General features: G+C 39.4%; 9 protein-coding genes, 1 long non-coding RNA gene and 1 pseudogene across 13 annotated transcripts; 5 read left to right on the top strand and 6 right to left on the bottom strand.

Annotated features, from left to right (window-relative positions):
• Positions 1 to 26,873: 26,873 nt before the first annotated feature.
• Positions 26,874 to 32,598, bottom strand: LOC125315223 (pathogenesis-related protein 1B-like). The gene is made up of 3 exons (XM_048279660.1): positions 32,362 to 32,598; positions 32,064 to 32,249; positions 26,874 to 27,056 (listed from the first exon to the last, which is right to left on the bottom strand). The coding sequence occupies exons 1-3, from the start codon at positions 32,596 to 32,598 to the stop codon at positions 26,874 to 26,876; spliced, it is 606 nt and encodes a 201-aa protein (XP_048135617.1).
• Positions 32,599 to 34,555: 1,957 nt separating this feature from the next.
• LOC115755215 (probable LRR receptor-like serine/threonine-protein kinase At3g47570) lies at positions 34,556 to 37,627 on the top strand. Its single transcript, XM_030694533.1, has 2 exons — positions 34,556 to 34,940; positions 37,593 to 37,627. The coding sequence occupies exons 1-2, from the start codon at positions 34,556 to 34,558 to the stop codon at positions 37,625 to 37,627; spliced, it is 420 nt and encodes a 139-aa protein (XP_030550393.1).
• Positions 37,628 to 46,284: 8,657 nt separating this feature from the next.
• LOC125315032 lies at positions 46,285 to 78,064 on the top strand. The gene is made up of 3 exons (XR_007198402.1): positions 46,285 to 46,504; positions 77,834 to 77,838; positions 78,005 to 78,064. It is a non-coding gene; the product is annotated as an uncharacterized LOC125315032 (long non-coding RNA).
• On the top strand, positions 46,506 to 52,423 carry LOC115755189 (putative receptor-like protein kinase At3g47110). Of its 2 annotated transcripts, XM_030694507.2 has the most exons (3): positions 46,506 to 46,556; positions 48,515 to 51,247; positions 51,775 to 52,423. In XM_030694507.2, exons 2-3 carry the CDS (start codon positions 48,562 to 48,564, stop codon positions 52,140 to 52,142), a joined length of 3,054 nt encoding a protein of 1,017 aa, XP_030550367.1. In that variant the 5' UTR covers positions 46,506 to 46,556; positions 48,515 to 48,561; the 3' UTR covers positions 52,143 to 52,423. The 2 variants fall into 2 exon arrangements, with proteins under 2 accessions (XP_030550367.1, XP_048134803.1); XM_048278846.1 differs by lacking the exon at positions 46,506 to 46,556 and having other exon boundaries at positions 48,470 to 51,247; positions 51,916 to 52,423.
• Positions 52,909 to 53,373, bottom strand: LOC115755213 (pathogenesis-related protein 1B-like). The gene has a single exon (XM_030694532.1). The coding sequence runs from the start codon at positions 53,371 to 53,373 to the stop codon at positions 52,909 to 52,911; it is 465 nt and encodes a 154-aa protein (XP_030550392.1).
• A 1,145-nt stretch (positions 78,065 to 79,209) lies between the features above and the next one.
• Positions 79,210 to 83,006, top strand: LOC115755188 (putative receptor-like protein kinase At3g47110). The gene is made up of 2 exons (XM_030694505.2): positions 79,210 to 81,941; positions 82,524 to 83,006. The coding sequence occupies exons 1-2, from the start codon at positions 79,256 to 79,258 to the stop codon at positions 82,889 to 82,891; spliced, it is 3,054 nt and encodes a 1,017-aa protein (XP_030550365.2). The 5' UTR covers positions 79,210 to 79,255; the 3' UTR covers positions 82,892 to 83,006.
• A 13,634-nt stretch (positions 83,007 to 96,640) lies between these two features.
• Positions 96,641 to 97,109, bottom strand: LOC125315026 (annotated as a pseudogene).
• Positions 97,110 to 99,013: 1,904 nt separating this feature from the next.
• LOC115755194 (probable xyloglucan endotransglucosylase/hydrolase protein 10) lies at positions 99,014 to 100,781 on the bottom strand. Its single transcript, XM_030694517.2, has 4 exons — positions 100,378 to 100,781; positions 100,203 to 100,303; positions 99,905 to 100,098; positions 99,014 to 99,663 (listed from the first exon to the last, which is right to left on the bottom strand). Exons 1-4 carry the CDS (start codon positions 100,562 to 100,564, stop codon positions 99,261 to 99,263), a joined length of 885 nt encoding a protein of 294 aa, XP_030550377.1. The 5' UTR covers positions 100,565 to 100,781; the 3' UTR covers positions 99,014 to 99,260.
• Positions 100,782 to 106,260: 5,479 nt separating this feature from the next.
• LOC115755192 (cilia- and flagella-associated protein 251) lies at positions 106,261 to 109,103 on the top strand. 3 transcript variants are annotated; one of them, XM_030694512.1, is made up of 2 exons: positions 106,261 to 106,382; positions 107,265 to 109,103. In XM_030694512.1, exon 2 carries the CDS (start codon positions 107,305 to 107,307, stop codon positions 108,784 to 108,786), a length of 1,482 nt encoding a protein of 493 aa, XP_030550372.1. In that variant the 5' UTR covers positions 106,261 to 106,382; positions 107,265 to 107,304; the 3' UTR covers positions 108,787 to 109,103. The 3 variants fall into 3 exon arrangements, with proteins under 3 accessions (XP_030550372.1, XP_030550374.1, XP_048134820.1); XM_030694514.2 differs by having other exon boundaries at positions 106,300 to 106,379; positions 107,263 to 109,103; XM_048278863.1 differs by lacking the exon at positions 106,261 to 106,382 and adding an exon at positions 106,845 to 107,141.
• A 1,629-nt stretch (positions 109,104 to 110,732) lies between these two features.
• On the bottom strand, positions 110,733 to 111,452 carry LOC115755198 (agamous-like MADS-box protein AGL62). The gene has a single exon (XM_030694520.2). It carries the CDS (start codon positions 111,450 to 111,452, stop codon positions 110,733 to 110,735), a length of 720 nt encoding a protein of 239 aa, XP_030550380.1.
• Positions 111,453 to 120,005: 8,553 nt separating this feature from the next.
• LOC115755212 (agamous-like MADS-box protein AGL61) lies at positions 120,006 to 120,575 on the bottom strand. Its single transcript, XM_030694531.1, has one exon. The coding sequence runs from the start codon at positions 120,573 to 120,575 to the stop codon at positions 120,006 to 120,008; it is 570 nt and encodes a 189-aa protein (XP_030550391.1).
• Positions 120,576 to 126,904: the final 6,329 nt, after the last annotated feature.

Below are 126,904 nucleotides of genomic sequence, written 5' to 3' on the forward strand. Positions count from 1 at the left end.
AACTGCTCTTTTAATGGCGTGAGCAACTAAAGCATTGGACTAATTGCGTGCTGTGCCGCACTCGAGAACAGTCAAAATGATTTTCGCTTCATAATGATAGAAGTTACGATTAAAGAAATTAAAAATAAAATAAATTTTCTGTAATAAAATTGAGTTCTTTTTTTCACATTTTCAAATCGAAAACATGCCAGAAAAACAAATTGTTGGATGAGTTTTCCATTCAAATAGAGATTTTGTGGAAAATATTTTCCTTTTGTAAAAGGAGAAAAAGAACATTATTACACAAAAAGTTAGTTGATATGTGATAATGATTTGATGTTTGTGTTCATGGTGAAAGAGTAAATATCATTAAACTATTCATTGAACGAGAGATTTTATTCATTTTTCTAGAGGTAATGCGGAGAAGAAAGGTCGTTGTTTGTATGAAGCCCCAACTTGTCCTTTCTATATTATTTTGTACTATCCTCACTTTCTTCTTTCTTATTACCTTAAATATTACTTTTGGTGCTTGACTGTTAATTGACTTGGACTTTAAACTAATTTCGTATGAAAAGCCAACAGAAACAATCAAAAGTAGGGGAGAGAACTTTAACCCAAGACACGACAGACGTAAAACGATCTTTGTGGAAAGAGAGAAGAGTTTCAAGATGACTTTACCTTTTAATGTGTCTCATGTTCATGTAAAGAATGTGAAAGTTTCATTCTACAGCTAAAAAAAAGAATACAATATATGAAGACGAATGATGGGGGCGCACAACAATACAGATCATGAGTGCATTTTCTCAACGAAAAATTTCAAATAAATCATTTTCTCAAATAAGGACCCAAAATGTACCTTGTTTCAAATAAGGGCCTAAAGTGCTCTTTTTGTTTCCAACTCTCATTACATAATACTTTGTTCCACATGACACTTAATTATATGGGTGAGCAAAAAACATAGAAAACCCAAATTGCCCTAGATCGGAAGGCCTGAATTTTCAGGTCCTACAGGTGCATGCCATATTTCGAGCTCCCTCCTGTTTATACTATAAAGTCATTACTAAGTTTAAAAGATAAATATAATAAAATTGATATTTGAGACAAAAAATCTAACAGATGATCTATTTTTAATACAAAAAAAAAATCGAGCTAGGGCTCAACCAGCTTGGACCTTTATTTCGGCCTCCAACAAGCTTGAAAATTCCATGGACTTGTCAATGCTGCCATAATTGATGGGCTACGAGAAGACACGCCTGATGGAATGTTCAGTCTTCGTCTCTATGTGCTTCCCAACTCTCTCGTAATCGATAGGGAATGTGAGGCACCAATTTCTCCTACATATGGACCTTTCATTTTGTAATATATTTATCTCAACACACTAAATCCTATGGCAGAAAATAAGCGGACAATAAGACATATACAATAATTAATAACAATATACCACATCATTTTTATCTTACGAAATTTATAAAATGATCTTAGTATGTTTAAAATATTAATAACAATTTCTCGATGAGCATATCCAGCTTATTCATCTGTTCTTTATTGGCCAACCTAATAATACTAAGGAACTCAAGCGAAGAGAGTTCTTTGAACTAAAGTGTTGCTCTATGGCTAGGAAAGATCTTGATCGACATTTTAAGAAGATGACCAAGCTCTTTTACGTACTTCATGTAGACCCAAATCTCAAATCTGTTTTCCTGTTTTCCATCCCTAAAGAAGTCAGCAAGTTGCTGAAAAGACTTTGCAGGCAAGACAAAGGCCACCAGCAGAAGCCACACTTGGAGAAATCCAACAAGTAGTTCATATTGCACTCAAAGAATTATGCCTCAGCAAAGAATATTTTTGTTTCCTACAAGATGCTTAGTGTCAAAAGAATACTGCAGACAGATGCAAGTAATAAGTATTGGGCAACCATTCTCCTTGAAGAAATTGATGGTAAGCACCACATTTGTGCTTACAAAAGTGGGCAATTCACTCCTGCAGAAAACCATTACCATTCTACTTTCAAGGAGATCTTAGCAGTTAAATATGGAATCAAGAAGTTTAAATTCATCTCATTAGACATCATTTTCTAGTAGAAATGGATATATTCTCTTTTCCCCAGATGCTGAGATTCAAACAGAAACAAATCCCTCATCCTTAGCTATTAAGGTGGGCATAATGATTTTCAATATATTCTTTTAACAATAAGCATCTTGCAGGAAACAAAAATGTTCATGCAAACTTTCTTTCCAAATCTAAACAGCCAGTTTCCTCTATCAACATCTTTGTTCGGAAAGAACCCATGCTTGATACATTCTGTGTGGTTGATATGAGAGAAACCTAGTGGAATAGCCACAAATATCCTCTAAATGTTCCAAACGTGATTTAGATCAATCGATTCACCCGCAATCTTAAACATTACTTACGGCAGTACCATTATAGAGTCTTTAGAGATTTTGAAGGACTTGGATATGGCATCTGAGCTTTTCAATTTCAGAAGTTTGATCTTCCAAATAGTAACTAGGAGGGATCTTCCTTGTTTAATGCAAATTGCGTCTCTTCTAAAAATCTTCTAACATCTTCTTAGACACGGTAGTGGTCTAATCTACTCTCACAAGGTGGGTAGCAACTGTGCTAAGGGCCACATTTCGAGCAAGTGCATTTTCTTTCTGCCTGTTTAAGACAGTTTCGGAAGAAGTGGGTCCCTTGCATCTTCCATGCATATCCACATCATTAGGGGCAGATATCTTAGGCGCATGGTAATACTTCTGCTGTGGATCAGAGAACTTTTCCAATGGATGGAATTTGATAGTATTGGGACTAGGTTCGGGGTTTGAAGACTATAATGGAGGGAAGTTTTCGGGCTAAAATATGCAAATATTGGGTAAAACTGGAGGTGATTCCGGCTTGGGAGAGCATGTATATGGCTAAGGGAGTTTGAGAGGGTAAGAATTCTTCTTTATCCATTTCTGGATTGGCTTATAAAAGGGGAAAGTAATAGACTTTTTTGGTGATGGTGGTAGAGGTAGTGAAGGTGAAGGATTGTCTCTGCAAGAGACACTTTGATGGTGATCCTACTGTGGGTTCACTTGGAGAAGATGGCAATACATGGTTGAGTATGGCTCACACGAGCCTCCTCAGCTTAATGTTTTTGTCTCTTCGAGAATGGTTGAGAAAATGGAAACAAGACAAAGAATCTCGAGGAAAAAGGAAGGCATCCCCTTCAACCCCTTCAACACCTCCTCCACCATCTCTACTTCACTCTCCATCTCGCCCATCTCAATTATACATGGTGTCAAATCATACAGGATCCTCCTCTTCATTTGCAGTTGTTCTTAGTACTACTACATCGCCTCCTAAGACTAATGTTTTGTCTCTTTGAGAATGGTTGAGACAATGGAAACAAGACAAAGAATTTCGAGGAAAAAGGAAGGCATCCCCTTCAACCCCTTCAACCCCTTCTACACCTCCTCCACCATCTCCACCTCACTCTCCATGTCACGACCGGAACCTTGCGAGCTCGTCGACATCCCACCCGGCCACGCTTATGTAGAGTTCTCCAGGATCTAAAGGCCAACAAATTCATGCGAAAGCAAAAAAAACAAATCCCCGTACAGAAACAATTAACATCACGATGACTTGGGACGGTAAAAACAAACTTATACACATATCCACACGTTCCGTACAATTTTCCAAACCTACGGCTTCGGAGGCCACTGTACAATCCTATGATCACTAGAACAAAAAAGATTACGTGATCGAAGCCTACTATACATCCAAAATAAAACAGCCAGCAAAAGTCAAGAGGCCAACTACCATCGGCCTCGTCCTCGCTATCCGGTACTATATCATCTCTCGGTTCCAACTCATCCTCATCAAGCTCGGGTGGCTGTTCGGCGTCCGATGGCTCTACAACCTCCCCATCTTCTCCCGGTACCATGACCTCGGGGAATACCGAACCTTTGAGGCGGGTCATTCATACTTGAGGCAAAAGGTCTGAAAAACAACGAACCCACGACGGGGTGAGATAAAATCTCAGTAGGAAAATCTCTAACCCTAGATCAGGTCGCTAGTGCCTCCGGACACAAACTAGGCGAGCAACAATTTCCAACGACTCTTTCTTGCGCTACCCAAAAATTCCCCAATTAAATTCCAGAAAATTCTACTCTTTCTCCGAAAATTCTCACACCTTCTCAAATATTCTACGTTACTCCCCTCTCGGCGTTTCACGCCTCAGTCCGACAATAAAATATTCTACATACTCCAGGGCACGTTTTTAACACATCAAGCCATAATATAAATATCCACATTACTCCGAAAATTTCTACATTACTCCAGAAATATTCCACGTCACTCCAGAATATTCCACATCACTTCAAAATATTCCACATTACTCCAGAAATATTCCACGTCACTCCAGAATATTCCACGTTACTCCAAAAATATTCCACGTTCCTCCGGAATATTCCACGTTACTCCACCGCCATCAAATAAGTTCATAACATTGAGCCTCGGACTTTTATGGAACACGGCTCTATACATATACCCGGGTCTCGGACACATAGGAATACGACCCACGGATCTCGGTCTCGGACACATAGGAACATGACCGGATCAAGTCTCGGACAATTAGTCGAACACGACTCACTTTGGTCTCGGACGACTTAATTGAACACGACTTTCTTACTTTCTCGGTCTCGGACAATCGGACGAATACAGCTCACTTTAGCCTCAGACGACTTGATTGAATACGACCATCATACTTTCTCGGTCTCGGACAATCAGACGAGTACGGCTCACTTTGGCCTCAGACGACTTGATTGAATACGACCTTCTCATTTCCTCGGTCTCGGACAATCGGACGAATACGGCTCACTTTGGCCTCAGACGACTTGATTGAATACGACCTTCTCATTTTCTTAGAATAGTTCGGGACCACGTGATTCACTCACGTTAGAGAATTAATAGTTTGGGATCACCCGATTAATTCACACTAATTCAAATATTAATTCAGACTACCCGATCAATTAATACTACCATAGTATCCAATCCACGTCATGCGACCATATTACGCTAACGTAGCAATATATAAATCACGCGCCACTAAAATTATACTAACGTGGAAATTTATCACGGCCGAACAATAATAATTTTCTAATATATAATCAATTCACGACCATAGTACTATACTATAATAATGTCACATTTAATTAGCACCGTGGCATAACGACTTTATGTCACATAAAAGTAACCCTAGTTAATATATTAACTAACCATGGTTCAAAATTAACTAGAGTCAAATACTAACCTAACCATGATTAATAAATAGCATAAAGCAACCATAGTTGAACAAAAAGTAACTAGGGTTGGTAGAGTAACCATGGTCAAACTTTGACCAAACAAATATCCTCTTGCATTTACTATTCATTGCAAGAACAAGCCTTCTTTATCCTCAAATCTGCAATTTTCGTCCAGCCCCTCCACAAGCTCAAATCCAATACTTTTCTTCATAAAAAATTCACAATTCCATGGTCTTTTAGCAACCTAACCACCTAATTTAGGTTTAGAAACAATCCTACCTCAAAAACTCGCAAAAACGTCCGTTGAACGGTTGAGGGAAAGCGCGAACCAATCGGCGATTCCGGCGATCCTTGCACGGCCGGCGACTTGGCGACGATCTAGCGACTCCAAGCGCTCCAAAGCGACACCAAAGAATGCTTGAAGAATTTTCGGCAATGGAGGGTGAGAGAGAGGGTGTTCGGCCAAGTGAGGGAGAGGGAGAGGAAGAGTGAGGTAGAGAGAAAGTGAGCTAGAGAGAGAGAGAGAGAGTTCTTGGATAATGAAGAAGAAGATGCCAATATAATAATTAATATAGGTTAATAATAATTAATTATGCCCACAAAGTCAAGAGAAAAAAAATAAAATAATTATCTCCCCTCATTGACTAGTCAATCTCGGCCAAAAGGGGAAATGGCCAAAATACCCTTCGTTCCAAGTGAAAAATAGGGTATTTTTCGAGGGCAGATGGGTCCTTTCCCATACCCAGTCCAAATCTACTTTTCCTGAACCTCTTTGGGGCGAACCGCGAAGGAATTTCACATAGGATGAGGAAACGTCCAAAATTTTTATTTATTGAAACCCCTGAAGGTCCGACGTCAAATTCTGAAGCTCGATTCGTGATCAATCTCGATCAATAGAATTTTCAGCGTATCTCAAACTAACGGGCGGCTTTTAGGAGTTACGCGTATCGACCCGTGATTAAAATCACGTTTAAGAATTACTCGAGCCATGGCGACCTTGGTTGTCATTCAATTGCGAGGGTCAATCACTAGTCCCGATGGACACGATCGTTAGAAAATAATTTAGGGACGTTCGGAACCCATACGAGGTCAAACGGAATCACCCGTGATCCAAGCGTAGGGTATTATCCAAATCGTTCCTTAATCATTCTAGGATCGGCCTATATTGGTCCAGAATATTCCCTCGACAATTTTCATGGCCAAAGAGTCAATCCAGGATCAAGTTCTTAGGTCCACGTACTTGATTTTCCTAGCTAGCCATTCCCATTTGGTTAGTCTACTCGAGAGGGATCAACTCCGAGTGAGATTAGACTGAAATACATCAATGAGACCTTTCATTTATTCAAAGCTTCGAAAGTGGGTCGGAATTCAGGATGTCACACTCCATATCGCCCATCTCAATTATACATGGTGTCAAATCATACGGGATCCTCCTCTTCATTTGCAGTTGTTCTTAGTACTACTACATCGCCTCCTAAGACTAATGTTTTGTCTCTTCGAGAATGGTTGAGAAAATGAGAAGAAGATAAAGAATCTCAAGAAAAACGGAAAGCGTCCCCTTCGGTCCCTTCAGCACCTCTTCCACCATCTCCACCTCACTCCCCATCTCACCCATCTCAATGATACGTAGTGTCAAATTCTTTAGATAGTTTTCTTAGGCACTAGGTCCAAGTCCTACCAATCTCTATTGTAAATCCCTCATAACCTTTTGACAATGAACCATATGCTTCTGATTCATCTAAGTCTAATTCATCCGATGACTCCTCCCAACCTATTGACATTATGATGGCGGACCCAGTTCCAAGAGAGCCTGGTATTGGGGATAGCATACCCGCTTCAGATTTAGGCTTGTCTCCACTTTCTTCCTGGTATCAAAGACACTCATTGCCGAAACCAAGTTAAGATTAGGATTCTAAAGTCGGGACCTGCATGGTGAGAAGAACAAGCTCTCATGGAAACTCTTTCAAAAGCTTCACCTATTCACTTGGAATCTCTAGTCCCTTTAGCCTCTCCTCCTCAACTTTGAAAATCTACTACTTCCAAGATGGACTATCTTTATGTGGTAGCCTATCTTGCTAAGATAACAAGATCTTAGAAACCCAACTTCCTCTAATGAGTCCTTACTCCGCCTTCTCAAAACCCTCCTCTTTTTTGCCCATCGGATCCATCAAACATCTCATAAGGCATACTCCTCGCATTGTTAAGAAATATGTCAAGTCTTCAAAGTTTGACCAGCATCCTATCTTATCCACCTAGCAAGAGCAATTCATCATTCTGCAGATCCCTCAAGAGTTCCTCTACAGTGGGCTCAACAAGGTTATACTTATTTTCATTTTAGAGCCATTCGTCTTGCTCTCTCTTCTCATGGAAGTAAAGGGTTGCCTGTTGTGGTACGAGTTGCTTTACTCGACACTCGTTTCATCGATTACCAGCATGCTTGCATAGGCACCATTCGGACTACTCTGAATGTTAGTACTGTTTTTGTTACTCTTTTCCCAAATTTCAACAAAGCCCTTGCTGATCTCGGTCTTACGTCGGCTCTCAAAGTATAGTTATAGATTACTAGAGCACCCCGGACTCCCGAATCTATAGCTGCAACACTTCACTATCATATGATTTACTGAGTCCAGAATCATGCCATTAATCTTAATCTTCCTAGTTCGAAAAATGCCAAATTTATCTCTATTGATCATAACCAGACTTCGTGTGTCCATGTACCCGGACGGATCCCTATAGACCAACTTATCGGACTCATTCCTAATAGGTGGGTAACCAACTATGAAAAACTCCATCAAAACACCAGACCGGTCCAATCCTCTAAGCCCTAGTTCACCAAGAAGAAAGATGATACTATTACCATCAAGTTCGTGGAAAATGAAGATTCCTCTTACGGCTTCCCTTCTTTCCTTACCATTTTGTGTTTCACTTCACGTCCAACTGACCCAGTTAGCATGGAATGTCATGATCCTAAAAAATTTGTTCAATCCTTCAATTCAAATGGACAACCTGTCCATTATTTCAAGGATCTTACAGAACACTATTTTTGGGACATTGATTGTGCTTGTTCGTCATGTTCTCAAACAAAAGAAGAAGATGACAGACCTTCTTTCAAGAGGAAGAGAAAGAAAAAGGATTCTCTTTACCAGAGATACCTTGATGGTGATCCTATGGTGGGACCATTTGAAGAAGATAGTGGAAGATGCCAATACATGGCTGAGTCTAGCTCACCCATGCCTCCTCAAATTACTCCATCACCACCTCCTTATCCAGATGAACCTAAACCTTCACCACCTCCACCGCCGTTACCAAAAAAGTCTGTTACTTCTCCCTTTTACAAGCCAATCTAGAAATGGGTAAAGAAGAATTCTTACCCTCTCGAACTCCCTCAGCCATATATATGCTCTCCCAAGCCGGAACTAACCTCGGTTTTACCTAGTATTTGCATGTTTCAGCCTAAAGACTTCCCTCCATTACGGTCTTCAAACCCCGACCCGATCTTAGTACTATCGAATTCCCTCTGTTGGAAAAGTTCTCCGATGCACAATGGAAATATTACTATGCACCCAAGATACCTACCCCAAATGATGTGGATATGCATGGAAGACGCAAAGGACCCACTCCTTCTAAGATTGTCTTGAACTGGCGGACAAAAAATACAATTGCTCAGAATGTGGCCCTTAGCATAGTCGCTATCCGCCTTGAGCGTGTAGATTAGACTACTGCTGTGTGTAAAAAGATGTTAGAAGATTTTTAGAAGAAACTCAATTTGCTTGAAATGAAGCGGATCCCTCTTAGTCAATATCTAGAAGATCAAACCACTTAAATTAAAAAGCTCGGACGCCAAATCCAGATCCTCCGGAATCAAAGGAACCAAGAGTCTCTCTTTCGTACTAAATCTCTTCTATTTCTTTCTATAGCCCTAGTTCTGATGTTAGAACCTTCTGCAGGAGCCTCCCTCTAAATATCGGTGTGAAGTTTCCCTATGATGAGTCTCTAAATTCTCCTCTCCTCTCCTCTTCTTATCAAAGCGTGGTTTGTAGGTTTCTAGAATCATCTTGTTAATTTGATAGTACGATGTAGTTCAGTATGCTCTTCGCTTGCCACTTTGGTAGAACCCGTGAATCAGAAATTTCTGGCACATTGAGGGTTGAGCTTCAAAATTGAGCCTGGAAGTTAAAAAGTAGTCCCTTGAAATTGGCTAAGAGAGCCCGGTAGTGAGGATAGCATATCTGCTTCGGGTTCAAGCTTATCTCTGCTTCCTTCCTGGTATCAGAGCAACACTTTGAAACATCAGAGTGCCTATAATTTTTTGCAAAACAAAGGAGGGTGTAAAATTGAGGACCACAGAAAGCATGAAGAAGTAAAGGTATTTCCCATAGTAGAGTTAATCAATAAATAACTATACATATTAATATAACTAATTGAGCTTACATATAGAACATAATGTTGTTTTGGAAATAATATTTGTTTACCTTAAATCGGATCGATATCTCCCGGTCCTCTTCTCTCTATTCAAGAAATAAAAACTGAACACTCCTATGACATCCTGTAATCCGGCTCGTTTTGAAGCCTTAAATAAATGAAAAGTCTCATTGATGTATTTCAATTTAATTTCACTCGGGAATGGTCTATCTTGAGCAGACTAACCAAATGGGAATGGCTAGCTAGGAAAATCAAGTATGTGGACCTAAGAACTTGGTCGTGGACTGACTTTTAGCCATGAAAATTGTCGAGGGAATATTTTGGACCAACATAGGCCGATCCTAGAATAATTAAGGGACGATTTGGGTAATACCCTATACTTGGATCACGGGTGATTCCGTTTGACCTCGTGTGGGTTCCAAACGTCCCTAAATTATTTTCTAACATCGCGACCATCGGGACTAATGATTGACCCTCGCAATTGAATGACAACCAAGGTTGTCATGGCTCGAGTAATTCTTAAACGTGATTTTAATCACGGGTCGATACGCGTAACTCCTAAAAGCCGCCCGTTAGTTTGAGATACGCTGAAAATTCTATTGATCGAGATTGATTGCGAATCGAGCTTCAAAATTTGATGTCGGACCTTCAGGGGTCTCAATAAATAAATTTTTGGACGTTTCCTCATCCAGGGTGCAATTCCTTTGCGGTTTGCCCCAAAGAGGTTCAGGAAAACTATATTTGGATTGGAATGGGAAAGGACCCATTTGCCCTCGAAAAATACCCCATTTTTCACTTGGAACGAAGGGTATTTTGGTCATTTTTCCCTTTGGCCGAGATTGACTAGTCTTGGTGGGGAGGAAAATTATTTTTTTTATCCCTCTTGACTTTGTGGACCCAAATAATTATTTTAACCTATATTAGTTATTATTTTAGTCTTCTTCCTTTTCATTTTTTTTCAAGAACTCTCTCTCTCTCTAGCTCACTTTCTCTCTCTACCTCATACTCCCTCACTTGGCCGAATTCTCTCTCTCTTTCCCTCCATTGCCGAAAATTCTTCAAGCTTTCACCTATATCGCTTTGGATCGTTTGGAGTTGCTAGATCGTCGTCGAGTCGCCGGCCGTGCAAGAACCGCCGGAATCGCCGCTTGATTCGAGCTTTTCGCAACTATTCAACGGAGGTTTTTGCGAGTTTTTGAGGTAGGATTATTTCTAAACCTAAATTAGGCGGTTAGGTTGCTAAGAGACCGGGTAATTGCAAAATTTTGATAAAGAAATTGGAGGATTTGAGCATGGAATAGAGGTGGCCGAAAATTTGCAAGAAGGAGGAGAGAGAAACCATGTTCTTGCCATGATAGTGAAGTCAAGAAGATAATTGTTGGTCAAAGTTGGACCATTGTTACTTTATGTCCAACTATAGTTACTTTATGCTATTATTTAATCATGGTTAGGTCGGATATTGACTCTAATTAATTTTTGAACCGTGGTTAGTTTATTTATTAACTAGAGTTACTTTTATGTGACAATGTTGTTATGCCATGGTGCTAATTAAATGTGGCATTACTATTATAGTTTAGTACTATAGTAGTATTAATCGCACGTTAGAAAAATTATTACTGTTCGGTCCCGATAAATTCCCACGTTAGTATAATTTTAATTGCACGTTATTCATATATTGCTACGTTAGCATAATATGGACGCATGGCATGGATTGGATACTATGGTAGTATTAATTAATTGATCGGGTGGTCTGGATTAATCTTTGGATTAGTGTGAATTAATCGGGTGGTCCCAATTTATTAATAACATGAGTGAATCACGTGGTCCCGATCTATTCTCAGAAAATATGAGAGTCGTATTCAATCAAGTCGTCTGAGGCCAAAGTGAGCCGTATTCGTCTGATTGTCTAAGATCGAGAAGGTATGAAAGTCGTGTTCAATTAAGTTGTCCGAGACCAAAGTGAGTCGTGTTCGACTAATTGTCCGAGACTTAATCCGGTCGTGTTCCTATGTGTCCGAGACCGAGATTTGTGGGTCGTATTCCTACGTGTCCGAGACCCCAATATATATATAGAGCCGTGTTCCATAAAGGTCCGAGGCTCAATGTTATGAACTTATACGATGGCGGTGGAGTAACGTGAAATATTCTGAAGTAACGTGGAATATTTTGGAGTAACGTGGAATATTCTGGAGTAGTGTGGAAATTTTCGAAGTAATGTGGATATTTATATTGGCCTTATGCGTTAAACATGGGCCCTGGAGCACGTAGAATGTTTTATTGTCGGACCGAGGCGTGGAACGCCAAAACGGAAGTAACGTAGAATATTTGAGAAGTTGTGAGAATTTTCGGAGAAAGAATAGAATTTTCTGGAATTTAATTGTGGAATTTTTGGTAGAAAGGGAAGAGTTGTTGGAAATTGTTGTTCGGCTAAGTTGTGTCGGGAGGCACTAGCGACCTGATCTAGGGTTAGAGATTTTCCTACTGAGATTTTATCTCACCCCGTTGTGGGTTCGTTGTTTTTCAGACCCTCCGCCTCAGCCATGAGTGTTCCGCCCCCGAAGTTCGGTATTCCTCGGGACATCGATACGCAGGTGGCAGAGTATCCTGTCGGGAATGACCAAGTTTATTATAGGTACGGTACTACAGTTTGGGTAGACACCGAAGAGCTATCTTGGAAGCCTCGGACATACGTGGCATGGACTTATCGCCACGGGGACCCGACCGTGCGACCATTGAGCGGTTTCGATGTTCCCTTTAATGGAGTCGGGGAGTACGATCCTGGGAATGTTGTACCACCAGATGGAGAGGTGGTGAATCCCGATGCTGCACCTGAAGTTTTGACGCCCGACCCCGTAACTACGGTACCTGCAGAAGAAGATGGCAAAGTTGTGGAGCCTTCGAATGCCGAGCAGTCTCCATAGTTGGATGAGGCCGAGCTGGCAACCCGATACGGGTTTGTGCTGGGTAGCGAGGACGAGGATTAGGGTAGTTGGCCTCATAGTTTTTGTAGCGTGTTGTATTTTGGTTGTGTAGCGGGCTTCGACCACGTGTCTTTTTGTTATAGATGGTCACGGGCTTGTACGGTGGCCCCTGAAGCCTAGGTTTGACAGTTTGTAACAACTATGTATATATGTACATATGTGTGTTTTTACCATCCCAAGTTATCGTAGTGTTATTGGTTTTCTCTACGGAGATCTTGTTAATTCCGCGATATTTTATTTTGTTGGCGTTTGGATCCTGGAGAACCGTACACCGTCGTGGCCAGGTGGGATGTCGACGGCTCGTAGGGTTTGAGTCGTGACAACTCCACTGCTCCTATACACCAAGCTCTCTCTTTCGACCAAATCATGTAATATAGAGTCGGACATACCATTTTAGCCATGGGTTGGTGCATAGATTAATCACGAACCACAGGAAAATCAAGAGCATTCAATGAAGAAGTAATCAAGTAACGTACCAGTGAAGCAAATTCAACTCAAGAGATATTTTATTTTAAGTCTCATTCGCATGAAGTGTGACTTTTTAAAATATGACATATCATGGCGAAAAAGTAAGTTTTCGCCGATTTTATGAACATGATTGTGAACGACTTCACTTGAACCAAAATAGGAGTCATGATAGCATGGCGACCGGGCAAAATTTGAGAATGGACACATCAATTACGCATTTGATGGGATAGTCAGTCCTCTTCTCCATCGACTTTTCAATCCTCACGTAACTGATGGAGTATCAATGACTAAACAAGTCGATCATTGTTTCGTAAAGTGGACAATAAAAATGATTTTTTTTTTTTTTTTGCAGATTTTGTGAAGATTATTCTGAACAACTTATTTTGAACCAAAATAGGAGAAATGAACATGAAACAGTATTTAACAGCTGCTAAAGCAGCGTGGCGACTGCGCATGATTAGAAAGGTATTAATTGACTCAATAGTGCAGATAATTTGGACAAAATATTTTTTAGAGAAATTCATGGAGGATACTGAGAATTATTCTGAACAACTTTTCCTGTCCCGTCGCTAAATTGTGCAGCTCTTTTGGACATAATTGTCAGCGAAATTCGTGGAGGATACTGAGCATTTAGACAATCTTATGTGAAAGCGTCTATATAAAGCGAAGTGGTGTTTGCAAATTTCTACTATCATCTCTTCAATGCTCTTATGAATCTTTCTCCTCCTAGCCTGACGATACTCTGAAAAGTATATCTCCAATTTCATCAGCTTATTTCCTCTTCTTTTTTATTATTATTAATTTTTTTGTTTTTGGTTGTGTAATCGTGATTAGCTTACATGTTCAGACTCCGATCTTCAGTCTTCAGGAGAGAGAAAGCAATATTTAACGTAGTCGACCTTTGGGTTTTGTTATTTATTCGGAATCCTCCTCCCTCTCTTCGTTGCTATTTCCTTACATATTGCTTTCTCTCTCCTCAACTTGTTAAATTTGGACAACGCTATGCTCTTTGTAAATATTAATTTAATAAACCACACAGCAGATTATAAGTCGACAATAAGTCGTATCCGATAATTAATAGGGTTAATACTAACAAAAAAATCATGAACTGGTACATCTATGACTATTTTTTATTTTTGTTTGGTCATACACCTATGACAAATTTAACACAAATTATTTTTTTGACCACTAAAAATCCTAAAGTGGTATACCGTTGACAAATTTATCCCAAATTGGTACACACGTAACAAATATGCCCTCTATTAATTTTCATTAAATTTTATCATCAAATTACTGAGTTAGATGACACGTGACAATTGCGGATGTACATGTTTGGGGTTTTTACCTCTATTTTTCACAGGTATATCAATTTGGGGTTTCTGTGATATTAATCCAATTTTAATGAAAACTAAAGAAGGGTAAATTTATTACATATGCACCAGTTTGAGATTTTTTACGGTCAAAATAATTAGCTTGAGGTAAATTTATCACGGATGTATCGGTTTGGGATTTTTGGTAGTCGAAACAATAGTTTGGGGTAAATTTTTCACAAGTGCACCAGTTTGAATTTTTTGTGGTAAAAAAAAAATCTTTGGATAAATTTATCGCAGATGTACAAATTTGAGATTTTTCATATATTAGCCCTAATGAATAATAATATGTCATGCCACTTATTGTACCAAATTTATCAAACAATCGAGGTGTGTTATGAGGTTCCTCTTTCTTGTTTTTTCGCAAAAATAAGCTTACTTACCACAAGCGGATTTTTGTTTTTTTCTGTTCCGGAGAAAAAAAAAGAATAAAAATCATGTGAGCGCAGTGGCATTTCCCTTTTTTTATCTTGTGATATCCATATGATCCATCCTCCTACTATTTAAGAAGGTTTATGTTAATTATTGTTAAATTTATTGATGACTCCAAGCCCACCACAGATAGGCAACTTGCTTCGGCTTCGTAATCTCCATCTCAGTAACAACTCATTTGGTAGCCCTATACCCTCCAATCTTTCTCGCTGCTCGAACCTTGAGATCCTAAATCTCCTGTCCTGGTTTATCCAATCTTCGATCGGAAACCTCTCGTTGCTACGAAGGCTCTCTTTGGCAGAAAATTCGTTGTGCGGAGAAATACCTAAAGAATTGTCCAGACTCAAGAGGTTGGAATTTGTCCGACTATCATTGAACGGACTAATCGGTGAGATTTCACCCAGGATTTTTAACATCTCCAACATTTATTCCGTCAATGTTTCTCAGAACCGGTTGCGGGGAAGCTTTCCCTCCGATATCGGCATCACTCTTCCCTCTCTCAAATTCCTCGCAGTATCCAATAACTTGTTCACTTGGACAATTCCGTCATCGTTGATTAATGCCGCCGACCTTCACAAAGTTTACCTTCACGACAACAGTTTCCATGGGCCAATACCGAAAAATCTAGGAAGGCTAAAGGACCTTGAAGTAATTATGTTGGGTTATAACCAGTTGTAGGATGACTTGAGTTTTATTTCTTCTTTAGCTAATTGTTCCAATTTAAGAATTCTTTCGATGGGCTCAAACATGATTCACGGATCGTTGCCAACATCCATGTTCAATCTCTCCACCAGCATGAAGACAATTTATATGCAAAACAATCGGATCCAAGGAGCTATTTCTTTTGCCCTCGAGAACCTTCAGCTTGTCTGTCTTGACTTTAGAGAATAATTTTCTAACCGGTCACCTTTCTGATTCCATCGGAAAACTTTATAGCTTGCAACAACTTTCTTTCGCGGGAAACATGTTTACCGGAGAGATGCCGTCTTCAATTGGTAACATGACATCGTTAAGTCTCCTTTACCTACAATTTCCAAGGTTACATACCACAAAGTGTTGGCAACTGCAAGCAATTAATTGTGCTCGATCTTTCAATTAATAACCTAATTGGCTCGGTTCCAGTCGAAATCATGGGTCTTTCTTCCTTGTCGATCATCTTCAATTTAGCGCATAATAATTTAAGTGGATCTCTTCCGAAGCAAGTTGGCTCTTTAAAGAATCTCGCTGAATTAGATTTGTCTTATAACAGATTGATCGGCTTGATTCCGGTGTCCATCATCGAGTTCTTGATATTAGAACGACTTCACTTAAAAGCTAATTATTTTCATGGTCAAATCCCCGAAGCTTTACATCCATTACGGGGTCTACAATAACTGGATGTTTCCAACAATAATTTTTCTGGTCCAATCCTGAGCTTTCTAGCAGGGCTCTCATTGCTCAAGCACTTGAATTTGTCCTTCAATGAACTAGAAGGACAACTTCCCAAGGGCGGAGCTTTTCTTAATGCAAGTGCTGTATCGGTTTCTGGAAACAGGGAGCTCTGTGGAGGTGTTTCGAGTTTGAAGCTTCCTCTTTGTAAATTGCCAAGCTCAAACAAGTCTTCTACAGCTAAGGCCGAAGTGATATCTGTGGTAGCTGTTAGCTCATTATGTTTGGCTTTGTTGTTCTTGTCTATGTTTTGTTACTGTAAAAAGAAGCAGACAACAACAGATGCCTCGCCGTGATCGTCCTTGGAACAATAGCTCTTGAGGATTTCTTATGAAGTACTTTTGATAGCTACTGACAGATTTTCCAAGGCCAATTTGATTGGTCAAGGGAGATATGGCATGGTTTATAAGGGGATTCTTGATGGCGGTGCCACGGTGGCAATGAAGGTTCTTGATTTAACGCAAAGAGGTGCTTCGAAGAGCGTTGTCTCCAAACGGCGATCTCTAGGAACTACTCCACACCGAAACCTCATGAAGATACTAAGCGTTTGTTCGAGCGTAGACTTTCGTGGCAATGATTTCAAAGGTCTAATATACAAGTTCATGGCTAATGAAAGCTTGGAGCAGTGGCTGCACCTAGACGCGGCCGGTTCGGTGGAACCGCCGGTTCCGGTTCAGGAACCGGCGGTTCCGGTTCCACGAAAAGGTGGAACCGGAACCGGCCGTGAAAAATGGCGGTTCCGGTTCCGAACCGGAACCGGCGGTTCCGGGCCGGTTCCCGGGCCGGTTCCGGTTCAGCTTCGGAACCGGCGGTTCCGGTTCGGAACCGCCGGTTCATTCCGATTCATTTTTAATAATAATTTTTAAAATAATAAATAATAAAATAAATATAATAAATTATAAATTATAAAATACAATTAAATTGTACATTGTAATAAAATATGGGAAAAAAAAAAAAAGAAGGAATGGGCTTGAACTTAATGAATTATCATTAAGCGACCTACATATCTTCTTGGGGATAGAAGAATCAAAGCCCATGTAGTTCTTTTTACCTTTGAGAACCCCAACTTACCTCATCGTCAATCGTCGCTACCCGTTGTGGTACCCGTGGCGGTGGTATCTCCAACATCATCGCTAAAAAATTCGTGTTCACGATCTAACTCTTGGTGTCGATATTTCGCCCTCGTCCAATCGCCGACACAAGCTTGAGCTTCCACAGAGTCCGGGCTTAATCTTGAACGGCGAGAGTCCAAAATTAATCCTCCGGAACTAAATGCTTGTTCAACTGCAACCGTTGAAGAAGGGGTTGCTAATATTTGACGAGCGATGAGGGCGAGAACTGGATACTCGATTTGGTGACTCTTCCACCACTTCAGGATTTCGAAATCTGTACTATGTTCTGCATCACGAAACTCAAATTGAGTGGTTAAATATTTTTCTAATTCAGAAATATTACCTGTTGCCCCTTTTTGTTTTTTTTGCCTACTCTTAAGCATATTATACCCTCTACTAAGTGAACTACCACCTTCGCTACGTGAGGCAGTAGATTGTAAAGATCCGGAATCACTTAAACCATATCTACTACAAAATTCTCCATATAATGCTACTATAGATTCTTTAACATGTCCTAATATATTTAAAATATCTATTGAATCATCCAAATGTAAACAATCATGATAATACACATTCAAATAATCTTGTAAACCGTCTAATTTAATACGTGGATCAAAAACAATACCAACTAAATAGACAAGAGGAATTTGCAAATAATAATGCAACCATTTTTCTCGCATTACTAAAATAGTTTGACCTAATTCGGTATCTTTTTCATATTCACTAAAAACACTACTAATATTAACACACTCTATTAAAAATAAATGCGTTGTAGGATAATAAATACCAGATAAAGTCTTAGTAGCATCATTAAAAATTTTCAAAATATCTAAAATTTTCTTGCAAACGTCCCAATGTTGAGGAAGTAAAGTAATTTCGGGAATATTTTGTGAAATAAACATACATAATAAATCTTTATATTCAAAAGTTTGCCGAAGCAACTCGTACGTAGAATTCCAACGAGTCGGAATATCTTTTGGAAATCTTCTTGGCCTTCTCCCATTTTGTTTACAAAATTTTCCCCATGATTTCATACATTGGGGACGACTCCATAAAAATTTAATTGCACTTTTTATTGGGGCGAGAGAAGTGTCAAGAGTTCGTAAACCATTTTGTACACATAAATTTAAAACATGACAAGCACATCTAATGTGAAAAAATTGTCCGCCAAAAGTGGGTTTGCAAATATTTTCTAATTCGGGAATAGAAGCGGTATTTGCGGCGGCATTATCAAAACCAATTGAAAATACTTTATTTATTAAATTATATTCTTCTAAAACTTGCCTAATTATTCTATAAATATTATGAGCCGAATGGCTTTCATCAAAAACTCGGAATGCAATAAGTCTTTTTTGAATCATCCAATTGTCATCTATCCAATGACACGTGACACCCATATAAGAATGAATTTGCCAAGGATCACTCCAAATATCGCTACCTATATGCACACGTCCATTGAATTCCGCAAAAAATTTTGCTAAAGATTTTTTTCCTTTTTTATAAAGATGAAAAACTTCCCGTTTAAGAGTATTTTTTGGAATAGTTGGCGCTATGGAACCAACGCAGTATTTATCAAATATTTCATATTAAAATTTTCACCAGTATTAAACGGAGCATGATCAAGGGCAACATATTCACCTAATGTTTGTTTATAAAGTGCTTCAGTGAAACGAAATAAAGGATGAGGCTTAGAAGTGGCGTACCCGGAAATTTGTTGTTGCGTATTGTCGATCCCCGCTTGCGTTGGATGTTTTTTCGTCAAATGCCGACGGAATGTTCCGTAACCGTCTCCTTTCGTGAATTTATAAGTTTGCGAACAATATTTACATTTTACATTATACTTACCTTCGACTTCATCACGTACCTTGTCGAAGTGTAGCCACAAGTCCGATGTATTATCTCGGCCCTTCCGTTCCGGCTCATTTGCCGTTGACGTTTCTTCGACACCAGGTGGGAGGATGAAGACTTTCTTGTGTTGGGATGTGCTCGACGTTCGGAATCGGGACATAGTTGATATTATCGTCGTCGTCTTCCCAACTTGCATACTCACGAGGATCGTATTCATGAAAGGGATAGTCGGAATCTCCCATAGCCATCTTGCCCTTGTCGGCATTTCTGCTTCCACTTGCCATTTTTTGAGAGAATTGATCGGGATTGAGAGAATTGGGAGAATTTGAACGATTTGAGAGGATTTCGGAGAGAATTCGAGAGATTGTTCAGAGAATTTGTGACAAAAATGAAAGGGGAAGCATATGTATTTATAGGCAAGAATCATTTTTTTTTTTTTTTTTTTTTTAAAAAAAAGAAAAGCAACGGCCAAATTGGCCGTTGCACAAAGCAACGGCCAATTTGGCCGTTGCACGTTGGCAACGGCCAAAGAGCCGTTGCCAACGGCCCAAAGCGGGGGGGAGGGGGCCCGGGCGGAGAGCCCAACGGCTCTCGCCCCGGGCCCACCAATTTTTTTTTTTTTTTTTTTTGCGGTTCGGAACCGCCGGTTCCGGGCCGGTTCCGGGTTGGAACCGTGGGCCCGGTCAACGGGCCGGTTCCGGGCCGGTCAACGGGCCGGTTCCGGGCCCACGGGCCCAAATGGCACTCACTAGCTGCACCCTGGAACTATAGGACAGGATTATAAGCGTGGCAAATCGAGAAATCTAAGACTAGCGCAAACGTTGAACATCGCCATCGACATAGCTACTGCGATTGAATATCTCCGTAAGGGTTGTTCTCCAGCAATTGCCCATAGAGATCTGAAGTCAAGTAATGTACTTCTAGACAACAACATGGTAGCTCGAGTTGGAGATTTCAGGCTTGCAAAGATCATTTCAATAATGTCTACCGAAGCCACAGATTGTAGGACCAGGGGAGTTCAACTTCAACCGCAGTCAGAGGATCCATTGGCTATGTGCCTCCAGGTATATATCTGTCATATATTCTTTGAGGCATTTTCTTCTCTTCCGTCTTGCATAAAAGAAATTGTGTGGTATAGAAATTAAACTGAATCCGGATAATGAAAATGACTAGCCTCATGTGGATCCTATGTATGTCTAGTCGAAACCAGTTGCTCAAATTTAGTTAATACATATACTAAAGGCACTAAATAATTTTCCTGAGGCCTTCACTGTATATATTTTCTTCTTTTCCCATACCCAACTAGAGGACAAAGTCACTCTTGATGTTCAGGCAATCTGTCTAGAAAACATGTGAACACTTTGAGGCTTAGGTGAGATCTTATGCGTGTTAGATTAAGCCGCCTCAATAAGATATATGAACTTTGCAATTGAAAATGTAAAGAATAAGGGATATTTTTATTCCAACCCCACTTTCACCATAAGATCACAAAGACTAAATAGCTACTTCTTTTCCTGATTAATTTGAACGGTGCTAGATGTTTTTACTGAATTTGATTTACTATCTATTTTGACAAGATTGTAATGGAACCTCCGTACGTCTCATATGTTCGAAATTCCAACGTGATATTAATTTTCATATATGTGTAGGTCCCGTCTATTTATAAATTCGGTATAATTTCTTCAAATTAAAACTCCCGATATCAGCCATAGGCAATACACTAAACGAAAGTCAAACAAAGAGATATGAAAGAAAAGTAAAAACCAGTAGAGAGGTTTTGGGACTCGCTCCGGCAGAGGATTTGTCAAACAAAGAGATATGTTGGGCGACACTGGCGCGAACCCTTACAACTGCCCTTGAAAAGCTCTTACAAAGAGTCATCAAACAAAATCCCATGTGAATTAGGACTTTTTTCCTACATAATTAACTTTAAGAAAAAGTATAATGTTCATTCCTATTTGATCTCTTAATGAAATTTTCAGAGTATGGCATGGGACATAAGGTTTCCACTGTTGGGGATGCATATAGTTACGACATTCTATTATTGGAGATGTTCACTGGGAAGAGACCTACTGAAGAGGTCTTTGGGCACCATATTAATCTTCATAGCTTTATTCAAATGGCTCTTTCAGATAGAGCAATGGACATCATAGACTTAAGGCTTTGGAGTGATGCTAGTGATCGATAGGAGAGCAAGATCAGAGATTACATAATCTCCATATTCAAAGTTGGAGTCATATCTTCGATGGAATCACCACCAGATGGAATGGATATGACCGAGCCGAATTAAGGCGAGTTATGAAACCAAAGAGAGAAGGACGCGTATGTAGCTAACTGAATTATCTTGTTTCATATTGGAACTCTTTCACTAGCAGAGACAATCATCATGCAAAGGCAGTGCAAGCAAATTGACATGAATGTCTCCCTAACTAGTCTCCCTAACTAGTCTCCCTACCCATACTTATTATGTGCCGTCTTAATAATTACACCAATATATGTATTTAAAAATGGAAGAAAGTGGATGTAAAGAGTTGTCGTCTACCTATTTCCCTTAAAGTAGCCATGTAAAATTTGATGAATGTGCTTATTTGCAAGGTTTTCCTCATTTTTTGTGCCTCTGTATAACAAAGGATCAATGCATTGCTTAATTGCCTAAAATGTGTGATTAATTCTTTATAAGCAATTTAACGCCGGTTGCGATATTGATTATATGAATAAATTACGGGTTAATAATTTTGAGAGGTTGTCAAGTCGGGCAAGACTGAATATCAAACTATATAGAGCATGAAGCTTGTGATCTCAATTCCTAGTGTGTAGACACGATTTCAGGAGGGCTACGTGTGTGGGATACCCCAGAAAATCCAGAGACTCCGTTGAATTGGCAAAAGAAATTGAACAAAAATGCTATTCAATGGACTATATGTTATAGGTATTGGACTCCAATGGCACCTATATGGAAAAAAAAAGAAAGGGCCATCAACTTTACAAAGGCTGCTTAGACATAAAAATAGAGCAGCAAATGAGTGGATCGGGATCAGTGTGGAGGGTTGGATTGGATTGGAAATGGGTCGACTCGTTTTGACTTTTTTGACTCAGTGAGACCCATTATATTTTACAATATTTTTATATTCAACGTAACCCTCAAAATTCATACCCAACCATGTAACCAACTTAAATTCGTTCTACAGAGTACGTTGGTCGAGGTGTGCTTTTGACGGGACATCGAAGTGTGCACAAAAAATCCAAAGACCTCAAGATCAACAGGGCCAACTCTTAATGTCGCGCTTCACCTTGAGCCCGCCATCAATTGGATCAAATCGAAAGAGCACGAAGAGGGAGGCAACCTCATCGCGAGATCATGAGGTCAAGGCCAACTCTAGATGTCGCGGCTGAGCGTGAGCTCACTCTCAGTTGCAAGCCATGCTTGATCGAGTTTGGTCGGCGTTTCCGCATAGACTTCCGAGATAAAAAAAAAAAACCTAAAAAAAAAATTAAATAAAAGAAAATTAAGCTGAAAACTTAGAAAAAGAAAAAAAAGAAAAAGGGGGTGTTTAGGCGAGGGTGGGGGTTGGCCGGTGGGGGTTGCCGAGCCCCAGTCAGTGGCCGGCGACCCCCGCCGACAGCCGGCGGTGCCTCGCCCAGCGTGGTCTCTCTTCTTTTCTCTCCTAGAGGGATGATGATTGACGAGTGTTTGTGAAAGCTCATGAAAACTTTTGCCTGCACCGAAGGGGTTTGATATTTTGCCTGACATCTGATTCCTCTCGTTTTGGCTAATTTTCTTCATGAAGTCATCCTTCACCTTGCAAAGTTGGCTCTCAGTGTTGTTTTGGTCGAACCAGTGTTGACAGTCAGGAGGGACTTTGATCTGTTATGCATCTGACAAAAGCCTATATTCCGCGAGCATTTCTTTTCCCTGCTGGGACTGGCAGCCTATTCAACACCTTAAACCAGCAGACTCGCTAGTTTTCTCGTGACCCTTTCCCTATCAAGTCTCACATTACCTTTATAGAGCCAGAGTTATTGATTCCATCCAGCTTGCTTCGATCGAATTCCCAGAGTTTTCTTACCACTCTCTTGAATGACCGGCTCTTGGACTCGTTTGTAGTCACCCACGCTATCCGTTGTGCTCTTGCTGCTGATTCTGCACTCTCAGTTGTTGACCTTCTTAAATCAAATTTGAACTTTAGTCATATGCAAAGTACCATATACCCCTTCTGCCCGACCTTGGCCAGATCAGCGAAGGTGAGGCCCAGCCTCGCCGAAGCTGGGCGAGGCCCCTCTGCTGTTGGTGGGGATCGTCAACCACTGGCCAAGGCTCGGTGACCCCCACCAGCCAATCCCCACCCTCGTCGGTCTTTGCCGACGATGGTGGGGCAGTGGTGGCTATTGGAAATTAAACCAAATTCATTAAGTATTGCCAAGGTTTCGATGAGTCCATTAGACTTCCAAAGCGCATGCACGCGCTAGTGCATAAATTAAGAACTGTCTTTAATACTTTGTAGTCTTTTCAAGCGTCTTTTAGAGTTACAATATTTTGATTAATGTATTTAGTTGTTCTTTATTTATAAATCGTGTAATTGAAGAGTCATTGTATTATGCCTATATAAAGGCTTGTCTTGTAACCATTTCGGTATGGGAATGAGAATTTCTAAGTTTAACAAAATCCCCTTCTCTCGAGCTGTCTAAATCGTCCTTCCTCTTCGTCTTATTCCTATCAGTGGCAAGGGCTTTCACAGCCCTAGCGCCTAAACAGCCCCTTTTTCTAATTTTCGACTTATTTTTCTTCTTTTTCATTTATTTTTTTGTGTTATTTGTAAATTTAAATTTTCGTGTGCTTTTCAACAAGCCAAGTCAGCCCAAATATTAATAAGAAAAGGCCACCTAGGATTTTCGACGAACAAATCGAAGTTGACACTTAAGTCATAGTTTTTTTAAAAAAATTGACACTTAAGTGCTTATTTGGAAAGTTTGGGCACTAAAGTAAATGTAGTACACAACTTATGAAATTTGCAGTTCACTTCTCCCCATATTTGTCGCACCTCATCACACTGTCTAATAATCCTCGTCAACTCTTCCCAGTCAACCAAACCCTCTCTCTTTCTTCGCCATTAGCCACCGTTTCTAGCCATTGTAGCCACCTGTCATCACCGTCGTCTCCTCCAAATCTCGCCGCTGTCTCCGTCGGGTCATCCACGACCATCTTTGTTTTATTTGTTGACCTAAAACTCTCCCTCACTCTGTGTCTTCTCTCGCCGCCATCATATCTCTGGCCATAGCGTTTGAGCTTTCACCAAAATCTCAATGGATAGGTCAACAACACTCTCAGTTGTTGACCTTCTTAAATCAAATTTGAGGTCAACAACACTCTCAGTCGTTGGCCTTTTTAAATCAAATTTGAACTTTAGTCATATGCAAAGTACCATTTACCCCTTCTTGTCGAACGTTTGCCCGTTTTTTTTTTTCCTAAGTTGGGTTGATTCTTGATTTGGTGCAGCTCAAGGACGTCCAGAGGAGAGGGCAAGCTGATGCCCACCATTGAAGAGAACCTGAAGCCGGCGATGGGTGGGAGAGGGAAGAGGAGAAAGAAAAGGAATAGTAAAAAGGAAAGTAAAGGAAAATAGAAAAATAAAAAAGGAATAAATTTTAAAATGTACAAGACGAAAATATCTTTTATTAGACCCTCTTTTGAAACAAAGATGGCACTTTATGCCCTTATTTGAAACAAGATTCATTTCGGGCCTTTTTTTGATAAATTGAGAGGACTTGATGCCCTTTTTTTGAAATTTTCCCTTATAACAATGATATATAAGTAATAACTATGTTCATTTTGACTTGATAATTTTAGCTCAAAATACTTGGAACTTTTCAAACTATTCAAATATTGATATACGGAATTGTACGTAATTCAATATTTTCTTCATTTTAAATAGTATATTAGTTTTATTATCTTGGAGGGGAAGTCGTCGATGCAAATAAGTGTAGGTAAACGATTTTGAAACTTTTAATGATGATACGAAGTATTACTTCCCAATGATAAGGAAGTTCGTCCCCGTAGAATTTCTGACGAGCTCCTCATTAGTCAAACCGCAAAATGACCTCATTCGCCCAGTTCTCGTACTCGTATGGCGAGTTATATTCGACCATTCCTCAATAGAATATCATAGTTCAAAATTTACATAACTCCGAATTTGTGCCCTAATTTCCGAAATCACTCCGATCATACGAATAATCAGCTTGTGTACTTACCCGGCGTGGTAATTTGCAGCTCATTCGACTTGTCCATGAGTCCGGATCACGAAGGCAAAGATTTTCTCTCTCTTCTTTCCTCTTCCCTGGACGAGCGACTTCTTCCTTTCTCTTGTTTTGTCCGTCGGCCTCTTGCACTAAATGACGAAGAAGAAAGGAAGGGAGGGGCTATGCTTGGGCTTTTTAAGAGAAATGGGCTAGTTGGGCCCATATATTACAAGCTTTACTGAAAATGTTTCGTTATTCAAGTAGGGAAGTAACATAATGATGTCAGGACCAAAAAAGAGTAACATAATGATGTAACTAGCTCACTCAGGATTTAACAAAAATACCGAAATCAACTATAACCAATTATAATACGCAAAACATAATTTCGTACATTTCCTAACACTTAAAATTCATCATAGCCATAGGCATGTACTTTTTAGAATTTTGTACATGCGATGAAAGGAATTGTTGGTTTGTTGCATATTTCATCATTTTTGAAATATTCGATAAAACGTTTCTTATAGTAGTTATTACCGCCATGAAAGCTATCACGACGTAATGATTTTGTAACGGTCACATAACGCTTCTATAACGCAGTATTTATTTCGTTATAAATCCTTCATTATTTTACAACGGCTTTACAATCATTTCTTAAATGGCTTTATTCTGTTTGAGTACAAAACTGAACTTCAAAAGACAATCTTTACTAGACACCGGATTGAAAAGAGATATTCTTTTTATTTTAAAAGCTTTCATTTCCTTGCTAAGTTATATACAGTTGTTCATGTTTCTTTTATTATTCTGTGCAGAATAAAGAAAAAGGTTTATTGTATCTTAAGAATATAGCACCTAGAAGCCTATCACATCAAGTTTTGTACTTCAAGGAGCGGAATTATCCTTAAGGGTAGTGGTCACAAGCCTTAGATAATTTCATATTATTTCCTTATCTTTTCCAATAGATTAGCTTACAATTAGCCAACAACTAGCTAACAATCATCACATGAGCCCTTCCTCTAGTAGCATGTAGCATAAAGTCGAAAGAACAAAGAGTACTTAGAAATCGCCAAACTCAATTCAAGCAAGTGCTGAATATGGCTAATTTGTTAGTAATAATATTCTTGAGTTGCTTTTGCGCAACATGTTATGCATACATATTTCCATAACTAGCTCATACGTCATATAGAGCTACTCGCTTCTATTTTCCTTTTATCTTTCATCGCACTCTTTAACTAACATAATAACAGGCGGTAACCCGCAAGTAACCTAGCCACTTTATAATCCTTCCTCAATATGGAAGTTCTCCTTTATAGTTACCTAGAGGGTCGTAATTGCTACACAACATACCACACACTTGACCCTAGCGCCGACTCGGACCAACTCATGCCAAACTATCTGAGTGTAGTGCAAGCAATCACGTCCGCTCGCGTAGGTGTTGGCGTTGTAATTGTAGTATCGTGTTGTAATATTTATTCTAGAATTAGATCCACAATTAGTGGGCTAATTGATGGAATATCATAAATTTCATGATTAGTTGGCTAGTTAATGGGATTTCATATTTTGAGGGATTTGATTGTCACATTGTTAGGGATTTTATTGTACGTGATTGATTCTCCTATTAATATAAATACGGGATGATGCTCTAAAAAGATCATCAATCCATTCCGGAAACTTCTTTCTTTTTGCATAAAATTCTACATGGTATCAGAGCTAGGTTTCTGGTTCCCATCTTAAACTTCTCCGTTGTTGTACCATCACCACCACCACATCTTCCACCACATCTCTTTGCCGAAGCCTACAACTCTCTTAGTTGATCTCGCTTTCTTTTATTTTTTGGCCTAACCTCAGCCTATAGAGGTCACTTTTATGATCTAATCAGATCATAATCATTTTTTTTTCTTCCATCTCGAGTTATTGTCATTTAGCGGTGATGTCGGAAAATTCTGGTGATAAGGTTGATTCTCTTACTTCTGAAACCGGGCGGAAATATGAAAAAATTCTCTTCCCCTTGATTCGGTTCGGTTTGATGGCCTTAATTACCTACTTTGGTCACAATCTACGATGATCGGTATTGCATCGGGAGAATGTCTTGGTTTTCTCACAAGGGAGAAACCAAGACCTACTACTCCTCCGACGGCCCTCTCGAGATGGTTGGCTGAAGATGCCTCTGTAAAGGCATTTCTTTTGAATCATATGACTGATGGTATTTGTAAACAATATGTTTTTATGCAGACAGCACGGGATATTTGGGTATCGGTTAAGGATACCTATTCTGAGACAGGCAATGATGTTCGGATTTATGAATTGATGAAGAAGATCCGGGAACTTCGACGGGGAGGTATGTCCGTTAGTGTTTATTTTTCAGAACTACGTACTTTGTGTCGGGAGCTGGAGGTTTATGATGACACTTATGAGGGACTTGCTGCGGACGTCGTTGTTCGACTTCAACAAAAAGAAGATAAGAAACGTGTATATCATTTTCTTATGGGTTTGAATCCGGAATTTGATATCGTGCGTCAAAACATTTTGCAAAAAGATCCTCTTCCTACCCTTCAGCGGGCCTATGCCTTGGTCCATAAGGAAGATAACCGGCAGCGCTTATATTCTATAACTCCTACTCCTGCTCCCGACCGTTCGGCTCTTATCATGTCTTCCACGTTGAGATCCTCTCAAGTTCATATCCCAAGATCAACAGATAAGTCTTCTATTCGCTGTGATTATTGTGGTAAACCTTATCATATCAAAGAGCAGATCTGGAAACTTCATGGAAAACCACCAGGAATTGGCAAGGGCAAGGGTGTGAATAAGGGTCGTTCACAAGCTCATGAAGCCGAGGTGGTTGGGCTAGCTAGTTCTGAGTCCGCAAGTCCTAGTGATATTGGGAATTTTGTCACCAAAGAGGAGATACATCAAATTATCAAGGATATGATTAATCTGAAGGGTCCTAATTCCTCTCATGTGGCATCTAGTGCATCTGCCATTTCATCCTTTTTCAGGTATATCTTCCCATTCATCTCCTTGGATCATAGATTCGGGAGCTTCTGATCACATAACGGGATGTTCAGGTCAGTTTGAATCATATAAACCATGTCCCGGACGTGACAAAGTTAGGATAGCCGATGGATCTTTTTCTCCTATATCGGGAAAGGGATCAATTTCTTGCACTCCATCCTTGATATTATCTTCGGTTCTTCATGTTCCTAAATTTCCAAATCAATTACTTTCAATTAGTAGTCTTACTCGAGATCTCAATTGCAAAGTAATCTTTTATCCTACATATTGTGTCTTTCGGGACTTGGTGACGGGGGTGAAGATTAGCAGTGGTAGTGTACGTGATGGACTTTGCTGGCTAGATGGATCACCGGCAGCACCTATCCAGGCTAGCACCGCAAATTCCAATTCGGCTGCTATTTCTTCTTTGCGACAATGGCATCGACATTTGAGGCATCCACCACTTCATACTCCCTATTCATGTTTTCCTAGTTTAAAGAATCAAGTTAAAAATCATCAGTTTTTCTGTGATACTTGTGCTTATTCTAAGTAAACTAGAACTATTTATCCAGAGTCAAATAATAAAAGTCTCGTTTCATTTGATTTGGTTCATTCTGATATTTGGGGTCCTTCCCCTGTTAAATCTATTACTGGGTATGATTGGTTTGTGACCTTTATTGATGATTATAGTAGAGCAACTTGGATTTTTTTACTTAGACATAAAAGTGATGTTTTCGAGGCCTTCAAAACCTTTTTCAAAATAATTCAAACCCAGTTTAATGCTACCATTAAGGCACTTCGAACGGATAATGGTAGAGAATATTGTGCCTCTTCCTTTCAATTTTTTTTATGAGAGCATGGTATTCTCCACCAAACTAGTTGTGTGGATACCCCTGCACAAAATGGTGTGGCGGAGCGAAAAAAATAGACATCTTCTTGAAGTTGCACGTTCTCTTTTATTTCAAATGCATGTCCCACCATCCTACTGGAGTGAAGCTATTCTTACAGCTGCCTACTTAATTAATCGTATGCCATCCAGGGTTCTGCAAAATAAAAGCCCAATTTATATGTTGACTGGGAAAAATACATTTATCCTCCCACCAAAAATCTTTGGTTCTATTTGTTTTGTTAGAGATCATTAGGTGAAGAGTAAATTGTCTCCTAGGAGTCTTAAGTGCATTTTCTTAGGTTATTCCTCTTCCCAAAAAGGCTATAGGTGTTATCATCCATCCACTCGCAAGTTTTATGTCTCCAAAGATGTTATTTTTAATGAGTCTGAAGCTTTTTTCGATAATCCACTCTACGAGATATCTAGTTCGACATTTATTGAACCATTCCCCGAGCTCTCGGTGCCATTATCGACAGAGCGCACGGAGGAGCCTATTGTGAATCAAAGTGTAACCCCGGAAGAGGTTTCACCTGTTCAAAGAGATTATTCACATGTTTATTCTCGTAAACAGGCTGCTATGCCCGGTAATCCTCCTGGTGAGTCTTTACAGGCAATACCGGAATCCAATACAACACCGCCGGAGCCTAGTCCTATCGATGACAACAATATTGAGGATGAAACAACTCCAATTGCTCTCCGTAAAGGTAAACGGTCTTGTGTTGGTAAGCCTCGGTATCCTATCGATGAATATACTTCCTATTCTGTTCTTTCTCCATCATATTCATCGTTCGTTTCTTCTTTAGACTCTGTGTCTATTCCTAATACTTGGCAGATTGCTATTCAACAAAAAAAATGGAAAAATGCCATGTTAGAGGAAATGGAGGCTTTGAAGAAAAATCAAACTTGGAATTTGGTGCCTCTCCCTCCTAGGAAGAAAACGGTGGGGTGCAAATGGGTCTATGCGGTTAAGCAAAATGCTGATGGAACTGTGGATAGGTATAAGGCTCGACTAGTGGCCCGGGGATTCACTCAAACTGCAGGTGTTGATTATCAAGAAACGTTTGCCCCCGTAGCAAAGATGAATACGGTAAGGATTCTTATATCATGTGCCGCAAGTTATGGATGGGACCTTCACCAATTAGACGTGAAGAATGCATTTCTTCATGGAGAACTTGATGAGGAGGTGTACATGGACATTCCACCAGGTTTTGTAGATAGCACTACCATTGGAAAGGTTTGTCATCTCAAACGTTCTTTATATGGGCTTAAACAATCACCTCGGGCTTGGTTTGGCAAGTTCACCAAAGCTATGCGAGCTCGGGGATACACCCGGAGTAATGCTGATCACACCTTGTTCATTCGTCATAGTGGTTCTCTCTCAACTTTCTTAATTGTGTATGTGGATGACATTGTGGTGACTGGAAATGATGGTAGTGAAATCATTAGATTGAAGAATGCATTGGGAAAGGAATTTGAGATTAAAGATCTTGGAAAACTGCGATATTTTCTTGGAATTGAAGTAGCTCGCTCCTCACATGGGATCTTCCTATGTCGGCGTAAGTACATACTTGATCTTCTATCTCAGACAGGAATGCTTGGATGTAAACCTATTGATACTCCACTTGATTCAAACGCAAAGATTCGGGCCAAGACAGGGGAGCCAGTAGATCGCGAAAGATATCAAAGACTTGTTGGAAAGCTCATCTACCTTTCTCATACACGTCCCGATATTGCCTATGCGATCGGTTTTGTAAGTCAATTCATGCATGATCCGTATACTACTCATATGGATGTTGTGACTCGAATTCTACGTTACTTGAAAGGCACACCGAGTAAAGGTATATTGTTTCGGAACCATGGTCATTTGAAGGTTGAGGCATTTACTGATGCGGACCGGGCTAGTAGTGTGGATGACAGGCGATCTACTTCAGGTTATTGTTCTTATGTTGGAGGTAACCTAGTTACTTGGCGAAGCAAAAAGCAAGACGTTGTTGCTAGATCAAGCGCAGAGGCTGAATTCCGCTCTATCGCTCAAGGCATGTGTGAATTATTATGGATTCAGAAACTTTTGGATGATCCGGGATTCCAATTTCGGAAGCCATTAATGATTTACTCCGATAGTAAATCTGCTATCGGTATTTCACATAATCCTGTCCAGCATGATAGGACTAAGCATGTGGAAATTGACCGACACTTCATCAAAGAAAAGCTTGATACGGGAGAATTTTGTACTCCATTTGTTCAATCCTCGAAACAGACCGCAGATATATTCACTAAGGCGGTGAGCAAGCGAGTATTTGATTATCATGTGTCCAAGTTGGGCATGTACGACATCCATGCGCCAACTTGAGGGGGGGTGTTGTAATATTTGTTCTAGAATTAGATCCACAATTAGTGGGCTAATTGATGGAATATCATAAATTCCATGATTAGTTGGCTAGTTAATGGGATTTCATATTTTGAGGGATTTGATTGTCACATTGTTAGGGATTTTATTGTACGTGATTGATTCTCCTATTAATATAAATACGGGATGATGCTCTAAAAAGATCATCAATCCATTTCAGAAACTTCTTTCTTTTTGCATAAAATTCTACATATTGCTTCTCCGCAACCCACAGACTTACAGTGTATGTGCCCATGAACGTGCCGGTTCCCTTGGCGAGGTTCTCACCATAGGGCCCATTGGAGTGTACAGGGCTGCAATTGCCTGCCCATTGGTTTGCATAGCTCTGGGCATAGGCGGCAACGGTGTTTTCCTTCGTCACATTCATCACACCGACTTGGTTCCGGGCGTCATTGTGAGAGTTGAGAAAGTATTAAGTCACTCAAAAGCCATCACCGACTTGTCACTGCCTCTATCGCTGCTCTCCTTAGATCCATCAGACATCTTTGCCTAGATTATCTATCTCTCACGTCCCCCACCTCACAATAATATGTCACCGCCTTCCCACCGGCAATATCACCCTCCGCTGAACGTCGATGACCTCTAAGTGGCCCTCGAGGCCTCGATGATCGTTGAGGCTCGGGCAAGCCTCTCGATATGGAGGACTCGCCTTCCGATCTGGAGGTGAGTCCTCCATGTCTAGAGGCCCAGCCACTCCACTCCAGATCTTCATCGAGATTGGGATTCGTCGACCTCAACAAGCAAGTGGTCGCCATCGCCCGTTGGTGTGGCAACAATTAGAATAAGTCGGGGAAGTGACACGATCTCATTACTGTTGTACTTCTCTTTTGTGTTTTTACGGGTCGGCACTTGGCAAGGATGCGAAGGGCACGACCTCAATGAATAACATACAAATTATTCGTCTGCCACCTATTTCTATGGCTTCTAGTGCAATGGACACAAGGATCACGTGAATCGCAATTCGTAACACGAGTAAAACTCGCACATACGGGCGAGGAATTTATCAATTTCTTGGACTTCCAGCTCAAAATAGCAAGCTAAATTCTAAGGGAACATAATCTAATTATAGCTGAGAGCCCTAATGAAATTCGAAGTTTCAAATAGGACCCACATAAGTTACTAAGAAAGTTCATCCTAGTAAACCTCGAATTTTTACATGGATAATTACTCGAAAGTGAAGCAAATCATCTGATATCCTAACGTAATTTCTAAATTGATTGCCGGAGCTGGTTTACCCAAGGGCTAGCCACGGGCTCGACATCCCACCAGCGTTGCTTCATTAACCCGAGCTAATTTTCTCTTCAATCCATGAGGGGGAACCGAGAAGTCATCATGTTCAGCTATCCAACCGGATAATCATCACATCCGACCATCATCGTATTGCTTGTCAAGATACTCTAACATATCGTCAAAATTCGAAAAGCCTACGCCTGTAAATCTTCGTTTGCTGGATGGTTGTCTCTAATGTCGTTGATACCAAACATTGTGTTCCCATTATCTTCCCAATCTGACACCAATTGATGTAGCCGAAAAACTCGCACTTTTCCATAGAGAGAATTTTATCAACTGTTTTCGTTACATAATCTATACTTACATATATATAAAAAAACAATGAAATTCTAAGTTCAAGCATAATATAGATATACTAACAAGAAAATATACCCTACTAAATGTTAAATATCTAAAAGGATAACTACCAAATATTAAATATCTAAAAGGGTAATATCCAAACGTAATTCCTACATAAAAAGATAAGGAAATGTCTGTCTAAAAAAACAAGGAGGTGGACAAAACAAAGTAGGAAAAGACTAAAAGAATTCTGTCCGGTGATGCCGCTCCTCCCATCGTAGCTTTCCACCATTTCTCCAACCTCGTAGAAAACGTTGACTTTTCCGTATTCCCAGGAGAGCCAAGTTTCTCGTTTGGACCTTTTCTTATCTTAACGATTATTCCTATTTCTGAACTCTTTTGAATTCCTTTTCATACCTAAATTTCAGCTAATCATTTAGGATAAATTACATAAAAATTAGGCACTAACTTTAGTCCCAAACCAAAAATATTTAATTTATTTTTCATATAATATTCATATAGGATAGTATAATTTCCAGAAGCCTTGCATTGTATTTGCATTTAAGCAGACTGGCGGTGACGAACAGACTGGAATTGAGCATTGAGATTCGGCAAGCAAAACACAAAATTCTGCTGTGGCATTGGAGGGGAATGTCGGCCGAAAATTCCATGAGAATAAGACCAATCAGGATTAAATTGAACAAAATCTTCTCTCTCAGGACTAAAAAATGATTATCCAAAAGTCGGTGGACTATTCCATATGTAAGAGGACAGCGTGAAACCCTATCTCACTATTATAAATAGGTGCTTTAGGGTTCCCATTAAGGAGTGAGATTCAGCCACGGGGAGGGAGAGAGGGTCCTATTCGTGCGTGGCTGCACGCAACACCCATCACTCATGAAGCAAAGAGACTGGCCGGCGAACTCCTTTCTGTAGCCCGCGAGATTTGACGACCTGCTGCTGCCTGTTCCGCGCTGACGATGACCGCGATCCAAGGAGCATCTTGACAGCGGTGCCACTGTGGCAGTGAAGGTGCTCAATTTAATGCAAAGAGGTGCTTCGAAGAGCTTTGTCTCTGAATGTCGTACTCTAGGAACCATTAGACATCGGAACCTCATGAAGATACTAAGCGCCTGCTCGAGCATGGACTTTCGTGGCAATGACTTCAAAGCTTTAATATACGAGTTCATGGCTAATGAAAGCTTGGAAGAGTGGCTGCACCCTCGGACTAAAGGACGAGATGATGAACGTGGTGAATCTAAAAATCTAAGACTAGTGCAGAGGTTAAACATCGCCGGCGACATAGCTACTGCTATCGAATATCTCCATAAGGGTTGTTCTCTACCAATCATCCATGGTGATCTGAAGCCAAGTAATGTGCTCCTAGACAATGATATGGTGGCTCGAGTTGGAGACTTTGGGCTTGCAAAGATCATTTCAACAATGTCTTACGAAGCCATAGGAGTTCAAGACCAGGGCAGTTCAACTTCAACCGCTGTCAGAAGATCCATTGGCTATGTGCCTCCAGGTATGAATCTGTCATATTTTCTTGATTAGTTTTAGTTGATTGGGATATTAATTAAGAGTGTTAGAAGCTTGGATAGACAATAATCATTGACGTTATCTTACTCTTCGTATGCTCTGAAACCTCTTTCTCACAACATGATTTCCTCTTTCCCTATTAATAGCTCCATGAGAAAAAGAAGATGTGTATGACAAGATGAATAGTAGCATGTCATGATCGTCTTTGAAATTAAGATGAGAAAAAGCGACCGTAAATTTGATCAATGAATGGAAATATTTTGGGTCAAAACTTGTGAATACGTCCCAATAAATGGACTAAGCATATTGTGTCGTGTCATATTTGTATTTTATCAATGAGAAGCTCATCAAGCTTGAATGTGGGCCGATCTTCTTGGCTGAACGAGCTGGTCTAGACTACAGGCCGCATAAAAAAATTGATAAGATTTTTTTTTTTGTCTGGTATATGTAGATAAAAAAAACCTTGCTAAATTAAATTTCTTAGTTTCTTATACATTTGGGTCCAAAGTTGAGATGTCACAACCTAGCTCTAGTCACCGGTGAGCCACGTTCATCTGCTAGTAGGCCAGTTGTGATTATTTGACCAATGTTGCTACTCGAGAAGAAATAAATTCCAAATATTTGCCTCCTACTACTAAGAGAAATAATTCTCTTCACACTAGAAGTTTTGATTTTTGTAACAAGTTACAATATTTGCGCTTTGCATATATGCATACCAAGATGTAAATGTTTTATCTGCATATTTTGATATTTTTTTCATGTTATTTTAAACCGTATTAACATATAAAGTTCGTCACTCAATAACCGTTGTCTTGCTTTTTTCCACAACAGCAAGGAGACCCAAATAGGCTTTAAAACCAAGATATAACGGACAGACACATTTCCATGCGTGGCTCTAGGTCCGCCAGTTTCTAGAAATCAAAGCAACCATATGAAATTGTCATTCAATATTTAATTTACGGATTCACTTTTTTTTCTTGATCATTTACATAAATTACTTAAATATGAGGTACTTTGATGTTCGTTAATCATTACATCTATGTGGTGCAACCATGAAATCAATCCGTCTTATCCCAAATCGATTCGTTACCATCATGGCCTCGTGATGTCTTGTATGGACATCGACATGTCAATAGGTGTCAAAATTTCAGCCTGCAGACACTATTAGTGAGTGAACCTCAATAATGAGTAAGCAAATTATCCCGGACAAGTAATTGCCCACCTCTTATTGGGTTTATAAACGCTAAAATAGTAAATCACACATATGATACTCGATAATGCAAGCCATATGGTCAATCCCACTCATATACCTAGGGGGTCACACTTGAAGGATTCTAAAGGTGGCTCACATTGGTTCGAGAGGTTATTCCCACCATGTAGTACTTTCCCCTCATCAGCTTCAAGAAATGGCTCTCACAATCTAACACTTTATCGCACCTGATACGTAATTATAGGGGTGAGCCAAAAAATATAGAAAGCCTAAATTTGCGCAGATCAGATCGCCTGAATTTTCGAGTCCTATAGGCCCGGGCCAAGATTTTGAGCTCCCTCTTTTTTTTTTTTTTTTTAGGTAAGGATTTTGAGCTCCCTCTTTTTTATATTATAAAGTCATAAATAAGTTGAAAAGAAAATTAATATATATAAGTGATATTTGAGACTAAAATCTAACAACTGATCTATTTTTAATACCCAAAAAAAAAAAAAATTCGGGCTAGGGCTTACCCAGCTTGGACCTCTACTTCGGCCTCTAACGAGCTTGAAACTTCCACGGACTGTCAATGCTCCCGTAATTGACGGGCTTGATGGAATGTTCAGTCTTCGTCTCCATGGACTTCCCAATCCTCTCGAAATTGATAGGGAATATGAGGCACCAGTTTGTCCTTCATATGGACCTTTCGTTTTTGTAATAAATTTATCTTAACACAATAGATCATATGCCAGAAATTCAGTGGACAATAAGGCATCCGCAATAGTTAATAACAGTATGCCACATAAAATGATCTTAGTATGATTAAAATATTAATAACAATATCCGTTTTTATTGCAACACTTTGCACCCTATAATTAGGATTGATTCATGGGCTTCAAAAAAAACAAAAAAGCGTCGACCATAGTTCTTTTTATCTCGAAATAAACGAGGATGTAAAATTGAGGACCAGAGAAAGTATGGATAAGTTCACAGTGCTTCCCATAATTGAGTTCGTCAATAATTTTTCTATTGTATTCATCATGGGCGATATTGAATATCACGCATGACGACTACGTATTAATATAACTAATTGAGTGTACATATAGAACATAATATTGTTTTGGAAATAATATATTTTCCTTAAGTCAGATCTATATCTCTCGGTCCTCCTCTCTCTAATTCAAGAAACAAAAACTGAACGGTCCACTACTCCTATACGCCAAGCTCTCTCGTTCGACCAAATGAACTAACATAGAGTACGACATACCAATTTAGCGACGGATTGGCGCACAGATTAATTAGGAACCACGTGCAAATCAAGAGCATCCCACGAGAAAGTAATTAAGTAATGTACTGATGAAGCAAATCGAACTCAAGAAATATTATCTTTTATGCCTCATTCGTATGAAGTGTGACTTTTAAAGATATAAGATGTTGAATTTTTTGCAGATTTTGTGAAGATGACTGTGAACGACTTATCTTGAACCAAAATAGGAGTCGTGATGGCGTGGCGACTCGGCAAAATTTGAGAATGGAAACATCGATTACGCCTTTGATGGGATATTCAGTCTTCCGTCTCCATCGACTTGAATATTTTGCAGATTTTGTGAAGATGACTATGAACGACTTATCTTGAATAAAACTAGGAGTCGTGATAGCGTGGTGACGGGACAAAATTTGAGAATGGAAACGTCGATTACGCTTTTGATGGGATATTCAGTCTTCTGTCTCCATCGACTTGTCAATCCTTATTGAGGGAGTATCATTGACTCAACAAGTCAATCATTCCTTCATAAAGTGGACAATAACAATGATATTTGTACCAGTGAAGCAAATTGACCTCAAAAATATAATCCATATTTATGCTTTTGAAATGGTCTGATTCATATTAAGTGCGATATTTTAAAACTAGGTTATATGGTTGCGAAAAGTGATTTTTTGTAGATTTTCTGAAAATTATTCAGAACAACTTGTCTTGAACCAAAATAGGAGAAATGAACATGAAACGCTATTTAATAACTACTAAAGAAGCGTGGTGACCGGGCATAATTGAAAAAGAAAACGATTTAACTAACAGTGCTGTTAATTTTATGGAGAATGACGGTCAACTCTTGACCGCAAAAGTTGAAGTGGCTTTCTTTAAAATAAGATAGGGAAGATTAATTACGCACGGTTATGCATAACTAAACCGAAAGAAGAAAAAATTATTAGATTATAGTCAATCCTCTCGGGGAGTTTCAGGAATATTATTTTGCGTAATAATTATCACATGAGAACTTCTAAGGTTTACCTCATTGTGAAGTACACCGTCACTATATGTTTTGTCAGCCCAAGTTTTTCACATAGCTACAATCATATAACTTTTAGTTATTGAATCTAATTAAAAATTCTATTTCTCTTTTGGAAATCGTGCGTGACATTTTATTCTATGATGCATACCAAATAGCAATCCCATTAATTCTACTCTGCCATATCAATCCTTAAAATCTCTAGCTTGGACTGACGCGAATAATTACTTAAAAATATAACAATATAAAAAAAATAGTAGAAAGTACTTAAATTATACTTAATACTTTAAAAAAGTTATTAAACAGAACAAAGAAACTTTTTAAGCCCAATATCTAATAACTAATCTATTTAAAAGAGAATCGGGCTTGGCCTGAACCGGTTTGGAGCCAAAAAAGCATTGAAACTCGGCCTCTCGATCTGCTTACCCCTATTTAGTTTCATTGTTGACAAATATCTGTCCATAGTCGGTGAGGGCGTGAATGGTAACACTTCTGCTTCGTAAATCAACTTCTGACGAGAGCTTGATTTTTCTACTTCTACTCGGAAGCAGAAGTTGATTCTTCTACTTCTGCTCCAAAAGTTGATTTCTGATCATAGAAATTCGTTTGGTAAAAGTTGAAAATTTTTACTTCTAAAACATTATTAACACAAAATATTCAATGAAAAATTATTGTCGGTGGCCGAAAAATTTCTACTTCATTTTTAAACTTTTTAAATGTCTTTAAAAATAAATTTTATTGTTAAAAAATATTATTTACTTTTTAAAACTAAAAAAATTATTATTTATTTTTTACTCTGGCGGCCGGAGATAGCGACTCGGTGGCGGCCGGAGGAGGGCGAGGGTCGGCGGTGGCGGTTGTGACATCCTGAATTTTCACTATACTAGAAATAATTAGAAAGTAAAATAAATCTTCTTAACATGTTCCTTAAGGAACCTTTAGAAGAGGCCATTTCGTAACATTTCGAGAAAGTTATTTCGAAATTTCTCAAGGGAGCTATTACTTAACTTATTTAAGAAGTTTTCCGAAAAATTGTATTGGAAAATATAATATGAAGAAATATTTCTTGAATTGACAGTAAGTCAATGGAAAGTCAATTTTCTAAAGGATAAGAATAAAGTCAATGCTAAGTCAATTAAATCAATCGTAAGTTAATATTCTAAAAGATAAAGATCAATGTCATTTTCAAGTAATTAACGACAGAATAAGATCAATGTCGCTTTCAAGTAATTAATGATAGGATAAGATCAACCTCTCTTTCAAGTAATAGGATAAGATCAATGTCGCTTTTAAGTAATTAAAACTAAGATATGATCAACATCGCTTTCAATTAATTAATGCTAGAAAACTCCTATAAATAGGGGTGCAATTTATTCATTCTATCGCCCACCAATCCTCTCCCTCTCCCTTATATACTATCCGTCTTCCTTTTTTACTATCGCTTCTCCCTCACGCCGACCTTCCACTCTCGATTTCCACCGCCGCCTCGTGCCGCCGCCGCTGTCACGCCATTTCTCTTCTTGTTTCCTTATTGCTTAACGAAGGATACCATAATTCAGGTACTAGGTAAATGGAATTACTAGTTCTAAGGTAGTACTATTTGTTTAATGCTTGATGTTGTGTTGTATTGATTGTGTGCGGATATGTATGTTGCATCACAAATCACATTCATTGAGCATTGAAAACGGAGACAGATACTTGAACGAGGACCAAAGGGAAGTCGCCAAGACCAATCGGCGCCGGTCGGATTAGTCTAGGTCCTACCAGGCTGATTCCGTCGGGTTAGAGAAGGCTCGAGCGATCCTTCGTCGTTTGGTTTCCAAACCTGCATTTTTTTATAACAAGAAAAGATGATAAATGAGCATGTGCATGCGAAAAAATGTGTGTGCACATGAAAATATAAAATCATCGCTCACTCATTGTCACCCAAGGAACGACGGAAGCTAGAATTGGCATTTATATGGGAATTACAAGACCGTCGACGGGGGGCTAGAGTTGGCCTTATTATGAAATTATGAGACGTCGTTTCCCGTGAAGGTGACAATGCGAACGAGACGTCATCTTTCCCGTGCAACGTTAGGGTTTACGAGAAAGCGTTCTCGTGTAACGACTATGACATTATGAGATCACGAGAATGAGCTGATGAGCTTACAGCCCTTAAGAGCAATACGAGCCATAAGTAACATGAAAGAATCATTGCACGTGCATACTTGATGTGTGAAATACATGACATTTGTTTTACAGCAGATCACATGATAGCTTTGTTAATAGCATTTACACCACCGCATTGGGGTGTGGGATGGATATTCATGTTTTAGACCTAGTGATTTCATTTATTAGGCTGTTGGCTCATCCCCTATTTTTCAAAGAAATTGAGATAGCCTCACCACATCCCTGCTGTTTGGATTGTTGACTCACATGGAATATTCTCAGGAAGAAGTTATAGATGTAGAGGCAGATCTGGAGTATGTCAGAATCGAAATTACTAGTTAGAATAGAAAGAAGTTTTAATGGTCTTGAGAGAGTAAGGAGATGCCGAGTAGTAGCAATCGAGGTAACCTTCCTAAATTTTGATTATACATAATAAGGGAGGTTAGTGTATCTTGCAAAATATACTTGCGGTAAATGTGTAATACTAAGCATATTTATAAATATCTTGAAATGTTCTATGTCTATTAAATTAGATTAGCTACTAACATTTTCGCAAATAAAGAATAAAGGTTGGTAGAAAATAATAAATAAATTAGATAAGAGGTAGAATAACAAGGCAAAGGTCCTGGAGTTATTATAGTAATGGTCGGCAATCACGGCTGGCGGTCCTCGACGAGGGACGATAGTTGGCGATTGGCGGTAGTCGCGGGCAATGATAGGCAGTGGTCGGTGGATGTCAGCAACGGCGGGTATCAATGGTCGGCGGTGGGCAGCCGTAGAGGTTGGCGGAAGCGGGCAACGTCGAAAAGAGGGTGAGGGTGTAATGAAAAGAATGTGAGGTGAACAATACTTTGTGAGTCTTTTTTTTTTTTTTTTTTGTTTAAAAAGTACTTTTTGAGTTGAGAAGCAACTTTTTTTTAACTTCTTAACTTCGGGGAAAAAAAAAATTCAAAAGTGAAAATTCACTTCAAATGTGGAAATTTCTTTCAGAAGTAAAAACTTTCATCAAACGGATTTTTGCTTCAGAAGTTACATTACCAAACGGATTTCTAAAGTATAAATTCACTTCCAAAAGTGTTATCATGCGTACCTTGAACTTATACGATACTCGATGTCACACATGACGTATGCATATGAACATAGATGATCCGATTCACATACAAGATATGATATACGATTTACAAATACTAAAGACATTAAAACATAAACTCGATTAATTAACATTTCACTTGGATGTATCTCTTTAATTGTGGGGTGATGCATTTATTTGTGATTAATCACATGTAAAATAAGAGCATCCCATGAAGCACGAGTCCACTAATATGTAAATGGGGTCCAAAACCTCACAGTAGCCGATATGGACATTTTTTCTAATATAATAATATTTTAGTTTTTATCTTTTTTTCTTTTCTTTGCTCTTTTTTCAATTTAGGGCTGGCAAAGGTCGCGAGCCCTCACCCGGATTTGGCCAAGGTGCAATGACCCTCGCCCAATGCCAACGAGGGTTGTTGGCCCACACCCGAGGCTAATAGGGGTCAACTGGCGACCCTCGTTGGCCCTCCATAAAAAAAAAAAAAAGAATAAAAAATAATCATTTAATATATGTGTACGTACATACATACATACATACATACATACATACATACATACAAATTTGTCTTGCAAGCCCATGAACAACGCCATTATCGAACTTACTAGACCATGTCAAACTCCATCTCGAGTTGCTTCTAAGTAAAAGCAAGAGTCCTAAACAAAAAGATAAATACTTTTAATAATAAATGATAATTCATCCCGTAATTTATATAAGACGTTTCTCTTTTTTGTTTTTATCATAAAAGTGAAAACTGCCAAGATGTTGAAATATGAATACGCCACATGTACCAAAACTTTACAAGAATTTCTTACTAAATGACATGACGTGCTACGTAACATGCGCCATGTAATCAAATAAGTATAGAATATATCTCAAACTTTCGTGTTCACTTGACGGTCATAACTTTTTTTCGACCACTTGAAGTGCCATGACTTCCAAAGAATATTCACTTGAATGATATCACTTTCAGTCAACCATTCTAGTGCCATTAACTCTTTTAAAAAGGTCTAAGTGCCAGAAAGCCAACGTGACTTAGCACTTGTGGTGAACATTTTTTAAAGGTTATGACACTTAAGTAATCAATTGAAAAGTTATATGATACTTAAATAATCGAAAAAAAAAGTTAAAACACTCAAGTGATCATAAGTTGTGGGACTCATATGGTCGGAAAAAGAAAATATCGCACTAAAGTAAGTCCCGTACGAATATTATGGCAAATATAATTTCATTTTACAAACAAAGTTTGTTAAAAAGGTTAGTACCACAAGAAACCTCAAATTGATATACATGTGATAAATGTACTCAAAACTATTTTTTTTACCATAAAAAATCATAAACTGGTGTATTTGTGATAAATTTATTCCAAACTATTTTTTTTACCATAATAAACCTCAAACTGGTACACCTGTGATAAATGTACCCCAAATTATTCTTTCGACCACTAGAAACCGCAAATTAGTATACTTGTGATAAATATACCCTCCGTTAGTTTCTATTAAATTGGGTTTAATACCACGAAAAATCCAAAATGAATACACTTGTAACAAACAGAGGGTAAAAATCACAAACGTGTATATTCAGCCATTGCCACGTATCACCCAACTCATAAATTGGATGGTAAAATTTATCCTATACTAACAAAGGTAAATTTATAACATATGTACTAATTTGGGATAAATTTATCAAAAGTGTACCAATTTGAGATTTTTTGGGGTCATAAAAATAATTTGGGATAAATTTGCCATATGTGTGCTAGTTTGAGGTTTTTTTGTATGAAAAAAAATAGCTTGGAGAAAACTTATTACAAATGTATCAATTTGAGATTTTTTGTGGTATTAACCCTTGTTAAAAACGGAAAAGAGAGGGGCAACATCAATAAAAGGAGATACAGTTTTCTATTCCCCCGTCATTCCTTCTTAAGATTACACAAAACTCCTCTCAAGCATTTTCACACTAATCAAATGGTTTTTAACTTGTCATCCCGTATGTTATGATAACACTTTTATTTCTTACATTGATCTTAATTATTTCACCCCGAGTTATTTTATGTTTTTATTAATTCGATTTCAATAGAGTTTACATTCATGCCGAAATAGAACCTTTGAAGATGGACATTTAACGTCAGAGATTAATTTCATATGACTTCTGTATGCTTAATAGATTGTCGGACCCTTTCAATGTGATTGATGATTGAGAGGAGATCTGTTACAATATTGGAATGAAAAATAGACAGAATAAAAAGTAAAATTTTCCTTATTTGATCTTATCCCATTTATTTCCTTTTTCCTCTTTCACAATCTTCAGTTTCCTTTTATTACTATCCCTTCCGCATTATCCTTATCTTAAATGGCGTCTAAAAATTACTTTTGTATAAGGTGAGACATTTTAAAATTAGGTTATATTTTTGCGAAAAGTGGTTTTTCGCAGATTTTTTGAAGATTATTCTGAATTAACTTGTCTTGAACCAAAATAGGAGAAATAAACATGAGACACTATTTAAGAGCTACTAGGGTGGGCATGGTAACACTTTTGAAAGTGGATTTATACTACAGAAGTACTTCTAGAGCAGAAATCCATTTGATAATGTAACTTCCGAAGCAGAAATCTATTTGGTAAAAGTTTTTACTTCTAAAAAGAATTTCTACTTATGAAGTGAATTTTCACTTCTAAAGTTGTTTTTTTCCCCAATTTGAAAAGTTAAAAAAAATTGCTTCTTAACTCAAGAAGTACTTCTTTGACAAAAGAAAAAATTCAAGAAGTATTTTTCACCTTACTCTCTTTTCATATGCCTTCACCCTCTTTTCAACCATGCTCATCGTTGCCCACCGCCGACCACCACCCAACACCTCCCGTGACCATCCCTCCCCCCCGACCGCCGCCAATCATCGACCACCGCTGGCTGCCACCAATAGCTACCCATCATCAACCTCCTCCGGTCGCCACTTGCAACCATCGCCAATTGCCAATCATCGCCTACCGCCGCCTACCACGGATCCCCGCCGGCCGCCGCCACCCGCTAACCTCTCCACACCGCCGCTCATCGTCGCTCGCGACCGCCACCGACCTCCGCCGGTCGCCACCAACCACCGACCTCCGTCGGCCGCCACCAACCGCCGACCTCCGCCTGCCACAAGCTCCACCGCCGCCGATCACTACCGACCACCGCATGCCCTAACCACCGACCACCGCCACCAATCGTTGACCACTACACCGCCAACCGTCGACCACTGGGCCACCCGCCGCTGCAATCTACTGCCGACCTCTACCGGCTACCGTCGCAGAGTCGTTGTCTCCGGCCGTAGGAGTAAAATATAAATAAAATTTATTTACTTTTAAAAAGTAAACAATACTTTTAATAATAAAAAATATTTTTTAAAGAAATTAAAAAATTTTAACTGCAAACAATAATTTTTCATAGAAGATTTTGTATTAATAATATTTTAGAAGTAGAAATTTTCAACTGTTACCAAGCGAATTTCTCCGATTAGAAGTTAACTGTTGGAGTAGAAGTAGAAAATGAATTTATGGCTAGAAATTGATTTCCAAAGCGGGAGTGATGCCTTGCGCGTCCTAAAGTAGCGTGGCGACCGGGCATAATTTGAGAGGGACACATTGATTTGATTGCGCATTTGATGGAATGTGCGGTCTTGGTCTCCATGTCCTTGTTAAGGAATTAATTGACTTAACAAATCCGTCACTGTTTTTTTTTTTTGTCAAAATCCGTCACTGTTTATTAAAATAATACCTTTAATAATAATTTTTTTTAAAGAAATTAAAAAATTTTAACCACCAACAATAATTTTTCATAGAAGATTTTGTATTAATAATGTTTTAGAAGTAGAAAGTTTCAATTGTTACTAAGTGAATTTCTCCGATTAGAAGTTAACTGTTGGAGCAAAAGTAGAAAAATCAATTTCTGGCTAGAAGTTGATCTCCAAAGCAGAAGTAATGCCTTGCGCATCCTAAAGTAGCGTGGTGACTGGGCATAATTTGAGAGGGACACATTGATTTGATTGCGCATTTGATGGAATGTGATGTCTTGGTCTCCATGTCCTTGTCAAGGAATTAATTGACTTAACAAGTCCGTCACTGTTTTTTTTTTTTTTTTTGGGGTCAAAGTCCATCACTGTTTATTAAAATAATACCTTTAATAATAAAATTTTTTAAAGAAATTAAAAAAGTTTAACCGCCAACAATAATTTTGCATAGATATTTTGTATTAATAATGTTTCAAAAATAGAAATTTTCAACTGTTACCAAGCGAATTTCTCTGATTAGAAGTTAACTTTTGGAGCAGAAGTAGAAAAATTAATTTCTGGCCGGAAGTTAATTTCTAAATCAGAAATGATGCCTTGCGCGTCTTAAAGTAGCGTGGCGACTGGGCATAATTTGAGAGGGACACATTGATTTGATTGCGTAATTGATGGAATGTGTGGTCTTGGTCTCCATGTCCTGTCAAGGAATTAATTGACTTAACAAGTCCATCACTGTTTTTTTTTTTGGTCAAAGTCCGTCACTGTTTATTGTCCCCATCCCGTTGCAGGTCTTTTGGATGGAAATTTGCAATTGTGCAGATCTTTTGGATGGAAATTCATAGCATTTCAGGATACCACTAACACAGACAATCCTATGTGAAAATGTCTGTATTGCCCTCGACCTCAGCTATATAAAGCGAGGTGATGTCTGAATAAAAGGGGAAGTCCAGAGAAGAGAAAATTTTGCAAACTTTCACTAAGTTCTCTCCAATCTTCTCATAAATCTTCCTCCTCTAGGCGTAGTGATATTGGAAAGATAGACCGAATAAGATGAGTGGGTTCAGCAAGTACTCAGTTGCTTGATCTTCGATCTTCAGTCTTCAAGAGAGAGAAAGCAATATTTAAGGTAATATACATATATATGTCTATTTGTTTTGTGGAGCATGAGGCACCAATTTGTTCTTGTGCATGGACTTCGGTTTTGATATTTATTTATTATTCTCGTCCCTTTCTTCATTACCTTCAACATTGTTTTTATCTCCTCATCTTTTTAAGGTGTTTCCTATCACACAATGCTATGTTGTATATTAGCAATAATATACTGAACCACATGGCAAATTACAAGTAGACAATAAGCCATATCTAATAATTAATAACGTTTTGCCACGTCACTTATTATACCAAATTTATAAAACCGTCTTAGTGTGATTGACACTGCTCTTTCTTGCTTTTGCCGTACAAGCGAAAACAAGCAAGACTTTGAAATTTAAATAACACCATATGTACTCAGACATTACTAAAATCCCTTACTAAATGAAATGGCTCTATATGACATGTGTCAAGTCATCAAGTAAGTGTGGATCCGATATTAGAATAAAGTCTGTACTATGTTTAATTTTCTATTCCACCATCATTTCTTCTCACAATTACACTAAAATCTCTTACTAAATGAAATGGCTCTATATGACATGCGTCATGTCATTAAAGTAAGATGGAGATTTGTCATGTTCAATAACTTCATGGCCCCTTCTACTTCTTGTGCTTGCATTCAAAATATGTAGAGCTTTGTCTAGCATGCTTCAGTGGCAGCCTGAGATGATACTTGAGAGGAAATCTGTCACAAGGTTTGAAAGAAAGGATAACAAAATGAGAAACTAATTTTCTTTGATTGATCTTACCACAATCATGTTTTTTTCCCTTTCTTTTTTACAATCTTTATTTTGATTGTTGATTTCACACCTGTTTGATTGTTTGGCTCAAGCCACATAGCCGTCCGGTCATTTAGCAAGAAATCTGTGACATTACTCTTGAAATACTGTTCTCACTATGCCAGCTGAAAGCACTCTGTTTCTAGACATTTTACATATCAGAGAAAATTTTTAAAATGCACTGGATTAAAATTGCATCAACATTTCAATCTAGTGCATCATAATTCTCTCACTTTGGTGGTTGATTTTAGGGACATAAATAATGTAAACTTAGCTTGACTCATATGACCAGCTGAGGGAAATAAGAAAAAAAGGAAAAATGAAAAAAAAATCAAAACAATAAAGTAAACAAGTGTAAAAATCATTTACGTTAGTGCCGGTTATATCTCGTAGGATAATCGGCGTTCATGTCAGTAATTCCCAATTAAAATTGGCCATAAAAACTACATTGCCAAATTGTGAAAAGGTTTATGATTAAATTGGGCAAATTAAAAAATTTATGACTAATTAGCCGTTGTACAATAATTATCGTAATATCCTTGTGCAAGCACGCATTTTCCTTTTTCTATCTTGTGAATTCCATATGATCCATCCTCCTACTATTTGAGAAGGTTTATGTTAATTATTAGTGCATTTTTTTAAGGCCCGAGTCCAGTTTATGACTTCCCAATTAATCAAGTCAGAATATTTAAAAACCACGTTAATGAACCAAGCATGTTATTACGGTGATGACGTGGTCTGCAAGTCGGCATTTCCGTCCACAAATTTGACAGATGAATCAACTCGAGCAAAAACGCTTCTGTTTTGAGGATCCAATTGCACAAAAAAAAAAAAAAAAGAGCTAAGGGACCTAATTGAGCACTTCACAATAGTTTAAAGATCTCCTTAGCAGTTCAAAAGTTTGTTCATTACGTGCATCAAACTTATGATCACATAGAAGACACCTAAACCTTTACCATCCTGGGCCTTTGGGATTTACTTTATTCTGAAGCTCATGGAGTGTATTCACAAACTACTAGTGAATGAATGTGCTTGTTCTGAAAAAAAATAATAATAATAAATAAAGACACTTTGTTGGTAAAATAGTGGAACAGAGAAAATTCAAATAATTTACTGTACTTCCCATAGTGTTATTTAACAATTGGGTTGTGCGCAGGGCGGAGGGGATTAATTCAGCAAGACTGAAGTGGGTCACCGGAGGAAATGGGGAAACAACTGTTTCTTATTCTCAACTCTGCCCTCTTGTGGTGGTGGAGCTCTATAACAATCCCTGGAGCATGCTCGCGAAACCAAACGGATCGGCTCGCGCTAGTCTCCTTCAGAAACACGATACGCGAAGACCCGTTTGGAGTCTTGAGCTCTTGGAATGACTCTACCCATCATTGTGAGTGGCAGGGGGTTTTGTGCAGTCAAAGGCATCCTGGGAGGGTCACATCCCTGGTGCTCATATCACAGGGCTTGGGAGGCTTCCTGTCTCCGCACATAGGTAACCTCTCTTTCTTGAGGGTCATGATTTTGCAGAACAACAGCTTCCGTGGCGAAATCCCACCACAAGTAGGAAACTTGCATCGGCTCCGTGATCTCACTCTTAGTTACAACTCATTTGGTGGGCCGATACCCTCCAATCTTTCATGCTGCTCGAACCTGGAGAACCTAAATCTCATATATAACCAACTTGTGGGGGGAATTCATTCCAATCTTGGCTCTTTACCAAGGCTTAAAGTCTTGGGCTTGTCTAAAAATAGTCTTGTAGGTCTCATTCCTGCATCGATCGGAAACCTCTCACAGCTAGAAAACCTCGCCCTTTTAGACAACGCATTGCGCGGAGAAATACCTGAGCAATTGTCCAGACTCAAGATGTTGAAATTTTTCCAACTATCGAAAAACAAACTAACCGGCGAGATTCCGCTGGGGATTTTTAACATCTCTGGAATTAGCTACTTCAGTGTTAGTTTGAACCGTTTGCGGGGAAGCTTTCCCGATGGCATCGGCAACACTCTTCCTTCTCTCTCTGTCCTTAGCGCCACCAGTAACCTGCTCACCGGGAAGATTCCATCATCGTTAACGAATGCCACCGGTTTTCAGGAACTTTACCTTTACAACAACCGTTTCCATGGGCCAGTACCCAAAAATCTGGGAAGGCTCAAAGGCCTTTACATGTTTACGTTGGCTCAAAACCAGTTGAAGGATGACTTGAGTTTTATTTCTTCTTTAGCTAATTGTTCCAATCTAGAAGTTCTCTCGATGGGCTCAAACTTGTTTTACGGATCGTTGCCGACATCCATCTCCAATCTCTCCACCAGCGTTCAGCGAATTCAGATGCCAAATAATCAGATCCGAGGAACTATTCCTGCAGCTCTGGGAAATCTCTTCAACTTGACTTTCTTGAGTTTAAAGGATAATTTTCTAACTGAGCACGTTCCTGATTCTATCGGAGCACTTTATAGCATGCAGGAACTTGATATAAGTGGAAACATGTTTACTGGAGAGATCCCATCTTTGATTGGTAACATGACATCCTTATATGTCCTTGACCTTCACTCCAACAATTTCCAAGGCTACATACCGCAAAGTCTCGGCAACTGCAACCGATTAACTAGCCTCGATCTTTCCAACAATAACCTGCTTGGCTCGGTTCCGGTTGAAATCTTGGGTCTTTCTTCCTTGTCCATCTTGCTCAGTTTAGCGCATAATAATTTAAGTGGATCTCTTCCGAGGCAAGTTGGCTCTTTAATAAATCTTGGAGAATTAGATCTATCTTACAACAAATTGACTGGCTTAATTCCGGCCTCCATAGGCGGGTGCTTGAGATTGGAACGGCTTCACTTAGAAGCTAATTCTTTTCTAGGTCAAATCCCCCAAGCTTTAAGTCCATTACGGGGCCTACAAGAGCTCGATCTTTCCAGTAATATTTTCTCGGGTCCAATCCCAGCCTTTCTCACAGAGCTTTCACTGCTCAAGTACTTGAATTTGTCCTTCAATGAACTAGAAGGACAAGTTCCGGAGAGTGGAGTTTTTCTTAATGCAAGTATCGTATCGGTTTCTGGAAATAGACAACTCTGTGGCGGTGTTCCAGTTCTGAAGCTTCCTCTTTGCAAATCTCCAAGCTCTGACAAGTCTTCTACAACCAAGACCATAGTCATATCTGTGGTAACAGTCAGTTTGTCTTGTTTGGCTTTGTTGTTCCTGTCTATCTATTGTTACCGCAAAAAGAAGCAGACGACAACCGGTGCCTCAACGCCATTGTCCTTGGAGCACCAGTTCTTGAGGATTTCTTATGAAGAACTCCTAAGAGCTACTGACAGATTTTCTGAGAGCAATTTGATTGGTAAAGGGAGATATGGCACGGTTTATAAGGGGATTCTTGATAGCGGTGCCACGGTAGCAGTGAAGGTGCTCAATCTAATGCAAAGAGGTGCTTCGAAGAGCTTTGTCTCCGAATGTCGAACTCTAGGAATCATTCGACACCGAAACCTCGTGAAGATACTAAGCGTTTGTTCAAGCGTGGACTTTCGTGGCAATGATTTCAAAGCTCTAATATACGAGTTCATGGCTAATGAAAGCTTGGAGGAGTGGCTGCACCCTGAAACTATAGGACAAGATGATGAGCGCGGCATATCAAGAAATCTGAGACTAGTGCAGAGGTTGAACATCGCCATCAACATAGCCACTGCAATTGAATATCTCCATAAGGGTTGCTCTCTAGCAATCGCCCATGGAGATCTGAAGCCAAGTAATGTACTTCTGGACAATGACATGGTGGCTCGAGTTGGAGATTTCGGGCTTGCAAAGATCATTTCAACGATGTCTGCCGAAGCCATAGGAGTGCAAGACCAGGGGAGTTCAACTTCAACCGCAGTTAGAGGATCCATTGGCTATGTGCCTCCAGGTATGAATCTGTCGTATCTTCTTCAAGGCATTTTCTTCTCTTCTGCCTTGCAAAAAGAAATTGTGTGGTATAGAAATTAAACTGAATCCAGATCATGAAAATGACTAGCCTCATGTGCATCCTATATATGTCCAATCAAAACCAGCGGTTCAAATTTAGTTAATGCATACACTAAATTCACTAAATAATGTCCCCCGAGGCTTTCACCTATATGTTTTCTTCTTTTCCCATGCCCAACTAGAGGACAAAGTCACTCTTGATGTTTAGGCAATCTGTCTAGCAAGCACGTGACAACTTTGGGTGCACTTCTCTACGGTTGATGCATTCCAACTCTTGTGACAATTTTTACCGACCGGCGATAAACATCAGCAATAGACAATACACTAAACGAAAGTCAAACGAAGAGATATGAAAGAAAAACAAAAACCAGTAGAGAGGTTTTAGGCCTTGCTCCGACAGAGGATTTGTCAAACAAAGAGAAAAAGTATAATGTTCACTCTTATTCGATGTCTCGTTGAAATTTTCAGAGTATGGCATGGGACATAAGGTTTCCACAGTTGGGGATGCATATAGTTACGGCATTCTATTATTGGAGATGTTCACTGGGAAGAGACCCACTGAAGAGGCCTTTGGGCAGCATCTTAATCTTCATAGCTTTGTTCGAATGGCTCTTCCAAATAGAACGATGGACATTGTAGACTTAAGGCTTTGGAGTGAAGCTGGTGATCGACAACAGGAAAGCAAGATCGGAGATTGCATAATCTCCGTATTCGAAGTTGGAGTCGCATGTTCGATGGAATCACCGCCGGATCGGATGGATATGACCGAGGCAATAAGGAAATTATGCTCGATCAAGGCGAGTTACGAAACCAAAGAGAGGAGGACACGTATGTAGCTAAGTCAGTTATTTTGTTTCATGTTGGAACTCTTTCCCTAGTAGAGACAATCATCATCCAAAGGCAGTACTAGCAAATTGACATGAATGTCTCCCTAGCTAGTCTGCCTACCCATACCTATTATTACCTATATTCTTAATAATACACCAGTTTCTGTATCTAAAATCGTAGAAAGAGGATGTATGGAGTTGTAGTCTACCTATTTCCCTTAAGTAACCATGTAAAATTTGATGAATTTGCTTATTTGAAAGGTTGCCCTCATTTCTGATGCAACTGTATACCATAGGATCAACGCGTTGCTTGTGCACTGGAACATGACCATACCATGAGGTCACAAGCTCAGGGCCGACTCTTAATGTCACGCTTATCCAAGCTCGTTAATGTCCAAACAGCATGCAGAGGGAGAGCTCAAAGTGAAAATCTTTTGCATGTTAAATATTTCAACCTTAAGTTGGAATTAGCTTACAATTAGCCAACAACTAGCTAACAATCATCATATCAAGTAGTCTGTAGCATTAAAGTCGAAAGAACAAGAGTACTTGAAATCTGCCAAAGCCATTTCAAGCAGGCGCATAATTTGCTAATTTGCTAGTAATAATCTGCTTAAGTTGCTTTTATGCGCTACATGTTATGCATCCATAACTTAATTAAATCAATATGTCATATCAAGCTAGTTGCTTTTATTTTCCCTTTATTTTTTACACACCCTTTAACTAACATACAAGCCGCAACCCGAAAGCAAGCTAGTCACTTAATAAGCCTTTCTTAGTGTGAAAGTTCTCTTTCATAGTTACCCGGAGGATCGTAATTGCACACAACGTACCACCACCCATTATCACACTTAACCTTATCGCACCCGATTCGGATAGACTCGCGCCAAACTATCTGAGTGTAGTGCAAGCAGTCGTGGTCACTTGCGCAGTCATTGGTGTTGTAAGTGTAGTATTGCTTCTCCGCAACCCACAGGCTCACAGCATAGGTGCTCGTGAACGTGCCTGTGCCCTTGGCAAGGTTCACGCCGTAGCGCCCATTAGAGTGCACGAGGCTACAGTCGCCAACCTGTTGGCTCGCATAGCTCTGGGCGTAGGTAGCAATGGTGTTGTCCAATGTCACGTTCGCCACGCCAACTTGGTTTCGGGCGGCATTGTGAGAGTTGAGATAGTCTCGGGGTGAGTTTTGGCCGTAAGTAGATTGAAAGATAAGAGAGATGATGACAGTTAGAGAATTCATGACGGTTAAGGAATTATCTGATATTGGTTCGAGATGATATTTTGGGTGATCATTAGGCTATATATAGATAAAAGATGTCGATTTTTCGAGGCTTCAATTTATGATGTGCAATGAACTTATGGGAGCACATCTCCCTCGGACGGTACGACTTTGCGTTCAAAACAAGTTTGTGATAAAATAGTAAGTGGTGCATCGAAAGAATTGGTTTTGCATGTGCTTTCTTTCCTCGAATGGAAGTAAAGTAAAAAGGCTTAAACTTAAGCCGCTTAAGTGAAGTTTGAAATTTCAGCAAATTTGAGTATTTTTAATATCAATGTTAGACATTATTTCGAGTAATGCTAAAGATATTTAGATTAGTGCATGAAATTAAATTACTAGGGGATGTAAATGAACTTTAACCGGGTGTAATGAGCAAGCAAATGTCATTGAAGATCCCAATGCTGGATACATATAAGTTATCCCAATTTATGTACAAATATCATGTCCCCATCACGAGATTGTGCCACCTATCCATCTGATTGTAGTGTTCATAACACCCGATCAATTCTCACAAATTCAAGCGCCAACCCCCGCTCTCTCTCAAGTCCCCTTGCCGTGCACCACTGTGTAGGGTTGTCAAAACGGAATTGAAAAACGGAATCGAACTGCTAACCGAATCAAATCGAAAATTTCGTGCATCTTGGTTCGACTCGATTTTGGATTCACATAATGGAAAAATGATCATTCTTTTTTTTTTCGAGTTCAGTTCGATTCCGTTTACCTAATTGTATTGAAAAAATCTCCAAAATAACCATTTCTTTATTTTTTATTTTTTGTTTTTGTTTCTTTTCAGGTGCAAAGGGCCGGCGGCTTTGAGGGCCGGCGACCCCTTGCGCGCTTCTTCAGCCTCTGCATCAACACTTCCCTTCCCAAAGCCAAGACCCTCCGTGTCAAGGAACCGCCGCTGCTGCGATTCGCCTTCTTGATCTCCACTCCCGACTTTCTTCAGGTCGATCACGGCCCGCCTCTTCTTCCTGTTCCTGATCCCGCACGCATTGCACGGAGACTACAAGACCGAAGCACGGATGGGAACAGCGATCAAGCAATCGACCGATCAATTTACCATGGGATGTGTTTACTATTTTGAACCAAAAAAGGAAAAAAGACAAGAAAATAATCAAACAGAAAGGTAAAAATAAAAAAAAAATCGAAAAAAGAAAAATCGAAGATCGAACTGGGTTTTTGATTCGGTTGAGATTCGGTGCAGTTCAAGCTTACACCATATTGTTCAGTTTGGTTCGGTTTTTTGAAAAACCGAACCGAACCGAGCCATTGACACCCCTAAACTAAGTCACTCAAAAGCCACTGCCGACTCATCACCGTGTCCGTCGCCCTGTCGGTCATCTTCGTCTAGACTATATCTCACGTCCCCCACCTCACAATAACATGTCATCTCCTTTCCACTCGCAGTAATACCCGCCGCTAAGGTGTCGACGAGCTCTAAGTGGCCATTGAGGCCTGGACGGTCGTCGAGGTTGCAGCGAGCTCCTAAATATGGAGCACTCGCCTTCAGATCTGGAGTGCGGCGTCCATATCTAGTGGCCCAGCACTAAACTTTTTTAATAATTTTCCCATAAATGTTAGGATAAGGAAAATGTTAGAGAAAATTTGGCTGGGCCTTTATATAATTACAAATTTTCTTTTGATTCTTTTGATTCTTTTACCAATTCAATCCTAAACCTTTTATAATTGTGTCAATCCAATCCATCTCCGGTAGCTATTATGAGATCGTGTTCCGACCGAATTTTAACATATATTAATAGGTCGAGGGGCCCTGTGAATCGTTCTCAGTGCATCTACCGTTTTCCTTATCTTTAACCTTTCTGATATGTAACGGGTCTGCAATTGGCATGGATGCGAAGGGCGCGCCCTCACATCCCCACTTGCTATTGAACGGTTGGATGTGCGTCGTGTATTCGTCTACCACCCAATGAAAAAGTCCTATACCATAAAAATTATTGTATGTACAGGATAATAAAATGGATCTCGCTAGTAGAAAATGGTAGGTCTTATGTTATTCCCGCCTCGATCTCATCAAATTCGACAGTCCAGATTTGGGATGCGATATACTGTGTAAAATAGAGTAGGGGTCTATTAGGAAAATGATTTGCGTAATTTCTTATTCGGCGGAAATATGTTGTGATTTTTTTATATTTAATTTCCAATTTATTCTTAATTTTACTTGATTGGTTTGTTGGACAATCTACATATTGGGCACATTGCAATGGCTCCGGAAGATCATGAGGCACATTGAAAAAAAAAATAAAATCAGAATCAGGAGAAAATTTGTAACTATTTGAAACTACAGGGACTTGACTGTAATTCTTCCGATTTGCTGCAAACTTGTCATGGATAACAGAATGACTAAAGTTCTGATGAGAATTTGGCTGGAGTCCACGCGAGAAAGCACATTAGAACGGATTTTCAAAATGCCAAGGTTAAGATTGCAAAGAACTGAGATAAATAGGGCAAATTGCCAATTTGCCACAATCTCGAAAACCCCCAGCGGACCATAATCATATCCCTAAGAATTCTAATAACGATTTTAGACCAGACCTAATCCCACCCAAGCCCAGCCCGCATTATAAAGCAGCCGAAGGTACTTTTGGGCTGGACCTTGATACCTGGACAAGGGCCTATCATTCTACACAAAGCCCACCCAACCTATTGAATCTAATCAAGATTAGCATATCTCCAACCGAAGTTGATTTACTTTTAAAACGAAAAAAAAATTGCACTATCGAATTCTCAATCAATTGTACACTAGGAATCACTAGTTCGTATAGCATTGGCTCATAGGATCACGTGCGTACCGAAAACTTTAGGGCGCGGAAACCGCGCAACATACTCAACAAATCAATTTCATAAATATGTTGCTGGCACGGATTAAGTGAAATGCAAAAGAAAAGAAGAAATTAAGATGAAAGAATTGGAGTTGATCTCTCATTGATTAGCTAGTTTAGTATTTGGGAAGAGAGCACTCCTTGGTAGGTTGTCTTGGAACCTTGCATTGTCCTGACAATTGTCATATATCATGTGATATCTCCTGATCCATTTGAACTACCTCCTTTGTGTCCATGTCAACAAGCTAAAATCCTCATTGTTCCACCAGTTTGTGGGGCTCTCCATCCTGTAGAACCTCGGATTGCCATTCCAAACATAGGCGTCGATCTTGGAGTCCCCAAACAAGGCCACAAACGGGCCCTTCGACCAGTCAATCTTATCACGCCTACCTCGCGTCGCCCAGCTGTCACCGTCCCATAGGGTGGCTTTGACACCCATTGGTTGCCACTTAGGGAAGGCCACTCCCTTGTCCACTTGATTTCAGTACGTCCGAATCGGGATCGAATCCACAAAGAAGCTGCAATGAGGTTTCAACCCTTTATGTTGGGTTTTTAAGGGAGTATGGAAGTAATGTGATCCGCTCATGCAGGCTATGCCAGCCTTTTTACCAAAGGATTAACTGCCTTTAACAATTATCACATTTGACTGTACGAAAAGAACGTGAGATGTTCTTTTCCTTCTCTAACAAGAACTGTCGTTCATTCTGTTCAAGAGAAAATAGAGAGAACAGTGAAGAATGACGACGAACTCCTTCCACTCTTGAACGTTAAATGGATGAACAATCTCTTGAGGGATTGCAACTAGTACATTTAATTTGTGGAAAATAAGGTATGTTCGTTTTGTGATATACTTCTCCGATCGGTGATTCAAATTGTTTTTGGGCATGTTAATTCCATGTAATTCTGCTACGTATGTTTGAATATCCGTTCCCTTCATTAGTATCAGAGTCAAGTTCTTGCTTCCTTATCGTTTTTGGTATTTTAGTAATCGATTTCGTGCGAAAGACCAATTTTTTGAGCGTCCTATTCTTTGGAAATTGATTATGTTCTACCCAACAAAAATGATTTTTGAACACATAAAAGGAAGGGGCTCAGCAAGATGAAGATTTTGAGTGGTTGCCTGACACCAAGAGACACCGAGAATCACCACACTCGCCGTGATAGGGCGGGGTTCCTCTAGGCTGTGCCAAAACGTCCCCTTTTCGTGAAATTTAGTTCAATGAAAATGAGTTTTGAGTATGCCATCAAAACCGTATCGACCATACGAGCAATTTGAGGGGTGTTGGATGGAACCGCACTCTCCACCACACACCGAGAGTCACTCTACGCGTGGGCCTCACGTGCCCATGTGCGACGCACTTATGACGAGCGTAGTTGAACCACTCGCCGACGTGGCGTGTGACGTGGTAGCTGACGTAGAGGGGTGACGTGGCAGGTGACGTCAGCATACCGGTATCCGGCCTAACCCGGTTTCAAACCTGACCCGAGTTCCAAACAAGCCAGCAAAGCGACCCAACCCGTTGACCGTTGACAGGTCAACTTTGAACGTTGACCAGTTAATGGAGATCGTTGATTGCGCATGAGTCACACGCGCTAAAGCTTTGACCAGCGCTTGTGGGTGCGTGGAATGTCCTATTGAGACGTGCAAGATACCATTGTGTTCATCTTGAAATTATCTTTAATTACATGTTTGATGTATTTAAAATTGTGAAAATACGTATGAAACCCATGATACACGTATTTTAGGGCTTTTTACGAGTATTCTTAGCTGTATTTCTCTATCTTTTTGAAAAATAAAATTTATATCTCACATGTGGATAATTGCATAAAGATTATGCAGAGCATGGTTTGTTGATAGCATATATAAAGTTTAATATACTTGCTATTTAATTAGAGTATGATTTGATATGTGAATTATTTGTGTATTAGTTCAAATCATGTTATGCCACTTTATGACTACAAGAATAGGGGATCATTGTATGATTTATGATTTTTCATTCAAGTGAAGAGTTCTAGAAAGTTTTAGTAACTTTAATGAACTCAATTTTACATAAATGATTACATTAATGATAATTTCAAACGAGAATTCTTAGACGATGATTGGGAACATAGTGAACTTTTGAATCTAAATACTTATGTGAAATTATTCATTAATGTAATTAGTTAGTGTAAAATAGATGCATAAATGTTAGACATTGACAGATCATGAGTACATGTCTAGAGAACTTCGTATTTAAATACAATGGCTTTAGCTTTTAAGAATATCATAGCTGAGCTTAACGGCGGAGAGAAATTGAATGGCGAATATTATGAAGTCTGAAATGTGAAAATATAGTATGTGCTAGAAAAACAAAAAGCACTACAAGCTCTTAACCTGGTTGTGGAAAAATCTGAAGATGGAAATATGCACAACATAGAAAGTATAAAGAGACATTTGTTGCATGGAAAAAACTGAACCCTATTGCTCGTATTACACTACTGAGTGGCATAGAAAGTGATATCATGCAAGAGTTCAAGGATTTTGAAAATGCAAAAGCCATGTGGGAAGCATTAAAAGCGGAGATTGGTTAGATATAGGTCACCGAACCAAGATAGATCACTATAAGATTTGACATTTATATGATACAACATGGGCAGAATATGAAACAATATTTGAGGCGTATGTCAAACATGATATGTGAACTGTAAACATGCTAAGTACTAAGTACGCCTAACAATCGCGTAATTATTCGCGCACCCACAAGCGAGGTCGAATCTACAAAGAAACTACAAAACGGTTTCGACCCACCATTTCGCAAGCATGATCAGTTTTTTACGAATTTTTTATAGCCCAAAATAGAGCGAATAAATCAATGCATTAGCCTTTTTTTTTTTCGAACGTTTTTTTCTATTTAGGAAGGGCTAAGTTAGTCGGATCAACCAGCAAGTACTTTGGTATGGATAATGTAAGATTGACCGGACACGTGGCTGAGGAACTCGAAGCCCCTCTCATCTCAGTTCTGCTGATCGAACATCAACTACAGTTTGATCCCAATTCAAATCAACCATCAAGGCAAAGGCCAACGCGAAGATTACTCTGAAGATACTTCCTTTTTTTTTTCCTTTTTTAAGTTTAAATGCAAATTTAATAAGTGATAAACGTTTAAGGTCAACAAATAGCTAAACTAATTCTACTTGATGAGCATAAGTCACAGTTGCAGTCACAAGGCAAAGTTAACTGCCACATAGCAAGCACATGAGGAGAACATTCTCTTTAACTTCGATTTTAACTGTATATAATAAGTTATAGTAATTGATTTTAGCTAGCTTCATTTTAGTAGCAAAATATGCTTGATGAATCATTGTAACGATCCGTACTAGAGATTGACCAATAATGAACGCGAGAGCAGATCTATACTTTGAGGTAACATTACTAGTTAAATGAATATAGCAATATCTAAACGGGAGTAACTGTTTTTCTGAGCAACCCATAACCTCAAATGGTATTACAGATGACTTTCAAAACCTGTATTACGTCAAAAAGGCATCACATATGCCTCTAACTATTAACCACATTACATTACGCACATGTATTGGGGATCAATCCTAAGTAAAATCAAGAAAAATCACTTACGGTTTCTCCAATTTCAAATTGGAAAACCTGGATAGCACCTATATCTCATAAATTCAACCACCTAATCACCATGAAATCAATTAGACTTCCCTTCAAACTTCACCCACGCATAGTATGGACTTGGTCGGCCACTCTCTAGTACATTTTCACGCATGGCTCTTGGTCGACCACATTCTGGGAATCAAATGAACCGTATAAAATTGTTGTTCATTATTCCATAAATAGATACATCTTTATTTCTTCGGCATTTACGTAATTTATGTAAATATGAGGCACTTTCCAAACGTTCACTGAACACTATATCTATGTGGTGCAAGCACGAAATCAATCCTTCTTATGCCAAATTGCATAGACATATTCCTTTTATCACAACTGCGTAATATCTTGAATGGATGTCGACATATCACTAGGTGTCAAAATTTCAGGATATTACAATACCACCTGGCAAACATGTTGAGTCGGCCTCAATGAGACATAAGCAAATCACTAATTGAATAAGGAATTGACCATCTCTTCTAGGGGGTCGAAAAGCTATGACAGTACATCCCTATTGATACCTAATTTTGTCGATCCCCATTTTAATATAGTTTAGGTTTGCTTTAAGGCTTAAAATTGGAAAAAGGCTAAATTGGAATTTGCCTATTTCTTGTTTTGTTGCAAATTTTTTGGGAAATTTAAATTAAATTAAATTTTTTTTTATTAATAAAAAAATATTGTGAAGAAGGATTGGATGGGGCTGGGTCGGTACGGATCCTCCCGGGCGACTCGGCCTACGATTTCCCTTCCTACGAGCTCCATTTGTCTTCCCGCATGCGTGCCCCTGGCCCGGCCCGCGAAGCCTTTCTTCCTCCTCCTCTTTGTCTCACTCTCTCTCCTCCCCCCGTGAAGTAGCAGAACATGGCTGGCGACAACCGGCTATTGGAGCTCCCCCGTCGGCTTATTTTTGCGCGGCCATGAATCCCTTGACGAAGGCGCTTCCTTGCCTATAAAAAGTGAACCGTAGCAGAGAAGAAAGGGAGCTTGGCATATTGTCATGCGATGCCGTTTCGGGTCAATACAGTAGACCCGAAATGGCGCCATTTTGCTTATATTTTTCAAAAAATCGAATTATATAGCATACGACATGGAAGACTTTAAATAGATAATAAGTCATATTCAATAATTAAATTAAACATTTCTCTTTCTTGTTTTTCTCATAATAGTGAAAGCGGAGAAGAAGTTGTAATAGGAACAACACTACACGCATCATTAGAATTTTCGAAAAATTTTAAGTAAGGGTCCAAAGTGTAATCGTTTTCTGAAAGAAGGGTCCATAGTGGACATTATTTCAAATACAAACTTGAAGTAACTAGCTTAGATCCAAATAAGGACCTGAGCAAACACATGCATCTCACATGCCACTTTACCAGGGGCATTCTCGTCCCGGAATATGTTTTTTTCTCTTTCTTTCTTAATTTGCTAGGTTAATCCCCTTTTTCCTCTTCATCCTTCCGGCCAACTCTCAGGTTCACTTTCTTTTTTGCCGAACACGCCACCATTTCTCATCAATCTCACAAGCTGATCGATGGAAATGGCTTGGGCTTGCATGGTGGCTTGTGGCAAGCAGCTTATGACGACACCGACGACCCTAAAATCAAGCCAAGCTAGATTTTAGCGGGGATGCAAAACCAAGCAGCGGATGGCAACGAGCTCTCCAATGGCGGTAGGATATCGAGCAGGAGATCACAGAACTGCAACAGAAAATAACGCTTTAGAAGCAGGAGATCAAGTGCCTCAGAGAGAAATCTTTGTGGAACCGAAGCTTCAACTCGGCGACTCTGACGATAACAAGGAGTATATTCACGAACCTAGCTAGGATCAAGCTCGTCTTCGGGCTTGGAAATCATTACATCATTGTCAATACATCATCTCTACCGCGTAGCTTGTCGGCTTTGGCGACAGTCCATCCGAGCGAAAATTCTAACCACCTCATATCAGGACCAATGAGAAGCAGTAAGTATAAAGGCCGGTCCTTAATCCATACTCTGATACCAACTTGTCAGGTAAGGGATGTCCTTAATCCATTCTCTGATACCATAATGAAAGGGCCGACAACATCCCAAGGCATCGCTTCGCTTAAGAGCTCTGTTTTAAACTGATATTATATATAATAGAGGGCACATGCGGAAGACTAAACATAAAATAAGCAGTTGGCAATACAAAAGATATAAGTGCATGAAAAGCACAGGCAGGCACGACACCTAAGGGTTATTGTCTTATTAAGGGTTCCCTAAGCTATAACAGACATATTGTTAAAATTGTGTCTCAAGTTTAAGCCCATTTACGTGACCTGACACACGTGGAGCATTTACTGCTCAATCCACGGGCATCTTTTCTCTTCATGCGGGATGATAAGCAAAATCATAAGATTTATTTTCAGACATAAAGAATGAAGGATATGGAAATCCTAGCATTAAAGAAGTGTATGTTCATTGAAGATGAGGCTCAATTTATCTTCTTGCCTTTATGCTCTTGCGTCTTTGCTAGCTTTTCATCACTTGGTCGACAAGAGAAAAGTGAAGGTCAGAAGAGTGCACGGCCAGTTCTTTTCCCTATTGCATGTGGGTGCCCATCCACCATCCACCATCCATCATCATTAGATTCCCCATGATCATGGTGAATGTGGGAACGAAAGGTAAGATATCTTCATGGGCTTTTTTTCAAGAAGAAATCTAATGATGATATTTTCTTATCTCCTTCACTTATCCCATAAGAAGGAACAAAGGCCTCTATGAAGAGAGAGGCAAGAGAACAAGAGCTCAAGAGATGACGAGAGTCTAGAGCTTGACGAGGTTTGTTCATCACATCCAGTCCATCGAGTTGAGTTATTAAACACTGTGGGTATCGGATATATAATTTATGATTGGGAAACACGTAAGTGCAAGTGATTGTAATCCTGTAATTCTCCGATTTATTAGTGGATTATTTTGTTGTTGGCTCTTTCGTGGACGTAGGTTTCGACATTCGGACTAAACCACGTATATCTTGTATCCTTGATTGTTCCTCGTTTTATTTCTTTATCGATTTCTATAGCTCCCGATATAGTTGCAAAGGTCACGATCCGCTTCCGCTGCGGTACCGATTTCGCAACACAAATAGTAAGATTATTTAACAAATTATGAAAATAGGTACTTTTATATATTTATCAAGAGTTTAAGTACATTGTTTAAAATAAAACAAAAGGGTACACTGTGAGGAATAAAAAGGAAAAGCTACTACGGAATACTACCTACCGTCGTCATCGGCGTGCTCCATCCAACTTCATCACTATCATTCGTAGCCACAAGAACTTGAGTATCTGAAAAGAGGGAACAACTATGGAATGAGCCGAAGCTCAGAAAGTAAAACTTCTAACCAAACCACTAGACAATCTATTATTTCAATCCTTCAAGCAAATCTTAACAGGCTGCAATACAACAGGATACTAAACAGAAAGCAACACGAAACATAAGCATGAAACTCACAAACAAGTAGAAACATCAAGGGGACACAAGAATCCATTGAACTTTCCTTCCCCATCTTATGGCCCAAGTTCATGCAGTCTCAATTAGTGATCTGACAACAACCAAACTATAAACTTCCAAATAGAGCTCTTCGAGGCCCACAGCCAGCGCCATCTCCGACTCAATTGCCCCTCCTCGTCCACAAAGACAGTATCCACAACAATATGTGATCCAGATAATCACAATTAAGCAACAGAATCAAGTAACAAACCACGAAACACCAAGAAAATTTCCCCAATGTACTCGCCCGAATACCCATATTGATGCAAAGTCAATTCACTCCGATCTAAAGGCAAACAAAGCGATCAAACCTTATAATTTTGTTACCCATGAACTAGAGACACTAAACCAAGCTACAAATTCAGCATCCAAGGCTATTTTCTCGTCCATGAAAGCGCAAATTCCGCTCCAAACACCCACAACCAAAGTCGGTGAATTTCTCCCAAGCAAACAATCATGGGACCGTCTAATAGTAAGGTTAGAGGTGTACTTGCTTTAGATCGATGTACAAAGAAGAACGAAGCTCGAATTGCGCAGAACGAACTACGGGTCTCTTCCTACTACTTCGGTGCGGCTCAAAGTCATGGTTTTCGTACGACTTCTTTGACAATCAGCCCATGGATTCGAGTTGCCGTCGACCTTAGGATCGCGTAGGAAATAGCAGGACTCGATTCGCCTTCTGGATGGGCTCAGACCAATATCTTCTTCCCTCGGAGTACCACGCGGGTTCAAGGGCGAGCAAGAGGGAATTGGCTGGCGTCGAGGGCTGCCATCATGGCTCAAGGACTCAAGGATCCACCGTCCATGAGCTGAGATATTGCCGGCGTTCACTTGGGCTGAAGGGAGCTTCGGATGAAGAAAGAAGAAGAAGAAGAAGATAAAGAGGAAGAAGAGAGGGGGGGCTCTCCACGAAGGAGGGTGAGGGGAAAATGAGGTGAGAGAGAACCTGATCATCATGATGGAGAAGATGATCAAGTCGCCGCAGCTGGTAGGCGCCATCGCTAGGGACGACCTCTACGCGATGCTGCCAAGCAGGGGGAGGTCAGCGCTGAGGGCGAGGCTGAGGGGCATCGGCCTGTGTCGCGCGAGAGGCCTGGGGCGGGCCTCAAAGTGGCGGGACGCGGTGACGAGAATCCTCGTGTGGTTAGCCCTGCTGGCGCACAACATGATCAAGTGGCAGAGCGAGAGGAGCATTGAACAATAGAACAATAGCGTGGTGCAGAAGGCGAATGTGTATTTGTGGCACTTGATCTCCATGCTTAAGAGCTCGGAGACATGGTGGCCATTACAACAAGTGAGAAGAGAGAGAATGGCCACAACGTTGACCCAACAATGGAGAGAGGAAGAACAATGAACAAGAAGAAGATGCAAGAGAAAAAACGAAAATAAAATAGCGAAAAAGAAAGAAAATACAAAAATCAAAAAATGCCCCCATCATGCCTTTAGAAACTAGCATGTAAGATGCACATGCTCACCCAAGCCCTTATTTGAGATTAAGTGGCCGCTTGAACCACTTATTTGAGACAATATCTACTCTAGATTATTTTTTTAGAAAATGGCTCTACTTCGGGCCCTTATTTGTAATAATTCACAGAATTTTTAACTTGACGACATGGCCCACTATCGGGTAGGAGCCATGTCTAACGTTAGAATAAAATTTGCCCATTGGAAAATGATAGGGGTGGCAATATCAATTAATGGAAATTTTGTTTTCTCTTGCACCATCATTTATCTTTCTCTTTTACTTTTTCACAATATTTAGTTTGATTGCTGACATCGCAGTGATATGGGGCAAGCCACATTTCCTTTGTGTTTTTCATTGCCATGTCATTGAATAGATAGCTCTCAAATTCATTCATAAATCCAATCAACGTTGTGCCCATTTCTCCAATTTTCTCCGTCCCCTTCTTTCTATATATTTTGCCTTTTTCTTCTCTCTCTATTGTCTTTCTTGTCTCCACCACCACAGGGAGGCCCAAATAGATTAGCCACCTTAATGAGTCATTGAATCCACTTTCTAGCAATTAAGGAAACCATATAAAATTGTTATTGGTTTCTCAATTTGTAGATGCACTTTAATTTCTTGGGCATTTACATAATTTATGCAACTATGAGGTACTTTCCAAATATTCTCTAAACATTGTATTTTACATGGTCCAACCAAGAAATCAATTTATCTTTTTCCCAAATCACGAAAATATATTTCTATATTCACAACTGCGTAATGTGTCCAATGGACTTAAACATGTCGCTAGGTTTCGAAAATCCAAGATATGACAATTCTAGCCTCCAAGCATGTAGTGAGTCTGCCCTAATTCTAGCAATAAAAAATGCTACTAAAGTAAATCACACGGATGATATTTGATGATGCATACCATACACCCAATCCCATAGATATATCTAGGTGGTCACACTTGAAGGATTCTAGATATGGCCCTGAACGCCATAAAAGGTAGCTCCCACCATGTAGTATTTTGCCCTTATAAAGTTCAAATCCAGCTCCCAAGGGCTAGCACTTTGTCCCGTCTTTCCCTCAGTTCCGGGAGCGAGCTAAAAAGAATTATTTTTCCCTTACAAGATTTATCTTAGGTCTGATCCAAATCAATACTCCCCGGTGGTCGCGCGCACCGCAATCCGATGAGTCATCCAATTTTGAGCAGTCACACCTAAGATGACCGCAGCTCTAGCTCCTCCTCCTTTTTCTTACCTGGATTCCATCTCAAGAAACGCTCAGGGGTCGTCTCCATGTGCTTGTCAATTCTCACGTAATTGATTAAACAAGTCCATCACTATTTAATAATGTTGAAAATATGACTTTTAGCCCGAAGCGAAAATCTAAATTTCAAAAATAAATATACCTTGATCGTGAAATTAAGGTTAAGAGAAGGGAGCATACAAACTTCTTTTGGTTTTTGGAGTTGGTCAAAAAAATCAAAGAAAGTGTAATATGGAAGTGGGTTGATCGAACTTGGATTATGCATTGGATAAGATTTGTTTTGAATCTCATTGTCGCGACCTAAGAATTAAAAATTCCAAGTTAATGGATTAGCAGATTAATTAAATTAACTAACCTAGCTCGAGTTCTCCCAAACTCTACCAATTCACAACTTAAGGTTCAAATAATTAAAATGCCAAGATTTTAATTGGAGTTGCTAATAATCATTTAGTGTGGGTTGATTAGGAATCTAAATAAAATTAGCGAAATGACTATTTTATTTCTACGAACCAGAGATTATGAGTTTGGGGACTTGGTTATGCTAGAATTTCGGTACCATTTTGTTTCGTAAAAACATGTGAATTTTAACCTAAGCCACTAACATAGGTTATTATGTGGGTGCGCAATCAATTAAATGAACATCCAGAATTCAAAGTGAGCAAAGAGCATGCACCATGCAATCTTCTCTCTTTTTGGATTTTCACTTTTTAAATGAAATCTAATCTATATTTAATGCATGAATTTTAATCTAAATGCAATTATATAAATAATTGCAATCTAACCTAATAATGCATATGAATTTGATCAAACTACATGACTAACTCTATATGACATGCGATTAAAATCAATCCTAGCATGCAATAATTAACCTAAACATGCAACTCTAAATGACATGTCAAATGACGTGGCATGTAATGCATAATGACATGGCAAATATGATTTTTTTATTTTCGGATTTAATTATGGCCATAAAATAAACTATTCCTAAAAGATATTTATCTAACCTATTTTAGGATTTAAATTGACCTAAATCCTAACCCATTAAAGAAAAATTATTTTAAGCATAATTATCCATCTAAACATGGATATTCTAACCTAGAATGGGATCTAATCTAATTTATTCTAGGAATCAATTAAACATGCAATACTATCTATATGATTTTATCCTGGAATGCAATTTCATTTAAATATGGCAATTCTATCTAGAATGATATGTAAATGTAATCTATATGCTGCAATTATCTATATGCAGTATTTTTTAGAATTTTCAAAATTACAATTATGCAATCAATTCAAAAATTCAAAACATGAAAGTAAGAAAACCAAATCAATTCAGAATATTTTCGCTTTGTCTTTTTGAATCAATCTTTGATCCAATGCCTTACAGATCAAAACTAAAATTCAAAAAATGCCATGCTATGGAAATAATTACATCTAAAGCCTCATAGATATAATTAAATCCACATGTGCGGATGCGAATTAGGAAATTTCCTAATTGTTTATCTAAGGCTCTAAGGATATGTGTTAGATAATAATCTTTTCAATAAGGCAAACAAACCAATAATAATCAAATTGAATAAGATTTTTACCTAATCACAATATCAACTGTCCAAGTTTGAAGTCGAACTGACTTGCGGTTTCGGCTGGAACGGCGGGGATCCGCAGCTGTGCTCGTGGGATGATGACACTTATGGTAGTCACCCGTGCAAACAAGGGTGAACGGCGATCGTTGGCGAAGAGGCTCTACGGTCTATTCTTCCCTTCAAGGCGTGCAGTCATCAGACACCCAAGCTATTCTTTTGCTTGCATGGAATAAAGTCACAGAGCCCACATTAGGAAGGAAACTTTTCTCTTATCTTCTGTTGCTCCTTTTCTCTGCGCTATGAATTTTGTGCCGTGAATGTCCAGTTCCCCCCTGCTCAACTTCTCTGTTTGTGCTAGGTATTCTTTGAGAAGGGGAGAAGAAAAACCAGTCTCTGGCCGTGCATATCTCCCCCAAACCACGCTTTCTCTCTCTTGTATATTTTCTCTCATGATTTTTTGTCCTCTCTCCGGTGTGAACAATGAAGTGGCCCTCTCGTTTATAGAAAAAGTCCCCTACGTATCTCTGGGAAAGCATGAAAGCGTGGGGTTGTTTTGATTTGTGAAGATTTTCCTTGATTGACTTGCAATCTTTCGGTTTCCTATTCTGTTTTACCGATAATGCTGTGAATGTGTCTATGTTCATCTACCATCTACCGGCTCATTGCACAAGTATCAATCTTCGGGATTTGCAATCAAAGTAAAACTGAATGGCTTTAATAATTCTGGGCGATTTACTTGACTTCTCAATCTTACGACCACTCCTCTTGGCATAGCCGAAATTTTTAAATGGCTCCAATTCACCGCGTGTCAATTTAGCTCCATTTTACCACCGCCGATGCAAACAAATGCAAATGTTTATGCATGCGAAAAATTAAAATGCAAGCTATATGAAAACTATATGAAAATATTTTTGCTAGGGACTAAGGTTAGCCCCTAATTTTTTATGCAAAATTCATGAATAAAAAATTAATAAAAAAGAAGTCAAAATTTATGTGTCAACAATCACAAAAATCTATCTTTGGTAGAATTGGTGTGATATTAGTCCATGGCAGACTTGGAGAAACTTTTTTTTTTTTGTTGGTCGAAAGAGAGATCTTCATTTCATATCAAAGAGAAGGACATCACTTCCAAATAAAAATGAAAATCCCACAAAGCAAGTAAATTTGAAAAGTGAATCAACTTAACCCAAACTGCAAAAAATTGCTCATTCTTCAAGGACGGATCCATGATTGCATCCAAACATAACCGGCGACCGATCATCAAATCTTGCATCATCATCATTCGTGACGAGTACACACAGAGAAATCTCTCTCCAGTAGCTACGGCTTTACCAAAAGGATAAGCCGATTGATAGAGAAAAAGCTTCGAGAATTTGTGAAGCGCTTGACAATCTGGAACAAACACTCGAAGCCGGAGCGAGCAGATTCTTCTAAAACACTCGCGCTTCGATTTTCGGAAAGCTTAGATTTCGATCGCCCATCCACAAAATTAGCGAAGAAATTTATCAGAAAGAACAACTATAGGGAAATCTATGGAAATATAGAGAATAGGGAGATGAGGAGCGAGGGAGAAAGGGGGAAACCTTTCCCCCGGGAACGTTTTGCAGGAAAAAGAAGGGAGGTGGCAGCAGGAGGGAGAGAAACCCTAGGGGAAAAGGAGACCTCGACTTGGAGAAACTTCACAAAGAAAGAAATGGTGCAACTTTTACTTCACCAGCTTCTCATCATGGCCATGAAAAGGTGTCTGTCATTTTTAAATAGTTTAATGCTCTTCATTCCGATGTGCCCTTTGATCGGGCTTATAACTCCTCCGTACGGGTTCTCAAGAGTCAAGCTTCTCGTGATCAATTTTGTGAGAAGCAACAGCACAGCTTTCTTCATTACATATCAAGTGGTTTTTCATCTTGCTTTTACGGCTGCAGTCTGTACCAATGTTTTTATGCACGTTCATTTTCCAAGCTTGGAGGAATTGGAGCTCCCGTCCATGTGCGAATTAAAGAGGATATGACCCAATCAACTCCGCAAACAGTCCTTCTGCAAACTTGCATCCCTCACTATTGAACTTTGTGAAAATCTATCACATGTTATTCCATCAAATTCAATGGATTGCTTGCAGAGTCCGAATAAAATTAAGGTGGTTGGATGCCCATCCTTGGAAGAATTATTTGAACCCGTAAGTCCCAACGCCGAGAAAAGGCAAAAGCCATTGATCCTCTCTGTATTGAAAAAAGCGAAGTTGTTGAATCTACCAAAGCTGAGAGACATTTTGAAGAGTGACTGCAAACTAACCTTGGCATTTCCTAGTCTGATAAAAGTGAACCCGAGGCATTGCCATAGTTTGCCATATCTCTTCTCAACTGCCCCGGCCAAAACTCTAGATAAACTTGAAGGGCTTGATGTTTCCTGGTGCAATAACCTGCGGAGCATAATTGTGATGGAAGAACGAAAAGGAAAAATCATGGAGACATTGAAGTTCCGTCATTTAAGCACACTCAAGCTTGGTGACCTTGAGAACTTGATTAGCTTCAGCTTAGTTCTGCTGGTGAAGGTTTATATCCTCTATTTGATGAGAAGGTATCATATCACGCAAACACATAAGTATCGTCCATGAGATACCCGTGAATTTAGTCCCTCTCAAGACTATGATCTTCATTGATGCCTTTTTTTAATTGATGTTGGTATTCAGTAGAACCGCTTCCATGGATCCAATCGGGAACCGAACTAGACAGGTGGTTCGGTTCTCGAGTGGATCCATAAAACAAGCGGGTGATTCAAGGTTCGCATTTTGCAGAATTAGTCCCTAAGGGGCGGTTTCGATTCTAGGGTGGGAACCACCCATCCTAAAACCGATTATCCCTAATACTTACTAAGAAAAGTGACCACACTAAGCATTCATATAATTCCGTAGAAAAAAGAAAAGTAAAATCTTTGGCGGACAGTAGATTGGTTTGTATTGACGACTTTCAAGCCTTTTTTTTTTTTTTGTTTTTGGCCTTTGATCTAAGGGAAGTGATCACACTAAGCACTCATTTGATTCAAGTGGAATAAATTTCTAGTGAAAATAGCCAAATCAGCTAAAATAAGCTTCACATGAGTCCACACGGTCCTATAAAATAGGCTTTGTAATCTATCATAATATAGCCAGAAATTTTCGACCGTAGATTAATTACTAAATGATTTTATTTTACCGTGTGCGCATCGTAGCTTAGAAAAAGAGACGTTACCCTCTATCCGCACGTTCGCAAGAGAAGGAAAAAGAGTCTTGGCTCACGGGATGACACCACAACCTCCACCAAAATTGTCCTTGTCCAATGGTCATTTGCAATTACAAAGAGAAGAAAGAAAAAATCTTTGATGTCTGGAGGAAGGGCTTGTTTTCCTGGTCTTGGTCAGCAGGTGAGGATTGAAGAAAATGATTGCATCATTTGAAGATACATCCATATTCTTTAACTCATATTTAATGGTGTGAGTCACAAATAAATCGCATTAAATTTAAAAACAAGTTCAAGTGAGTCATCAATAGATTAACTTAACGACTTTATAAGTCTTAAATGGATAACTGACATGTCTCAGAAATAAAAGATACGGACTTCCTAAATTTCTGCTCCACTTTCAAGGATCGCTAGGGAAATGTTATTGCCAATAACAATATTACAATGATGGCCTTGCTATCTAGTTTTTTTTTTTTTTTTTGGTCAGTATCAACATCTTACAAGGAAGTTGCCAGTAAAGAAGATGATTACGGGGCTATTAAAGAATAGCATCAATTTAAGACTAGAAATTGTACTTGCAATCGTGTTAATTGGGGAGATATCAACTAGTCCTATCAGATTACATTGGTTTATATTTTCCCTTTGTCTTTCCGCGTGAGGCAGAAGAAATCTCAACGGAATATTCAATCCGGAGGTTTCAATGAGTACTTTAAAGCTGAAGGACCAAGAGTTCCTAAAAGATGCTAGCTATGTGCGGTTCAGAGGCTTTAACTTCCATTTTATCTTCACGACAATTTTTATTAGGCAAAATTACACAAACGGTCCCTGAACTTTTATATAATGTGCAATGCAATCCATAAACTTTTAATTTGATCAATATGGCCCATGAACTTTAACTCGACGTGTAATGTGGTCCCTGAACTTTTAATTTTGTAAAATGGTCTCTGAACCTTTAGAACACATTCAACTTAGTCCATGACCTTGAATCAATTGAAGGACTACATTGAACATCTTTCCATAGTTCAAGGACTATGTTGAACGTGTTCCAAAAGTTTAGAGACCATATCGGTCAAATTAAAAATTCATGGACGACATTGCACATGGAGCTAAAATTTAAAGATCATGTTGGTCAAATTAAAAGTTCAGAGACTACATTATACATTGGATTAAAGGTCAATGACTATTTGTGTCATTATCCCTTTTTCTTAAGATGGCTAATAGTAAGATTTTGAATTATCTAATTATTATGAAAGAAGTAATATAAATTCACAATGCTGGATGTCATCATGCCATCTAATTTTGGCCCACGCACATCCATTCTTTTTGGTTGACTATCTTTCATCCTACTAGACATGCACCTCTTTTTGAAATTTTCTTAGTAAGGCTTTAGCATGAGATTCTCTTATTTTCCGCTTTTACATGTGCACTAGATATTCTCTCATGTGTGACTATTAAACCAGGGCAAACCATTGGCATTTGATACATGACCTCCTTTTTCGAGAATCATTGAATAGTTCTTTTTATCCCAAATGTTAGATTTGACATTTATTTTCACGTTAAGTGCGCACTAAAAAAGGAATGCTTCAAAATGTTTTTTTGTATTCTAAAAAAAAAAAAAGCAAAAACCTTCGGTACGTCGGAGATTGGTTTCTATTGCCGACTTTCAAGCCTTTTTTTTAGTTTAAAGGAAACGATCAGACCAAGCATTTAAATGATTCAAGTGAAATGAATGTCTTGCGAAAAGAGCCTAATTGACTAATAGAAGCTTCACATGAATCCACGCGATCCAATAAAATAGACTTTTAGTCTGGTATAATATAGGTAGAGTAATTAATAAATGACCTTATATTACCGTGTACGAATCGTAACTTAGAAAAGGAAACATTAGTCTCTTTCCAAACCTTTGTAAAAAATTAGAAGTCTTAGTCAATAGCAATTATTTATCCTCGTCATTTCTGTGAATATCCACCACTTTGATTTGCGTTGGCTACGTGGTCCAATTACCAAAGAGAAGTAAGAAAATATCTTTGATGTCTAGAGGAAGAAGGGCTTGTTATCGACTTCTGGTTCATCCAGTCTTCGTCCGATGGTCACTGGCCATTATTTGTCTGGACAAGTTGGATAATAACCAAGTGATGAATTATGTCCTCACAATTCCTAGATATCCTCCACTTCGATTTGAGTGGCCACCTGGCCTAACAGAGAGAGGATTTAATAACTAGTTATTCTAACAATTGAGTTGCTAAGCTAAGAACACATCGATAAACCACCAAGTCGCTTCTTCTAAAAAGAAAGAGCTTTATGTAATAAACGGTAATTAACATCGACAAACACATGCATGTCATCTAATAATTGAATGTGGAGCGCTTGTTTGTTGAGTTTCGTTAAAGTACACGAGATATATTTAAAATATAGCAAGTGATTTAATTAAGCACGGGAATGATTTAAAAATCATTTACCAAGAACGCGTCATTTTATATGCCAAGGACAATGGTTTTTATCCGGGCTAGGGTTGATATTTATGATATTGGTATAATTCATGGGCAACCGCATGCACACCGAGCCGCCAAATTGACCACATGATCCGCTGAGGTCAAGTCCCATTTCCTCTTCTAATTGATATGATGATACCGTGCCTAATTATCTCTCGTTGAAATTAGTTGTACAATGAGAAAAGCGTGTGTGTATATATATTCTCGAACTTACGTTGCTTTTCAACATAGTTGTTAAATTTACAAACCGTGCAATCAAATATTTTTATTGAGTTTTGTACAAAATAATTCGAAGCATACTGTTCAACATCTTGCAAAGAAGTTGCCACTAAAGAAGATAATTAAGCGGTTACTAAAAGAAGAGCATCCATTTAAGACAAATTTCTAGCATGAACACCTTGAATCTAACCTAATTATCGACTCTCTTTTGTCCAAACACCCGAGTGCTGATGAAGTTGTGATCTTTTGTGGCCTAGATCGTTTGTCTTTGTACGATAGCAATTATTTACCTGCGCAAGTTGGACAAAAACCTCAATCATGAATTCTGACCTCATCAAGTTGGACACAAAATATTGAAGGCGCACATGGTAACACTTCTGCTTCGGATATCAAATTTTGATGAGAAGTTGATTTTTCTACTTTTGCTCTAGAAGTTGATTTCTGATCGGAGAAAATCGTTTGATAACGTTTGAAAATTTCTACTTCTGAAATATTATTAACACAAAATCTTCTATGAAAAATTATTATCGGCGGTTGAAAATCTCTACTTCATTTTTAAAATTTTTAAATTTCTTTAAAATAATTTTTATCATTAAAAAATATTATTTATATTTTAAAAATAAAAATATATATTATTTGTATTTTACTCCGGTGGACGGAGACTGCGAGTCGGTGGTGGCGGCCAAAGATGGCGACTCGGAGATGGCGGTCGGCGAAGGTCAATGGTAGATTGCAGCGACGGGTGGCTCGGTAGCCGATGGTTGGCAAAGGGGGGCGACAGTGGTCGGCGGCTAGCGGCGGTCGGTGGGTGGTCGGTGGTTGGTTGTGAGGGCAACGGTCGCAGCCAGCGGTGGGCGGTAGTGGCGGTGGTTGGAGGTTAGCCACGGCCGGCGGAAGTCGCAGTGTTTGGCAGCGGCGGTGGTCAACGGGTGGCGGCAGGGAGTGGCGGTTGGTGGTGGCCAGCAATGTGCGGTGGTCGGCCGCGGCGGTGGTCGGCGGGTGCTACGGGGGGTTAAGGTTGGCGGTGGGCGGTGGTTGGTTGTCGATAGCAGCGGTGGCGACTAAAGATGGCGGCTCGACAATGGCGACCGGCGAAGGTCGACGGTAGACTGCGGCGGCGGGTGTTGTGGTAGTCAATGGTTGGCAGCGAGGGCCGGCAGTGGTCAGCGGCTGGCGGCAGTCGGTGGGTGGTGGGGGCAGCGGTCGCAATTGACGGTGGGTAGCAGCAGCAGTGGTTGGCGGCTAGCGACGGATGGTGGAGTTCGGCGGTGTTTGGCGGCGGCGGTGGTCAACAGGTGGCGACGGAGGGTGGCGGTGGCCGGTGGTAAGCGATGGTCGGCGGTGGTCGGCAAGTGAGGCAGTGGTTGGCGGGAGCTACGGGGGGTTGAGGGCGGCGATGGGCGGTTGTCGGCAGCAGCGATGGTCAACGGGCGGCGGCTAGCGGAGGTCGGTGGCGTGCGGCGGTGGGCATAGGTCGGTGAGTGGCGATGGTCATGGACGGCGATGGGCCGCAACCGGTGGTAGAGGTCGCGGGTGGCGGTGGGCGGTGATAAGCGAAGGTCGGCGATTGGCTGTGGCGATGGACGGCGGCCGGCAATGGTTGGTGGTTGGTGGCAGGTGGCGATGGTCAACGGTCGGCGAAGCGGAAGTCGACGGAGGGGGGTGTGGTCGAAACGAGAATGAAGGTGAAATGAAAAGAGGATGGGGGAGAAATACTTTTTGAATTGAGAAGCAAGTTTTTTTTAACTTCTCAAATTGGAGGGAAAAGCAACTTTATAAATAGAAATTTTTTTCAGAAGTAAAAATTTTTACCAAACGGATTTCTATTTCAGAAGTTACATTATCAAATGGATTTCTACTTCAGAAGTACTTTTGGAGCATAAATCTATTTTTAGGAATGTTACCATGCGTATCCTGAGTGGTGAGAGACTTACATTTAGTGGGCACAAAAATATGAATGGACACAAAAATTGTCCTCACTTTGATTTTGATGGCCACGTGCTCTGATGATATCCTTAAAAGTCTACAGGGTGGGGCAATTTTCGTAGAATCTCGTGTTAATCAGCTACCAAAACCGTAAAGATGGCCAAAATTGTCCTGACTTTGATTTTGATGGCCACGTTTTCCGATTGATATCCTTAAAAGTCTTCAGGGTGGGGCAATTCTCGTACAATCTCGTGTTAATCAGCTACCAAAACCATAAAGATGGCCAAAATTGTCCTCACTTTGATTTTGATGGCCACGAGTTCCGATTGATATCCTTAAAAGTCTACAGGGTGGGAAGTAAATTGCCTCATTAAAGAGACGCTACCACCCCAACATTTTCGTATATAACAAGCACATGTGGTTCATCCTTCGGGGCAAGAAAAGCTTTGTTTAAGGTGCAAGGGCTCGTGCTTGTGCTTGAAGAGGACAAACGCATATAGGTAAGAACACCACCTCCCATCACCAGAAATCAACGGGGAATCTGGTTTCTGTTCTGAGATAAGTTGCTTTGATAACTCCCTGGTCGAGGCCTGAAGACACAATCTGATCCGCGCCGAAGGTAACTAATGCTCAAACCCAAAACCCTTCATTCATTTTGTTATACTTGGCACATTGTCTTACCAAACTGCACGTGAAAACATCATCTGACCGAATAAGGTCCAACTCGTTGAGGCTCCATCTACCTCAATCTCGTGTGATGACTGATGATGGAACAAATATTGAGATTTATATGTAATCCCATTTTGACATCCTTCTGTAGATCAAGACATCATCCTCTGGATTCTGAATATAGATCCATACAGATCTGGTTACAGTTAAAAACTTGTTTCAAATGGTCTAGACACTTTTCCATCAACAAGATGTGATAGTTGGGGAAGTGATTGTTCATCCATAACGCCGAGATAAAACCTACTAGCGAGGGATCCTTCTCTCACGTGTAAATTTTGAATGAGGTGTGAAGAATTCTTGCAGAAATGGCCCTGCCAGGTTTTCACGTTCAGCCCAACAAAAATAAGAGTAGGGTCATTTAGATTTGCATCTAGGTTTTCACTGAACTGAAGTGGTCTTCCTTGATCATATCATTTCACATTATTTGTTATCAAGAAATTAAAAATCATGACCAAATTGATTTCACTTTCTAAATATGTCACACAAAGATGCACGTATTCTCTCACTGCTTCTAGTTTTTTTTTCTTTTCCTCCGATAAAAATCAATTTACTTGGAGTACTAAATTATTCATTTTACTTTTTTAATTTTTTTAATGATAAAAAAGACACTTCAGCTTACATGTAAGCACAAGTTGTCACGTGAATTGCCATGTAATTCTTTTGGATGGAAAAAAACAATTGTTGCACATTTTTATCCCTTTGGTATTGCATGTGGCCATAGTCCTTTCATGATTTGTTTCTTCCCATTTTTGTGGAAAAGCCTAAAATAGTTTGAACGAGAGCTTTTAAGAAAGAGTGATGCTATTATGTGTACCAAAATTGGGATACTAAATTGGTTAAGTAATTTCACTGATTATTGTTAGCTTTCCGAACAAGCAAGCACAGTTAACGTTTAATAAGTGTCATATCACTTAGTAAATTAATTTTGTAAAATAAGTCTTGACATAACCATCATTATTTTCCAAATCAAAATAATTAATGAACCATTCTCAAAAGACAGATCAACTTTATTTATATACGCGTGTAGACCCATTTTTGCTTAGCAAAATGGGCACGATTTTCCAGATTCATCTATAGTGAGAAAGTAAGCAGTGGAGAATTATTGGCATTCACTCAAGGTTGAACAAATCAAAAGAGGTTATCTACAAATTTCGAGTTGTTAGAGGTCGCTCTTTGTGCAAAATAGTTCCTGTGGTTAGACCGTCACAAGTATTTAGTGAAATGATATGATGGAGGAAGACCCTCTCTCTCTCTCTCTCTCTCTCTCTCTCTATATATATATATATATTGAAACTGAAACTGTCCCGTTACTGGTGCTTATCTTTTGGATGTAGTTTCAGAGAAATTCATTAAGGATTTCGAGAATTCAGACAATCCTATGCAAAAGAATCAAACTGTTCCAGACTTCTTCTTTCTTTCTTTTTTATGATACTCCAAAGTCTGTAATATGCTTTGTCAGCCACACATATCGGCTATATTGGTCATGAAAATGTCTGTATCACCCTCAACCTCAACTATATAAAGCAAGGTGGTGTTTGAATAAAAGGCAGAGTCGAGACGAGAAATTTTTTGCAAACTTCCACTATGTTCTCTCCAATCTTCCTATAAATCTTTTTTCCTCTAGTCGTAGCGATATTGGAAAGATTGACCGAATAAGATGAGTGGGTTCCGCAAGCATACTCTCCACTTGCCACTCTAAATAGATCATGTGGATCAGAATGAAGGCCAAAGAGTCTTAGGGTGAAGGCTAATGGTATTTGAAGACAAACACACAATTAGCAGTAGAGAAATGTATGTGCGTGGGGATAACATACCTATCTCGAATTTCAACCGTTATATATGTCATTAGCTTATTCCCTCTCTCACATTATTTTTGGGTAATTGCCGTTAGCGTACATGATACATGTGATGGAATGTTCAACCTTCGTCTCCATGGCCTCCCAATCCTCACGTAGACACCAGTTTGTTCGGTATTCGGTCTTCTGTGTTTAGGAGAGGGAAAGCAATATTTAAGGTAATATGCAATATGTATACATATGGACCTCGGTTTTGTTATTTGGTATTCTCGTCCTCTTCTTCTTTGTTATTACCTTCAATACTTTCCTCTCTCTCCTCAATCTTTTAAGATGTTTCCTATTAGACAAACCACTTTCACTTAACCAAACGCACCCTTATTGTGAATGACTTTACTTACTAAGACTTTACCAGAATCTCTTGGTGTGTGTGACATACGCCATGTCATCAGATAAGTAGGAACAATAGGCATTAGAATAAAGATTGGAGCATATTTTATTTTCTATTCCACGATCATTTCTTCTCAGAACTACACAAAATTCTCTTAAGCATAATTACAAACTGCCATTGAAGATTGTCTCACGATCGTTGAAGCTATCCAAATAGTTTTTCACTTGTTATACCGCAATTATGCTTTCCTCACGTCGATTTTGAATATTTCGCCCATAGTTGTGTGTTTCTATTAATTTCGATTTCACTAGATTTATCATCTACACTGAAGATGGAGATTTGTCACTTGTGCTTGCATTCAAAAGATGTGAAGAGCTTCATGTATTGCCGCGCATAATTCTGCAGCAGCTTGAGATTTCGCTTGATGTGGCGCATAATTCAAAAGAATCACATTAATTAGATTACATTAATTATGAGTTAATTTTTTATGACCATCCATTTTTTTACTAGCCAACGAACCTAGTCAGACTATTTAAAACCACCTTATTTGGATATATGAAAAGCAATATTAGTAATAGTTCGTCTAAACTATCTGTCAACTTTTTCCCTCGGCGTGATAATGCAAAAACAAATGGTTGTATTGTGGGCCAGGATTGTTTGCAAGGGTTCTTTGTTATATTTCACGACAGAGGATATACAATAGTGGAGTTCAGTCGATAATTGTATTGTGCTCATGATGGTGGTGTTAAATGCAGCGAAGACTGAAAGTGGGTCACCGGAGGAGATGGGAAAACAACTGTTTCTTGTGCTCAACTCTGCCCTATTGTGGTGGTGGAGCTCATTCGCAGTCCCCGGAGCATGCTCCCAAAACCAAACGGATCGGCTCGCGTTAGTGTCCTTCAAAAACGCGATACACGAAGACCCATTTGGAGTCTTGAGCTCTTGGAATGATTCTACCAATCATTGTGAGTGGCAAGGTGTTTTGTGCAGCAAGAAACATCCTGGAAGGGTCACGTCCCTGTTCTTGAGATCACAAGGCTTGAGTGGCTTCCTATCTCCTCACATAGGTAACCTCTCTTTCCTGAGGATCATGGTTTTGCAGAACAACAGCTTCCACGGAGAAATCCCACAACAGATTGGAAACTTGTTTCGGCTCCGTCATCTCATTCTTAGCAACAACTCATTTGGCGGGCCGGTACCCTCCAATCTTTCCCGTTGCTCGACCCTCAGGATCCTGAATCTCGTTGATAACCAACTTGTGGAGGGAATTCATTCCGGTCTTGGTTCTTTACCAAGGCTTAAATTGTTGGCCTTGACTAAGAACAACCTTATAGGTCCTATTCCTCCTTCAATCGGAAATCTCTCATTGCTACGAAAGCTTTCCTTGGGAATGAATTCGTTGCACGGAGAAATACCTGAGAAATTGTCCAGACTTGAGAGGTTGGTATTTTTCCAACTATCAATAAACAAACTAACCGGTGAGATTCCACCTGGGATTTTTAACATCTCCGGCATTTATACCTTTGCTGTTAGTGTCAACCAGTTGCGAGGAAGCTTCCCCTATAATATCGGCACCACACTTCCTTCTCTCTCTTTCCTTGGAGCATTCGATAACATGTTCACCGGGACAATTCCGTCATCTTTGACGAATGCCACTAGTCTTCGAGGAATTTACCTTAAAAAAAATAGTTTCCATGGGCCAATACCGAAAAATCTGGGAAGGCTAAAGGGCCTTGAAGGAATTATGTTGGATCACAACCAGCTGCAGGATGACTTGAGTTTTATTTCTTCTATAGCTAATTGTTCCAATTTAGAAACTCTCCTCATGGAGTCGAACTTGATTCACGGATCATTGCCGAGATCCATCTCCAATCTCTCCACCACCATTACGCGATTTTCTTTGGCAGACAATCGGATCCACGGAACTATGCCTTCAACACTTGAAAATCTCTTCAACTTGTCTTCTTGGGATTTAGGGAATAATTCTCTAACCGGTCGCCTTCCTGATTCCATTGGAGCACTTTATAGCTTGCAGACACTTTCTTTGGCTGGAAACATGTTTACTGGAGAGATACCGTCTTCGATTGGCAACATGGCACTGTTATATCTCCTTGACCTTGACTCCAACAATTTCCAAGGCTACATACCGCAAAGTCTCGGCAACTGCAAACAGCTAATTTCTCTCGATCTTTCATACAATAATCTAATTGGCTCGATTCCAGTCGAAATCATGGGTCTTTCTTCCTTGGCGATCTTACTCAGTCTAGCGCATAATAATTTAAATGGATCTCTTCCTTGGCAAGTGGGCTCTTTAATAAATCTCGCCGAGTTAGATCTATCTTACAATAGATTGACCGGCTTAATTCCGGCCTCCATAGGCGGGTGCTTGAGATTGGAACGGCTTCACTTAGAAGCTAATTCTTTTCATGGTCAAATCCCCCAAGCTTTACGTCCATTACGGGGCCTACAAGAGCTGGATCTTTCAAATAATAATTTTTCTGGTCCAATCCCAAGCTTTCTCGCAGAGTTCTCATTGCTCCAGTACTTGAATTTGTCCTTCAACGAACTAGAAGGACGAGTTCCAGAGGACGGAGTTTTCCTTAATGCGAGTGCTATATCGGTTTCTGGAAATAGACAACTCTGTGGAGGTGTTCCGATTCTGAAGCTTCCTCTTTGTAAATTACCACGCTCTGACAAGTCTTTTACGACCAGGACCATAGTCATATCTGTGGTAGGTGTCAGTTTGTTATGTTTGGCTTTGTTGTTCCTGTCTATCTATTGTTACCGCAAAAAGAAGCAGACGACAACCGATGCCTCAACGTCATTGTCCTTGGAGCACCAGTTCTTGAGGATTTCTTATGAAGAACTCCTAAGAGCTACTGACAGATTTTCTGAGAGCACTTTGATTGGTAAAGGGAGATACGGCACGGTTTATAAGGGAATTCTTGATAGCGGTGTCACGGTGGCAGTGAAGGTGCTCAATCTAATGCAAAGAGGTGCTTCGAAGAGCTTTGTCTCCGAATGTCGAACTCTAGGAATCATTCGACACCGAAACCTCGTGAAGATACTAAGTGTTTGTTCAAGCGTGGACTTTCATGGGAATGATTTCAAAGCTCTAATATACGAGTTCATGGCCAATGAAAGCTTGGAGGAGTGGCTGCACCCTGTGACTATAGGACGAGATGATGAGCGTGGAGAATCGAAAAATCTGAGACTAATGCAGAGGTTAAATATCGCCATCGACATAGCTACTGCAATCGAATATCTCCATAAGGGTTGTCCTCTAGCAATTGTCCATGGAGATCTGAAGCCAAGTAATGTGCTCCTAGACAACGACATGGTGGCTCAAGTTGGAGATTTCGGGCTTGCAAAGGTCATTTTAGCGATGTCTACCAAAGTCACAGGAGTTCAGGACCAAGGCAATTCAACTTCAACCGCAGTTAGAGGATCCATTGGCTATGTGCCTCCAGGTATGAATCTATCATATTTTCTTTGAGGCGTTTTCTTCTCTTCCGTCTTGCAAAAAAGTAATTGTGTGATATAGAACTTAAACTGAATCCGGATCATGAAAATGATGAGCCTCATGTGAATCCTATCTATGTCCTATCAAAACCAATGGTTCAATTTTAGTTAATATATGTACTAAATTCTCTGAATAATTTTCCCCGAGGCCTTCACCTTATATATTTTATATTTTGTTCTTTTCTCATACCCAACTAGAGGACAAAGTCAACCTTGATGGTTAGGCAATTTGTTTAACAAACATGTGCACTTTATAAATTCTCAAAATCTCATTTCTATACGGTTGATGCATTCCGACCTTCGCGACAATTTTTCCACCGGGCGTTAAACATCAGCCATAGCCAATACACTAAACGAAACTCAAACAAAGAGATATGTTGAGCGACACTGGAGCGAGCCCTTACAACTTCCCTTGACAAGCTCTTGCAAATAAACATCAAACAAAATCCCATGTGATTTAGGATGTTTTCCTAAACTTTAAGAAAAAGTACAATGTTTATTCCTATTTAATGTCCTGATGAAATTTTCAGAGTATGGCATGGGACACAAGGTTTCCACGTTTGGGGATGCATACAGTTACGGCATTCTATTATTGGAGATGTTCACTGGGAAGAGACCCACTGAAGAGGACTTTGGGCACCATCTTAATCTTCATAACTTTGTTCAAATGGCTCTTCCAGATCGAGCGATGGACATCGTAGACTTAAGGCTTTGGAGTGAAGCTAGTGCTCAACAACAAGAGAGCAAGATCAGAGATTGCATAATCTCCGTATTCGAAGTTGGAGTCGCATGTTCAATGGAATCACCGCTGGATCGAATGGACATGACCGAGGCAATCAGGAAATTATGCTCGATCAAGGTGAGTTACGAAACCAAAGAGAGAAGGACAGGTAAATAGCTAAGTCAGTTTTCGAGTTTCATCATGAAGCTCTTTTATTAGTAGAGAAAATCATCATGTACCTATTATGTGTATTTTTAAAATTACACCAATATCTATATTTGAGAATCATAGAAAGTGGATGTATGGAGTTATAGTCTACCTATTTCCATCAAGTAACCATATAAAATTTGATGAATTTACTTATTTGCACGGTTATCTTCATTTCTGATGCCACTGTGGATCGATGCACTGCTTAATTACCATGACCGGGCCATTGCCCTCGCCTCACCTCTTAATGTCTCGCTTAATCGTAAGCCCGTGGTCGATTGGAGACCAATCTTGATCGAGTAGTTAACTGACTATTTCAATCAAATCCAAAATACACGAAGAGGAAGGCAACGTCATCGCAAGATCATGAGTTCAAGGCCAACTATCGTTATCGCGATTTGAGAGCGAGCTCACTATCAATCGGAAGCCTGGAGCTGGGCAACGTTGCCAACGAAATCGTGTTGCGTAGTGCGCCTGTCGATCGCATCCGGCGAGTCCACGATCGCCGCGCCGGGATGCCTGGAGCTGAACTCGCGCAGCTGGTGGCTCCAATCCCTGCCGCGGAGCTTGTGGAGGACGCAATCGAAGGGTCCCTGGTCGACGAGCGGGCGGCGGAGGTCGACGGCGACGAGGTCGATGCCTCTGGACCGGGCGAGAGCGAGGAGGGAGTCCTGGATGAAGGTCCGCTGCTTCTTGGGCATGAGTGCGTAGCCGACGGTGAATCTCGGCTCGGCCATTCGGAATCGACGGGAGGCACTCGGATTAAGGTGAGTGCTACTGCTGAATGAGCGGGAGGAAGATGTGAGGGAAAAATAAAATTGGTTCCTTGCAAGATCATAAAGCGAGCCCAATGCACAGTTACCATTCTTACATCATGTGAAATTTTGGCTGAATTCTATGTCAAAATTCGCAATCGAGCAGTTACAATTTATTTTCCTTATGATCCCCAAATGCATCGAACTTTTCGTTAGTACGGAATCGACAAGTTATATCATGACTATACGGCAGGTGCATGTACGCTTTTGAAGATTCCGAGCTCACTAAAAATCCTGTTAATCTTATGGACTAGACGAGACGTGAAGAATCGAACCTGCGATGCGCATCCAATTCAAACACTAGGCCTCTTTAAATCATCGGATAAAGAAGCTTGATCGGATTTGGGCAACGTTGCCAACGAAATCGTGTTGCGGTCATGTTGCCAACACCAGCGGCCACCGCCTGTGGCCCTTGCCTATTAGAATATATTTTTAATATTCAATGTGGGCTTTATTAATTATTATTGTAAATATTAATTGATCTAATAAAGATAGATAAAAGATTTCCTAATTCTAGTTGGATATGACATTGGATAATATGGGTTGGATAAGCATTATCTATAATGTGGGGATAAGGTTTCAATATCTATAAATAGTGCTAAAATCCCTCCTCTAAATCCTAATGTCCACATAACCTCATATAAAGGGTCGTCGGGAGCGATACGTGAGGGGCTGTCTCATTGAAGCTAGTGTTAAAGGGAGTTTATAGAGGAGAAGCTCTTGAGCATCGGATTATCGCAATTCCGCATCAAGAATGATGGATCCGAAACAAAGTGCGTTAATTCTTCTATCTTATGTATATGTGATTCGTGTATCTAAACATGATTATCTAGGGTCGCTGCATAAGGGTAGTAATCGCAGCTTATATGTGGTATCGGAACCAACGTGTTCTAGATCTCGAATCACGTTCTGATGTTTTTTCGAAATTTTATTTTTGTCAAAATTGAAAGAAAATTATATATTTGGAACCTACAAAATGAGATAAGCAAAATCATATAAAATTCGCCACCGGATGACGACGGATGCGCCGCCACGCACAGCCATTGGCTACTACCCATCAAGCGCGTGGCGGCCACGCGCCAACCGTGTAAAGCACGGTCTGACCAAGGCCCCCGCACGTGCTCGACACGTGCGGGGCTGACGTCATCTTGGCCGAGTGCAGATCCTACCCTACCCGATTCGTGACCCAACCCGCTCCGATTGATCGTTGACTCGGACTTCCCGGTCGAACCGGTCGTTGACCAGTCAGACCGGGTTGAGCTCAGTCGAGTTCGCCGGTTATGTTAGGCAAGCGGGCGGACCGATTTCAGAACCAGCCGAGAAGCGTAACACTTGCTCCATACCTGTCAGCACGTGGGCCTCACGCGCCGAAGCTTCAAGTGGCGAGTGAGGGAGCTTGAGAGATCAGATCGAGGTGTTCCAAGTATCGACAGGCTCGTATTCTCATGCTCTATGAGGTGGTACATTTGTTTTACATGTTTAATGCATTTATGGATGGAAAATACCTATGGAACTCTAAATACGTGTATTGTTTGGAGTATTTTTGGCGTATTTCTATGTATTTCTATATGGTTTCGTGAAATACAGGTGCAATCTCACATGTAAGTACCACATACAGATATGTGGAGCATAATTTATCAATTACATGTATATGGTTTAACATGTATTGTTGATTGTATCAATGTAAATTAGCACGGCATGTAATTTTGTGGATAATTGCCTTGAATTTCTGAATTACATGCATACGGTAAATGTGGAATATAAAGTTTATATCCTAATTTCAGGAAAATTCAATTGGGTTGTGACCTCCAAAGTGGCACACTTGATTGGGTTTAATAAATAACGATTTATAAAGTATTGGGATGCCTCTTGCTTTAATGCGTAGTTATACTCCCAAAGGAGGTAATTGCATATTGTTGCATGGAGGGTTGTATGCACAGCATATGGTTGAGAATTGACTAGTCCAAGTATTTTCATACACCCAAAGGTGGTGATTAACGAAGATTAAAATAAATTCTCATGATCGCTATAATGTAAAGAGTATACAATCGCATATCATGTTTTCTGCCCAAAGGTGATTATATGATGATGTATGTAACTCTCAAGGTAAATTTTCACATTATGCTAATTATAAACATTTATTATTTTTGCCATCGCTTCTGTGAATGGCAACTCCGTTAAAATTGAGATTCATTGTCACGACCCGAACCCTACAAGCTCGGAAACATCCCCTCCGGCCACAACCGCGTACGGTTCTCCAGGATCCAAAGGCCAACAAAATTTCGCATAAGCAGAAACAAATCTTCGTACAAAAACCAACAACACTATGATAACTTGAAATGGTAAAAACAAACTTATGTACATATATACATAATTGTTACCGTTCTCAAACCTAGGGCTTTAGAGGCCACTGTATAAGCCTGTGACCACCTATAACAAAAAGATTACGTAGTCGAAGCCCACTATGCTTCCAAAATAAAACATTCTACAAAAGTCAAGAGGCCAACTATCATAAGCCTCGTCCTCACTATCCGCTACTATCTCATCCATAGCTACTAACTCGTCCTCATCCACTTCCGATGGCTGTTCCGCATCCGATGGCTCTACAACTTCCTCATCTTCTCCTAGTACCATGACCTTGGGGTCGGGCTCTAAATCTACAGGTCCAGCATCTAGGTGCACCACTACGCCATCCGGAAATGCAGCATTAGCGGGGTCCCATTCCCCAACACCATCGTAGGGAATATCGAATCCACTCAGCGGACCCACCGACAAATTCTCATAACGGTACGACCATGCCACGTATGTGTGGGGCTTCCAGTAGGGCTCTCCGATGTCCACCCAAACCGTAGTAGCGTGCCTATAATACACTTAATCCTCCCCAACCGGATACTCTGTTACTAGTGTATCCATATCCCGGGGAATGTCGAACCTCCGAGGTGGGTCAGTCATTATTGAGGCGGAGGGTCTGAAAAAGAGACCCCACCACGGGGTGAGAATAAATCTCGGTAAGAAAGTCCTTAATCCTAGGTTAGGGCGCTAATGCCTCCAGACACGTCCTAGGTGAGCAATTCACAACAATTCCTCGTTCAGCCAATAATTCAACAAATAAATTCCTGAATATTTCATTCTTTCTCCCAAAATTTCTACACCTTTACAAAAATTCCACGTTACTCTCATATCGGCGTTCCATGCCTCAAACCGTCATAAAAATATTCCACGTACTCCAGAGCCCGCATTTGACGCCTCAAGCTATCGTATAAAATTCCATGTTGCCAAAGCTCGTGTTTAACACATCATACTATAACATAAATATTCCACATTACTCAAATGCCCGCATTTAACGCATCGAGCTAACATATAAATGGACGGACTCGCGTAATAACGCCTCGAGTCACTATAACCCGCGTAATCACGCCTCAAGTTAATATCCCGCGTTTAATGCCTCAAGATAAAATAGTACACAGAACCCCGTGTTTAATGCTTCAGGGTAGAATAATAATAACAGAGCCCGCGTCATAACGCCTCAGGCAAAATATGGTCCGATAAAATACGAACCCCGCGTCATAACGCCTCGGGGTAAAATTCCTCACTCACGCTCAATTATTCCTCGTACGGACCATGTGTCAACAATAATTCCTCGATCGCTCATCCGATGCCACATGATCACGTAAAACCTTCCGATCGATCAATCTTCGCCACGTGATCTTGCTAAATTTCTTCATTAGCAAATCGAGACCACACGATCTCACTAATTTTCTCCAACAAAAGATCGGTACCATGCGATCTTTCTAATTTTCCTCAACTACTCAATCGAGACCACTCGATTTAATTATACCGAATAAATATTCGATTGGGACCACGTGATTCACTCACGTTAGAAAATTAATAAATCGGGACCACCCGATTAAATCGCGCTAAGCTAATGGCCAATCGGGGCAACAAGATTGATTTATACTACCACAAAAATTAATCTACACCACATGATAATATTTATGCTAACGTAGCAATTAATAATCACCGTACGATTAAAATACACTAACGTACATTTAATCTCCACCACACGATTAATCTACATAAAGCAGAATTCAATCACAGCCGTCCGACAATCTTCCTAAGCAAGATTCAATATGGACTCTCCAATTAAAGCATGACAAGCTAGATTAAATCCTAGCCCTTCAATCTCAATCATGCATATCACTATTCACTCAAGAACACATTTTCTCTCTCCTCTATTCATGATTTTCGGCCAACACCATTTCAAGCCCAAATTCAACAAATTTTTCATCACAACTACTCAATATATTGTCTATTAGCAACCTAGATACCCAATCCAAGTTTAGAAACCAACTTACCCAAAGTTTAGCAAATTTTCCGACGAGAAAGTCGAGATAAATTTTGATCTCAACCGGCGACTCCGGCGATTTCTCTCGGTCGGCTAAAACCCACGAAGATCCGGCGGTTCCGGGTAGCTCACGACGGTGGTTGAGCTTCGGCGGTTCAAGGTGAAACTAGTGGGAGCTTGGAAAATTTTCGGCAATGGAGGTGGGGTGCAAGGGGATTTTCGGCCAAGAGAGAGAATGAGGTAGAGAGAGAAAGTGTTCTTGCAATTTATGAGCAAGAAGACTAAAATTTTTATTAATAAAAGGGTAGGATAATTTTGGGATATATATTTTGGGTCTTGAATGCAAGAAGGGCAAGATGGTAATTTCTCCCACAAAGACTAGTCAAATTTTGGCCAAGGGGGTGATTTGACCGAAATGCCCTTCGGCCAAATTGAAAAATTGGATATTTTCCAAGGGTAAATGGGTAATTTCCCATTTCCAATCCAAATTTTATTTTCCTGAACCCTTTGGGGCGAACCGCGAAGAAATCATACACTGAATGAGGAAACGTCCAAATTTTTATTATTGGAACTCCCGAAGGTCCGACGTCTAATTTCGAAGTCCGATTCGCGATCAATTTCGATCAATTGAAATTTCAGTGTATCTCAAACTAACGGCAGCTTTTAAGAGTTACGCGTATCGACCCATGATTAATATCACGTTTAAGAATTTCTCAAGCCATTGCGACTTTGGTTGTCATTCAATTGCGAGGGTCAATCACTAGTCCCGATGGACATGATCATTAGAAAATAATTTAGGGACGTTCGGAACCCATACGAGGTCAAACGGAATCACCCGTGGTCCAAACGTAGGGTATTACCCAAATCGTTTTTTAATCATTCTAGGATCGACCTATATTGGTTCAAAATATTTCGTCAACAATTTTCATGGCCAAAGAGTCAATCCAGGATTAAGTTCTTAGGTCCACGTACTTGATTTTCCTAGCTAGCCATTCCCATTTGGTCGGTTTGCTCAAAATGGACCATTTTTGAGTGAGATTAGACTGAAATACATCAATGAGACCTTTCATTTATTCAAAGTTTCGAAAGCGAGTCGGAATACAGGATGTCACATTCATATTGGTTCAAATTTTAAGAACTGGATGGAAATTTTGTGTTTATAATGGACTGACGAATATTAAAAATGTTGCTCTTATTAAGTATAAATTTGCATATCTCACTCTTATTAGTGAGGAATCCTGGAAAGCAATCCAGGATGGTAGAATAAATGATCCGTTTAATAGGATCTGTTTATTTTTTGGTATGTAGCAATCCATTTATGAACACTTGAAAAGTGTTTTTTGCCGATTTCTACACTATTAAATAAATGATGAAAGTCTTGGAGGCTTTGAACTATGTATCGTTTAATGTTGAAAGTAGTACTCACATGCAATGACTCTTTAAACATCCGGTGTGATGGTTATTGTAAGATTATAGATTATGTCTTAAAGATGGTAGAATTGGATATTAAAAGGTTTTAGAAATCATACTCATAAAGGAACTTACCAAACCACCGATCATTTTGACTATTTGGGTTCATTAAAGGCATCCTTTAAGAAGGATGGTGATCGCTACTTCTTTTGTAAGAAGAACAGTCACATAAAGAAAGACTGCAATAAAAATAAAACTTGGTTATCTAAATGTGAGCATAAAGGTAATGATTCTTTGGCATTTGTTTGTGAATCTAATCTATCAAAAGCCCTATCTTGTACGTGGTGGCTAGATAGCAGTGCAGCAAATCATATTGCGTTTACCATATGGAGATTCATAAACTAAAATACACCAAATCAGGTTGAACCAAGCTCATTGTAGAAACAATTATAAAGTCGACATGGAGTTTAAGGGAATGTCATTCTGGATTTTGATTTTAATTGACATTAAGAAATATATTTTACGTACTTTCCTTAAAGATGGAATTTAATTTCCGTATCAAGTTTGGACATGTGTGGTTGCTCTTTTGAGATTCCAAATAATCCAATTTATATTTCTTTTAATTCAAATAAAATTGAGTATTGCACTATGTCCAATCAATTATACAAATTATGTTTTTCTCTCAATGAAATATATGCCACTTATACAGCCAAAAAGGTTGTTTTCAAAAGGCCTCTACCTAAGGAATAGTCTTACGCATTATGGCATAACTCTCTTGGTCACATCTCCAAGGAATGAGTGGAAAGATCGATAAAAGCGGACATTCTACCCATTCTCAAAAGTGACCAAGATACATGCGTAGACTGTTGTAGAGATGAGATAACTAAAATAAAGAAGAAAATTACAGTACGTAGTTCTCACTTGTTAGAGATCGTTCATACAAATATAAGTGGACCATATACAGTAACATTGTGTAGAAATTTTTATTTCATCACATTTATAGATGATTATTCCCGATATGATTATATGTACTTGATTAAGGAAAAGTCTGAATCTCTTGACAAGCTCAAGATTTTCCGAACTTAAATCGAGAAACAGCTGGGAAATGTCATAAAAATTATCAGATCTGACTGCAATGGTGAGTATTATGGTTGACATGGCGATTTTGGATAGTTTAAAGGGCCATTTGCCAAGTACTTAAAGGATTATGGGATTATAGGTCAGTTTGCTATGTCCGGTAGTCCTAAATAGGAAGGTGTACAGTGGTATCATTATCAACCATATGCCCAGTAGTTAAACTTAAAGGAAAAGTCTATATCGTTATCACGATTTAAGCACGAGCTCACTATCAATTGGAAGCCATGCTTGATCGGATTTGGGCAACGTTGCCAACGAAATCATGTTGTGGTCATGTTGCCAACACAAGCGGCCACCGCGTGTGGCCCCTACCTCCTCTTCAAAGCTCCTTTGCTTTTTGTTTTTTCATTGCCAACAAATAATTACCTATCATCACATCGCCTCCTGCACCGGTCGCCACTATCTCCATTGTGTCATCCATGACCATCTTTGGTTTCTCTATTTGCTGACCCAAAACACTCTATCCCTCGCTCTTTCTCTTCTCGGGACCACCATCGATGACCTGATCTGACCACAGCATTTGAGATCTCACAGAAGTATTAATGGGCAAGCAAGATGGAGGAGGCATCCCCGTGTCGGGAGACGACCTTCCGATCTCATCATTGCCGGTAACTTAATTGTAGACGAGGAGAGGAGCTCAACGCCGGGTCTTGAGACCCGCCAAAAGCATAAACGTGACATTCGGGCGAGCTCGGCCGCCCTTAAACGAGAGAGGGAGAGAGATAGCTAGCTACACAAAAGCACGGACGACGACCGACGTTGAAGCGATAGGGGAGAGAGAGCGAATAGGCGTGACACTAAAGAACGAAGGTGTTTGATTCTTGATCTCAACGCACAATTATTGAGATGACTTTCACTATATAAAGATATTACAAAGTCTTACGTAAGGAAACAATACAACAATGGAAATAATAATAAAGGGATAATCATATTACAAAAGTTGCATCTTCAAGAATCATCCCTTGTGATTTTGATTGATATCTCCATATTCTTCTCCCTTGATTGATAAATCAATACCTTTACTCCCCCTTAAATTGGGAATGAGAGAATCCCAAATTCCCAATTTGCGACATAAGTTTCCAAATGTGTTCCTAGATAGGGGTTTTGTGAAGAGATCAACAATTTGATGCACAGACGGAACATACTTAGTCACAAGTGTTCCAAGGGCCACTTTTTCTCGTACATAATGATAATCTAATTCGATATGTTTAGTTCTTGCATGAAATACTGGATTAATCAACATATAAAGTGCACTGATATTATCACAAAATAATATCGGTGGACTTGAGAGATGAATACCCAAATCTCTCAAAAGGAATAATATCCAAGTAATCTCTGCGGTTGTCGACGCCATTGCACGATACTCTGCCTCGACATTGGATCAAGCAACCGTTCGTTGCTTCTTAGCGCTCCATGATATACAGTTGCTACCTAAGAAAGTACAAAATCTAGTAGTCAATCGTCGAGTCAAGGGACAGCCTGCCGAATCTGCATCACAAAAAGCATACAAGTCCAAAGTCGACTTGGACAAGATTTGCATTCCTCGATCTGTTGTGCCGCCGATAAAACGAAAAATGCGCTTCACAATTTGAAAATGACTCACAGTAGGTTGATGCATGATTGACATACAAAATTAACCGCATATGAAATATCTAGCCGTGTAATCGTGAGATATTGAAGAGCTCCAACGATCTTGCGATATAGTGTAGGATTCGAAAATAATGTTGCATCTGCATTAGAATGAGAACTAAAGGCCATAGGGGTGGAAACCGGCTTGCAACCCTCCATTTGTGCACGTTTAAGGATTGACAAAGCATATTGTTGTTGACACGGATAAAGACCACCAGAGAATACCTTAACCTCCACACCTAGAAAATAGTGTAGTGGCCCCATATCCTTCATTGCAAATTCGCTACTCAACGTAAAGATGAACTCATCAAGCAATTTCGGATTATCACCTATAATGATCATATCAAAGTAGAGCTACAATGCCATGACCCGATTTTTGAATAAATAACGAAGGATCCGAAATGCTGCAAAAGAAATCGAATGCCAAAAGAAATGAGCTAAAGCGATCAAACCATGCTCTTTGTGCTTGCTTGAGACCATACAGAGCTCTTTCCGGTTTGCAAACATAAGACGGATGATTTTTGTCCTCAAAGCTGGGCGGTTGCTCCATATAAACAAGCTGCGATAAAATTCCATGTAAGAATGCATTTTTAACATCTAATTGTTTGATGGGCCAACCTTTAACTGTAGCAATGGTGAGGACCGTTCTTATGCTTCTTGGTTGGACAATTGGCGAGAATGTCTCAAGGAAATCTACTCCTGCTACCCGAGTGTATCCTTTGGCGACCAATCTTGCTTTTAATCTTTCTAATGTACCATCGGCCTTTAACTTAGACTTAAAAGCCCATCGACATCCCACAACATTAGTATTTGGAGGATGTGGAACAAGAGTCCAAGTTTTATTATGATGCAATGCCTCGAGTTCCTCTTTCATTGCTGCCGACCACCCTGGATGCTTTAAAGCAGAGTGTACATTGTTCGGTTCCATGGGTATCAAGTCCATATGAAAATTGGCATATTTTGGATTAGGCTTCACAATGCCAGCACGTGCTCGAGTAACCATTGAATGATTTCAAGTGGGAGAACATTCTACCGAATAATCATGAAGAACAATCAAAGAGGAATCTCCATTTGTCAACTTGCATGAAGAATTAAGCGAAGCACCGGATGAGTCACCAACTTTAACATGACTTTGGTGAACATGTGATTCACCTCCATCAATGTTGTCTTCATGAGAATTATTCTGAGTAGCAGAATTCAATAAGTCATCACACGGTTAATCCGAGTTAGCAGAGGACGAACCTTGTTGCAAATACAAAGGTGAAAATTCTAAGTCAGACGCTGAAATGTCTTCATTTGACCAGCTTATAAATTCAGATATCTTCGCTTTATCACTTTGGTCCCAGAATAATGAGCTAGGTACAAGGTAGGGGAATATGGTCTCATCAAAGACAACGTGCCACAATATATAAATTCGACCAGTTGGAGGATAGAGACATCGATATCCCTTATGGCGATCACCGTAGCCGAGAAATACACATGGTAATGATCGAGGATCGAACTTATTCTTGGTGTAGTCCCCGAGATAAGGAAAGCACCTACAACCAAAAATCGCAAAAAATTATAATCTGGTTTTCTACAAAATAAGAATTCATAAGGTGATTTCATGCATAACACCCTTGTAGGAAGCCGATTCAATAGAAAAACCGTTATTTGAAAGCTTTCGACCCAGTACTTTTTAAGAATTCCACTTCGATGAAGCATCGTCAAGCCAATTTCACATATATGCCTGTGTTTTCACTCGGCAACTTCATTCTGTTCCGGAGTATTTGGGCAGGATACTTGATTAACAATCCCACTCCTTTGCAAGTGAATCGGGAAATCTGCTCGGTTGAACTCTCCTCATCCATCCGATTGAAAAATTGTAATATGCCCTCCAAATTGCCTTTCCAAATATTTCTCAAAATTGAGAAAACATGCATATAAATCAGATTTTTGCCGTAATGGAAACAACCAAGTATAACGCGTATAATCATCCACAAAGCAAACATAATACTGAAACCTCCGAAATGACATTATCGGAGCATTTCCCCACAAATCACAATGTATCTTTTCAAAAGGCTTAATAGTACTAGTTTTGGAAGGCAAAAAGGGAAGTTTAGATGCTCACCCCATTTGACAACTACTACATATGGTAGTAGGTTTATTCCAAGCAAGAATGATAATATCGGCTTTATTTTGCATATGACGGAGTGTCGTTGGCTATGGATGTCCCAACCTTTGATGCCAAGTACTTTCATCAGCTTTCCTGAACCGATTTGAAAATAGTGCTTCTTTTGGTGCCTTTAAGGTATACAGATCACCTTCCCGGTTTCCAATTGTTAGAACCTTCCCCGTTTTCCTATCCTTTATCACAAAACCAGTGGCAGAGAACTCAAAATTTAGAGGATAATCGGTTGTAAATTGGCTCACCGATAATAAATTCTTTTTCATATGAGGAACAAATAGAACATTTTTTAAGTCAACACTCCCTTTGCCAAAATTGATCTGAGCATCACCAATATGGGAAATTTCAAGTGAATCACTATGTCCAACCATAACACTATCTTTTCCCATATATGGTCGTAAGTTGAAAAGATTACCTTCATCACTAGTCATATGATTTGAAGCTCCGATATCGGTGAACCTTTTTGAATCCCGACTATCTCGAACAATAAGTGCAACAAATGCCTTTGGCACATTTGATGGGAGGAAAGATTGATTAAACCGATTAAAGCAATCTAAAGCAATATGGCCCTAGTTATTGCAGATTTGACAGGAAACGATTTTTTCTGTTCCTTTCCCAAGCTTCTGATCTTGCGTTGATTAAATTGTGGCTTGTGACCCTACGAATGCATAAAATCAGCCCTAGAATTTTTTATTCTGGTACTGTTGTGAGAAAACCCCCTTCCATGTGAAGAAAAATAATTGTTGTTGGAATGTTGGAATTGCTTTCCCTTCTTGCTGCTCTTAAAATTGCTTCTCTGACCAAAGAAAGCCGTCCCGTGTTGAATTACAGGAGAACTTTTATGTGCCATACGACTCTCAAAGCTTTGCAATTGCGAAATCAAGTCAGAGAAAGTTGGCATTGGAGGCTTCAACATGGAGGTTGTGAATGAATCATATTGATCACCTAAGCCATTCAAAACAAAAAGACCCTTCTTTTTGTCCTCAAGGGGACATCTGATAGCAGATAACTCATTAAAATATTTTTGAAAAGCACCAAGATACTCGTGAAGAGATGAAAAATTATCTCTATGACTTTTTTGGATTTGTAGAAAATTTGAAACTTCACGTTCCTCAGATACCTTGGCAAAAATATTTTGTAAAGCTAACCACACCTCAGCAGATGTCGTCAAGTCTACTACTTGAGCAAGAACTTCTTCGGAGAGCGTCGTAATAATCCATCCCCGTAGAAGGCGATCCGACCTTCTCCATTGTAAAATCTCTGGATTTGTCACTTTCTCTAAGGCTCCAGTTGTTCCTCCGTTAGTAGAGGAGTTACTTGTTGGACTCGGCATCCGGTATTCGCCATCAATGAATCCCACCAGATCCCGACTTTCAATCAGTGCAAGCATTTGTGCTCTCCAACAAGAATAGTTTGTTTGTGTCAATTTCAGTAACACAAAATTGCTAATGTTCAAAGACGAGGGGTAGGGATACTTGGCGGAAGCCATGGTCAAGGATCAATTTCTTTCGAAAATTATGCTCTGATATCATAAAGAATGAAGGTGTTTGATTATTGATCTCAACGCACAATTATTGAGATGACTTTCACTATATAAAGATATTACAAAGTCTTACATAAGGAAATAATACAACAATGGAAAATAATAATAAAGGAATAATCATATTACAAAAGTTGTCAATCACTTGATTCTAGCATCTTCAAGAATCACCCCTTGTGATTTTAATTGATATCCCCAAATTCTTCTCCCTTGATTGATAAATCAATGCCTTTAGACACAACCCCTCATCAGCACTAGCAGTAAATGGTTGTACGAGGAAGGTCACAATCAATACTGGATGGCATAAGCTATGTTAGGCAGGTTACCATATGATATACTACATTGCTGGCCAACTGTTAGTAGAGTTTAAATTCTCGCGGTAGCGTGCCATCAAGAAGCTCAAGTTTGGCATTTATATCACCAATATCGTAGACAATATTGAGATAACTGGCCTTGGCCATATTATTGACAAAGCAATGCAAGGATGACCACATCCATTGGTAAATCGAAAAAAGAAAAGTGTGCCCTCCTGCAGTTAGTTTACAATTTGCCAACAACTAGCCGACAATGATCATATGCTTACGTTGCTTTTCCGCGCAACATGCTATGCATCCGTATTACTAATATAACAACATGCCACAGCCCGCAAGTAAGCTAGTGATTTTATAAGCCTTTCTTAGTGTGGAAGCTGTCCTTCATAGTTGCCGGGAGGATCGTAGTTGCACATGACGTATCACCACCTGTTGCTACACTTAACCCTAGCGCACCCGACTCGCGCTAAACCATCCGAGTGTAGTGCAAGCAGAGTCACGCCCATTTGCACAAGTGTTAGTGTTGTAATTGTAGTATTGCTTCCCCACGACCCAAAAGCTTACAAGATAGGTGCCCGTGAACGTGCCGGTGCCCTTGGTGAGGTTCTCGCCATAGGGCCCATTGGAGTACACAAGGCTGCGGTCGCTAACCTGTTGATTCGCATAGCTCGGGCATAGGCGGCAACAAGTGTTGTCCCACGTCACATTCGCCACGTCGACTTGGTTTCGAGTGGCTTTGTGAGAGTTGAGATAGTCTTGGGGTGAGTTTTGGGCATAAGCAGATTGAAAGAGAGAAATGGAGATGAGAGAGATGAAGATAGCTAGAGAATTCATGATGCTGAAGGAATTAGCTCATATTGGTTTGAGATGATAATTAGGCTATTTATAGATAAAACATGTCTATTTTTTGGGGCTTCAACTTATCATGTGCAATGAACTTATTAGCGAACATCTCCCATGGACAGTACAACTTCGCATTCAAATAAAGTTTGATCATCGAAAGAATTGGTTTTGCATGTGCTCTCTTTCCTCAAATGGAAGCAAAGTAAAAGGGCATCATTTCAGCAAATTTGATACAATATTTTAAGATTAACGTTAGACATTTTTTCGAGTAATACTAAAGACATTGATATTAGTGCATGAAATTAAGTTATTAGGGGATGTAAATAAACTTTAACCGGGTGTAATCATCAAACAACTCTCATTCCATCTCATTCTAGTGTTCATCACACTAGATCAATTCCCACAAATTCAAGCACAATCTCTCTCTCTCTCTCTCTCTCTCTCTCTCTCTCTCTCTCAATTTGACAGTCCAAATTTGGGATGCGAGATGCTATGTAAAATAGGGTAAGGGTTTGGTTCTACAACAAATCATGGATCGCACAAGGTTGCATAAAAAGTAGTTTGTTCACCTAAAATAAAAGGAGGATTAAGATTGCTCGATCTGAACTTATGGAACAAAGTTTTGTTATGCTGCATGCTGTGGAACCTCATCAATCTCCCATCCTCTTCCCTTTGGAGCAATTGAGTTCACAACACAAAATGTAGAGGCACCCCAATTATGCAGCTCAATATTAGGGGTAGTATGGCTTGGAGTTGGCGATGTCTCCTCAACTTGTGACCTTTTCTAACCTTGGCTATGTCTAGCTCACGGTACTACTGTCGAGATATATATGACGACTCGGACATGGGGGACCGGATGTGGAGTAGTACAATCTAATTTGAAGCAATGGCATTAACAAACACAATTTTATTGGCTAGCTAGTTTGTAGAAATGGACCATCAACTGCAATGATCGTAGCACAATGGATGACTTTAGTTGACATTCGGTGTAACTTCTGCAGAGCAGATATAGAAAACAGAGCACATTTTTTTCTTCAAATGTGAATGGAGAGGCAACATATGGCGAAATATCCTTGCGCAACATGGGATTAGGCTTTCTGTAGGAGGATGGAATGAGGAACTTTCATGGATGATTAGAGCAACAAAGGGCAAAGATTTGGCGACGAGACTCCTCAAGGTTTCTTTCCTCGCAACCATATATTGTATTTGAATGGAGCGCAACCATAGACGTTTTCAATACAAGTCAACTGACATCCATATTATTTTGGTCAAACTACATAAAAATATGAGAGGTAGACCTTCACTTTACCAAAAAATTATACCTTTCCGGACAAATGCAGTATAGGCTACTAAATGGAGACTTCCTACCTCTATCTTTTTGAATTATTAGCTCTATTTGTAATCTTGGGGATGCCCCTAAACTATTGTGCTTCATCTGCTCCATAATAATTACATCTTCAATAAAAATCATGATAAGGGTATATTAGGAAAATGATTTACGTAATTTCTTATCGACGGAAACATATTGTCATTCTTTATTTATTTTTCACTTTCTTCTCAATTTTAATTAATTGTTTTATTTGATAATCAACATATTGGGCAATTTGCAACGACTTTGGAAGATCATGGGGCACATTGAAAAAATTTCAGAATCAGGAGGCAATTCGTAATAATATGTAACTCTAGGGGGCACATGTTGCAATTCCCCCGATTTTGCTGCAAACTTTTTGCCCTTCACAATGGGAACCGGTGTCCAGCCCGTATCAAAAAGCAGCCGAAGGTACTTTCGGCCTGGACCTTGATACCTGAACAAGGGCCTATCATTCTAAGCAAAGCCCACTCCACATATTGAACCTAATCAAGATTAGCATATCTCCAACCGAAGTTGATTTACTCTTGAAAAAGAAAAATTTTGCAGTATCGAATCCTCAATCAATTGTACACTAGGAATCACTAATTCATGTAGCATTGAACTCGTAGGGTCACGTGCATACCAAAAACCTTAAGGGGCACGACCACCACGCAATATATTCAGGAAACCAATTTCATAAATATGTCGGCGGCATAAATTAAATAAAATGCGGAAGAAAAGAAGAAAATGTGATGAAAGAATTGGAGATTATTTTTCATGGATCAGCTAGTTTAGTATTTGGGAAGAGAGCACTCCTTGGGCAGGTTGTTTTGGAACCTTGCATTGTCCTGGCAATAGTCATATATCATATGATATCTCCTAACCCATTTGAACCACCTCCTTTGTTTCCATGTCAATGAGCTGAAATCCTCGTTGTTCCACCAATTTGCGGGGCTATCCGCCCTGCAAAACCTCGGATTGCCCTTCCAAACACAGGCATCGATTTTGTAGTCCCCGAACGAGGCCACGAAAGGGCCCTTCGACCAGTCGACCTTGTCGTGCCCGCCCCTCGTCGCCCAGCTATCGCCGTTCCATAGGGTGGCTTTGACGCCCATTGGTTGCCATCTAGGGAATGCCACTCCCTTGTCTGCGTGGTTTCGGTATGTCCGGATCGGGATCCAATCTACAAAGAAGCTGCGAAGAGGTTTCGATCCGTGTAAGGTTTTCGAATTTATTAACTCGAAAATAGAGCGAATAAATCAAAGCATTAGCCTTTCTGGCCAAGGTGTCTTTCTTTCTGGCCAAGGTGTCTTTCTTTTGGAGGGGCTAAGCTAGCCAATGATTTGGATGCAAATTTTTCAATCATTTCCAGTTTCCAATGGATAAGTAAGTAATAGATCAAATGCACACCGTCTATTCATGGTTAGTGCCTTACACAATCTGGTGGAGATTCCACAAGATGGAGTAGTTATGGAAGTCTGTAGTCGGATCGAACCAAAGGTAAATCCGCTCTTCGCGGTTGTCGAACCCGTCGGCGTACACATTAGTTTGGAGAATGTAAGGCTGCCCGGACACGTTGCCGAGGAACTCGAAGTCTATCTCGTCCCTGTTCGGCTGATCGGACGTCAACTGCGGCTCGATTCCAATTCAAATCAGCCATTGAGGCACAGACCAACATGAAGAGCAAAGAGAGCCAAAAAAAAAAAAATTAAGATTTGGACATAATTTCTCACATAGAAGGCCAAGACTGTGCCGGCCGAATGACCAGGGATTAGCTTTATTTTCATGTCGATTTGCCCAAACAAGAACATGTCATTGGAAGCAAAACCAGCCCCTAAAAGCAAAGAAAGATCATCAAGGAAAATCATACAACAGAAAAGATGTGAACTCAGCAGATTCCGTACGTACCTGATTCCTGGTCGAGAACCAAGCTTCTGGTCCGACCGTCTGCCGAAGTATTCACATGGTCCGGCGACCACATCACGAAGAAGTCCTTATTGAAGTCCCCGGTCGACACGACCGAAGAAACTGAAACTCGAAACAAATTCAGCAGCGATGCGAAGACGAGAAACGAGTGAGGACACTTCATCCTCATCGTCTGTAACTATGTGGAATCAATGTGCCTTCTTGCAGGATCATTGACATGTGAGTGAAGAGTCATATATAGGTAATGCAATGGCTCTGAAGTTAGTTCTAAAAGTTTGAAAATGTTAGAAGAAGCAAAGAACGTTTTCTCAAATTGAGATGGAATATCTTCGTTGGGAAGCAAAGGGACTTAGGGTTGATGGAATCTCGAGAGAAGATTGTGAGCTTTGCTTCCCATTTAGTAGTGTTGATCAGGTGTAGACAAGCATAAACAAATGGTAATTCTAGATTTTCATAATCGCTCAGCTTAGGCATTTAGAACAGTTAAATAATTTCAGTGATTAAACTATTACTAAGTTATATCACGGCTACACGAACTCTAGCCATAGACCTTCTCAATAGATCATATATATCCATCGAAAATTCATTCATAGATCACGTTTAAAATTGAGCGCTCAGCCAAAGCTTAAGCTTTTTGCTTCCATTTCCACTCGTTCCACAAGTACGATTTACATACGCACTTATCCTTGCATCCCCGTGCTCAACCCATCTCGTTAGCTCATCGAACCGGTTGTGTCGATTCTCGAAAAGAATCAGAAAAATTACACACGGTCTAATGTGATAATTTGAGTTATAACCTTTCTCAACAAAAGCAAGAGGGCTCTCTCTATTTCAGTTTCAATCGGCAGAAAGTTTAAGAAAAGCTCAACCTTGACAGATCTACCCTGAACTTTCCAGTTATGCTCTATCTTTCCGAGAATAACTTGATCTTATGGTCTTCCTTTTCCGTGATCGTCGACACTTTGACGCTGCTTGTTGATATTCCTTTCTTTTGAGACCCTCATCCTCGTATGCCTTTCTTTCTCCATGTCAAAAGACAACTCGGTTCTAAATTTGGGGCTGCGTTCATTTCGTGAAAAATGAGCGATTTGAAAAGTATTTTTTGAAAAATGAGTGCTTATATCGTTTAGAAAAATAATTCAACAAAAAATATTCTCATTGTCGATAACAATGTATGCCTAACTATTTTCATAGGCGATGAAAAGAAAATTTCCATTCGTTTATTTTTGTAAACGATTATTTTTTGGAAATTATTTTTCAAATCGCTTATTTTTCATGAAACCAACACACCCTTAATTTTTGGATTCTGAGACAAGTCTCAGTTATTGGATCAAGATCATGATTATGTATTAATCACGATTGCAAGATTGAAGCCAAAGCTAACCTAAGCTACTGCTTTATTTTGCTGTGCTCATGCTTCCATCAAATGATTGCTAAAACTTGAATAGTATTACCTTGTCCGCCTATGTAAAACCAATACATTAAAGCAGTCATAACTAATATTCACTTCCCTTAATATATGAGTTTAAGAATGTCACTTAGTGAATTTCTGTTGTTAGTTCCATATGTTAGGATATGATCGAATACTTTATTCATTTGCAAAAGCTTAACTACCTTATTTTGCTGTGCTCATGTTTTTTTTTTTTTTTTCCAATTGAGTTCCTGAACTATGTAATTTTTTGTTGGAGCTCGTCCTTCCGGAAATTATGGAAAAGATGATGGCCTGGCCATTAAGTCGAGTTGAAATGCCGATGTGGCATCCTACCTAGCTTTTAGAAAAATTAAAACCCAAGATAAGAAGTACTTAATTAAAAACTAAAAGAAAACAATATAATTATTGAAAAGAACTCAAAAAATAAGCAAATTTTGAAAACAAAAAAGAGAGGGCCGCCCGGGGGGTTGGTGGGTGTTGGTTGGTTGTGTTCATCAGCGGTATAAATCAAATTCAAGAGTCAAATTGTGACCCGAGTCGCATGATTCTAGTGGTGACATGATTAGGGATTGCGAAACCTCCGAGAACAGACACTGGGTTTGAGGAACGAGGACATTAAGGGCTTCGCGGCACTCGCCGGCACGTGAGTGTGCCGCCGTCATCACCTCCCGCCACCTCCCGCCGGCCAATACCACCTCCCCCTTCTTCTGTCTCTCTCTTAGGTTTTGACAAGGACATTGAAGAGGATGAATGTCCAACGTAAGATTCCTCGTCGGTTAGGATGAGCCTGTCCGGGCCCAGTACAAGGCAAGGCCGAGCCCAGCATTGATTGAAGAGGGCACTTGGGTCCCCACTGCGGTTGTCCAATTTAAGAGAGCATCGACTAATGTCTGAAAACCCAACTAACTACATTAATTAAGCCTCGAACTATGCAACCGTGGCAGCCCATAGGAGGGTGACCTTCATCTCCTAAGGTTTGCACTCCATCTAATCAAACGATGCGCAATGTCCCCGTTTCGCCGGAAATGTTTGCCGACGAAATATATTTCACCAAAGCGTTGGGACTTTGGTTTCCAAAATTCCATCGGGTTCTGTGGCGCTTCGAACAGGAAATCTGTCGAAATGGCTCTACTGCGAACTAAACTGAACAATAAATGACAAAAGAACTGCCAGTAAAGAATGGGCAATATAGATTACGGAATAAATCGGGGTGTGTTATTGATCCCGAATCATTTTCCAATTAAGTTCTTCCGGCTTTTATAGTTCAATACAAGTGGTAACCGGCGACGGTGGCTATTATTGAAATCTTACCTACCTCGAGATTCTAAGACATTATTCTTCAAACTTCAGGGTATAATTTGATAACCGCTTGCTTTCATCCATAGAGCGGTTTGGCTTCCACTCATCATTCATGTCGATGTCGCATTAAGCAGCCTTTCTTCAATTAACTCTTGTTTTCATCGATCGACTACCTAATTAAATTGCCGATCTTAGTCGACAGTAGAAAATTTGACCTATCCACCTTTGGACCTCACGGGTTTATCGTGGCCCAGGCTATTTTTTAGTGTCAACAATGTTTTAGCATATCGGTCGGTCCAATCAAATATTGATCAGGCTTTTCTTTGTGATGTCTTAATTTATTCCGTCAAAGTTCGATCAATCACATCATGTACTAAATCGACATCCCATTTCAATCGACGATTTCAAAAAAATACTAAGCGATGATTGTTAGGATCGGCGCATAATTATAATTAAGTAAGACGAGTGAGAAAGAGAAAATTGAGACACGAGATTTTATTCTAGTTCACCCTTAAACTAAAGCTACTTTTAGCAGATGATTCCATTATAATTAGCACTTCGCACAACTCGTTACATCACTTAATCATAAGCGAAAAAGAATATATAGTAGTAGATATTCATGAGCTCAAATCCAAACTATTAATGAAAAATTATAGGTTTAAACCGTAAAAACCCTTTGGTGTTAAAGGAGTGTTGCCCCCTTTCCTCATCCGCCGAGACGGCTCTCCTAAACTCCCCGTCCGCTCAGCGTGAAATGAGATTCATGTGCTTTTCTATCGCAAGAGAATATAAATTCCATCCCAACTATGATCTCTAACCTATGCGGTACTTTATTCTGATCCTTCTTGTGGGGAGGAAAACAAGAGATTCGGCCGAACTTGACTTGACGAGGACAACAAAGAAGCTAACTTCACAAAATATCACTGAGGTCTTGTGGTGTCCACATCGGTCCAAATTACGCGCATCGTGAACGAGGATGCACAAATGTGAAATGTCAACATCAAGTAGTTCAAAAGTCGCGAAAAGTTTTAACTGGTGTCCTCCAAAAATGTGTGGACTTACCTGCCCTGACAGCTAATTTCTGGAACCCTACTCTTTTCTGCAAAAGAATCTTTTGTGGAAGACTCCAAACCTCTGCCAAAATTGTAGACCCAAAAAAAAAAAAAAAACCGGATGGACATGTGCCTAACCAACCTAAGTGACGTCAATATCCACACGCGACACAACATGATAAAATATGTTAACACGTTATTTTCAAAAAATTTAAAAAAACAAATTGACATTTTGAAACACGTTATATGTTAATTATACGTATTTTATATATGCATGATAAATATCAACGATGAGTCTCTTTTTCTTCTTATGTAGGAGATTCATGATTAGATTTTTTTTTTTTTTGGATTGATTGCTAATTTTAGAGTGGTTGGTTATATGACTTAAATATATACATTTTTTGATAGATTTATATTTTGACATCTAATTTATTGAAAATACTTAAAATGACTCCGTGCATGTCGAAATGAAATATCGAGATATTGGATTCGCATGTCACCGACGTGTCGGGAATGCCGACCGCATGTCGAAGAGTGTCAAAGAGGGTCGGAGTGTCGGACACGACATGAAGACCGACATGTCTGGAATGCCGACCGCATGTCGAAGAGTGTCGGACACCACATGAAGACTCTTGAAAAGTGTTGGCACTTCCTAATAACCAACACAAAGAAAAAATTGTTAAAATTTAATAGTCTTAGGCACAAGAAAAATATCATTAACTAGTTTGAGGATTTGACCGCTTGACTAGGTTAGAACCTTCTTTTAGACTAATCTAGCCACTTCAAACCCTTATTTTGAATTTATTTGGTAGGAGGGGGATCACATAAATATAAAAAGTATCTAGAATCTGTTATTAAGCAATGTGGGACATACTTCAACACTTATTATTTAGGCACAAGATCACGAAGGGTAAGTACCAAAAACTCTGCCCACTTTTAACCTCAATGCCATTCTCGAACCTTTAAAAATGACATTTTTCAGTTTTGTATTTTCATGTGAAACCCCAAATTGCATTCGTCATCGAGTAACCACTTAAATAAATTACTTTCAAAAGATAGTCATTTTTCTTTCATGTTATACTTGATCATCCTAATAGGACAATTATATCCCAACTACCCTAACCAGCTTCCTTCTCTCCTGTCCACCACCGCTCGCGTCTCCGATGTTGCGGCCGCCCTCCGCCGTGCCTTGTGTCTAGTGTCGTTGACGTCCCTACCCTTAAGCCGGGGTCGCCAGCCTCCTCCAAATCGTGAACGAGCTTGATTGAGGTTGCCCGTGGCTTGCAACCTCCAATTGAGAGAGAGAGAGAGAGAGAGAGAGAGAGAGAGAGAGAGAGAGAGAGAGAGAGAGAGTAAAAACAAAATAAAGGGGAGAGGGAACAACACATAGAAAAGAGAAAGAAAGAGCGCCGATAACTAAAAACAAAGCGAGCGACAACTACCTTAATGACGCTAGCGACGGTCCAACAATAAGGGGTTTATGGTGGATGGGGGAGACTGGGAGCTATATGGCATGTCGTGGGTCAGAGGATAGAGCTTTATTAAGGTTTGCATTAGGCAAGTTGAGAGTTAAGGTAATGTTTTTTTTCCTCGGGGAGGACAATACGATCGTCTCGGTCATGAGATGTTTTACCGGACGATGAAACGTGATTTTTCGGAAGCGGAAGACGAAAAGGGGTACGTAGAAATCACAAATGTGAGGATGGTATTCGATATTTTCTCCCGATGGCATTGTACTCGGTATTTCTACGTATGTATACACGTATGTACGCACAATGTGCTTCCATTGGGCCCGGCCCGTATCACAACATCGCCCATCCACAGCATTAAAACAACATGATCTTTTTAATTTTCTCTTTCTTAATTTTGTAAATTTTTAGTTTTTTAAGAAATATTATATATATATATTTATTTGAACGATCACTTTAGAAACTCCGTCAACATCACGGCGATAACGACGGCTTTTTCTTTCATTTTTCGTGTTTCTCTCTCTTTTTTTATTCTGGAATTTTATTTAATTTTATATTGCGTTATGTTAATTTTATTGTTATATTCGACGACAATGGTCATTCTTGGTTTCGGATCCAGTTGGCTTTCGTTCCCTCGACGGAGCTCTCTTCTTCTGACTTCGGACTTTCTCTCTTCTTCTTCTTCGTCCGCTTCGCTTTCTTTCCCACTCCCCACTTCGCTTGCTGCTCCTCCAGGTACTCTCGCGCGCCCTTCCTCTTCCATTCTGCAGTTGCTTCTCTCTCTCTCTCTCTCTTCTTCTTCTTCTTCTTCATCGAGGGGATTTGCTCTGTGTGTTGATGATTGTCTCTAGAATTTGCTACCGAACGAGGCGAGATTTTTGGGATTTTGAGGGTGGTTCTGATGATGGGTTCGGAGTCCTGCGCTTGATCATGGCTTCAAATTGTCTTCTTGGGTTTTCCTCCCCCCGACTCCTCCCTTTTTGCCCCTTTTAGGGTCGTAGTCTTCTTGGGTTTGCTCGACGTCCCTGTAATTTTGCAGGGTACCGAAGGAAGAATGTAGATTAGCTTTGTGTTCTTTGAAGTTGCTTTCGTTGATTCGAGAAGTTTGCATTTTTGCATGTTGTGAATTTCTGAAGATGATTGAGGTTAGTGTGAAAATGTCGCAGTTGTTCTTTTCCTCTTCTTGTATATGAATTCAAGTCGAAGGAGAGTGTAGAATAGGTCGTTTCGCACCAAATTACTGCAAATGGGAGCTCTTGTGAGTTTCTTGTTAATGGCTGCGTGTTTCTTTAAGATGGTTCTTCACGAATTGAACTGACCTAAGAATCTGATTGATCGTGCGGCCTTCTTTGGTTAGAACTTAGAAGGAACATGGATGGGGTAATATTTCCTGTCGACTCGTTTCTGACGGTCCATGCCAAGCTATCCATAGCGATGTGCGAATTGGGACTTTATGTGGGGTCAATTATGTTAGATTTTGTGAGGGAACAGCCTGTAGTTCATTGTGATAGGCCAATGAGTCTGTCATATTTTTTGTGTTAGTCTCCCTTTTTTCATTTATCTTGTTGTTCATCTTGTTCTGTTTTGGTAAATTGACCCACAGTGAATTCTGGACAGGCTTTGTTGAACTTTCTGTAAGATTGTGGGAGGTCTCACCATGATCAAGAAGTCGTCGAGTAGAAATCAGAGATCTAAAGGGGTGAAGATAAAACATGGTCTTCAGATTTTACTTTTGCTTGGTATATGCTTCTGGTTGATATATCAAGTTAAGTACTCACATGATAAGAAGAGGGAACTGAATGAGAAAGATTCCAAGACATCGGTGAAAGATGACCATGGTGATGCTGTGATATTTGGGAGGAAGGATCTTCGTCCTCGTCGGGATGAAACGCTCACTAATCATGTGGAAGATGAAGACGAAAGCAGAGATGAGAATGATGAAAGTAAGCGTGATGAAGAGCATGATGAAGAAACAAGTAAGCATGAGGAAGAGCAGGGAGAAGAGGTGAATAAACGTGAACATGATGAGAGAGAGGATGCAAACGAGAGTGTAACAGATCAAGAAGCTGCAGGTGGACATGAAGAGGAAGAAGAGCACGAAGAAGAGGAAAATAGGATTGATGATCTGGAAGTACTGAGAGAAGCTGGAGAGGACGAGATCGATGAGCCAGACGAAGAGAAATTGCAGGGAGAACTTGATCATGAGGAGGAGTTCATTGATGACGAGAAAGAGAGAGAAGAGGATAATGATGAGAAGGAGACTGAAGGTGACGACGGGGATGATAAAGAAGGTCAAGCGGAGGATGAGAATGTTTCGGAGGATGAAGAACATGACGAGAGTGAGAGCAGTCATAGTAGACACGAGGCACGTGAACAAAATTACAAAGCTGATGATGCTTCCAGTGCAGTTACCCATGACGTCCAAACTGCATTGATAGACACGGACAAGCTAGGTTCACACGATGCCGATGACAATTCTGGATCAAGCAAAACAGGTCAGGAAAGCAACTCGACCATCTCTAGCCAAATTAATGATGGTCAGGATATCTTGAGGTCAAATATGGAAGGAAATCAAGTTGCTGAAAAGGCTGCAAATTCCAGTGAAGTGGTAAGTGAAATTGAGGATCATGATGATGCCAAGGCAAGCCTCGCAAATAGTTCGCTTCTGAAACCAGCCGTTACTACCAAAGCTAAGGACCAAGAAAATGCGGTAGTCAACTCCTCGGAAGTGAATATGGGATCTAGCAATAACTTGACAATGACTGGCCCATCGATCAATGGGACTGAGAACATCTTGGATTCACCTCAAGCTCAAAATCGAACTGTGGTTGGTGCGCATGCCAGTGATGGCTCCGACCAGCAAAATATTAGGGTGGAGATGGCCAAAGCCTCTACCAGGAATTCTTCTGGCGGCGAATCTGACTCAACTTCATCAATTTCCACTACTGGAGTGGCGAACTCGTCGAATGTCACTAGTGGTCAGACATCAGCAGTATCGGGTGAGAACATCAACTCCGACACGAAAGGTGAAGCGGAGAACGTTTTGAAACTACCTTCAATGAAGAAAGAGAATGATGTTCATACCCATAAGGAGACATTGGATCGCCGGAGTGAGGCAGGCAGTAGTAACACCAGCTAATATGTCAACTTTCCGATTGACGGGAACCGCAAGACTCGTGTGACACTTAAAAGCTGTCCTCGCTGCATCTTCGGAATTTTTTTTTTTTTTTTGGATTTGCTGGAGACAAGGCAAACGGCTGGACTTTAGATACAGGTGATATGCTTCTTGGGCTCTGAAGGATGTATGAATTTTTGGTTTCTTTCTTTTGTAGGGTCCTCTTTTCTTTTTTTGCTTCTGTGTTTTGGAATGTGCAAGAAGCCTCTTCTTATCACTGCATATGACTATAGGGAATCAACCTCTAACTACTGAACTACAATCACCACTCTTTAGGCTAAGGATGGGCCCTCTCTCTCTCTCTCTCTCTCTCTCTCTCTCTCTCTGCACAAGTTTTTCTTTGATGTGTTTGACCTTCTGCAGTGTGTATTTCCTCGTATTCTCTCTGTGCTGAGAACTGCAAAGTTGTTCTGGGTTTCTATTATGAGTAGGACATGCTGCAGACGCATGTTGCAGAGTTATGCCGACCGAAATCAATTCCTTCATTTTTTTTTTTTTGGGACAATTACCGAGAAAATCCTAAAACTCGTCGTGGAAATGAACTGAACTCTTGGAACTCTCATTTCGTGTATTGAAATCTTTGATGCGCTCGAGTCCTTTCATTGATTTTGTCGATTTTAAGCTTATTACAAAATATCGTGTGGCTTTTGTAAATCTTTATGAATTTTCAATCCCCTAGAACTGGACGGAGCTGAGAAGCTGATGGAAGATCAAAGCAGACGACGGTGACAAGTTTTAGGTTTCGAATGCACGAAATGAAGATTTTTGAGACTGAAAAGTGTATTATCAGTTTTAGGATTTAATTTTAGTCCTTAACATTAGCAGAATCTATCTTCCCTGTCTGTTTAAATCTGATCAGTGAATTTTAAGTTGGAAAGGCAACTGACCGATAAGTAAGTATCTCCCAGTGAAAAGTAAATACCAACATGTTGGAGTCCGAAACAGGCTTGATAAGTTTTCATCATTCCGCTCGAGCAAAAATCAAATAAACTAAATGGATTATTTAACTCTCAACGAAAAAGAAGAAAAATCTTTCGATTTATAACGTTTTGGAAAAAAATTTGGAGTCCAATCACGGGATATGAATAGTAAGTATGAATCATAGTTAATGTTTTTTGATTTATTTCGTGCTCCGGATACTCGAATGAATATCCAACTAAGGTAAAACCATCTATTCAAGACGACAGACCACGGCCAAACTACCAATAAAAAAAATAATATAATGAGATAAAATTTCGAAACCTAAATGCTTTCATTTGTATTGAAAAGATAAGAATTCACGATTCTTGTGAATCTAATTATTGAAATTCCATCCAGTAAAGTGGAAGAAATATAAATTTCTAAAATAATAGATAGAAATACTGCAACTAGAGCCATTGTGACACCCATCAAAGCAATATTTCCCCATCCAAGAACTACTAAATTCAATGATTTCAATAAATCCCTTACAATAGTTTGTCTTGATTGATCTAGAACTATCCTCGATTTTGCACAGCCGATGGTTCGGTCACTTGTCGTCTAATAGATGCAAATGTCATGCTCCATAGGTTTCAAGGCATATTGGATCAAGCAAGTGACCAAAATGATTGAGTGAGCCTTGAAGCTTCTAAGGTCATACGGTTTATTGAGTATTTTAGAATATTCTTGAAGGCAATATGAAAAATGTTCACTATTCTAGAGTGTTCTTACTATTCTAGAGTATTTTTATAATTACCACGGTAATTGATAGAATGGGAAATGGAATCTCCATTGTCACATCAAGCAAAAATCTATGATTATAACCTCCCTGTAAAGGAACGCTCACACAAATATGCCAAGTGCACACGCGAATGTTAACAATCGAATCTAAAAGCATTTGAAACTACCCAAATTCAAAGCATAAGTAGAAGATGAAAGACTTCTTGCATTCATCAATAAAAACTTGGTCCTCCCATTAGGCCATACTCGTTGAATTTCCCTTCATTCTCATGCAACAAATGGTTTACCGCCATGTCGGCATCACCGACCTCGGCCGCATTCACCGCCGCACCCACCGTGGCCCCGTACGGCTGGAGGAGAGACCTCATCATCATGTCGTCGGCCTTCATGGCAACCTTCTGCATCAGCTCTTCGACCGCAATCACGTACTGCTCCAGCTCCTCCACTGCCAAGTCGTTGTCCAAGGCCTTGTCCCACCAGAACCCGTCGCCACTACCGCCGGCCCTCCTATCCCTCTCGGCTCCCTTCAGCTCCACGCCTCGCTGCTTCTCTCTCGCCAGCTCTTGCAAAACCTCGTCGTAGTCCTCGTTCAGTGCACGCAGAGCCGGCACGATGTCGTCGTCAGCGATGGCTCCTTCTTCACCACCTCCATCCTGGTCTGGATCGAGGCTTGTTCCACGGATGTAGCGGTCGACGATGAAATCGACATTCGGGTGCCCGAAGCAGAAGATCTTGTGGACCGGAGAGAAGACGATGATGGCGATGTGCGCACCGCAGAGGACACAGAGCTCGCTCGCCTTCTTGAAGAGCCCCGACCGGCGTTTCGAGAAGGTGACTTGCTGGCTGCTCTTGTTGGTGATCTTCTTGATCTCGATCTTCTTCCTCCCTTTGCTTGGCTTTGGGGTCTTGGTGAGCTTCTTTATGACAACCATGGTGGACTTCTTTTGGAGTTATTTATGATTGATGGGAAGAAAAGGCATGTGGCTGTGATTAAGTAATGTGTTCTTAGGGGTTTAATTATGGAAATGGAGATTCTAAATTATTTGGACATTGATAAATTTGGTAAGAAAGAGATTTTAGGACCAAGGTATAAGATTGATTGGCATTTTGGATAAGTTCATGAAGTGTTTTCACGGTGGATCTCTCCCGAATTTAAAAGAATCTTTAATCTTACAACTTTTTTCTGAAAATCCTAAAAAAAATACCCATGCTAGCTATATAAATAATAATGACCCACTACAAACAAACAATAAGTGAAACGGTAATTTGAAAGCTTGCTTTATTTCCACCTTACGAATAACTATAACCGCGCCATAAAACGGGAAAATTACCCTACTAGTCCTAAATCTTCTGTATGTAAGTCTGCCTAGTCGGTCCTAAACCTATTCAAATTTTGCCAAACCTAAATCTTTGCACAAAATTCTAATGTAATCATTTCAACCAATTGTCGCCGGAAATTGCTAACGTAACGTCTAATCATCACCGCTTGTCGTATGTGGTACGTTAATGTGGACAATTTGTGGTATTATCATGTAGGGATTTCATCGGCAATTCGTCGAAAAAAATTACATTAAAATTTTTTGTAAAAGTTTAATACTACATTGGCAAAATTGAATTGAGAACTGAGTTGCCATTCATATCATAGGTTTATAATTCATTCGGCTATTCCCCTCCTTAAAACTTAGATAGTTCAAAATAGCCCCCACCGAGACCTCATTAATGGTAAGATTGATGAAGAGGAAAGACATAAACTTGATGTCGACCAGTCACTCTCGCGAGTTTTCTCCATCTTCCCTTAACCGATCTCTCTTCTTCTTTCGTGTTCAAATTGAAAAAAATATCATTATGCAGACACCTTTTTACCAGAATATTCTAAGATTCGAGCATTTTAATTAACTTAATGATCAGAATCCTATGCTACAATCTCTCTAGAATTCAATCTCTAATAACTCCTCTGTGTCACATACAATTTTTTTTGCTTTGAATTCTTTTTAAGTGGAATTCTCTGGTTAAACTTGTGAACCTTAAGTGATTCTGAATTTGACTAAACTCCTCTATGATCCTACAATAACTCAACACTTTATTTCCTGAATAAAATCAAATCACAAAATTCTCTATTACAGATTTTCCGTACTGACTATTGAGGACATACCGTACCATTTTATCTAGTCAGCAGACAAACTAAGGTTGAATTAGGGAGACGTCGGATGGGCCATGTCGCAGAGATCAATTGGGCTTGATTATTTTCAGAAGATCGTATTATTTTGATTTCTATTATCACATCTCTTAAGATCCTAATAAGTCATGTTCTGTCTTAATTTTCGCCCCAAATTTCGCCTCTCTAAATTTGATTTTGAGTAATATCTTTTCAGAAGAAAGTGTGATTCTTTTCAAATTCCGACCTAGAACGGATGTCCATGTTTTCAATTTAGATGTAATTTAGGGATATGTTGCTATAGGAAATTTGGTGGGGGAGATAACTATAAAAATCTTATGATATCATATTTTTGGAGATTTCATTGATTTTTTTTAAGATTTGGGATTTCTAGCATGAATAAGTATTTGGATGCTCTCAAACTTTATGTGTAGTCCCCGATTAGTCGACATCGAGGTGCCAAACCACTCCATCAATAAGAACTCTTAGGAGTCATCTGAAGCCGTTTTAGAATCAATCCATTTTTTTTTAGTGAATCTTCTATTTTTAAGGGGCCTAATATCTAAAAAAAATTCAACTTTAGCATTTGTCTTAATTATATCCAAAACTTTTTTTATCTCATAAAAAGCCTCATACTTTTAGTTTTGTTCTAATTTTACTGCCTAATACCTAAGAAACCCCCCAACTTTAGTACTTGTCCCAATTATATCCAAAACTTTTTTGTCTTATAAAAAAATCCCCAACTTTTACTTTTATCATAATTCTACCATCGTTAGCCTTCCATCTATAATTATTGTTAGTTAATCTTACATGGTTCGAATTTTCTCACCAAACTTATTAATGAATTTTGAAAATTCGAAAACATCAAGTTTTATGGACGACGAGATTTGAGATCGTTCATTCAAATAATCAAATCTCTCCACGTCTAGCCGTTCTTTGGCTATTGAGTGTCGGGGACAATTCGAAATGCATAGTCTTAGGTGGATCTATATCTCCCACAATGTGAAGGAGAAGCAGACAACAAAAAAGAACTCGGACGTTTTTTCATGGCAACTTTGCTAAAGTATAATTCATTAACGAAGTGAAAATACTACATAGGATTAAGCGATGGTGATTATGAACGAAAGGCTAAGGGTTGTAGAATTAGGACAAAACTAAAAGCTAAGGGTTTTTATGAGACAAAAAATAATTTTGGATATAATTGGGACATATGCTAAAATTGAGTTTTTTTAGGCATTAGGCCGGTAAATTGGGAGAAAAGTAAAACTTAGGATTTTTTTTTTATATTAGGTGGTAGAATTGATACAAAAGAAAAAATTGGGGGTTTTTACGAAATAAAATTTTTTTTTTCATATAATTGGAGCATAGACTAAAGTTAAAGGTTTTTTGGGTATTGAGCCTATTTTTAAGGGATAAGTGCACAAGTCCTAAAATTTATTATACACTGTGATTGAGTCATAATACTTTCAAAATGTTCAGTCAACTCATAAAACCTGTACTGGTGCAACCCGGTCTTTTCGTGAACTCCGTCTAAATTGACTACGAAAATGTTGAGTGGCTTTTTTTTTAAAGTTTCGCTCTTACGTGGCGTTAATGTTAACTAAAGCATGAAGCATAACACCAAGATGACGTCGTTTTGGTCCAAATATTAACTAAATTAGATTAAAAAATAAAAAAAAGGATAAATTTTTTTAAAAAATAAAATTAACACAGACTAGAAAAAACGAGGGCCTATAGGCCCTCACCTAGTGGGGGGATGCCATCACCATTGCCAGTCATAGTCCAAATTACGATGACGGTTGTCGACCATCACCGAGGCCCAGGTGACCTCCGGGGGCCCTTTTCGATGATGGACGTTGTTTTAGTGCTTTAATTAACACTAACACTACGTAGGAAAGAGAAAATGCTCACATTAACAATTCTCACTAGCCAAATTAAACGAACTTAACGGGGAGGACATGCTTACATTAATTTTACAAGTTTTAGGATTTAATTATGTTTTTTTAAGGTTGCAGGATTTATTTTGATCGGAAAGTTGGAGGATTTAGTTGCACTTTTGCTACAAGTTTTAAGTGAACTTATCCATTTTTTTTATTATTTGATGGAGATTGAATGTTAATGCGTCAGATATTATTTACAACACATAAGCGCATATATTTTTATTCTGAAAGCACGTTACTCTTATAGCTAGACCTCAAAACATTAGAAGTTAAATAGTTCTGACAAAAAAAAAAAATGTAAACTCTAGTCTTAGTCCGCTGTTCTAATAATCCTGCAGCATGCTTCAAACTGAAAGGTGTCGATCCTGTTGGTAATGAGTTTGTAAAACAAACGAAAAGGTGCCTTATCACACTTGACGATTATTTTATTTGTTCAATTGACGAAAGGACACGAGTGTATATCTGTTTAATTGATGGTTATTTTCTAAGGCACTCTTACAATCTTGAAAAGGTTGTGTCTATTCAATTGGCAATTATTTTTTAAGGCATTCTTACAATCTTTGAAAGATCGTATCTATTTAAGTAGCGGTTATTTTCTAAGGTACTCTTTCAACCTTTAGAGTATTTATATCTGTTCAAAAATAACTACCGATTCAAACATAAAAATGTGTGATTGACCGTAAAGTTTCGAACATGAAGAGGTATGCATGAACTATTCGTTATTAGACATGAAGAGTTGCAATGTTTAGACAAAAACTATTTATCAACAATGAAAAGGTGTACGAGAATTAACACATTCTCGAACTGGAAAGGACGTGTTCTTTTTTATTATTTATTCAACTATTCTGCTCATTATTCATAACTTCTACTTTTAATTTTTATTCTTTCCAAATAAGAGAAATACAGCCTTCATTTTCGATTGTTTCCTAGAGAGTTCCTAGAGAAATATTAGAATTGCTATCTAATATTCTCTCATGAGATTCCATTGTACATTGCAGGATTTTTGCCAGTAACCATTAGTAACGTTGTAGGCAAATAATTCCTTAAAGAGAGTGTTATCACGCCTTGGAGTCTGATTCATTTGTTCATCACATTTGACAATATATTACCAACAGATCCTCCCTTATGTTTTCTACTTCTACAAACTAAACAAGGAAACTCGTTAATTCTTAGGCTACATTTGTTTCGCAAAAACTAAATCATTTAGATAATATTATCTAAAAATAATCGCTTAAAATAGTTAGCCAATGAAAAATGATTTCATACTCAATCATAAATATTTTTGTAAATGATGAAAATACTTTTCATTCATACCGTTTTATAAGCAATATAAACGATATTTTTTAGGAAAATATTTTTTAAATCGCTCACCTTCTACGAAACAAATGGAGCCTTAGTGTTAGAGTTTTGGTTTCTCACTAGGCCAATATTAATTTTAAGGACTATGTAATAAGGACTACTATGGTTGGTCTCCATCTTTATCATTTGTTTCTTAAAGAATTTGTACGCTATTGATGCCACTCGCCGTAGAGATACTAAAAAATTACATAAAGTGACTCGTTGTTACTTCACTTAGTCAAGCAAACATTAAATTGCATAGTCAATAAGGGAGTGTATGACAACCATTCTACTTCTCTACTTCTATTCCAAACCTATTTTTGGAACAGGTTTGGAAGACAAACTCTTTTGGTAACGTAATTCTATTTTTCGATTTCTAAAACAAAAATTTGTTTCAGAAATAGATTTGAAAGGGAAATTAGAAACAAAAAATTTTAGCTTTTCGGAGAATAGAAATCATAAATAATGATCCATCACTTTTTCTCAAGTACTCGCCGCCCGCCGTCGCCCCCGCCTCACCGCCAACTTCCGCCACCTACCCCGCCATCCCCGCCGACCACCGCTTGCAGCCAACCACCGCCACCCTTCGTCATCCGCCACCGACCCCCACCAACCCCCTCAACTATGGCCGGCTCGCCTCCAACCACCGCTCATCGCCAACCTTCGCTGCCGCTAACCATTGCCCTCGATTGCCCACCGCCGGTCATTGCTGCTAACCACCACATGCCGCCGCTTGCCATTGCCGCCCGCTTCACCGTCGGCCACCGCCACCCACCCCCGACCTACGCAGGTCGCCGTCGCCCACAACCGTGACCACCATTGGTCGTCGCCGACAACCACTGTCCTCGGTCGCCGTCGTCCCTTGCCTCACCGTCGAGCGCCGCCTACCCTATCGCTACTGACCACCACCCGCCGCTAACCACCGCCCACTACCACGCTCCGCCGGTCATCGTAACCATCGCCAGCCACCGCCACCACCACGGCCGAGGCCAGAGTAAAAAATAAATAATAATTTTTTTATTTTCAAATAGTAAATAATAATTTCTAGATGTAGAATTTTTAACTGTTGTCAAACGAACTTCTATTTCAGGATTAGAAATTTTATGTCGTTATGAAACGTATTTTTTTGCTAAAAAACTCATCTAGAAACTAGAATAAAAAATTTATTTCTAGCCAAAAATCTATTTCCCGAATATAATGGTTGTCATGCACCCTTAAGACTAACGTTTGGAAAATTCAATCGTGTCCCCCTAAATCGACACAACTGACGAGGCTTCAGGATATTCTTGAGATTTTCAGCTCAAGAACTGGAGGTCATTCTTTCTAGTAACATTAGATGTGTGCAGAACTTCCTAAACAAAGCCTCCAGTACAGGTCAAAAGTCTAGACTCAATCGATTTAGACGTTTCGCGTATCTACAGATAGCCATATCTCCACGAACACCATGGTTGTGGATTATAACAAAAAACGAGGACTTTGATACGGCGAAACGGAATTGATATCAATAAATTGCCCTTGACGTCACACAAAGACAAAATTGCTAGTTATGAGTACGTAATAATATCAGTGGAAAATAGTCAGCAGTTTATTCCGGATATTCTCTTCCAGAACTATCATGATGGAAGAGAAAAATCTCCATATATTCTCCATAAATCTATATTCCAGAGAATATTGTATCATCTTCCAAGATATACTTACTCAAGAAAGCACAAGAGAAGAACGACATTCTTGTAGTATCTCTAAGAGACTAATGCCGAAGTTGTAGATTCAGTGGATATCACATTATCTTCTTGAACACGATCCTATACTAGGAATCTCATATAATCTTCTAGTATCAAAAACCAAGAGAGCGACAAGGTTTTCTCAGATCAGATCTCGAAGCCTCGTCAACATTCATTAAAGCTCCTTCGGATTACTGAAGTTTTTGAAAGCCCCGTCATCGTCGTCGTCGTCATTAGTCGAAGTTTTGTCAGATCACGGTTATGATACAAGTCTCGTTTGTATTCATCATCGCTCGCTCGACTTCTATTGGATCAAGCTTCGAAACCCGAGAGATTTCAAGAAATCAAGTTTTTTTATTGGTTGCCATGAGACTAATTGTTAGTGCACTCTAATCGAAAATTTGTTCTAAGAAGAGAACCGGAATTGCTTGTAATATCAAGTATTTCAAATTAGTGATTGTACAACTTGATCTTACAAATAGAATTTGGCATTTTAGATGTTAGCAATATTGCTTGAAAATTATTTATTTATCGTTCAATGGTCTTTCAACTAAATATTTCACGCAAAACTATCGAAATGGCCTCGAGGTCTTTTTAAATAATTTTAACGGGTCGTATACTACCAAAATCAGATTGATCGGTTCGGTTCGGGCCCATTTTGGCAACCTAGAAAGTAGAAACCTGCCTAAGGTAGTTCTATTCCCAGTCCCAATCACTCTTAACCAGTCTAATTGGGCTGGCTCTAGGGTAGAACCAACCTTGAATATTTCATTTACTTAAGAGAAGAATTTTATATTCTATAGTTAAAATCTTAAAGTCTATATTCTATAGTTGGAGCCGTTAGTGGACAAAAAATTTGGTGGCTTAGGTTTTTGAGTAATAGTAGGTCCAACTATATATGTTTAACCGGTTCGGACTTAGGTTTTGTCTTGACGATCTTCCTAGTGAAGGTTTCGAGTTTCTAAGTCAACCCAACAAGTGTTATCAGAGTCGATGATTAACTAATGAGCCCCATCATGGATTAGCGACTGAGAATATCTCAAAGAAGTCAACGAGGGAATCTCACATGTAACTAGTTCTCTAATTGAGGTGGGATGGTTTCTCCGCGCTTCCCGCTACAAACTAGACTTGGCTAAGGCGATTGAGGTAGATTCTGGATGGCAGATGTTGTTGGAATGACATCTACCTTAAACTTGACCAGGCCAAGGTAGAGATTCTAGTTATGATGATGCTGGAGCAAAATGATACATGGAGTAAGGGGAATGGGCCTAACATAGGAGGCACACAAGGGAGGAGAAGATTTGTTGAAGGCCGGAGCGTGAGCGTATCGGGCAAAAGGAAGCCCCACATCCAACCGTGGTATAAAGTTGAGCAGTTTGTATATTTCAGTTGGCCCATAAATTATTGATTTAAATTTTCAAGTAAATATGAGCCCAACTGATTATATTGACGGATTCGGATTTTGGCTTCATCTTGGCGATCTCTCCAGCTGAAATCGGGCTTCTACTTCATCAACATAACAGCCACAATTGACCATACCAAATTCCTCGCCCTTCCAAAACTAGTGACTCATCCCCAATCCAAGGTTGCCGGTGTTGTTGAGGACATAGCGAGCGGCTCCACCGCATTATATTCCTTGTCTCTTCATCACCTGCTTGCAATCGTTTCAAATGCATAGTCGGCGATTTGTTTTCAGAAGGTAACTAGCATCGAAACAAGTAATTTACAAAAACAGATGGCTTTTGATTTGTTGATCTATCAAATTGCTTATGATGATCACATGACGATGTGTTCCGCGAATGCTTGACAGCTTGTTCTCAAGAAATTAAACGGGCATACCCGATAAGGCAGGTACTAGGTTTCTCCTACAAAAGAATATTTTGTTGTCTTATTCTTATTGCTCTTTTAGAGAAATTGAGATTAGAACTTGTGACTATATTATGGATTTAATTATTCCTCGTAAATCTTCGGAAAATACCATTAACCTTTATTACTTATTGATAAGCAAGTTGTCTTCGCACGTGTGTGTGTGTATATATATATATATATATATACTGACAATAGCACTAATAAAAGAGTACAGACCCCATCATTAGAAGTTCTTGCAATCACATGGTAAATTCAAGCGCCAAAGAAATAAGCAAGGAGACAAAAAAGTAGACAGTCTTTGTTGGTGAGATACTAGACTTCGTTCCTCCAGATTAAACAAGAAAAAAAAAATTAGGAAAAATAATCAAGAAAGTCCATTTTCACGATGAAAATTGAAGATCTGAGAAAAAGTGGAAGCACCATTCACTTGAAGGACCTTGTTCTCAAAAGGGTCACCAAGCCCTAATCCAGTATTAACCCCTGAAAATGGCAAACCATTTGGAGGAGAAGAGTTGCCATCAACTTGCTAGTCAACTTCTCCACATTCATCTTCATCTCCTCCATTGACGTTCTCAATTGCTCCAGCTCACACAAGCCAAGCTCATCAACGGGAGCCTCCCACCAACACTGCCTTTGGCTCGCTTTTCGCATCACGTCAAGCCTCTCCCCGTGCTTTCTTTCAACTTCTAGTTCATCGAGGACTTGAGTCAGTATCATGTTGAGCTCCCGAAGGTTCACACTTCGATGAGCTTCGAAGAGTTGGTGATGAGCACTGGTATCAAGAGGAGGCAGATTGTGTCGGGCGAGGAATCGGTCGATGATCAGTTCGACCTCAGGATGGCCAAAAGAGAAAACTTTGCTAGCCAGAGAGAACACTATGATACCGACATCGACCCCGCTAAGAGTGCAAAGTTCGCTTGCTTTCTTGAAGCGTCCCGATCTTCGTTTCGAGAAAGTCACCTGGAGATGGTTTTTCTTGGGGATTCGGGCGATCACGATCTTCTGGCGACCCAAGCTAGGTTTTTTCCCCATAGATGGACTAAGGGAACTTCAGCAAAAAGAGAAAAGCAACAGAAATGATTCTACTTTCCTATGATTGTTTTTTTTGTACAGGCTAAGATGAGATGTTTTGTACAGGCTAAGATGAGATGGAGACTTTATATAGAGAGTTTATCTATGCAGAGTTAATGTACATGCTGTCCAAAGTTAATCTACAATTTGGCTTGTCTTCATCGACATTACTTCATGTGATAGAGTAGAGATTCATAGGTTATGATATCTTTTCCTGTTAATAACATCTTACTGCGCCAACTAGTTGGCAACATTAAATTTAATTAGAATTCAAGGTAAATTAATTGATGTAATTGCTCGAGCAGATATTGATAAGTAGTTGACTACTGATAAGTTACTATGGGTAATTCCAACGAGTAAGTTTTGAGAGGAAAAGCATCTCTTTTCTTTTCTATTATTTACTATGTTGAAGGCTTCCCACAAGAAGTGAAGCAGAAGCAACTCTGACCCACATTTTCCATGCAAGGAAAAATATCCATATCACCTTATATTATTACATGTGTTGAATATTGAAAATTTTCTACTATGATATGATATCTCAAATAAATGTCATTATATTTATGAATTTCGTCTATGGGTTGGCAACATATAAGAACATTCGTGCGCGTGCGTGCACGTGTGTGTATATATATATACCTTACTAATTCATTAAGTTCAACTAGAAAAAACGAATTTACAAGTCCATTTATAATTGGAAAACAAAATACGGTCGACAATTTTATGAGTAAAATTCGAACTTGATAATAATTTTTTAGCTTTGCAAGATATCACAATTTGTGCTTCCCGCACCAACAATAACATTGTTAAATCATTTATAAAATATAAAGCTATAACAATACTTTGGAGAAAATACTTTTCAAAATACATTCAAAAAGAAGTCTCCCCTTAAGCACCTAATATTTCACCCAAATAGGACAAGTGGCGTTATTAAACTCGAGTTCTGATTTGCATATACCTATTGATGGAATATTTTTGTTGTGAGAGACTAATAGAAAGTAACGCTCAAATTTAATATGAAGGACGCATGCATATAGAAGTTATAGAAAATTTACTTGTTTAGGCAACAAATTAAAAATAGTGCAACTGCTAAATCGGCACATTTCTCCCTTCATATATGGTAATCCAATGCCATGGAAGGCCCTAGTACTATTTCAGATCTTATACATGCCGCTACTCCGGTAGTAACTGGTATTTTTCTTTTTATATGTATAATAACAATATTATTAGGAGCTATTTTAGCTCTTGCTCAAAAAGATATTAAAAGAGATTTAACTCATCCTACGATATCTCAATTGGGTAATATGATGTTAACTCCAGGTATGGGGTCTTTTCGAGCCGCTTAGCAGTACTGATCGACAGATGGGACAACAATTAATCGAAGCAAGCAGGAAACACTTCTACTTTTCGATATTTTTATATGTATGGTACAGAAGAGATAGAGAAGTTTTGGCTTGTTTCCACTGTCATTATGTCATGTGATAGAGTGGAGATTCATAGATTATGATGTCTTTTTCTATTAATACCACCATCTTATTATGCCAAGGCAACATTAAGTTCCATATGAATTCATGGTAAATTAATCCATGTAATTTAATTGCTCTAGGAAAATTGATAAGTAGTTGACCATGAAAATTGAAAGTCAATCCTTTTAAATGGGCTTTAACTCAAATGGCTGTCCAAATTAACAAGTATATGACCGGTTTAGAAGAATTTGTCCCGCATAAGATCGCGTTTTATGAGAGATTTCGAGACTTGCTTTACACCACAATTTACTCGTAAAATTTTTGTGGAATCTACCACTACTCTTTATGTTAACATTTCGAATTACCTTTCAATCACAAGATTTGATTGAATATTTACAATTAACGTTGCCCTTATGTTGACACCTACATTTTTTTTTTTTTGACAAATTAAACATGGCCTTGGAAAGTACAATCCACACTAGAGCCCGCCTAAATCCAAACTAATCAACCCATTCGGGTAGCCGATTAGTCCAATTTAATCAGACCCAAGCACAATATTTATAATTAATTTGGATAAATGAGACAAATGGCCCGGGAACTTTGACCCATGTGCAATCCCCGATCTTTGACCAAATGTTCAACATCATCCTTAAATTTTTAATTGTTCAATGTGATTTCCGAACTTTTGGTAAGCGTTCAATTTAATATATCCAATATTGTCCCTGAAATTAAATTAACGTAAGGACAATACTGAATATTTTCATATAATTCAAGGACTAAATTGAATATTTACCACAAGTCTAAGGACCACATTGAATAAATTAAAAGTTCAGGGAAGATAGTCCAAATTGGACTAAAGTTCATCAATTTAAAGTCAAGGGATGTGTGGTGTCCCAGGCGCGTCACACCTCCTTACTAATCATACTCTGTTTTAATTTGAAATTACATAGCATAATGGCGCATGCGGAAGAAAAGAAAACCATACATGACGACATAACTTACACAGTCAACAAAATCAAACACGCGCGTCAAAAGGATATGGCCATTAAAGATTCATCTAACCTGTACTTGTTGCACACAATCACCCAGCATAATAACATCACTCGTAGGTAACCCCACTTACGCAATACATATAGATCTTCATAAAGTTAAGCAGCTACTACAACTCTTGGGCACCAAGAAGTGTCCTTCCTCAGCAGCGACGCCAAACTAACGATCAAACCCCGAATGCCATCTACCCACAATCATGACACACTAACCCAATAGATGGATTCAACATGCAAGACCATTCTCCTGGACATGCAAGATCATCTCTATATATTGACACCCAAATCCCAAACGGCGTCATCGGGCCCAATCGAGCAAGAGGTAAACGGCATAGGCAATTGGTTTAGAGACTCTCCTTGCCTTAGATTCCGCGCTCGAGAAAACTGAAGATGAATCACCTCGAAACGGAGCTCGAGTCACCTTCCTTCTCCATTGATGCACACGGCAGAGAGAGAGAGAGAGCTGAGCAGCGAGACAGGCGACGGGGCTGTCCACGAAGGCTTAAAGGCTCGGGCAGCAGGGACGTCGAGCTTAGGAAGACGAACGGCAGGCAGAGACGGTGAGGGACCCGTGCGGGTGAGTGAGCCAAAGGAGAGAGATGAGAACTCAAGAGTATGGGTGTAAAAAACAATCCCGTGCCGGCCCAGCCCGAAATTCACCCTAATTTTCAGGCCTTTCGGGCCGGCTTGGTACTGTCAGGATCGGGCCGGGTCGAGCCGGCCCGGTTCCCGCTTTTTTTTTTCACTCAAGTTTTCTTTTTAATTTATCTTATTTTCATTTTTATTTTTTATATTTTTTCATTCGACAAACATGTCAAGTGATTTTAATTCAGAAAAAGAAAAAAAAATGACCCGACCCGACCTGGTCCGAAGAGGATTCGGGCTGGGTTGGGCTTGGCACTGTTCATTTTCGGGCCGGACCCCAACCCAGCCCATTGACACCCCTACTCAAGAGGGTTCTTTCAAGTGAACTTGGTGGAGAATGGCTAGAAGAGAGAGAACATGGGCAATTTAATAAGGGAAGAGGGTCTAAAGTCGGTGGGTGCCTGGTGGGTTCCATCCGGACCAATTCTTGCACAAACTGCACCCGAAATGATCAAAATGAAACCAGTCGTTCATTATTCTATTACCTTAATATTCATCACATCCGTTATTCCATTTGGTCCATAACCACCGTGCCAATGACTAGTGCCTCTAAAATATAATCGCCATTAATCAATCCGTAAAAATATAAATTCCACTTGATAGCGCCAAATCAAGCGACTTTGCTAGTTAAATTACTTTGGCGAAATTTCAGGCCATTACAGGATTGCATTGAACAAATTTAAAGTTTAGAGGCCACATGGCACACTGAGAAAAAGGTCACAGATCATTTGTACTATCCTTATTAATTTCATCATCTTTCTCGGTCGCATGCCATATTAAAGCTGTGTTTTCTTAAATAAGTTAACTTTTCTCCGATGTCCCCTTGGATCAATAAAAGCAAACTACGTATTTGTTTTAAGTGAGGCTATGTTTCAGAGTCAGAAAATAAGTTTACCTTGTGTTCACTAGTTCATTGATTTGTTGAAGACATAATTTTGGTAATCTAATTTTAAGCTTTGTAAATTTTTATAAGTTTTCTAAATTATTCCTTTTTTTCCTTTTTCTCTTTTTTCTTTCCTTTCTCATTTTTCTTTTCTCCTATTTCGCTCCACTAGTAGCCCACCATCAGGGACGGCGACCTCCAACGACATCACCGAGGTCCAGTGACCGGTGGAGGGAAATAGGGAAAAAATTAAAAATAAAAATAAAAAAAGTACAAAAAAGGGGGAAAATCAAAATTTAAAAAAAATTATATAAATCATCCATGTTAGCGATTTCTAATCAAAATTAATTGAAATGACTATATTGAGAAATCGTCAAAAGATTTATGACTAAATCTTGTTTAAGACTTATGACTAAATCTTGTTTAAGACTTATGACTAAATCTTGTTTAAGACTTAATTGATTGCCGTACAATAAATTAAGAATTTGTTTGACAATTATCCCATCCGCTTTTGCACGAATATTAGGGTTGTCAAAACCGAACGAAAAAACCGAATCGAACCGAATTGAAAATTTATACATTTCAATTAGGTTATGTTTTCAATTCGGGTAATTAAAAAATAATCATTCTTTTTTTTTTCAATTCGGTTCGATTCGGTTCGATTAAGTGAAAATCTCCAAAATAATCATTTTTTTAAAATTTTTGTTTTTCTTCCTTTTCGTTTCCTTTTTTTACATCATCTACCTCCCACAAAAATCTTCCTCTGCAAATCTCCTCCAAAATTTCCCATAATCTCTCCCCTTCGACCTCATCATCCGTGCCCTCAGCCTCGTCCGCCACCACCCTCGGCAGCAAATCCAACCCATTCGTCGTCAGATGGAGGTCAATTTGAGCCCCAGATCTCGTCCTCATGGTCGAGCATGGCGATGGCAGAAGACGAGGCTCGGAGGTGTAAAGCCATTAGCTCGTCGTCGTCCTCGCCGTCGTCCTTACTACTTGAACTCAAGAGTCATGAGATCCGTTCGGCTCGACACCAGCTATGGCAAGGCGAGGACTTGACGGCCCTCGCCAACCACAGCAAGGGCCCACGAACCTTCGCAGTTTGCACCCAAAGAGGGAAAAAAATAAAAAAAAAATTAAAGTAAAAATTGAAAAAACAAAAAACAAAATATCAAATCGAATTGGATTTTTGATTTGGTTCATATTCACTTTCGAATTCCGTTCAATTCAAGTTTTCACCTGATGGTTCGGTTCGATTCAATTTTTCAATAAAACGGAACCGAACCGAACTATTGACACATCTAAATAACATGGCCAAAGATATAACTGGCTATTCTCATAAGCTAAAAGCTTCTCTACTTTTTGGTATTTCAGATAATCATAATTGCCTCCAAGCACATACCCTCCGAGCGGACAATTGATTTAGGACTTTTTTTTACTTTTAGGGTAATGGTATGTAGCATAAAGTTTGGACTTGCACTTATCTGTCCTTAAAAGTAACATTTTCGACTTGTTATTCAACCGTGCTACATCCTCCATTAGTTGAATGGATAGAAATATGCGTATCTTTAAAATAAGTTACAAGATGTTAGTAAATATCAATACTAGTATGTTTTTATCCAACTTGAGTGTAGTCGACTAACGGATAGAATTGAAGTACCGATACAGCGACTTCCATTCGCGTACATTGCATGTGCAATCATTACTAGAATCGTAAAACGTTGAACGTCCGACTAATGAGGTTTTTATAGGCGCAAAAGTAGAGGCATTTGGACGTTGAACCGAAAAGTTATATCCGGTCAAAATTTAATATTTTGTAAAAAAAAATCTTTAAAAAAAAACACTGTCAAGAACTTGTTACAGAAAATTGGTGGAGTACCAAAATTATAGGGAAGATCGAATTAAAATCCTCAATTGAGATACTTTTCTTCACTTTGTAGGAAAAGTAAATGGTTCTTTTAAAGTCTGGACAAAGAAAGAAGACAAAATAAATTTTTGAATTAAACCGAGATGAGATGCCTAAAAAAAGATGTTACGAAATGTTGGAAAAGAAGTTGCCTAAAAAAAAGATGTTGGAAAATATTAATCTATGCTTAATAAGGCTAATTTGATCAATTAATATTAAAAGCATGTGATTTAATTAAAAAAAAAAAAAGAGGTAGAAATGGGGCCACCCTTCTTTTATTTATTATGTAGAAGGTTTCTACAGAAGAAATCAATAATATTCCTCACATTGCATGTGTTCAATACTAG

The sequence above is a fragment of the Rhodamnia argentea genome, chromosome 5, assembly GCF_020921035.1.
Source record: "Rhodamnia argentea isolate NSW1041297 chromosome 5, ASM2092103v1, whole genome shotgun sequence".
Classification (NCBI taxonomy): Eukaryota; Viridiplantae; Streptophyta; class Magnoliopsida; order Myrtales; family Myrtaceae; genus Rhodamnia; species Rhodamnia argentea.

Coding starts and splice junctions, on each gene's coding strand:
- LOC115755192 (XM_030694512.1), top strand. CDS start 107,305: ATGATCAAGAAGTCGTCGAGTAGAAATCAGAGATCTAAAGGGGTGAAG.
- LOC115755188 (XM_030694505.2), top strand. CDS start 79,256: ATGGGAAAACAACTGTTTCTTGTGCTCAACTCTGCCCTATTGTGGTGG. Junction 81,942..82,523: donor CATTGGCTATGTGCCTCCAG/GTATGAATCTAT, acceptor TGAAATTTTCAG/AGTATGGCATGGGACACAAG.
- LOC125315223 (XM_048279660.1), bottom strand. CDS start 32,598: ATGGCGACCACTTGCTTGTTGAGGTCGACGAATCCCAATCTCGATGAA. Junction 32,250..32,361: donor CGGTGACATATTATTGTGAG/GTGGGGGACGTG, acceptor ACTTAATACTTT/CTCAACTCTCACAATGACGC. Junction 27,057..32,063: donor CGTTCATGGGCACATACACT/GTAAGTCTGTGG, acceptor TCCATCAATTAG/CCCACTAATTGTGGATCTAA.
- LOC115755215 (XM_030694533.1), top strand. CDS start 34,556: ATGGACTTTCGTGGCAATGACTTCAAAGCTTTAATATACGAGTTCATG. Junction 34,941..37,592: donor CATTGGCTATGTGCCTCCAG/GTATGAATCTGT, acceptor AATTTTTTGCAG/ATTTTGTGAAGATGACTGTG.
- LOC115755212 (XM_030694531.1), bottom strand. CDS start 120,575: ATGGGGAAAAAACCTAGCTTGGGTCGCCAGAAGATCGTGATCGCCCGA.
- LOC115755194 (XM_030694517.2), bottom strand. CDS start 100,564: ATGAGGATGAAGTGTCCTCACTCGTTTCTCGTCTTCGCATCGCTGCTG. Junction 100,304..100,377: donor GGTTCTCGACCAGGAATCAG/GTACGTACGGAA, acceptor CTTTGCTTTTAG/GGGCTGGTTTTGCTTCCAAT. Junction 99,664..99,904: donor TGGAATCTCCACCAGATTGT/GTAAGGCACTAA, acceptor ACCTCTTCGCAG/CTTCTTTGTAGATTGGATCC.
- LOC115755198 (XM_030694520.2), bottom strand. CDS start 111,452: ATGGTTGTCATAAAGAAGCTCACCAAGACCCCAAAGCCAAGCAAAGGG.
- LOC115755189 (XM_030694507.2), top strand. CDS start 48,562: ATGGGGAAACAACTGTTTCTTATTCTCAACTCTGCCCTCTTGTGGTGG. Junction 51,248..51,774: donor CATTGGCTATGTGCCTCCAG/GTATGAATCTGT, acceptor TGAAATTTTCAG/AGTATGGCATGGGACATAAG.
- LOC115755213 (XM_030694532.1), bottom strand. CDS start 53,373: ATGAATTCTCTAACTGTCATCATCTCTCTTATCTTTCAATCTACTTAC.